This window comes from Bos mutus, chromosome 7 (assembly GCF_027580195.1).
Source record: "Bos mutus isolate GX-2022 chromosome 7, NWIPB_WYAK_1.1, whole genome shotgun sequence".
Taxonomy (NCBI): Eukaryota; Metazoa; Chordata; class Mammalia; order Artiodactyla; family Bovidae; genus Bos; species Bos mutus.
The window spans coordinates 70,846,531-70,990,709 of record NC_091623.1 but is presented as its reverse complement, the minus strand read 5'-3'; the positions used below and the strand labels follow the sequence as shown (position 1 = coordinate 70,990,709).

At 37.9% G+C, this 144,179-nt stretch overlaps 1 protein-coding gene across 2 annotated transcripts; it reads left to right on the top strand.

The window, feature by feature from the left end:
• Nucleotides 1–71,810: 71,810 nt before the first annotated feature.
• On the top strand, nucleotides 71,811–137,461 carry SNX2 (sorting nexin 2). Of its 2 annotated transcripts, XM_070374086.1 has the most exons (16): nucleotides 71,811–71,968; nucleotides 101,331–101,448; nucleotides 105,292–105,455; nucleotides 106,748–106,814; nucleotides 107,167–107,210; nucleotides 108,617–108,758; nucleotides 111,550–111,628; nucleotides 117,742–117,817; nucleotides 118,779–118,892; nucleotides 119,145–119,238; nucleotides 120,643–120,848; nucleotides 127,053–127,196; nucleotides 128,313–128,393; nucleotides 128,517–128,588; nucleotides 130,095–130,189; nucleotides 130,931–137,461. In XM_070374086.1, the coding sequence occupies exons 1-15, from the start codon at nucleotides 71,861–71,863 to the stop codon at nucleotides 130,143–130,145; spliced, it is 1,560 nt and encodes a 519-aa protein (XP_070230187.1). In that variant the 5' UTR covers nucleotides 71,811–71,860; the 3' UTR covers nucleotides 130,146–130,189; nucleotides 130,931–137,461. The 2 variants fall into 2 exon arrangements, with proteins under 2 accessions (XP_070230187.1, XP_005894638.1); XM_005894576.2 differs by lacking the exon at nucleotides 130,931–137,461 and having other exon boundaries at nucleotides 130,095–130,579.
• Nucleotides 137,462–144,179: the final 6,718 nt, after the last annotated feature.

The following is a 144,179-nucleotide window of genomic DNA, read 5'->3' as shown; positions in this document are numbered from 1 at the left end:
TCAAGAGTCTTCTCCAACACCACAGTTCAAAAGCATCTATTCTTCAGCGCTCAGCCTTCTTCACAGTCCAACTCTCACATCCATACATGACCACAGGAAAAACCATAGCCTTGACTAGACAGACCTTTGTTGGCAAAGTAATGTCTCTGCTTTTGAATATGCTATCTAAGTTGGTCATAACTTTCCTTCCAAGGAGTAAGTGTCTTTTAGTTTCGAGGCTGCAGTCACCATCTGCAGTGATTTTGGAGCCCAGAAAAATAAAGTCTGACACTGTTTCCACTGTTTCCCCATCAACTTGCCATGAAGTGATGGGACCAGATGCCATGATCTTCGTTTTCTGAATGTTGAGAGCTTTAAGCCAACTTTTTCACTCTCCACTTTCACCTTCATCAAGAGGCTTTTTAGTTCCTCTTCACTTTCTGCCATAAGGGTGGTGTCATCTGCATATCTGAGGTTATTGATATTTCTCCTGGCAATCTTGATTCCAGCTTGTGTTTCTTCCAGTCCAGCGTTTCTCATGATGTACTCTGCATATAAGTTAAATAAACAGGGTGACAATATACAGCCTTGACGTACTCCTTTTCCTATTTGGAACCAGTCTGTAGTTCCATGTCCAGTTCTAACTGTTGCTTCCTGACCTGCATACAAATTTCTCAAGAGGCAGATCAGGTGGTCTGGTATTCCCATCTCTTTCAGAATTTTCCACAGTTTATTGTGATCCACACAGTCAGAGGCTTTGGCATAGTCAATAAAGCAGAAATAGATGTTTTTCTGGAACTCTCTTGCTTTATCACTATAAAAAATCATAAATTCACAAAGGAAGATAGGAAAAAAGGAACAAAGGAACTACAAAAGGGCCAGAAATTGACAAGATGGCCATAGAAAGTCCACACCTATCAATAATTACTTTAAATGTAAATGGATTAAAGTCTCCAACCAGAAGACATACAGTGACAGAATGAAACAAACAAACAAACAAAATCAGGACCCAACTATATGCTGCCTATAAGATACTCACTTCAGCTGCAAGGACACACACTGGGGGAATTCCCTGGTGGTCCAGTGGTTAGGACTCCATGCTTTCACTCCCAGGACATGGGTTCAGTCCTTAGTGGGGGAACTAAGATCCCACAAGTCATGCAGTGCAGAAAAAAAAAAAAAGGCACACATTGTATCAAAATGAAGGTATGAAAAGAGATATTCCACACATATGGGAAACAGAAGAAAGCAGATATAGCTATACCTAATCAGAGAAAATAGACTTTAAGTCCAAAACTGTAACAAAAGGTAAAGAAGGTCATTATATAATGATAAAGAGATCAATTCATCATGAAGATATAACAATTATAAATATATATGCACCCAGCATCATAACACTTAAATATTTTAAGTAAATACTAACAGATCTAAAAGAAGTAATAGACAGCAATACAATAATAGTAGGGAACTTCAGTACTCCACTTTAAGTAATGGATACATCATCCAGACAGAAGATCAACAAGGAAACATTGGACCTGAATACACTTTAAGCCAAATTAACCAAACAGACCTAATAGAGATACATAGAGCATTCCATCCAACAGCAGCAGAATACACATTCTTCTCCACTATATACAGAACATTCTCCAAAATGGATCATAAATTAGGTCACAAAACAAGTCTTAGCAAATTTTAAAAGACTGAAATTATACCAAGCATCTCTTCTAACCACAATCAATAAAAGAAGAAAAACTGGAAAATGTTCAGATATGCAGAAATTAAACAAACAAGTCAAAGATAAAATTGAGTGGGAAATCAAAAAATATGGGAAGCAAACAAAAATGGAAAGGAAACATAACATACTAAAATGTATGGACTGGAGCAAAAGGAAGTTCTATGAGGAAAGTTTATAGCCTGTGTTAAGAAAAAAAGGAAGACCTCAAATAAACAGGCTGATTTTATACATCAAGAAGCTAGGAAAACAAGAATAAACTCAATCCAAAGTCAACAGAAGGGAGGAGATACAGATCAGAGCCAAAATAAATGAAATAGAGACCAGAAAACAATAGAAAAAATCGAGAAAGTCAGGAGTTGATTTTTTGAAAAAGTTAATAAAACTGACAAACATTTAGCTAGACTTACCAAGAGAAAAAGAACAAGAATTTGAATAAAATTATAAATGAAAGAGGAGACTTTGCAACTGGTACCACAGAACTACAAAAGATTGTGAGAGACTGAAATGAACAATTAAACATCAACAAATTGGACAACTTAGGGGGAAATGGAAAAATTCTTAAAAACATACACCCAATCTACTAAATCTGAATCATGAAGAAATGGAAAATCAAAATGGACCAATAACAAGTAAGGAGATTGAATCATCAAAAACCTCTCAACAGGGGAGTTTGGGGAAGAATGGATATAAGTATATGTTGGCTGAGTTCCTTGGCTGCTCATCTGAAACTATCACAGCATTGTTAATTGACTATGCGTGCTAAGCAGCTTCAGTCGTGCCTGACTCTTTGCAGTCCCATGGAACCCTTGTGCACTATTTGTGGGACTATAAGTTGATCCAGCCACTATGGAAACCTATATGGAATTTCTTCAAAAAAATTAAAAACAGCTACCATATGATCAGCTGTCTCAATAAAGCTGAAACTTAAAAAAAAAAAGAGAGAGAGAATTACTTGGGCAAACAACAAATTCTCCCTTTGTTTGAGGAGACAAAAGAAATCTGATAGAAGACCATAGAGATGGGGGGAAATCTACTTGGAAAAGAGAAAGAGTACTTGGTAAAATTAGAGAAGATAGCATGAAGCCCATGGCAAGGTAAGAGTCTCATTTTAAAATGACTGTTTATTAGGGGAAAGGGAAGGAAGGAAAAAAAAGAGCAAGGCAGTTCCTAAAAGAGAGCTGCATTGGAAGCTTATTAAGAGAGCTGAGCCAATTATGTAATTGAAACCAGAACTAGTTGGGATAAAAGTAGAGGTTTAAAAAGTGAGATCATAAAACCAATCCCAAGTAGGCACAGTGTTTATACACAGAGATAGAATATGTCCTAAGAGACTTCAGAGGTCTGTTGCCTGTTTTCTAAGTAGGACTTGAGCTATAATGCCATAAGGGAGACTTTAGGGCAATGAGTAAGCACATTCCCATTTCATAGTCCTCTTAGATGGGAAATTCCTGTGTGCTTTATATATGGGAAGCTTTTAAAATGCAGCAATGGATGAAATTAGGATGAAAAGCAGCTATTAAAAGTCCTGCAACAGAAACCTTAAGTTGTACTTGATTAGAAAGTTAGTCTAAATAATGTGATTTGTACCTACCATAATAATTGCTAGGCTTCCCTGGTGACTCAGCTGGTAAAGAACCTGCATGCAGTGCGGGAGACCTGAGTTTGATCCCTGGGTTGGGACGATCCCCTGGAGAAGAGCATGGTAACTCACTCCAATATTCTTGCCCGGAGAATCCCATGGACAGAGGAGACTGGCAAGCTACAGTCCAGGGGGTTACAAAGAGTCGATTACGACTGAGCAACTAAGCACACAGCACATAAAAATGGTTACCAGGAGTTAAGTGGGAGAGGTATAAATTGGGAGATTGAGACTGACATATACACATCAGTCAGTCAGTCACTTCAGTCTCTCAGTCGTGTCCGACTCTTTGCGACCCCATGAATTGCAGCACGCCAGGCCTCCCTGTCCATCACCAACTCACAGAGTTTTCCCAACCCGTGTCCACTGAGTCGGTGATGCCATTCAACCATCTCATCCTCTGTCGTTCCCTTCTCCTCCTGCCCTCAATCTTTTCCAACATCAGGATTTTTTCAAATGAGTCAGCTCTTCTCATCCGGTAGCCAAAGTATTGGAGTTTCGGCTTCAACATCAGACCTTCCAATGAACACCCAGGACTGATGTCCTTTAGAATAGACTGGTTGGATCTCCTTGCAGTCCAAGGGACTCTCAAGAGTCTTCTCCCACACCACAGTTCAAAAGTTCAATTCTTCAGCACTCAGCTTTCTTTATAGTCCAACTCTCACATCCACACATGACCACTGGAAAAACCATAGCCTTGACTAGACAGACCTTTGTTGACAATGTAACGTCTCTGCTTTTGAATATGCTGTCTAGGTTGGTCATAACTTTCCTTCCAAGGAGTAAGCGTCTTTAAATTTCATGGCTGCAATCACCATACAGTGATTTTGGAGCCCAGAAAAATAAAGTCTGACATATACACATTTCTATATATAAAATAGATAACTAATAATAATCTGCTGTACAACACAGGGAACTCTACTATTCTATAATGGCCTATATGAGGAAAGAATCCAAAAGAAAAAAAATGGATATATTTATATGTACAAGATTTACTTTGCTGTATACCTGAGACTAACACAACATTGTAAATCAACTATACTCCAATAAAAAAATTTTTTTAAGAATAATTAAGCAAGAACTATCTTGCTTCCTGAAAAACTCAGGAAGCAAGATAGTTCCCTCATGGACCTAGCTAGGGGCCTGTCATCTGTTCACAAACTGAACTAAAACTAGATATTCACTATACTGGTAAATATTTCTTCTTATTCCCTTGACAAATCTTCAGCTACTGAGCAGAGGCCATTGATCACTTTAAAGAATACTCATTACCAATATCCTAAATGTAATATTAAAAGATGAAAAGAGGCAGTAAGTTAAAAAAATGGTTATAAAATAAAATTGTAACTTAATTTTAAGAATTTAAAATGGAATAGTCTATATAAATTTTGCACATTGATTTTTCAAAATATTTTCTTGCCAATCTATATCTCTCAATTATAAGTTTCAGGGTCCTTTTGTTTGTTTGTTTGTTTAGAAATCTTTTTATCATTAGGATATTGACACTTTTCAGAACAAGTATAATTTTCAGACATTATACAAGGCAACTTATCATTAAATATCAATATTTATCAATGTTCTGTTTAGTTGAAATATTATTTTAATTGTAAACACCATTTTTGTTTATAAAAAAAATTAATAAACCTTATTGATTTTAACTTGCTTTTACAAATATCCTAAGTCTCAAGCTAAATGATATTTTAAGTAGAAAAACACTGTGTTTTAAAAATTTTGGTATATTATTTTTGTGGTTTATGTACACACATTAACTGGTTTCTTTTATAGGAAACCTGACAAAGTTTATCATATTAGGTACTGTGAAATAAAGGCAAGACCTCATGAGCTTTTAACAAAAATACTCAATGCAACAATTGCAAGAATCAAAGATATTCTTATTTACTGGTTGATAATGAACTGCCTGCTGTGCTGTGCTTTGCTTAGTCTCTCAGTTATGTACGATTCTTTGTAACCCCAGGAGTGTACCTGGCAGGCTTCTCTGTCCAAGGATTCTCCAGGCAAGAACACTGGAGTGGGTTGCAGTGCCCTCCTCCTGGGGATCTTCCCAACCCAGAGATCAAACTCAGATCTCCTGAATTGCAGGTGGATTCTTTACCATAAGAGCCACCAGGGAATTGCCAGACACAATATAGAAAATATCAGTTCAGTTCAGTTCAGTCGCTCAGTCATGTCCAACTCTTTGCGACCCATGAATTGCAGCACTCCAGGCCTCCCTGTCCATCACCAACTCCCGGAGTTCCCTCAAACTCATGTCCATCGAGTCAGTGATACCATTCAGCCATCTCATCCTCTGTCATCCCCTTCTCCTCCTGCCCCCAATCCCTCTCAGCATCAGAGTCTTTTCCAATGAGTCAACTCTTAGCATCAGGTGGCCAAAGTACTGGAGTTTCAGCTTTAGCATCATCCCTTCCAAAGAACACCCAGGGCTGATCTCCTTCAGAATGGACTGGTTGGATCTCCTTGCAGTCCAAGGGACTCTCAAGAGTCTTCTCCAACACCACAGTTCAAAAGTATCAATTCTTCAGCACTCAGCTTTCTTCACAGTCCAACTCTCACATCCATACATGACCACAGGAAAAACCATAGCCTTGACTAGACAGACCTTTGTTGGCAAAATAATGTCTCTGCTTTTGAATATGCTATCTAAGTTGGTCATAACTTTCCTTCCAAGGAGTAACTCTCTTTTAATTTCATGGCTGCAATCACCATCTGCAGTAATTTTGGAGCCCCCAAAAATAAAGTCTGACACTGTTTCCACTATTTCCCCATCTATTTCCATGAAGTGATGGGACCAGATGCCATGATCTTCGTTTTCTGAATGTTGAGCTTTAAGCCAACTTTTTCACTCTCCACTTTCACTTTCATCAAGAGGCTTTTTAGTTCCTCTTCACTTTCTGCCATAAGGCTGGTGTCATCTGCATATCTGAGGTTATTGATATTTCTCCCAGCAATCTTGATTCCAGCTTGTGGTTCATCCAGCCCAGCATTTCTCATGATGTACTCTGCATATAAGTTAAATAAGCAGGGTGACAGTATACAGCCTTGACGTACTCCTTTTCCTATTTGGAACCAGTCTGTTGTTCCATGTCCAGTTCTAACTGTTGCTTCCTGACCTGCATATAGGTTTCTCAAGAGACAGGTCAGGTGGTCTGGTATTCCCATCTCTTTCAGAATTTTCCACAGTTTATTGTGATCCACACAGTCAAAGGCTTTGGCATAGTCGATAAAGCAGAAATACATGTTTTTCTGGAACTCTCTTGCTTTTTTGATGATCCAGCAGATGTTGGCAATTTGATCTCTGGTTCCTCTGCCTTTTCTAAAACCAGCTTGAACATCTGGAAGTTCACGGTTCACGTATTGCTGAAGTCTGGCTTGGAAAATTTTGAGCATTATTTTGCTAGCGTGTGAGATAAGTGCAATTGTGCGGTAGTTTGAGCATTCTTTGGCATTGCCTTTCTTTGGGATTGGAATGAAAACTGACCTTTTCCAGTCCTGTGGCCACTGCTGAGTTTTCCAAATTTGCTGGCATATTGAGTGTAGCACTTTCATAGCATCATCTTTTAGGATATGAAATAGCTCAACTGGAATTCCATCACCTCCACTTGCTTTGTTCGCAATGATGCTTTCTAAGGCCCACTTGACTTCACATTCCAGGATGTCTGGCTCTAGGTGAGTGATCACACCATCATGATTATCTAGGTCATGAAGATCTTTTTTGTACAGTTCTTCTGAATATTCTTGCCACCACTTCTTAATATCTTCTGCTTCTGTTAGGTCCATACCATTTCTGTCCTTTATCGAGTCCATCTTTGCATGAAATGTTCCTTTGGTATCTCTAATTTTCTTGAAGAGATCTCTAGTCTTTCCCATTCTGTTGTTTTCCTCTATTTCTTTGCATTGATCGCTGAGGAAGGCTTTCTTCTCTCTCCTTGCTATCCTTTGGCACTCTGCATTCAAATGGGTATATCTTTCCTTTTCTCCATTGCTTTTCGCTTCTCTTCTTTTCACAGCTACTTGTAAGGCCTCCCCAGACAGCCATTTTGCTTTTTTGCATTTATTTTCCATGGGGATGATCTTGATCCCTGTCTCCTGTACAATGTCACGAACCTCAGTCCATAGTTCATCAGGCACTCTGTCTATCAGATCTAGTCCCTTAAATCTATTTCTCACTTCCACTGTATAATCATAAGGGATTTGATTTAGGTCATACCTGAATGATCTAGTGGTTTTCCCTACTTTCTTCAATTTAAGTCTGAATTTGGCAATAAGGAGCTCATGGTCTGAGCCACAGTCAGCTCCTGGTCTTGTTTTTGCTGACTGTATAGAGCTTCTCCATCTTTGGCTGCAAACAATATAATCAATATGATTTTGGTGTTGACCATCTGGTGATGTACATGTGTGGAGTCTTCTCTTGTATTGTTGGAAGAGGGTGTTTGCTATGACCAGTGTGTTCTCTTGGTAAAACTCTATTAGCCTTTGCCCTGCTTCATTCCATATTCCAAGGCCAAATTTGCCTGTTACCCCATGTGTTTCTTAACATCCTACTTTTGCATTCCAGTCCCCTATAATGAAAAGGACATCTTTTTTGGGTGTTATTTCTAAAAGGTCTTGTAGGTCTTCATAGAACCATTCAACTTCAGCTTCTTCAGTGTTACTGGTTGGGGCATAGACTTGGATTACTGTGATATTGAATGGTTTGCCTTTGAAACAAACAGACAATACTATATACATATATATATATATACATATATATATATATATACACACACACACACTGGATTGTTTTTCAGCAGCTTCCCTCTGGCATCCAAATCAAGGATTTCCATAAATAAAAGCTGCAAAGCAATTCACATAGTGGTTAGTTTAGGCCAATGCTTTTTTCACCTTATTATTTGTTTTGTTTTCTCCACTACCCCCATCCCCTGCAGTGACACAGTATTATTAAAAACATTAAGTCCTTTGGACTTACGCTTCAGATCAAGACATCATTTGAGTAATTTAAAATGATGTGCAGCTCTTCACATAACAAACATGTGTTGTGGTCGTAATTACTTCAAAAATAATTATATGAAAATAGCCTGACATATCATGCTTTACCAATTACAGAACCATGATTCTGACACATGGAAATGCTGAAAGATGTGAATAGCTGTTCTTCTGTTTAAGTTAGAGTGCTGCAAAATTCCGATAATGACTTCATCTTTTCAGTTAACATAATCAGTCCACAATACACCATACTAAGTCATAAAGTGCAAATCCAAGGAAGATAATACCTTCACTAAGTTACAGAACTTGGCAAATCAATACAGTACTCTTTAACACTTAATAAAACACACTTTTGTTGGAGCTGTTTATTTTGTGATAACTTTTACTCCAGAAATGTTATTTGAGTATGAAATTAAAACGTTATGATTTTTAATCGTGGTTTTTAGCAGAGCAAGTTATTTTATACAGTTGATGTCTTTTTAAAATACAATTTCTCCTTAAAAGTGAGTTCCTGCATGTAAGTTCTCTCAGTTTACTGCAGCAGGGCAGTGGTGCATATGTAGAGGTGGATCTGCTTGGGTCTGGCATTGGTATAAAGCCAAGTAGAGTTCCAATGCACAAAAAGCTTTAAGATTCTACCTTAAGGAGGTTTAATCAGCCAATATCAATTTCCAAGTATACTTTTCAAAAATTGATGAATTATCACATTAATACTGAAATCCTCAAAACCAGTAATTTCATTTCAGTTCAGTTCAGTTGCTCAGTCATATCCAACTCTTTGCAACCCTATGGACTCCAGCAATGCCAGGCTCCTCTGTCCTTCACCAACTTCCGAAGCTTGCTCAAACTCATGTCCATTGGGTCAATGATACCATCCAACCATCTCATCCTCTTTCGTCCCCTTCTCCTCCTGCCTTCAATCTTGTCCAGCATCAGGGTCTTTTCCAATAAGTCAGTTCTTTGCATCAGGTGGCAAAAGTATTGGAGCTTCAGCATCAGTCCTTCCAATGAATATTCAGGACTGATTTCCTTTAGGATGGACTGGTTTGATCTCCTTGCAGTCCAAGGGATTCTCAAGAGCCTTCTCCAACACCACAGTTCAAAAGCATCACTTCTTCAGTGCTCAGCTTTCTTTGTGGTCTAACTCTCACATCTGTACATGACTACTAGAAAAACCATAGCTTTAACTATATGGACTTTTGAAGCAATATAATGCCTCTGCTTTTTAATATGCTGTCTAGGTTTGTCATAGCTTTTCTTCAGAGGAGCAAGCGTCTTAATTTCAGACAACACTAATTTCAGCTGGTCCCTTTTATTTAGAAACTCTGCACCTCTTTGTTTTGATCAAGTCACAGATCTTTTCTTCAGCTTATTAAAAAAAGAATCCTACCTAAAATAGAGTTGTATGTTTTAAATAACAAATAAATATAATGCTGGTGTAGAGACCTGGGGAACTGCATGTTGTGTATCAACTTTCATTACCACTTCTTCACAAATACTGCTATTCCCATTGCACTCCTTGCAGTCCAAGGGATTCTCAAGAGTCTTCTCCAACACCACAGTTCAAAAGCATCAATTCTTCGGTGCTCAGCTTTCTTTATAGTCCAACTCTTACACCCATACATGACTACTGGAAAAACCATAGCTTTGACTAGACAGACCTTTGTTGGCAAAGCAATATCTCTGCTTTTTAATAAGCTGTCTAGGTTGGTCATAATTTTCCTTCCAAGGAGCAAGCGTCTTTTAATTTCATGGCTGCAGTCATCATCTGCATCTTCTAATTAAGGGTTTTATTTTTTGGTAAAACAGATTCTGATACATTCACATAACAGAATATTATCCAACCACTTAAATATGTGAGGTAGAACTGAATGGGAAAGACATTTGCAAATGATAAGACTGACAAGGGGTTAATTTCCAAAATACATAAACAGCTCATACAGCCCTACATCAAAGAAACAAACAACCTAGTTAAAAAATGATCAGAAGACCTGAATCGATATTTTTCCAAAGAAGACTTACAGATGACCAACAGGCACAAGAAAAGATGCTCAGAATCTTTTATCATAAAAGAAATGCAAATCAAAACCACAGTGAGGTATTGCCTCACACCTGCCAGAATGGCTATCATGTAAAAGACAACAAATCAAAATGTTGGTGAGAATGTGGACAAAAGGGAACCTTTGTACATTGTTTGTGGGAATATAAATTGATGCAACCACTGTAGAAGCGGGATTCCTCCATAAACTAAAAATCGAACTATTGTATGATTCAAAAATTCCACTTCTGTGTATATATCCAAAGAAAATGAAGACATTAATTTGAAAAGATACATGCACACCAATGTTCATGGCAGCATTGTTTACAGTAGCCAAGATACAGAAGTAACCTAAGAGCCCATCAACAGATGAATAGATAAAGAAGATGTGATATATATAGCTAATGGAATACTACTCAGCCATAAAATGGAGTGAAATTTTGCCATTTGCAGCAACATGCATAGACTTGGAGGGTATTATGCTTAATGAGATGTCAGACAGAGACACATACCATGTGAGATCATTTATATGTTGAATCTAAAAAATAAAACAAGCCAGTAAAACAAAAAGAAACATATTCATAGTTATAGAGAACAAACTAGTGGTTACCAGTGGGGAAAAAAGGAGAGAGAGGGAAGACAGGAATTGGCAGTTAAGAGGCAGAAACTATGATGTATAAAATAAATAAACTACGAGGATGTATTGTACAGCACAGGGGATACAGGCAATATCTTAAAATGACCATAAATGGAGTATAACCTTTAAAATTATGAATCACTATATTATATACCTAAACTCATACAATAATTATATATCAACTATACCTCAGTAAAAAAAAGATAAAATAAGTGCTTAGATAAACAAGCATTAGCATAGAAAGATGTGCCTAGTATATTTAGGGAAGAAAGAAAACAGCTGCATAGTATCTACAATGCTGGTCCTATTTTTGTTTTATGTGTATATAAACATGGTAATAAGTCTGGAAGGACATCTTCCAGACTATTAGTAATGGTTATCCTTCCATGTTATAAAAATTTTTCCCCTTTTATTTTATAAGAATTGTTTAAATTCTCAGGGGTATCTATGACTTTGATCGTTAGGGAAAAATAAAGCTTTTAGTTAAAATAAAAAATGCCACTGAAACAATTAATGATTAATTACATAAAAGTATAATTACTCATATATACACTGAACCAAAGTGAAAGAGAAAAAAGTATAATGAAAGATTAAAAGCTTTAAGAAAAATGAAAACATTCAGTCCCTTCTTTTCTTAAAGATGATTGTTATCTAATAGCATTTCCTTTATTTGAGCAGAGAAAATGAAACAACAGACAAAGCACATTTAATAGTTTTAGTGGAACATCTTTTCCCCATATCTCCGATTTTACAAAAAAAGCAAAGCAGGCTATCTTGGAAGCAGATATGAAAACTCTCCCTGACCCCAGACCTAAAAAGGAAATAAAGCCAAATTACGCCCCGCAGCACACGTGCAACTGCCCCGCAGTGTTCCAGTCTACTGTTACTGTGTGTGTCAGTGCTAAGGCTCTTTAGTCTGCAAACCCCTTGAAATGGTCAACCAAAGAGTGTACATAAGTGCATATATAAATTTTCTAAGAAGGAAAGTGATCTTTTAACACTCTTTTCCTACCCCCAAATATTAAGCACAACATTTATCTATTCATATATATCCAAATATTCAACAGACATTGAGAGTCTTCCTTGCCATTCATTGTTATACATATAGTAGGAATGTCATTAGCCGACTTACATGCCTCATTTCTTATTCTTACAGCAATACTGTAAGTAAAGATTATCCCTATTTTCCCAGTGAGGAATATGGAGAATTAAGGTTATCATATTCTTTGATGTTCTGTCACTGAGACTTGGGGGTCTCTGCCCCTTCCCCTTGAATCTAGATGGGCACTCTGACTACTTGGACCAACTAAATAAGATGAAATTGACATTGTCAATTTCCAGGTCCAGGTCTTAGGAGACAGCAGCTTCTACTTCCTGTCCTTTGGAATAATAGTCCTTATAAGCCAGCCATCATTGTTGTGAGGAAGCCAGTGTAGCTCCACAGAGACTCCCTCATGGAGAGGAACTGAGCTCCCTGTAGAAAGTCAGCACCCACCTGCCAGCTCATGTTCACTCAGGAATGAACTTTCAGGAAGCAGATCTTCCAGACCCAGTCCAACCAGCCCAATTAAGGCTGTGTAGAGCAGAGACGAGCCATCATCTCCATTGCACCTGTAGTAGGCAGAATGATGGACCAGGATTTACTCCCTGAATTTCAGAACTTGTGAGTAGGGAGTCTTACATGGCAAAGGGGAATTAAGGTTGCAGATGGAATTCAGATTGCTTATCAGCTGACCTTAAGTAGAGAGGTTCCTTCTGGATTATCTAGGGTAGGTCCAATGCAATCACAAGGATCTTTGAAAGAGAGGAGCAGGAGAAGGTCACAGTGATTCAGTGGAAGAATGGCTTGACTTGCTGTTGCTGGCTTTGAAGATGGAAGAGGGATCCATGAGCCAAGGAAGGCAGACAGCCTCTAGAAGCTAAAAAAAGACAAACCAATTCCCTCCTAGGGATTCCAGGAGGGTGTATAACCTTGCAACACTTGATTTTAGCTTAGTGGTTAACTGTGTTGCATTTCTAACCTTCAGAACTGTGAGACAGTATATTTGTGTTGTTTTAAGCCACTAAATTTGTGGTAATTTGTTACAGCAGCCATAGAAAACTAATACAGACCCCCTCCTTAAGTTGCATATTTGTGAGCAAAATAAATTATTGTTTTAAACTGCTACCTTTGGAGCTGGTTTGTTCCTCAGTGAAAGATAATTGGAGTAAGAAAATTAAGGCTAGAGTAATTAAATAATTTTTCCAAGTGATCCAAAAAGTTCAATTACCTGGCCCTGGCATTACATGCTGTGAAAATTCTCAAACACCTCCACTGACAGAATTTCATCCGCTATTTCCTCCTTTGGACTCCACCACTTATTTCTTTGCTGCTCCCTGATTCTGCCCTCCCAGGAATCTCAAGTGTTCTTGTGCCAAGTCCGGGATGCCCTTCTCCCTGTCCTCATTCTCGGTGGTGACACTGCTGACCACCCCATCTCTCTTTTCTCCAAAAAAGGATTACTTGAAGTATTACTTCAAGGTCAACATATTTAAATCTAAACATATCATTTCTTTTAAATGATGACTATTTTAACAGTTAATAGTACATAAGAGAGCAACTAAAGACTCTTTAGTAAGCTATTGAACATTTTTATGAATGCCTAGGCCTTTTTTTTTTAACCTATTTGAAGATGCTTTATAGATTTAATTTTCTATGTTTAAGTATCTTTTTACACTGGGTCCATAAATGCTCTTTTAAATTAGTGATAGTGAAAATAGTTATGCTGGAGATAATTATATTTAGTGATTAGGTTTTACAATAAAGCTGTTTTAATCAGCTTGTTTAATACTCTTTACTGACCATTACGGCTTCCCAGGTGGCGTTAGTGGTAAAGAACCTGCCTACCAATTCAGGAGACATAAGAGACGAGGATTCAGTCCCTGGGTTGGGAAGGTCCCCTGGAGAAGGAAATGGCAACACACGCCAGTATTCTTGCCTGGAGAATCCCATGGACAGAGGAGCCTGGCGGGCTACAGTCCATAAGGTCTCACAGAGTCAGACACGACTGAAGCAACTTGGCATGCACACACACACTGATCATTATAGCATCAGATACGAAAAGTTTAGCTTTTAAGGCAAGGATGACATCACTTAACTGTTTCAAAAGTCAATTTCGTAGTAAATCTTCCCCCAAAATGTCCAAAGTAAAGTGACAATTGGTTGAAAAATAATTTCCCTTCATTCCTCCTTGTTTGTTGAGGATCATCTGATTTTTTTAAAACCCACAATATGTTTATGATTTAAAGAAAATCCTTTTCTCCTGAGTGAAAACAGTGAGTGCCGTTTCAGATCCCAGAGCAACTCTGTGGCCTACCAATCCAAAGACAGATTCAGTGGAACCATGGACAACCTTAGGAAACCATGAACCAAGTAGCCTTTGACTCACACCTTTCAATTCTTGTGATACCCCCAAAACTTTGGCTAGGAATCTGAAGAGATGGCAGGTGCAATATAACGTGTCACATGGTGCTATTTGTTAAAATGGTAAACACGGCTTTTGAATTTTATAATATTGCTCAAATAGGGGGCAAACATGAATCAATCAATGAGCTGTCTTAGTTGACCATTTTATGTCCTAACTGCAGTTTCAGTAAATGAGGAGAATTGACACAATGTCCACTGAAAAGATGGATAAAACAGAAGGGAAATTAGAAACTCGGCTTCATCAACAAAGTGAATGAAAACATTCCAAGAAGGGTTGAGGAAGCTTATAATCATACAAAGATGTAAAATTCACCAGGTGACAGAGTGACTGGTCTGTGTTTCCGCAGAGGGTGCCCATCAAAATAGCTTCGGGAGCAAGTTATTGATAATAAGGACGCATAGGACTCTTTCCATTGCAAATTATGGAAAATCCAACTCAAACGTAATTAACAAAAATAATTTGTCAGTTCATTCATCTGCAGGCTCAAGGACTATTCTAGCTTCAGGAATAACTTGCTCCAAGGACTAAATGCAATGTTCTATAAGCTCAGTTCATCTCCAATTATCAGTTCTGTCTTCTTACGTGTTTTGGCTTTATCCTGAGGTTATCTCCCAGAATATAATAGAACAGGAGAAGTGGAAATGGTCCTTCCTATACAAATAAGGTTGGGCGAAAGGAAGTGATTTCCCAAAGAAGATGCTAGATAGGGTGGAAGCGTACATTGAGCAGCCTTGTGTTCACTATGATAGTACTGGTATAACATGTTAGTAAGAGACATTATGAGTATTGTTTATATTTTTTAAAATAAGCAGAATCACTTAGTTGTAGAAGCATATACAAACAGGTAAAATATCAAGCCCAAGCACTTGGATACCTAGTGAGATGCTGATTGTGGTTCTCTTTAAGTCAGTTTATGTTCTTTCCAACTTTATCTCGCACAAGAATTGTCCACACAAACTTTGCTCCAGCCTCACCAATCAGCTAATCTGGATTGCTTACAGTCCATAGGGTCTCACAGAGTAAGACACGACTGAAGCAACTTGGCATGCACACACACACACTGATCATTATAGCACCAGCTAAGAAAAGTTAAGTTTTTCAGGCAAGGATGAGATCACTTAACTGTTTCAAAAGTAAATTGGAAGATCAAGTACCTTGATCTTCTAAATTTCTACTACCTGGAATGTCCCCTTCACCTCTTCATTCTTTGCTATCTAAATTTCCCTTTTCCGAGGCTTATTCATAATTGTTTCCTCTATGAAGCAATTGAGAAATAATAATCCTTTCTCCTAAATGTTCTTATAATTTGTAAATTAAAATTTGCAATTTTCCCACCAGTTTTGACTCTCCAGATCATGGAAGATATCCTTTTGACGACTGACCATTTTGAATGAACACTGGGCACTGTATCTTCACTCTTTTGCACTTGTCACTCTACCAATTTATATCTTATAAGCATAAAGCTTTGCCTCTAGAAGATATTCAGTAAATGTTTGGGAACTAGAACTTAACTGAATGAAGGGCAAATCCTAAAAGGAAGCTAATGATGGTGGTAACTGATCAAAGCTAATGTGAGTAAAGAATGCATACTTCTAAGATGAACATTTAAAATGTGACTCCTGCCCCCAAAAAGTGTGTGTTCACAAAACGTGAAATAAAGTCTTACCATATAGAAAAGCTTTCCCTGAAGAAATGGTTGAAAACCATTTAAAGCAAAACACTGGCGTGTAACTAGTCTCAATCCTAAGAAATAAAACATTATAATAGATTTATTTACTTAGAAAATATAATATGTGACAGGTGATCTTTTTAAAGAGTGAGGGAAATCCATTCTCATAACTAGAGCTTGCTGGGAATAATTTCTGAAATTGTGGGCAGTTATTGTATACAATTTTAGCTATAATTTTAGATGACCTTATAGCTTTGGGAATTGCACTATTTTATAGCCCAGAAGTGATTACATAAAATCGTGTTTAAACGATTACAATAAGAACTACACAGGCAGTAATGTTTGCTACTTTGCAAAACACTTAGCCCAGGAGACTCTTTAAAGCTGAATGGAACAGAAAATGCTGGTAGTCATGTTAGACTATTCATCCAGTAAATATCAGCACTCACTGGCTACTACAGTGAGCAATGTTTCCTCTGAATTTCATATCTCATTTACCACTTAACATCAAAGCAGCCAGTTGCATCCTTGAAAAACAGAACAGATTAGTTATTTAACATCCTTTAGTTTATTTAGCATTATAAAGATCCCCTCACCTTAACCACATTGTCATTTTAATTTTCAGTGTTCTAGTTTGAAAATACTAATTTTTAATTCATTTAGGCCAATCAATGAAGGAGACATAAAACCAACATAAAACTTTTAAAATGTCTCTTAATTTAGCTTACATAAAACTTCCAAGTTTTTAAGAATCTCAATTAATAAAAACAGAAGAAATTATATTTAATCCCCAATAAAATAATAAATGTAGTCAGTAAACATCAGTGGCTATTAACAACATTAGGTGAAATGTTCATGGAAAACTGTATAATGGATAGGTCAGGTTGACAACACCTGAAACCATTGATCAATCTTAGCATCATTAAAAGTATTTCCAGAAAACAGTTTGTGATACACTAGTGATTTTTTTTCTTCTATTACTGTGTAACATATCACTCCAAAGCTTAGTGGCCTAAAACAAATATTTATACTTTCACATGGTTTCTCTGCTCACAAATTCAACAGTGGTTTAGCTGGGCAGTTCTAGCTCAAGGAATCTTGAGGTTGCAGTCAAGACATCAACTAAGGTAACAACCATTTGAGTTCCTGCCTGAGGCTGGAGGGTCCACCTCCATAATGGTTCACTCACATGACTATTGGCAGGAAGCCTCAATCCATCATGTGGCCTTCTCCCTAGGGCCACTGAGTGTGTGCATCTGCCAGAACATCTGGCTGCCCCCAGATTGAGTGATGCAAGAGAAAGAGAGGAAAAATCTACAAAGCCTTTTATGTCACATAGCAATATTTCTGTATGTACCATTGGTTTACAAGTCAGTTCTATTCAGTTTGGGAGAGAACTGACTATACGAGGACATGAATACAAAAAAAGTGAGGGGCAACAGAGGCCAATTGGTGGTCAGCTACCACAAACGGGAAGCAATCTTCTAAAGTACTCTTGCCTCTTCTCCTGTAAAACCAATCCAGAATTGAATCAAACATGTCTAACTACTAATATATAAAAAACAGGTCTAACTACTAATATATAAAAAATTAGGAAGAGGTCAGCAGTGGCCACAGGACTGGAAAAGGTCAGTTTTCATTCCAATCCCAAAGAAAGGCAATGCCAAAGAATGTTCAAACTACCACACAATTGCACTCATCTCACATGATAGTAAAGCAATGCTCAAAATTCTCCAAGCCAGGCATCAACCACACAATTGCACTCATCTCACATGATAGTAAAGTAATGCTCAAAATTCTCCAAGCCAGGCATCAACAGTACATGAACCATGAATTTTCAGATGTTCAAGCTGGATTTAGAAAAGGCAGAGGAACCAGAGATCAAATTGCCAACATCCACTGGATCAATGAAAAAGCAAGAGAGTTTCAGAAAAACATCTACTTCTGTTTCATTAACTATGCCAAAGCCTTTGACTGTGTGGATCACAATAAACTGTGGAAAATTCTGAAAGAGATGGGAATACCAGACCACCTGACCTGCCTCCTGAGAAATCTGTATGCAGGTCAGGAAGCAACAGTTAGAACTAGACATGAAACAACAGACTGGTTCCAAATCAGGAAAGGAGTACATCAAGGCTGTATATTGTCACCCTGCTTATTTAACTTATATGCAGAGTACATCATGAGAAATGCTGGGCTGGATGAACCACAAGCTGGAATCAAGATTGCCAGGAGAAATATCAATAACCTCAGATATGCAGATGACACCACCCTTATGGCAGAAAGCGAAGAACCAAAGAACCTCTTGATGAAAGTGAAAGAAGAGGGTGAAAAAGTTGGCTTAAAGCTCAACATTCAGAAAAGTAAGATCATGGCATCTGGTCCCATTACTTCATGGCAAATAAATGGGGAAACAGTGGAAACAGTGACAGACTTTCTTTTTGGGCTCCAAAATCACTGCAGATGATGACTGCAGCCATGAAATTAAAAGACGCTTGCTCCTTGGAAGGAAAGTTATGACCAACCTAGACAGCTTATTAAAAAGCAGAGATATTGCTTTGCCAACAAAGGTCTGTCTAGTCAAAGCTATGGTTTTTCCAGTAGTCATGTATGGGTGTAAGAGTTGGACTATAAAGAAAGCTGAGCACCAAAGAATTGATGCTTTTGAACTGTGGTGTTGGAGAAGACTCTTGAGAATCCCTTGGACTGCAAGGAGATCAAACCAGTCCATCCTAAAGGAAATCAGTCCTGAATATTCATTGGAAGGACTGATGCTGAAGCTGAAACTCCAGTACTTTGGCCACCTGATGTGAAGAACTGACTCATTGGAAAAGACCCTGATGTGGAAAAGATTGAAGGTGGGAGGAGAAGGGGACAACAGAAGATGAGATGGTTGGATGGCATCACCAAATCGATGGACATGAGTTTGAGTAAACTCCAGGAGTTGGTGATGGACAGGAAAGCCTGGCGTGCTGCAGTCCATGGGGTCGCAAAGAGTCGGACACAACTGAGGGACTGAACTGAATTGAACTGAAGGAATGGGTGCATGCATGTTAAGTCACTTCAGTCATGTCCGACTCTTTGCAACCCCATGGACTGTAGCCCACCAGGCTCCTCTGTCCATGGGATTCTCCAGGCAAGAATACTGGAGTCGGTTGCCATGCCCTTCTCCAAGGAATGGGTAGAGGAACACATTAAACAACACAAGAAGGAAACAATTAGTCAATTCTAGAATGTGGGACAATCTAAAGAACAAGATTTGATTTCTTCAGTTAATATATAATGTAGGGAGACAGTTACAGATTAAAAGAGATTTAAGAGATGTTAGCTCAGTCAGTAAAGAATCTGCCTGCAATGCAGGAGACTGGGGTTTGATTCCTGGGTTGGGAAGATCCCCTGGAGAAGGAAACAGCAACCTACTCCAGTTTTCTTGCCTGGAAAATCCCATGGACAGAGGAGCCTGGCAGGCTACAGCCCATGGGGTCGTAGCAGTCAGACACAACTTAGTGACTAAACCACCACCAAGAGATGTTAAGGACTAAATGATAATGATTTTGATGTATCAATTACAAAAAAAATTTTTCATAGTTGTGAAATATCAAGGAATGAGTGTTTAGGTGATATTAAAGAATTATTGTTAGGCATATTCTGTAGGACAACGGTATTGTGGGTGGGTATATATATGCCCTTATTTATTCTAGTTATATGCTAAAGTATTTACAATTGAAATGCTATGGTATCTTTTTTTTTTTTTTCACTTTTTAGATTGAACTATTCAGTTCAGTTCAGTTCAGTCGCTCAGTTGTGTCTGACTCTTTGAGACCCCATAGACTGCAGCATACCAGGCCTCCCTGTCCATTACCAACTCCTGGAGCTTACTCAAACTCATGTCCATCGAGTTGGTGATGCCATCCAACCATCTCATCCTCTGTCGTCCCCTCCTCCTCACGCCTTAAACCTTTCCCAGCATCAGGGTCTTTTCCAATGAGTCAGTTCTTCACATCAGGTGGCCAAAGTATTGGAGTTTTAGCTTCAGCATCAGTCCTTCCTATGAATATTCAGGACTGATTTCCTTTAGGATGGACTATATTGAACTATAGTTGATTTATAATATTGTGTTAGTTTCAAGTCTACAACTAAGTCGTTCAGCTGTTGTTGTTGTTGCTGCTGCTCAGTCCTAAGTCATGTTCGACTCTTTGCAATCCCATGAACTACAGCACGCCAGGCTTCCCTGTCCTTCACTATCTCCCCAGGTTTGCTCAGATTCATGTCCATTGAGTCGGGGATGCCATCCAACCATCTCATCCTCTGCCACCCTCTTCTCCTTTTGACTTCTATCTTCCCAGCATCAGGGTCCTTTCCAGTGAGTTGGCCCTTCATATCAGGTGGCCAAATTATTGGAGTTTTGGCTTCAGCACCAGTCCTCCAATGAATATTCAGGACTGATTTCCTTTAGGATTGACTGATTTCATCTCCTTGCTGTCCAAGGAACTCTCAAGAGTCTTCTCCAATACCACAATTCAAAGTTACCAGTTCTTTGGCACTCAGCTTTCTTCATAATCCACCTCTCACTTCCAAACATAACTATATGGATCTTTGTTGGCAAAAATACATATCCACATACCTATTCTTTTTCAAATTCTTTTCCCATTTAGGTTATCACAGAATATTGATCAGAGCTTCCTGTGCTATACATTAGATCCTTGTTGCTTATCCATTGTAAATATAAAAGTGTGTATAAATAATATAACAAAAGTAATCAAGAGTTATGGGGATAGATTAAAACAAGACTGGCAAAAAAAAAAAAAGAAAATTTCTAAACACTAACTTATATAGTTATGGAAGCTCATTTTACTACTTTCTGTAGTTCTGAGTATGTTTGAAAAATCTGTATAGTTCTAAGCTACTGGAAATTTGGGGTTAATTACAGCAAATGGCATTACCTAAAGGATAGCCAAAGAGGGATTGGAGGGTTTTAGCTGCATTAGATGGAGAAGGCAATGGCATCCCACTCCAGTACTTTTGCCTAGAAAATCCCATGGATGGAGAAGCCTGGTAGGCTGCAGTCCATGGGGTCGCTAGAGTCAGACACAACTGAGCGACTTCACTTTCACTTTTCACTTTCATGCATTGGAGAAGGAAATGGCAACCCACTCCAGTGTTCTTGCCTGGAGAATCCCAGGGACGGGGAAGCCTGGTGGGCTGCCATCTATGGGGTCGCACAGAGTCGGACATGACTGAAGCGACTTAGCAGCTGCATTAGAAGATGGGGTGGGGCTACAGCTGTGGTTCTCCCCTTCTATGATCTATCTTGAAGTCTGTGGCATGAGAAGAGATAGACTAGGAGGTAAGGGCAGGGTGGAAGAGGTAGGCAGTCATGTCAGAGTCAGTGCAAAAGTATGCACGTAATGGTGCTAACCGTTGCTTCTAGGGAAGTGACAGTAAGACCAGAAAGGAAGGAAAAATCCTGCACTCGTGGGTGGCCACATCCTAGGATAATCTGCAGTTGCTTCCTGTCTAATCACCACTGTTTCCTGTGTAATTCCCCTCTCTGAAATGATAAATTTCTTATCATTTCAACTCAAATTTCCCTAACCTCTACAAAAGGTTTTGCTCTGTTTACAGTTTAAGATTTGTTTTCAGGGTGAGACGGTAATAGTTGACTTTGCTCTTCTTTTCAATCTAAATTTCTCATAGGAATATCATGACACTATTTCTGTGTTTGATTATATTCAGAAACTTGGAGAAAGCCACTATATAAATATCAAGTGATTAATTGGGTGTCACAAAAAAAGACTAAGAAAGACTTTTATTTCTTATCACTATTTTTAATCCACATATTTTTAACATATCTGTATTTAACTTAAATGAAAGGGCTCAGGGCTGATTTTAGAAGGTTATTTAAAATGTTTATATCTTTCCGGGCCTTTCCTGAATGGAAACATTAGCAATTAGAAAACTCTAAATTCATGAAAAAAAGAATATTGTACAGGGGAATGGAAGCCTCAGACTCAAATCATCACAGAAATCGTCTTATGAAAACCTTGCTAGTAAAAGGTGGTATTTTATCCCCAAATAGTATAGAATTCCATAGCTATTTATGGATCAGAAAAAGAGTCTTTTGGACGGTCAATTCAAATGTGATATGTCTTTGGAAATGGTGGTTAAAAAAGAGGAGAGGTAGTCAATTATATCTCAATAAACCTGGGAGAGAGAAAGAAAGAAAGAACAAAGGTAGCAAGCTTCAGTTTCCATAACTAAAATAAAGTTAATTACATGGCCAACTGTTTAGAACATATAAAAACATTTCATTGTGAGTGTGTATATATATATATATATATATATATATAATGCTTTTGTTTAGGGAATTTGTTTAATTTCTTTCTATACCCTCTACATAGGGATGTCACAGTAATTTCAAATAAAAAAGTCAAAACCCAGGCCTCTAATGAAAAATAAAAAATATGTTAGTTTTGAAATTTAAAATTCTGTCAAACTGATCACTTGGGGTTATGTAGCACTATATATCCTGATTTAATTAAAATACAGTGTTCAATAAGGAATAATTAAGTAAAACAGTACATGTTTTCTCACCAAAGTGGCCCTGTTTCCTAACCCATTAGTAAGCTAAATGTGTGTGTTCAAGCAAGAACAGTGGCTGAGTTCTTTCTGGGCTGCAGTCAGTAATGCACCTCTCTCTTGATACTTCCAATGTGGTCCACAGAATGTTCTGTATTGGCTGGCAGCTTGTCACATAGGCTGACTTTCAGGCCCCACCCAATACCTACTGAGTCAGAAATTATGTTTTGACAGGATCCCTAGGTGATTGATAGGAGTGGTATATTTTGAGAAGCACTGCTCTAGAATTCATGAGAATGCTTCTAATTTCTATTCTCACCTTTCACTTCAAATCTTACCACCAGATGTTTCTGTTTCAGTCTCAGAGATTTTTCCTCTCCATGTCTGTCTAGGCTTTTAGAATATCAAATATAGATAGCATCCTGGTGTAGACCCTAGCTCCTCAAACTGGAAGTCCCCCTAGGGCAGGGAACAGGTCCAGAATTGTGTCTACATCCACTCTAGTTCCTCCCGCATAGTAAAAACTCAAGTACTTTTTGGAGAATGAATAAAGTGAATGGCTAAGAACCTGTCTTTTGATACCAAATGAAGGAAGTATGCCGGAGAAGGCAGTGGCACCCCACTCCAGTACTCTTGCCTCGAAAATCCCATGGATGGAGGAGCCTGGTAGGCTGCAGTCCATGGGGTAGCTAAGAGTCGGACACGACTGAGCGACTTCCCTTTCACTTTCACTTTCATGCATTGGAGAAGGAAATGGCAACCCACTCCAGTGTTCTTGCCTGGAGAATCCCAGGGATGGGGGAGCCTGGTGGGCTGCTGTCTGTGGGATCACACAGAGTCGGACACGACTGAAGTGACTTAGCAGAAGGAAGTATGCAGCTTGACTCCTCCACTTACTAGCTGTACTAATACGGGAATCACAATCCCTTTCTCAAAGAATTCATTTGAAGATTAAATGAAATTAAATGTATTCCATTGTAAGGGCTCTGGGATTTTTCCATATATTAATAAAAGTAATACTGTATCTTTTCCATTTTTAACTATTGTCCCCAGGCTTCCCTGGTGACTCACTTGGTAAAGAATCTGCCTGCAATTCAGGAGACCCAGGTTCGATTCTTGGGTCAGGAAGATCCCGTGGCAAAGGGAATGGCAACCCACTCTAGTATTCCTGCCTGGGAAAACCCATGGACAGAGGAGGCTGGTAGGGTACAGAACATGGGGTCACAAAAAATCAGACACAACTTCACAACTAAGCCACCACCCCTGTCTTAGTCTGCTTGGGCTGCCATAAAAATGTACTGATTCTGGGTGGCTTAAACAATAGAATATTATTTTCTCACAGTTCTAGAGGCTGGAAGTCTAAGATGAAGGTTCCAGCAGGGTTCAGTTTCTGGTGAGGACTCTCTTCTTGACTTGGGGACAGCCAGCTTTTCATGTATCCTCACATGGTAGAGAGCTCTCCAGTATAGCTTCTTCTTTTATACGAATAACAATCCCATCAGATAAGGAATGCCCCCCTCTGACCTCATTTAATGTTAATTATCTGTTAAAGGCTCCTGTCTCCAAATACGGTCACTTTAAGACTTAGGGTTTCAACAGACAAATTTTGGGGAGACATAGTTCAGGCCATAGCAATCTCAATACATGGCATTGCAGTACTCATAATAAATATTGGCTTCCCAGAGGGTGCTAGTGGTAAAGAACCTGCCTTCCAGTGTAGGAGACACAGAGACACAGGCTCATCCCTGGGTCGGGAAGATCCCCTGGAGGAGGACATGGCAATCCACTCCAGTATTCTTGCCTGGGGAATCCCAGGGACAGGGGAGCCTGGCGGGCTGCGGTCCATAGGGCAACAAAGAGTCAGACGTGACTGAAATGACTTAGCGCTTAGCACACACGTTAGGTATATCTACGTTGATAAAGGCAACATGATTTGTGTTTCTTTAGCTCTATAATATCTTAATGTGTCCCTCATTTTAATTTTTGTGTTTACTTTGTGTTATTTGGATCTCTTCTCTAATAATTACTCTTTCTTCTAGGTACCTCGGACTTTTAATAACACAATTTAGCTACGTTTATACTTCTTAAAATTTTCTTGGGTTAAGGAAATAAGATGTCAGACTACAAGTAATACTTATACACATTTCCTGTCCTATATCAGGACTTCCCTGGTGACTTAGACAGTAAAGAGTCTGCCTACAATGTGGGAGACCTGGGTTCGATCCCTGGGTCTGGAAAATCCCCTGGAGAAGGAAATGGCAACCCATTCCAGTACTCTTGCCTGGAAAATCCCATGGATTGAGGATCCCGTTAGGCTACAGTCCATGGGGTCACAAAGAGTTGGACACAACTGAGCGACTTCACTTCTTCATCCTATATCAAGATAAAAAGTTTAAAGATATAAATAAATCATTCTAAAATTTTACTTTCCTAAAGAATATACAAACTAACACTCCTTTAATTTTTGAATTCATCTCTGACTATGCTTTTGCTCTCTTATTCTGATCTAAAAAAAATCATAAAATACTTTTAAAAGAGTTACTATCCATCTGTGACTAGCAACATTTATTTAAATAGACTTTTCACCTAATCTCTAGATACTGATATGTTCTGTGACTGCTATGATCGTATGAAAACCATGCCTACTTGAACTCTTAAATATTTCCAAGAACTCTATAGAAATAGACAAACCATTTAACTCAAAGAAACACTTAATGAAAGATAGTTATTATTCAATAAACTTTTCTTTCTTTCATCATGCTTGGTAAGAAAAAGAAGATATGAAAAACAGATTCCCCTCTCTGGGAGCTAGTTGGCTAGGAGGAGAGGCATACATACGAACAAAAAGTAAAGAAAATATCATTGATCCTTTAATGAAAGTGTCTGTAAGATTCAAATGATTGGTTGTGTTTTAAGTATACCTTGACTGTGGTTACAAGTCAATATCAATGACAGGAAAACTCCTCAAGAGCATTGTCTAGATTTGCTATCTGATTTTTTTCTATTTTGCCACACATTTATTCAATACTTCAAGCAAAACAATAACACCTTATGGACCTTGCAAGCATAAAAAACAACATGGTAGCTGCTTCATTTCTCCCCTCTGAATATTAACAAGAAACATACCTGGAAAGGAAAAGTCCTAGCTGAGTCACATTACAAATCCACCACCCTTTCCATGATTATTCAGTCCAAAATCACCCAGTACAGCCTCCAGCACGTACTATCCTTCCCCTCTGCAACATTTTTCTCCAAGCACTAACATTCTATATGTTTGACTTTTTGTTTTGCTTACTGTCAGGCTTGCTCCACCTAAATGTGAGCTTCATGTTGGCAAGGGTTTTGTTTGTTCACTCTTCTCTGCCTGCAGCCCAGGAGAGTGCCTGGCACATAGTAGGCCCTGAGTATCTATTTGCTGGCTAAATGAATCATGTAAGCATTCTGATGAATATCTGAATAGATCTTTGATCATGATTATTGGTCTATGGGACAACCACAGACGGATTTTCTAACTGTAGCAAATGAGCATTAGAGGCATAGATGATAAATTCACCAGCTGCATAGTAGTGAGACTGCTTAAGAACTAATGGGCTATAACTTATTTCCATTCTCTATCCCCTCGGAACAGAGAGCAAATTTATAGAAAATAGTGAAGGAGCAAAAAGGTGTTTTTTAGCATCTTTCAGGTAATATATGGAATGGTGAAGATAAGAGTTTGTTCATGTAAAAAGGGAATGCTTATCACCAGATTTCTCACATTAAAGTAGGCACTTGATAAATGTACCTGGCTGCTACTGATAACTATCTTTAACACCTTGCCTTATCTTCCACTCTTTTCTCCAAATGTACACAGCTGGTGGAGACCTGTGCTCAAACATGATCATGAGAAACAGATCAATGCTTCATTTTCCTCTGCCCCTTGTACAAAGCCCCCTCTTTGAGGAAAACTCCGTCACCCAATGGTAGCTTGAACTGCTCCTTTTTATAGAATCATATTACTTTGGTTCATTTGTACAATTGATCTCTTTATGAATTTCTGTATGTATATCTCACAAACCTATGATAACAGGATCCCAACATTACACTGATATCAGACACACACACTGGAATAATTTGCAGTAAACTTGTTATATGGATCGGGCACTATATAGAGAAACCACGAGACTGTCTAGGAATCCAGGCTAGCTAAGGGGTGTTGTCCCTGCCGTTAACAACAGAGATGAAGTGGATACCGGAAGGAGAGAGAGTTGTAAACAGGGAGCCTCCATGGGAGGAGCTGAGACTTTCTGTAGCAGCCAACTTAAGGTGTCTTCATAGGGAGGTCACAAGGGCCACACATACCCTGACCTGTTTCTCCTCCCTTTCTCTAATTTCTTATCAGGACAGCCCAGTAGCTGACCCCATCCAGGAGCCAGGAACCACAGGATGGAATTCCTGCCAGTCAGCTTTCTAGGGCAGACAGCAGGTTGGAAAGCATATGGAATGAACCCAGAATGGCACGTGAAGCTTTCACGTCACCCAGTGAGAGCAAGGACTGGCTCTCCGGCTTCTCTCTCTATCCCCTAAACTATCTTTCACAAACTACTTGGTCTCTACATTGTATGCATGCAGTGGATCCCGGCAGGGTCCACTAACCTATCTCAGAACAGTTGAACAGAACTTCCATACCTGTAAAAAGGATCATAGTTTAACTGGAATGACTGCAGTGAGTCCTGAGATTATCTCAGACATATCAGAAACAACCTGAACGGCAAGAATCTTCCACTTAGAGTCATTTGTGACATGATCAGAAACAGAAAGAGTAAGCTCCTGGATTGTGGGTGGATTCTTTACTGCTGAGCTGGGGGGAAGCCCCAAGGCCCTGAAAGACCTTGTAAAATATTATTGGTCGGTTCTTTGGATTGGTGACCTGGAGTTGCCAACATTTCCCACTAGATGGGAGGCATAGAAATGCTGAAATAAAGACTCAGTTCTTGTGATAGCATGCTTCATGGCCTAATGCAAGGGGGTGTGAATTCATGGACTAGACTCCTAATACAGCACCAGTCGCTGGAAAACAACTCCCTCACATAAAAAGGTTTTTAACCAGGGTCTTACAGGTTTATCTTATTCCTTGTTATATTACTCTTTTAGCCTTATAACTTTATATGTATGATTTATGTGTTATGTTTAAATCTTAGTCAGTGACAGATATAAAGGAAGATCAATAAGGGAAGGAGAAAGGTACCTGGGAACTTTGGAACTTAATTTTTTTAAATGTCAAGCTAAGGAAATCAGAGAAGGCAGTTAGGGACATGGCATATATCTTAAAGACCAATTAATATTCTCCATGCCTTTTATGAAATGGATACCTCCCTTAACTAGCTATATTGCTTTCACTCAGCAGCCTAATAACCCAGAAAGTAGTAAAACTAAATGCCTACCTTATTGATTAGCTGTCAAAAATATTATAATATTTCACCTTTCTCATAAAATATGTGCTAAAAATTTATAAGGACATTAATATACAGATTTACCTCTCTAGTGGGATGTGCTATGAATCCAAAACAATATGCTTCCTTTGGACTTTTCAAAAGTAGGATTTGTGTACAGAACTTCAGAAAACACACACACACATATATAGCAAAGCTCATAAATAAGAATTTGTCTTTGAGCCTTACACATATGTTCTTAGTTCTCTTTTAGGGTTTTAAAATAGCATAATTTCTTTATGATCACATTAAAGATCTTTTAAAAAGAGGTAAACTACATTAAACAAAGCTCATTTTTTCATTCCTAGAGACATATGCTAAAAATAAAAATTATTAGGAAATAATCATGTTTTCCTCCCAGAGGGAAAGGGCCTTGTTTTACTTTCCCTTGGATTCCCAAAGCTGAGGCTAATGCCTGCCATATTATCAGTATTTTATAAATGTTATAACCAACTGTATACCGTATATGCTAAATATATAGCTATATACCTCTATTGTCATTAAAACTCATGCTCTAAGAATTATCAAATGACTGTAAATGTACTACACACATGGCTTACTCCAAAATATTTGGAATGATACCTGTGATATATTTTATAATTAGAATGCTTTCCATTTCTGGGAACAGAAGGCCTTGTCTTAATGTCTGAAACAGCAGGAAAACTGATTCTCATGTGTAGGAAGCCTTGAGATAGGATGAATTCAACACTGGTAAAGTTAGCAGCCCAAAGTCATGTCCAAGGACCCTAACTCTTTCCGTCCTTCTGTTTTGCCTTCTCAGCACATCAGCCTCATTAGACTAAGTCCCTCCATGGGTCATTTCAGAAATGAATACAGTATTAGAGACATAAAAGAAGAGAAAAGGAAAGACCCTTTTGTCCCCGAATCTCTTTTTAAGATCAAAAGGTTCCCAGAATCTACCCCTTAAACACCCAGCTGGACTCTCCACAAATATGTGTGTGTGTGTGTGTGTGTGTATTTTTTTAAATTTTTTTATTATTATTTTTTTTTACTTTACAATATTGTATTGCTTTTGCCATACATCAACATGAAGGCTAAAAATCTTAGTTCTTTCAAAAATAATTTTCCTGCTACATTCTAATACAGCAATCAAGAACATTGCTACAAACTTAACATGTTCATTATAATTCAAGACTTAGAAAAGCTGTGTTTTTAGCTGCGCAGCAGACATTGTTGGCTGCCTACCCAACAGCCACTCCATTTTTTCCACCTTTATAAAAAAATCCTCATTTCATCCAGATGCCTTCTTCTGGAATAGTTAAGATATTGTAGTCTCCTTTAAAAAAATAAATAACACTTGTTCTTTTTTTTTTTTCGATACATTTTTGTATTATTAGTAGAAATCTTTTAAAATCATCTCACTGACCTTGGTTCATGCTAGTATGTACTCACAGTATTGTTTTGTTTCCTTCACTGAAAAGCAATTATTTTCATTCACACTGCTCTACACACCTAGGATACAATTATGAACACTACAGACCCAAATCCTTGTCTTCCTAGAGCACAAGCTGTTACTAGTGAGATATACTGCATATGAGAGGCATTTTAACATTAGGTAACTATTTCAAAGTAAATTAACATTGTTTTTTTTTTTATACTCTCTGACAGAACAACCCAGTTTCTCAAAATTTGTCCTGAAAAAAGTCAAACATGGATACATTTATTAGTGAACTACTGAGTTCAGAATAGTCTATAAAATAAGAAAATTGGAGATAACCTAAAAGTCCAAAATCAGAGAACTAGTTAGGAGGGAATTATTGTATGTCTATATAAGTAATCGTTTAAAATAATTATGCTGTTTATTACTTGGAATAGTATGCAGCCAGTAAACATAATTGTGTGAAATAATATTTATTTGTAAAAATGTTCATGACAGAACACAAAATGAAAAAGTAGGCCACGTGGCAATATAGAAACTATAATAGTGTTCTGATATACCTGAATACGAATAATACCAAAGTGTTCACGGTAATTTTTTCTGGGTGGTATGATTTAGAGGAAGATTTTCCCCCTTCTATTCTCCAGGTTTTCTTTTCTTTTTTTAATGGAGAAGAAAGAAAGAGTGGCTTTATTACTTTGCCAGGCAAAGGGGGAGCACTTCTCCCTGGTGAGTAAGGAAAGGTTATATAATCAGGCAGCAGAATGTGATAATTTTCAAGGCAGTAACAGTCTTGTATTCTGCTTTCTTCTGCAGTTTCAAAAGGATGGGGATGCTGACAAGTATAGGGTGTGTACAGGTCCTAGGTCAGGTTTCCATTTTTGAACATACTCTGACTTGATAAATAAAAGGGGGGAAATTAAAGTTATCAATGCTGACTTTCAGGTCTCATTGTAAAAGCATCAACCATTTATGAAGTGCCTCACACATGCCAGCCAGTACACTCAGAACTCTACATTGTACTGTTGCTTCATCCTTCCACAACTCTAAGTCAGGCATTGCTATTTCCTCCTCAGGCTTTAAAAGGATTTGAAGGAGGTTAAATATCCTGGCTAAGATATAGTGACAGTTCCACCAGCTTCCTGTTCAGCCTGTTGGGGACAGCACCTCACCTCAGCCTGTCCAAGTACCTCTTGCTCCCTATTCTGGGGTTTCTGAGACACTGTCCCAGAGGTGTCCATAGAATCCACTTAGTGCTTACACACACATAATTGCACATGTGTGAGTCCTCTGCCCCTGAAGGGAGCCACCCTCTGTGGGCTGCACCACCTACATGCCATTGTCCCCTTACTGCTAATGGGGCTTAGCTAATGGGAGGGCACTGACGGGACATCAGTGAACAGGAGAAAAGCTGGACATTTCTTCCTGCACTCCTGCTTTGCTTCAGTAGAAAGTTCCGGAGGACACTTCATCCCTAAGCTCCTGTTGGCCAACTTCTCTGGCTTGGTGCCAGCATCTGCCAGGCCATTTCTTTTCCTGATCCCTTCAGAGCAGTCATAGTAGCTTTCAGTCGTGGCTGGTTCCTGGGTGCTTCGACATTTCTCGTTCATTCCTGTAGCCCTACCTTCACCTCTGTAAATGGCTCCTTCAATAAATTCTCTCCTAAATCCTGGCTAAGCATGCTTTCTGTTTCCTAATAGAACCCTTCAGATACAATTACACTTATGGAGATTCTTATCTAAGAGCTAATTAGCTATCTCTCTTTGTAAGAAAAGTTCAGGCAAGAAGAACACAGGCAGTAAATTGGAATAGTTTAATAAATAATGAAGTCTATGCTGGAAAGCTGAAAGAAAAAAATTAGGATGAAGGAAGCATAGCATAATAAAAAGGTCTTACTCTAACAAATACAAATCACACATTTGATAGGAAAATGAGAAAAAGATCATTATTCTTAAAACTAAAGATACAAGGCTAGTGAAAATAAATCTGATCACAGGAAATACACAACTTGTATTTACTGTTTTTGACATTTAACCAAATTTGGTCATTGCATTCATATAAACAGTTTGCAAATATGTTCATATGAAGAGATACAGGGTACCAGCAATGCTATTCACTCTAACATCAGGGGTGCCAGCTTTTCACATGTTTAAAACGGTCATAAACAATGACGTCAAGTCTCAATAATATTAGCACAGGTCACTTGATTTACCAACACAATGACAAACAAATGAGCTTTTAGTAAACTGTGGGCCAGGCCCTGCACTGACATGTTCATGTAACTCATCTCCATTTATTTCCTTAAGAACTATGCTGGAACGTAGAGTTGTCAACTTGATTTATTAGGAGCTCTCTTTCTCAGAATCCCCTTCTCTGTACTGTTCCAAGTTAAACAAAGAAGAACCTCTCGGGAGCTTGTCAGATGCAGTCATGGACAGATGCAGAGGTGCGCGCAGGCCCTAGCTTGTCCTCACTGTCCCCTGTGCTGAGTCCTGCTCATGTCTGTCGGCCTTGCTGACCAAGCATGGCCCCAGGCTCACCACGCACTGCGTGACTGGGTGAAGGCGTGAAGGCGTTTTCCCTTCTTGCACCACTTCACTCAAGAATCAAATTCCCCAGATGCTGAGCCTGGGGCTCCAGTCAGTCTAACCTGGATTACCTGCCAGCCCAAGAAGACAAGTGCCTAGGTAGTTCCACCAGGGATACCACACATTTAGAAATGGATAACTTCTCAAAAAGGAAATCAAGACTTGGAAAGGGAGAATGGACACTAGCTGGCCAAAAATAACAACAGAGCATCAGATGTCTGCTCTGTGCATTTACCTGGAATGTTCTGATACTGACCAGCTAATGACAGCAGGTAAGACTTAGGCAGCACCTTCTCTGTGCCAATGACTCAGCCATTTACACGGACTACTTTAATGTTCACAACAGTCATAGGAGGTAGGTAGTTTTCTTTCTCTGTTTCACAGTGAAGAAAACAGATAAAGCTCTCCTTTCATCAACTTCCATTCTGTAAAATATAACCAGCCAGAGCTGGTACCAGTTAAAGGTGTTAACTCTAATTTCAGAATAACTAGTTTCTTCAAGCTCAATTTCATAGGAATTTTTGTTACTCCATCATTCAGGGATCTCAAGACTGCTAATTTATATTGTAATGACTAACTATATTGTATAAGCCTCATCCCCTTTGCTCCATAAGGAAGCCCTAAGCATGCATAAAATATTCTATTTTTATTAGTATTCAATTTATTAAGATTAAATTTTAAAAATCTACTTTTGCCTTAAACTTTAATTATAATTTATAAATCCTCTTATTTTATTTGGCAGATTTTCACAATCAGTTTTAAGGAAGATTTTGTTGCTGTTCAGTCACTAAGTCATGTCCAACTCTTTTGCAACCCTATGGACTATATATCAAAGAAGGCAATGGCACCCCACTCCAGTACTCTTGCCTGGAAAATCCCATGGATGGAGGAGCCTGGTAGGCTGCAGTCCATGGGGTCGCTAAGAGTGGGACACGACTGAGTGACTTCACTTTCACTTTTCACTTTCATGCATTGGAGAAGGAAATGGCAATCCACTCCAGTGTTCTTGCCTGGAGAATCCCAGGGATGGGGGAGCCTGGTGGGCTGCCGTCTACGGGGTTGCACAGAGTCGGAACCAACTGCAGTGACTTAGCAGCAGCAGCAGGCTCCTTGTTCCATGGGATTTCCCAGGCAAGAATACTGGAGTGGGTTGTCATTTCCTTCTCCTTCCCAATCCAAGGACTGAACCCACGTTTCTTGGTTTGGCAGGTGGATTCCTTACCACTGAGCCATCAAGGAAGCCCTAAGGAAGCTTTTATAATTTAATCTAATGCTTTTAAATACTCTGATGTATAAACCGGGAAAAAAAATTCTGATACTGAATTTATAAGTGTACTGTATTTTTTCAGTATTACAATAGCCTCACATTCTCAAGAAGTCAAATGATTCTTTTCTTAACAGCTTTACTAGATATAAGTCATATGCCATACAGTTCACCCATTTAAAGAGTACAAGAAATGTACAATTTAAAGTGTATAGTTCAATGTATCCATAGAGCTGTACAGCCACCACCATAATCAACCTTAGACTATTTCCATCACACCATATAGAAACCTCCATAATCTAGCAATTCTTATAAATCAAATAAGTTAAATTTATAGTAAGATGAATCGTAAATTCTCTTAATTGCTCTAATCATATGGTTTATAAACATATTTTTTAATTGGAGTATATTGCTTTACAGTGTTTTTTCTGTTTGTGCTGTACATCAGCGTGAATTGACTATAGGTATACATATATTTCCCTCCCTCTTGAACCTCTCTCCCACCCACCATCCCACCCCTGTAGGTCATCACAGAGCACCGAGCTGAGCTCCCAGGGCTATACAGCAGCTTCCCACTTGCTATCTATTTTACAACATGGGAGTGCGGGTGGGCTCAGTCACTTCAGTTGTGTCTGACTCTTTGCGACCCTCGGACTGCAGCCCACCAGGCTTCTCTGTCCATGGGATTTTCCTGGCAAGAATACTGTAATGGATTGCCATTCCCTTCTCCAGGGTATCTTCCTGACCCAAGGATTGAACCCAGGTCTCCCATACTGCAAGCAGATTCTTTACTGCCTGAGCCAGTCTTACCTCTAGGAAAGCCTAGTGGTAAAGAACCCACATGCCAGTGCAGGAGATGCAAGAGATGCAGTATCGATCCCTAGGTCAGGAAGATCCCCTGAAGGAAATGGCAACCCACTCCAGTATTCTTGCCTGGGAAATTCCATGGGCAGAGGAGCCTGGTGGGCTACAGTCCATGCGGCTGCAAAGAGTCACCTGCATCTCTATTCCTGCCCTGCAAATAGGTTCATCAGTACCATTTTTCTAGATTCTATATATATGCGTTAATATACAATATTTGTTTTTCTCTTTCTGATTTACTTCACTCTATTTGACAGGCTCTAGGTTCATATACATGACTACAAATGACCCAATTTTGTTCTTTTTATGACTGAGAGTATTGCACTGTATATATGTATCGCATCTTTATCCCTTCAACTGTCGATGGACATTTAGGCTGCTTCCATGTTCTGATTATTGTAAATAGTTCTTCAGTGAACACTGGGGTATGTATGTCTTTTTGAATTACAGTTTTCTTAGGGAATGTGGCCACTAGTGGAATTGCTGGGTCATATGGTAGTTTTAGGGGCTTCCTTGGTGGCTCAGTGGGAAAGAATCCGCCTGTAATGCAGGAGACAAGGGTTGGATACCTGGGACAGGAAGATCCCCTGGAGGAGGGCATGGCAACCCACTCCAGTATTCTTGCCTGGAGAATCCCATGGATGGAGGAGCCTGGCAGTCTACAGTCCACGGGGTGGCAAGAGTCAGACATGACTGAAGCGACTCAGCACAGCACAGCACATGGTAGTTTTATTCATAGTTTTTTAAGTAATCTCCATACTGTTCTCCCTAGTGGCTGTATCAATCTACATTCCCACCAACAGAGCAAGAGGGCTCCCTTTTTTCCACACCCTCTCCAGCATTTATTGTTTGTAGATTTTTTGACGATGGCCATTCTGACCAAATATGAAGTAATACCTCATTGTAGTTTTGATTTGCATTTCTCTAATAATGATGATATTGAACATCTTTTCATGTGTTTGTTATAAACTTAGAGTTTAACTTAATATCACAAATGTAAAACAGTTATTCAATTACTCACTTTAAATTGGAATGATGGAACCCTTCTAACAGGCCAAATTGTCTAAAATATAAATATCTGAAGATAGATTATTCCTTAAGAAAAATATACTAAGGGAGGAGCTAAGATGGCGGAGGAGTGGGACAGGGAGAACACTTTCTCCCCCACAAATTCATCAAAAGAACATTTAAATGCCAAGTAAATTCCACAAAACAACTTCTGAATGCTGGCAGAGGACATCAGGCACCCATGTCTTCGAAAGGAGGTAGGAAAAAATATATAAGACAAAAAAAAGAGACAAAAGAGGGAGGGACAGAGCTCCATCCTGGGAAGGGAGTCTTAAAAAGAGAGAAGTTTCCAAACACCAGGAAACCTTCTCACTGCTGAATCTGTGCCGAGCCTTGGAAGCACAGAGGGCAACATGACAGGGAAGGAAAATAAATAAACAATTAAAACCCGCAGATTACGAGCCCTTCAGTAACTCCCCCAGCAGAGAAGCAGCACAGATGCCTGCACACACCACTAGCAAGTGGGGGCTGGGCAGGGAGGCGCGGCGCGGGCTGCATCGCTTAGAATAAGGATCTGGCCTGAATACCCCCAGCGCTATCTGAGCGAAATAATTTGGGCTAGCAAACCAGACTGTGGGATATCTACCACGCGAAAAGCCAGCCCTAACCTAAGACACCGCCCGGCCCGTGCATGGAACAAAGGACTGTACAGAGATAGCCGACTGCAGACCGATCCCCTCTGGTGACAGGCAGCCAGAGCCGGAAGGGGGCAATCACAGCCCCAGAGAGACATTATCTACAAAACTGTAAGCAGGCTTCTTTGCTAACTAAAACTTCTTGGGGGTCTGGACAGTCAACATCCGCCTGAGAAGGTGTGCCAGTTGTACACCTAGATAACCAAGCAGCGGGGAGGCGGTAAGTCGCAGCAATCGGGCTCACCAAACACCTCATCACCTGAGCTGCTCGGACCGGGAAGGGCACAAAACGCTGGCCCAACCAAGTCCGGACATGGGAAGGGCACAAAACGCTGGCCCAACCGAGTCTGCGCCTCTGAGGACTACCCAAGTGCCTGAACCTGAGCGGCTTAGACCTGGGAGGTGCGAGCAGTCCAGGGCCAGCCACGGATGGTTCCTGGCAGAGCAGCCTAGAGCCTGAGCAGTGTGGGCAGGGAGGCTACATGCGCCGTGAGCGGAGGCAGGCCCAGTGTGGCTGAGGCACTGACAGCACACGCCAATGTTATTTGTTTGCAGCGTCCCTCCCTCCCCACAGCGCGACTGAACAAGTGAGCCTAAAAAAAAAAAAAAAGTGTCAACCACCGTCCCCTTTGTGTCAGGGCGGAAACCAGACACTGAAGAGACCAGCAAACAGAAGAAGCTATAACAGAGGGAACCGCCTTGGAAGCTACAGGCAATAGATTAAAACCCTGTGGTTAGAACTGAATACATAGGAAGGGGCCTATAGATCTTGAGAAATGTAAGTCGGACCAAGGAACTAGCCGAAAATGAACTGACCCCACAATACCCAAAACAAAACCAGAGAAAGTCCTAGATATATTTTTACTATTTTAATGATCATTCTTACTTTTTTTTTTAATTTTTAAAAAAAATTTAAGTCCTCTATTATTCCTTTAATTTCCACTTTTATAACCTACTATTACTTTGCAAAAAAAAAAAAAAGACCCTATTTTTTTTTTAAAGCAAACTTCATATATATATTTTTATAATTTTGTGACCTGTTTTTTCTTTTCTTTAACATTGTATTTTTGAAATTTACTCTAGATTTTTAATTTTAGCTTTTTGATATTTGTTATCAATTTTATACCTATATATATTTTTTTTTAATAATTTGGTGACTTTTTTTTTTCTCTCTTTCTTTCTCTTCTTCTTTTATATAACATTGTATATCTGAAATTCCAAACTCTACTCTAGATTTTTAATTTATGCTTTTTGGTATTTGTTATCAATTTTGTACCTATATTTTCTTTATAATTTTTGCGACTTGGTTTGGTTTTGTTTGTTTATTTTTTCTCTCTTTCTTTTTCTTCTTTTTTTTTAACATTTTATTTTTGAAATTCCAGGCTCTACTCTAGATTTTTAATTTTTGCTTTTATGTATTTGTTACCAATTTTGTACCTTTAAGAACCCAATCTTCAGTACCCATTTTTCACTAGGGAGTGAGATTACTGGCTTGACTGCTCTCTCCCTCTTTGGACTCTCCTTTTCTCCACCAGGTCACCTGTGTCTCCTCCCTAACCCCTCTCTACTCTATGCAACTCTACGAATTTCTGTGTGTTCCAGACGGTGGAGAACACTTAGGGAACTGATTACTGGCTGGATCTGTCTCCCTCCTTTTCATTCCCCCTTTTATCCTCCTGGCCACCTCTGTCTCCTTCCTCCTTCTTCTCTTCTCTGTATAATTCTGTGAACATCCTGAGCGGTCCATTTGTGGAGTGCACATAAGGAAGTGATTACTGGCTAGCCTGCTCTCTCCTCTATTGATTCCACCTCCTCTCATTTGGGTCAGCTCTAACTCCCTCCTCCCTCTTCTCTTCTCCATGTAACACTGTGAACCTCTCTGGGTGGCCCTCACGGTGGAGAAACTTTTCATCTTTAACGTAGATGTTTTATCAATGGTGCTGTATAGAAGGAGAAGTTTTGAAACTACTGTAAAAATAAGATCGATAACTGGAAGCAGGAGGCTTAAGTCCAAACCCTAACTCCAGGGAACTCCTGACTCCAGGGAACATTAATTGACAGAAACTCATCAAACGCCTCCATACCTACACTGAAACCAAGCACCACACAAGGGCCAACAAATTCCAGGGCAAGACATACCAAGCAAATTCTCCAGCAACACAGGAACACAGCCCTGAGCTCCAAGATACAGGCTGCCCAAAGTCACCCCCAAACCACAGACATCTCATAACTCACTACTGGACACTTCATTGCACTCCAGAGAGAAGAAATACAGCTCCACCCACCAGAACACCGACACAAGCTTCCCTAACCAAGAAACCTTGACAAGCCACCTGTACAAACCCACACACAGCGAGGAAACACCACAATAAAGAGAACTCCACAAACTGCCAGAATACAGAAAGGACACCCCAAACTCAGCAATTTAAACAAGATGAAGAGACAGAGGAATACCCAGCAGGTAAAGGAACAGGATAAATGCCCACCAAATCAAACAAAAGAGGAAGAGATAGGGAATCTACCTGATAAAGAATTCCAAATAATGATGGTGAAATTGATCCAAAATCTTGAAATCAAAATGGAATCACAGATTAATAGCCTGGAGACAAGGATTGAGAAGATGCAAGAAAGGTTTAACAAGGACCTAGAAGAAATAAAAAAGAGTCAATATATAATGAATAATGCAATAAATGAAATTAAAAACACTCTGGAGGCAACAAATAGTAGAATAACAGAGGCAGAAGATAGGATTAGTGATATGAAGATAGAATGGTAGAAATAAATGAATCAGAGAGGAAAACAGAAAAACGAATTAAAAGAAATGAGGACAATCTCAGAGACCTCCAGGACAATATTAAAATGCTACAACATTTGAATCATAGGGGTCCCAGAAGAACAAGACAAAAAGAAAGACCATGAGAAAATACTTGAGGAGATAATAGTTGAAAACTTCCCTAAAATGGGGAAGGAAATAATCACTCAAGTCCAAGAAACTCCGAGAGTTCCAAACAGGATAAACCCAAGGCGAAACACCCCAAGACACATATTAATCAAATTAACAAAGATCAAACACAAAGAACAAATATTAAAAGCAGCAAGGGAAAAACAACAAATAACACACAAGGGAATTCCCATAAGGATAACAGCTGATCTTTCAATAGAAACTCTTCAAGCCAGGAGGGAATGGCAAGACATACTTAAAGTGATGAAAGAAAATAACCTACAGCCCAGATTATTGTACCCAGCAAGGATCTCATTCAAGTATGAAGGAGAAATCAAAAGCTTTACAGACAAGCAAAAGCTGAGAGAATTCAGCACCACCAAACCAGCTCTCCAACAAATACCAAAGGATATTCTCTAGACAGGAAACACAAAACGGTGTATAAATTCGAACCCAAAACAATAAAGTAAATGGCAATGGGATCATACTTATCAATAATTACCTTAAACGTAAATGGGTTGAATGCCCCAACCAAAAGACAAAGACTGGCTGAATGGATACAAAAACAAGACCCCTACATATGCCGTCTACAAGAGACCCACCTCAAAACAGGGGACACATACAGACTGAAAGTGAAGGGCTGGAAAAATATTTTCCATGCAAATAGGAACCAAAAGAAAGCAGGAGTAGCAATACTCATATCAGACAAAATAGACTTTAAAACAAAGGCTGTGAAAAGAGACAAAGATGGTCACTACATAATGATCAAAGGATCAATCCAAGAAGAAGATATAACAACTATAAATATATATGCACCCAACACGGGAGCACCGCAATATGTAAGGCAAATGCTAACAAGTATGAAAGGAGAAATTAACAATAACACAATAATAGTGGGAGACTTTAATACCCCACTCACACCTATGAATAGATCAACTAAACAGAAAATTAACAAGGAAACACAAACTTTAAACGATACAATAGACCAGTTAGACCTAATTGATATCTATAGGACATTTCACCCCCAAACAATGAATTTCACCTTTTTCTCAAGTGCACATGGAACCTTCTCCAGGATAGATCACATCCTGGGCCATAAATCTAGCCTTGGTAAATTCAAAAAAATTGAAATCATTCCAAGCATCTTTTCTGACCACAATGCAGTAAGATTAGATCTCAATAACAGGAAAAAAAACTATTAAAAAATTCCAACATATGGAGGCTGAACAACACGCTGCTGAATAACCAACAAATCACAGAAGAAATCAAAAAAGAAATCAAAATTTGCATAGAAACGAATGAAAATGAAAACACAACAACCCAAAACCTGTGGGACACTGTAAAAGCAGTCCTAAGGGGAAAGTTCATAGCAATACAGGCATACCTCGAGAAACAAGAAAAAAGTCAAACAAATAACCTAACTCTACACCTAAAGCAACTAGAAAAGGAAGAAATGAAGAACCCCAGTGTTAGCAGAAGGAAAGAAATCTTAAAAATTAGGGCAGAAATAAATGCAAAAGAAACAAAAGAGACCATAGCAAAAATCAACAAAGCCAAAAGCTGGTTCTTTGAAAGGATAAATAAAATTGACAAACCATTAGCCAGACTCATCAAGAAACAAAGGGAGAAAAATCAAATCAATAAAATTAGAAATGAAAATGGAGAGATCACAACAGACAACACAGAAATACAAAGGATCATAAGAGACTACTATCAGCAATTATATGCCAATAAAATGGACAACGTGGAAGAAATGGACAAATTCTTAGAGAAGTACAACTTTCCAAAACTGAACCAGGAAGAAATAGAAAATCTTAACAGACCCATCACAAGCACAGAAATTGGAACTGTAATAAAAAATCTTCCAACAAACAAAAGCCCAGGTCCAGACGGCTTCACAGCTGAATTCTACCAAAAATTTAGAGAAGAGCTAACACCTATCCTACTCAAACTCTTCCAGAAAATTGCAGAGGAAGGTAAACTTCCAAAATCATTCTAATACGACCATCACCCTAATACCAAAACCTGACAAAGATGCCACAAAAAAAGAAAACTACAGGCCAATATCACTGATGAACATAGATGCAAAAATCCTTAACAAAATTCTAGCAATCAGAATCCAACAACACATTAAAAAGATCATACACCATGACCAAGTGGGCTTTATCACAGGGATGCAAGGATTCTTCAATATCCACTAATCAATCAATGTAATACACCACATTAACAAATTGAAAAATAAAAACCATACTATTATCTCAATAGATGCAGAGAAAGCCTTTGACAAAATTCAACATCCATTTATGATAAAAACTCTCCAGAAAGCAGGAATAGAAGGAACATACCTCAACATAATAAAAGCTATATATGACAAACCCACAGCAAACATTATCCTCAATGGTGCAAAATTGAAAGCATTTCCTCTAAAGTCAGGAACAAGACAAGGGTGCCCACTTTCACCATTACTATTCAACATAGTTTTGGAAGTTTTGGCCACAGCAATCAGAGCAGAAAAGAAATAAAAGGAATCCAAATTGGAAAAGAAGAAGTAAAACTCTCACTGTTTGCAGATGACATGATCCTCTACATAGAAAACCCTAAAGACTCCACCAGAAAATTACTAGAACTAATCAATGATCATAGTAAAGTTGCAGGATATAAAATCAACACACAGAAATCCCTTGCACTCCTATACACTAATAATGAGAAAACAGAAAGAGAAATTAAGGAAACAATTCCATTCACCATTGCAACGGAAAGAATAAAATACTTAGGAATATATCTACCTAAAGAAACTAAAGACCTATACATAGAAAACTATAAAACACTGGTGAAAGAAATCAAAGAGGACACTAATAGATGGAGAAATATACCATGTTCATGGATTGGAAGAATCAATATAGTGAAAATGAGTATACTACCCAAAGCAATTTATAGATTCAATGCAATCCCTATCAAGCTACCAACAGTATTCTTCACAGAGCTAGAACAAATAATTTCACAATTTGTATGGAAATACAAAAAACCTCGAACAGCCAAAGCGATCTTGAGAAAAAAGAATGGAACTGGAGGAATCAACCTGCCTGACGTCAGGTTCTACTACAAAGCCACAGTCATCAAGACAATACGGTACTGGCACAAAGACAGAAATATAGATCAATGGAACAAAATAGAAAGCCCAGAGATAAATCCACGCACATATGGACACCTTGTCTTTGACAAAGGAGGCAAGAATATACAATGAATTAAAGACAATCTCTTTAACAAGTGGTGATGGGAAAACTGGTCAACCACTTGTTAAAAAATGAAACTAGACCACTTTCTAACACCATACACAAAAATAAACTCAAAATGGATTAAAGATCTAAACATAAGACCAGAAACTATAAAACTCCTAGAAGAGAACATAGGCAAAACACTCTCTGACATACATCACAGCAGGATCCTCTATGACCCACCTCCCACAATATTGGAAATAAAAGCAAAAATAAACAAATGGGACCTAATTAAACTTAAAAGCTTCTGCACAACAAAGGAAACTATAAGCAAGGTGAAAAGACAGCCTTCAGAATGGGAGAAAATAATAGCAAATGAAGCAACTGATAAACAACTAATCTCAAAAATATATAAGCAACTCCTACAGCTCAATTCCAGAAAAATAAATGACCCAATCAAAAAATGGGCCAAAGAATTAAATAGACATTTCTTCAAAGAAGACATACAGATGGCTAACAAACACATGAAAAGATGCTCAACATCACTCATTATCAGAGAAATGCAAATCAAAACCACTATGAGGTACCATTTCATGCCAGTCAGAATGGCTGCGATCCAAAAGTCTACAAGCAATAAATGCTGGAGAGGGTGTGGAGAAAAGGGAACCCTCTTACACTGTTGATGGGAATGCAAACTAGTACAGCCACTATGGAGAACAGTGTGGAGATTCCTTAAAAAACTGGAAATAGAACTGCCTTATGATCCAGCAATCCCACTGCTGGGCATACACACTGAGAAAACCAGAATTGAAAGAGACACGTGTACCCCAATGTTCATTGCAGCACTGTTTATAATAGCCAGGACATGGAAGCAACCTAGATGTTCATCAGCAGATGAATGGATAAGAAAGCTATGGTACATATACACAATGGAGTATTACTCAGCCATTAAAAAGAATACATTTGAATCAGTTCTAATGAGGTGGATGAAACTGGAGCCTATTATTCAGAGTGAAGTAAGCCAGAAAGAAAAACACCAATACAGTATACTAACGCATATATATGGAATTTAGAAAGATGGTAACAATAACCCTGTATACAAGACAGCAAAAGAGACACTGATGTATAGAACAGTCTTTTGGACTCTGTGGGACAGGGAGAGGGTGGGATGATTTGGGAGAATGGCATTGAAATATGTATAATATCATATACGAAACGAGTCTCCAGTCCAGGTTCGATGCATGATACTGGATGCTTGGGGCTGGTGCACTGGGACGACCCAAAGGGATAGTATGGGGAGGGAGGGAGGAAGGTTCAGGACGGGGAACACGTGTATGCCTATGGCGGATTCATTTCGATATATGGCAGAACCAATACAATATTGTAAAGTTTAAAAATAAAATAAAATAAATAAATAAAAACAATATAAAAAAAGAAAAATATACTAATAATATGGATTATCTACTTCATCACTTGCATATTTAATTCCAATTTCTTCCAGAGATAGAAATACATCTGCCCACTAAAAAAAAAGTTGTAATATAATTTGTGATTTGCTCTTGTAGAGCAAGTTTGAAGAAATATTTTTTTCTGCTAGGTGAAGTCGCTTATCAACAAAAGATTCTGGCCAGGGTTTGAGAGCTAGAATAAGAGACACTCAAAACAACTTTTCTCATAACCTTGAGCAACAAGCTAAGCCTACTTTTACAGACCCTGTATCAAGAGACTTGGGTATTGGTGTCTTCGTAGCAGATGAAGGAAGGAAGGTTGGGATAACCTGAAAGAAAGAGGGACCCAAGCTGTATGGTGGCAGGCAGAGGTGGGAGAGAAAGTTATTTGATAAGACATTTTATGTAGGGAAAGCAGCTGACAAATTTTAGGACAGGAATATCTAATACCCTGAGTTGCAATTACCCTCTGTTGCCTCCCAGCTTCAGCAGAAATCTAATTGTCTTATATTTGAAACATATACATATGACAGCAAACAGCCAAGAGTAATGTAAGGATGCAGTTAGCTCTGTAGGGAGAGACAGGAGTGGTAGTGAAAGCAGAAGTAGCCTGGGCATTCCTTTCTTCAGGAGGGTGTATTAGGGCATCTTTAGGATACCAGGCTACAGGGATGAGATGGTGGCTTGGGCATGTTATTTGATTATTAAAGAAAAGGGTGATTCCAGAAAGACTAAAGGTTAGGGAATTACCAGGCAGCAGAGGCTTAGGTTAAAGAAGGATGTAGTCACATGGTTTTTTAAGGAAAACTCTTCTCCAGAGAAGAGATGATGAGTTATTTCCTGTCATTGTTCCTAGAATCAAATAATAGACTATCTCATTTGTGCAGAGTGACAAAATTCTACATTTACATTTAGCTACTCAGCACCTCTGCAGCCAGAGAGGACTTCCCCGATCCTCTTTTTCAACCAATGCTAATGGAAGAAAATGTCAGCCTCTCATATTCTCATATCATGAGGAAGGAAGTGAATCATGAGTGCTATGGCACCAAGTGTTCTTGAACTGTCTCAGTAACTCCAAGAATTCTGAATCTTGATTTTTCTAAGTAAGGAGAATATTTTGCTAATATTTTCTTTGGGGTTGTTTGTTTATCTTCATAACCCTCCGATTTGACATTAGAAATTTTATTTTTTTAACTTTTTATTATTATATTGAGTATAAGCTGATTAGCAAAGTTGTGATAGTTTCAGGTGGACAGCAGGGCAACACAGCCATACGTAAACACATACCCACTCTACCCCAAAGTCTCATCCCATTCAGGTTGCTATGTAACATTAAACAGAGTTCCATGTGCTCTAAAGTAGGTCCTTGTTGGTTATCCATTTTAAATGTAGCAGTGTGTGCATGTCCATCCCAAACTCCCTAACTATCCCTAAAGGTTTTTAAATAGCCTTTTATGTGGGACTGTGCTTATGTGTGGAGAAGGCAATGGCACCCCACTCCAGTGTTCTTGCCTGGAGAATCCCAGGGACAGGGGAGCCTGGTGGGCTTCCGTCTATGGGGTTGCACAGAGTCAGACACGACTGAAGCGACTTAGCAGCAGCAGTAGCAGCAGCAGTAGCAGCAGCAGTGCTTATGTGTCTCCAAACAGCTGATCTGTTTGAAGTGAGTCAAGTCATTGGCTAACATAAAAACAAAAAATTCAAACACACACACAGTTAAGCAAACTACTTGCCTTCTTGAAAACTCAAACATTGGGCATTTTCCCCACTTTTAATGATGATTCAGTAGCCCTTTATATCAGTTCACTTGGGTTTGGCTCTTTGACTTCCCAAGTGTATCACCAACAGAGTTTTGAGAACTCAGAGCTATATACTTCCTTTCTGGGAAAGATGGAAGGTAAAAGGAGAAGAGGGTGGCAGAGGATGAGATGGCTGTGTGGCATCACCAACTTGACGGACACGAACTTGAGCAAACTCTGGGAGATGGTGGTGGACAAGAAACCAGGCATGCTGCAGTTCATGGGGTCGCAGAGAGTCAGATCCTAGTTAGTGACGGAATAACAACATACTTCCCTTCACTGTTTTATTAGCAAAGGGTGCTGTGCTTTGTGCTGTGGCACTCAGCTGCTGGGAATTTTTTCATTCAAGCCACCATAGCCTGTCCTGGCTGTCCCAGGCAGCTACCTCCCCAACAAAGGCCCCCACAACCCCTCAGAGAAGTCAGTGAATGCTTTGGTGAAAGAAGTTGAAAGAATGCGAGTGGCAGTTAGGAACTCTTCCTCCGCACCTCAGTAAACAGTTTGATTTACCACAGCTGAACTTTGGTGACATTTCATAGCTTGCTCTGTGGGGAGGCTTTCTGTTACTGAAAGACTTGTCAGCCCGCTGGATCTGTGTGGTAACTTCACAACTGCTTTGCAGATAGCAGATGTGGGTGGACAATTACATGAAAAGGAACATACTTTTCTGCCTGGGAGAGAAGAAAAGTTCATGCAAGATTGAGCAGAGCTATTCTTTTGTCAAGGAACATGGTGTCAACTGAAAAAAAATGCACAACCTAAAAGTTAAGAATTATGTTTTACTTGGCAGACTTTCTGAGGATTCAAGCCCAGAAGGCAGCCTCTCAGATAGCTCTGAGGGATTTCTCTGAAGAGGTAAGGGAGTTTTTGCAACAAAACCAGGTAGTCAGAACATCAAAAGATTGTACTGAAGTTGCTTCAGTTGTGTCCAGCTCTACAATCCAGTCTACCAGGCTCCTCTGTCCATAGGATTTTCCAAGCAAGAATACTGGAGTGGGTTGCCATTCCCTTCTCCAGGGGATCTTCCCAACGCAGGGATCGAATCTGCATCTCTTATGAACCCTCCTGCATTGATAGGAGGGTTCTTTACCACTAATGCCACCTGGGAAGCCCCATCAAAAGATTACTATTAATTAAAGAAAACCAGACATCTCAAGTTAACATGTTTTAGTGGTTTTCTGTACATGGGGAGATGCAAGAATCGGGGCTCACTGAAGTCATTCCTTTAATATGCATCTTATTGGTCTAAGGTCAGTATTCTGCTTTCCTCACCCTGAATCCCCGGTGCATAGTTGGGGGTGGCTTCCAGGGCTGCTGGCTTAGTGGCTGCAACATCCTTTGTTTACTGATATGGCCAGCAACCTTTTTAATTCACAACAGCAGCCTTTGCACTGCCCCTTCCCATGAGAAAAAGCCTTTCCCCATGGGATGGAAGGATTCTTCTGGGCTTCAGAACAGACCATGTCAGCTGCACAGTGAAAACCAATTATGTGATATTCTTGGCAAAGAATAGAGATTACTTTTGATATTGCATCTCAACTCTTCTGTAAAATATGCCCTTTTTTTTTTTCAACACAGTGGTATAACATGATCAGTTTTCTGGCTGAGATTATTTTGAGAATTTTTTTCCTCTTTTTTAAAAAAGTTAATTCATTTGGCTGCATCAGGTCTGGGTCTTGGTTGCAGTGCGTGGAATCTGCGTGTCGCGCAGGACCTATCATCGTGGTGCACAGACTCTCTAGTTGTGATGCACAGGCCCAGTAGTTGCAGCACACAGGCTTAGTTGCTCCTCGGCAGTGGGATCTTAGTTCCCCCACCAGGCCTCGAACCTGTGTCCCCTGATTTCAAGGTGGATTCTTAATCACTGGACCACCAGGAAAGAAGTCCCTTTCCTTTCTTTATGTAATCGTGAAACGCACATGAAGCCAGGTGAGTGAATACAGTATTACGAGTTGAATTGTGTGCTGTCCAAACTCATATGTTGAAGTGCGTACTCCCAGTTCCTCAGAATGTGACCTTGTGTGAAGACAGGATCCTTGCAGAGGTAATCAAGTTAAAGTGAGCTCATTAAGGTAGGCAGGCCCTAATTCCATATGATTGATATCTTCATAAGAAGAGGAAATTTGGACCCAGGGATCCACGTACAGAGAAAGTGCCATGTGAAAATGAAGATGGCTATCTACAAGCCAGGGACATAGGCCTAGAACAGTATTTTCCCTCATAGCCCAGAAAGAAAAAACCCTGCCAACACCTTGATATGAAGCCTCCAGCCTCCAGAACTGAGATATTGAATCTCTGTTGTTTAAGTCAACCAGTTTTTGGTGCTTTGCTACAATAGTGCCAGCAAACTACTACATATAGCAAAACAAGACGTTCTCCTCCACCTCCGGCCAAACCACAACATAATTTGTGTTTCTGCTCCAGAAACACAAGTTCAAATGCCAGCAGTGCCAAGGCAAGTAATCCAAAGCAGTGGAACTACCTGGAAGGGCTAAATGGAATTGTTAAAGGGGACGGAAGCAAACTGGAAAGCAGACAGGATCTAGCTCTAGTCATGTTACCATGCATAACTGTAGGCCTAGCTTCGCCAGAGGATCTGACTCTTTAAAGAGAAACCCAAGATGTAGACTTTTTAATATAGAAAGCTTCCTGTTTTAAAATATTGATAACTAACTGAAAGGTCTCTATATAGTCCTGAAAGTGAAAATGTTACTCAGTTGTGTCCGACTCTTTGCGACCCCACGGACTATAGCCTACCAGGCTACTCTGTCCATGGAATTCTCCAGGCAAGGATACTGAATGGGCTGCCTTCCCTTCTCCAGGGGATCTTCCCAACTCAGGGATCCAACCTGGGTCTCCTGCATTTCAGGCACATTCTTTACCGTCTGAGCCACCTCCTCTGGCTCTGTATTTTCCTAACCAATGCTATATGGGCCACATAAAATTTGTGTGAGGCCCAGTTCAGCCAACAACCTGATGAATTTTTTTTTTTTTTAATGAAAACTTTTTTTTAAATTTTATTTATATCTGGCTGTGCTGGGTCTTCATTGCTGCACGGGCTCTTCTCTAGTTGCGGTGAGCAGGGGCTACTCTTAAGTTGCCGCACGTGTGCTTCTCATTGTGGTGGCTTCTCCGTAACATGCTCATGTTAGGGAGCATGGGCTCTATGGCATGCGGGCTTCAGTAGTTGCAGTGTGTGGGCTCAGTAGTTGCGGCACCCAGGCTCTAGAGCCCAGGCTCAACATTGTAGCACAGAGACTTAGTTGCTCCGAGGCATGTGGGAATCTTCCTGGATCAAGGATCAAACACGCATCTCCTGCATTGGCAGGTGGGTTCTTTACCACTGAGCCACCAGGGAAGCCCAATCTAAAGGAATTTTAAGGAGAGATTACCCAGGATGCTCCCAGGGTCTGAGAGGAAGGAGTCAGAGACTTCATTTCAACCAAGGATCTCATCTCAAAGCCCCTTCACATGTAATTTGGGACATGTAATTAGTTCTGACCAATGGAATGTGATCAGTGGAAATGAAGTATATTGCTACTATGCTGTTACCAATTCAGATCCTTGGACTCTTTAATCAACAGAAATTGATAAAAGGCCAGACAAGGAATTTAAGCAAGGCTTTATTAGTATTTTATTGCTGCACCATGAGATCAAAAATAAGAAAGAGATGCTCTTGCTCACTCTCTGAGGAGGGCAGGCTGGTTCCTTAAATGGAGTGAGGTTGGGAGGAGGCGGTGGCTTCAGTGGTCTCCGCACCCCCTTGGTGGTGCTGTGTGCAAAGATCATGCGCAGTACCCTCCATTCACTGCAAGAATGGCATTTGCTTTGTAGCCTGTTTGTATCTCATTATTTGTAATTGCACTATCTATGTGTGCATGTAGTTGATTTTAGTCCTTTATGCTGTGCTGTGGGCATCCCTGGTGGCTCAGATAGTAAAGAATCCACCTGCAATGCAGGAGACCTGGGTTCGATCCCCGGCTTGGGAATATCCCCTGGAGGAGGGCATGGCAACCCACTCCAGCATTCTTGCCTGGAGAACCCCCAAGGACAGAGGAACCTGGCGGGCTACAGTCCATGGGGTCACAAAGAGTCGGACACGACTAAACAACTGAGCACACGTTCACATGTAAGATACTTCTCCCTGACCCTGACCATCAAAGGGAATCGGAAAAGACACAAGGAGGGAAAATTGCCTTGTATTAAGATAACAGGGTACACAGTTCCAACCTCCTCTGCACATTCTGGAGGAACAGGAAAAACATGACTTAGGGTCAGATTCCCAGTTTGATCTATCAAGGTCTCACAGTAAGAAATGAGTGGGAGGTGAAATTATCCCTTACCTGAGAACATCCAGGAAGAATTTGCTACCCTTTTCTTCATTCTTTGCCTATAAGAGGTCCACTGAGACCCACACGGTACACATATTGATGGCTATGTTGTCCACTTGCCTCTTGCCCACTCTTTCTCATTAGAAATGGTGTGGGACGATGGGTACTAAGTGAAATTTGTGCTTCTTTTTTTAACCCCAAAATCACACCATCAACACAACCATTATAAAATTTTCCTTGAACAGTCTTATCAGCCATAGTCATACTGCCAACATTGACTTGGTTACTGAACTTAATGAAGTAGTGACATTTGGAGAAATGTAACGTGTTTTCTGGATACTAGAGAACGCCAGAGAAGGGCTGTGATCCTTCTTTGGTCTTGCCACTTGACCTTTGGGCTCTTTTAAAATTCTCATTCTCACTCAGATATAAACCCAACCCCTGGGTCCTGTGACTCAGGTCTTGTGACTCAGATAAATACATATTAACTTGCTTTTGCCTACTTAGCTAGTGTCCTTACTGCTAATGTGAGTTTATGAATATCATTTTTCCCTCTGTCACCCTTAAGGCTTTTGCTGACTCCTTCCCCCATCCCTCTCCTATCATTTTTTCTCCCCAAACCTTCCTGGACAAGCCTTTATCTCATTAAGCTGATGAGCTTTCTACACATTTCTACATATCAAAAATAAACCTTTTGTAAGGAAATAAACTGGCACATACAAACATAGAAACATTGACTTTTTGCATCAATATCTATCTGTTAGTTGATTTTGATTTTTTTTTTTTATTGTAACATTTAACAAACCTATTGGCATTAGAGGATTAAATTGTTCAGATCTCTTAACCATGTGACTGTTTATCTCACATGTTTACACTTGAGAGCTGGTAATTGTAAACTCAAATAAGCAAATAATGTAGATGTTATCTGCAGAAAGAATTTACCCAGAGCACAGGCTGTTACAGAAACAGAAGGTGACTACATTTTTTTATTGTAGATTTCAGTCACTCAGCTAGAAATTTTTTTGTTGTTTAAATATTAACCTGAATAAACTGTATTTTGCATAAATGTAAACAGTTTCATCTTCATCTCTGAATTGACTCAACAACATTGTGTTTCATATATCACTGCACTGTGTTCAGTGCTTCCGAATAGATTTTCCTGGTGAAAAGAGATCATAGTGGCTTCTGTTTGTTGTGTGAACTTCACTAATCTGATATGTATCATGTTTTCTTCTTTGTACTGATGAGTTTCTAGGTTTATGCTCCAGGGATTATTTCCTACTTCATATTTGTGCCAGCCCAGCTGCTTCATTCTTATTGGAGCTATGAGTAATTACCCTCCACTCTTCGCTAGTAGCGTATTGGACACCTTCCGACTTAGGGGGCTCCTTTTCTGGCATTCTATCTTTTTGCCTTTTCATACTGCTCATGGGGTTTGCCAGGCAAGAATACTGGAGTGGGTTGCCATTTCCTTCTCCAGTGGACCACATTTTGTCAGAACTCTTCACCATGTATGACCTGTCTGTCTTGGGTGGCCCCTTACATCATGGCTCCTGGCTTCACTGAGTTATGCAAGCCCCTTGGCCACGACAAGGCTGTGATCCATGAACAGGTTAGATAGCATCGCTGACTCAATGGACATGAATTTGAGCAGACTCCGGGAGATAGTGTAGGGTCCCGGCATGATGCAGTCCATGGGGTCACAAAGAGGGGGACACAATTTAGCAACTAAACAACAACAGTTTTTGCTAGCAAGTTAGACAGAGTCTCATGATCTTTTAGGAAAATGTCCTGTCGTGGTTTGGGAGTGGCTGGAGAGACCTCAAGGTAGGCAGATAATTGGGAAGCTAATGAAAAGGTAGGGAGCAAAGGGTCTGATCTAGGATTAGATAAAAGGCATGCCTTCAAGGGTTTGCAGTGAGGATACTGGAAGGTCACAGAGAGCCAGAGAAGTCAGTGCAAAAATACACCACGTGAAACAGGTAGATCAGGGCCCAGTTCCCAGGAAATGGATGACAAGAATAACACAGAAAGCTGGGTAGCAGGTGTTTAAGGTGAATTTCCCCTGTGGGGAATAGTAAGGGACAAACATGAGCCCTGAAGATCTGGGCATAAGGAGGCCAAGCAGTTCTCTGGCCACAAAATTCTGTTCAAGTTGCTGCCATTTTTTTTCTTTGAACTCTGGCAGTAGAGATTTTATTGCCTTCTGCTTTCAGTTCACCATATCCATGCTTCTTCTTACTATATGGTCTAAGGGGGAAAACTATATATATATATATATAATTTATATATATATATAAAATTAAGATCAGTCACTCAGTCGTGTCCGACTCTTTGTAACCCTGTGGACTGCAGCACACCAGGCCTCCCTGTCCATCACCAACTCCCAGAGCTTACTCAAACTCATGTCCATTGAGTCAGGGATGCCATCTAACTATCTCATCATCTGTCGTCCCCTTCTCCTCCCACCTTCAAGCCTTCCCAGCCATCAGGGTCTTTTTCAATAAGTCAGTTCTTCATATCAGGTGGCCAAAGTATTGGAGTTTCAGCTTCAGCATCAGTCCTTCCAAAGAATATTCAGGGCTGATTTCCTTTAGGATGGACTGGTTTGATCGCCTTGAAGCCCAAGGGACTTCAAGAGTCTTCTCCAACACCAGAGTTCAAAAGCATCAATTCTTTGGCACCCAGCTTTCTTTATAGTCCAACTCTCACACATCCATACATGACTACTGGAAAAACCATAGCGTTGACTAGATAGACCTATTTATATATATTATATACTGTATATTTTCAGGCTCCTCTGTCCATGGGAGTCTCCAGACAAGAATACTGGAGTGGGTTGCTGTTCCCTTCTCCAGGGGATCTTTCTGACCCCAGGATTAAATTCAGGTCTCCCCCATTGCAGGCAGATTCTTTACCATGTGGGCCACAAGGGAAGCCCATATAATATAAATTGTATATTTATATAATCTACCTTTATCTGCATATGCCCTTTCTTCCCATTAAAATGGGAGGAATGTTTCTTCTCTGTGTTGGGTTCCACCTGCTCAAATTTTAAGTAATCATGGTGGAGGCCTAGGGTGGAAAACTCCGTAAGTAATAAATATTCATGTGAATATTTACACTTCCCACTGAGGTGGGAAAATGTTCACAATATATTCCTAAAACTAAAAAACTCAGTCTATACAACAATATGCATGTCACTCAGTCATGTCTGACTCTTTGTGACCCCATGGACTGCAGCATACCCGACTTACCTGTCCTTTACTATCCCCCAGAGTTCGCTCAAACTCATGTCCATTGAGTCGATGATGCCATCCAGCCATCTCATCCCCTATTAACCCTTCTCCTCCTGCCCTCAATCTTTCCCAGCATTAGAGTCTATTCCAATGAGTCAGTTCTTTGCATTCTGTGCATAGTATTCATATTCTATGCATAGTAGAATATCATTTTAAACTGGTACAGATAGGCAGATGATAGATGGATATGAATGAAACTGTGTATATTAGAAGTTATTATTCCTCAATGAGTGGAGGTGGAGACGCTATATCTTCTAATTTGTATGCACAGAGTTGAATTACCTTTGTAAATTAGTTTTTAAGTTATTATTTTCAGGAAAGTCTAAAGGAAAATGGTACAAAGTAGTAGTACAGAGACAAAATGCCAGTCTCTATACTACTACTAATGAGATCCAGGACATTTCCTAGAGAGGGCTTGCCAATTAATCCCTGAGCTTTCTAGAAGACAATACAGAGAACACTCAATTAATTACTGATTCATAAATTCATAAGATAAAAACAGGCCAGTATACTAATATTGGGGTGCATATACTAGAATTGTGGTGCTGGAGAAGACTCTTGAGAGTCAACCCTAAAGGAAATCAACTCTGAATACTCATAGGAAGGACTGATGCTGAGGCTGAAGCTCCAATATTGTGACCACCTGATGCTAAAGCCAACTCATTGGAAAAGACCCTGATGTTGCGAAAGACTGTAGGTAAAGGAAAAGAGGGCGGCAGAGGATGAAATGGTTAGATAGCATCATCGACTCAATGGACATGAATTTGAGCAAACTCCAGGAGATTGTGAAGGACAGGGGAGCCTAGTGTGCTGCAGTCCATGAGGTCACAAAGAGTTGGACACGGCTTAGCGACTGGACAACAACAACAACATACTAGCATATTATTCATCCCACTTTTCAAGCAGAGAAACAGCGATATTAATTGCCCAAAATTCCAAAGCCAATATGTGGCAAAAATAAAAGTGAACACCTGCTATTTCATATCCAAATACATTCACCTCTTCATTAATATGTGTTTGTTCAAAAGAAAATGAAGTGAGAACAGAGAACACAGAGGAGGTGTCGCTTGAATTTGACCAGGAGAGTGGGCAGAATTTCAGCTCTGGGGGAAAGGAATGGAAAAGGTGTTCAAAGCAGGAGTGGAAACACTGCAAGAGAAAAGCAAGATCAGGAAACAAGCTATCTGTTATGGTTCTGGGTATTCAGCTTATATGAAATGTAAACATTCCTTACCCTGTGATTTAATGCATTAAATTTTTTTCATTAAAATCTGGTTCTAAATGTGATTCAACATCACTTAAAACATTTTCAATGGAGATAGCCTTCATGGGACTTTTGTAAAATGAAATGATACAACGTATAAAGTAGTAGTTACCTCTCATGAGTACGCACTGGATACAAATTTTAGTTGCCATTATTATTTTAATTATTATTAAGTCAATATAGTTCCTTCCACACATTCTCTAAAAGTATCATCTTAAAAACCTGTTTTAACACATGTACACCCATGGCTGATTCATGTGAATGTATGGCAAAAACCACCACAATATTATAAACTAATTAGCCTCCAATTAAAATAAATTTTTTAAAAAGTAAGTAAAAAAAAAAAAAAACAAGAAACAAAAAAAAATTGAAGCTTTCTTTCTTCCCTTCTTGCCTCCCTTGCCCCCGCCTTCCTTCTTTGCTTTCCTCCTGTCATCCATCCTTTTCTTTTTTCTAACTTCCTTTCTTTTTAACCATATCATTCCGGAGACAGTGTTCTGACATTCATTATTAAAACTAGAAAGTGACTGTAGAAATTTCAGGTCACATTGGCTGAAGAACCAAATGAGAACAAAGTGAAAAAGGAGGCAAATCATGAAGGAGGCTGTTTGCTCCCCTTCTATGTAAACTCGGGTTTCTATCCACAGCCTTAGATTTTGAACATCATCAAAGACCACTTATTTGAATAACACAATAAGAATCCCTAAGATGTATATGTAAAGAACCTGCCTGCAAATGCAGGAGACGTAGGAGATGAGGATTCGATCCCTGGGTCAGGAAAATCCCCTGGAGGAGGGCATGGTAACCCACTCCAGTATTCTTGCCTGGAGAATCCCATGGACAGAGGGGCCTGGCAGGCTACAGTCCATGGGGTTACAAAAAAACCAGACACGACTGAAGTGACTTAGCATGTACGCAGGATGTATATGACAACACACTTAAATACTGAAAGATCTGATAGACATAAAGCTACATATCAGTTGATTAAAGAACTAACTTTCTTGTTCCAGAGCCAGAACCACAGGGTTTTATCCTCTAGATCAGTGATTCTCAAAGTCTGATATTCCAACCAATGGTACCCTACTCCAGTACTCTTGCCTGGAAAATCCCATGGACAGAGGGGCCTGGTAGGCTGCAGTCCATGCGGTCACTAAGAGTCGGACATGACTGAGTGACTTCACTTTCACTTTTCACTTTCATGCATTGGAGAAGGAAATGGCAACCCACTCCAGTGTTCTTGCCTGGAGAATCCCAGAGGCGGGGGAGCCTGGTGGGCTGCCATCTATGGAGTCGCACAGAGTCAGACACAACTGAAGCGACTTAGCAGCAGCAACAGCAGCAGCAGCATTAGCTTTATGGAGTACTGTTTAGAAAAGCAAATTCTTGGTCCCACCTCAGACCCTTTGATTCAGAGATGCTTAGGGGGAAGCCCAGAAATCTGTTTTCTCAAGCCTTCCAGAGGATTCTGAGGCACACTAGAACTTGAGAATCACTGCTTTCTATAAGTCAACTTTAACAGAAGGGCATAGTCCCACAGAGTATGAAAAAAGCATAAACAGATTGTCATCTCACCATGGTCTCATGACCAGATGGGGGAGAAAGGAAATGAGCTTTCGTGGTTTGTAGCCAGGAGTTAGTTTCTCTAGCCATTTAGGCAGGTGGAAGAGATGGGTGGATGGAGGCATTGAGATAGCCAACAAGTCTTCAAGGAAATTGAGTCTGACTTTGCCCCAGTAAACAAGGTCAAGTTAAATTAGCAAGTAGCTGTGACACTGGCAGCATGATCTGGGTGTGTGCTCTGTTGCATTATACTGTCCAGAGAGATGTTATCATTCCCTCCCTCCCACTGGGCTGGCTGGATGTGTCCTCTTATTGACAGAAACAGGGACAGGATGGTTCAGTTACATCAAGGGAAGCCAGGCATCTAGGGATGGGGCTGCCAGGCGAAAGGGACACTCCAAGCCTTTGAAAACATATATTCCAAAGCCAATTACACACTAAAATTCAGATAGAACTTTGGTACCTCAACTTAAACTGTGGTATTTAATTGTATTACATCAGTCTATTTTAAATCTAAAGCCTATCTAGATTTAAATCTTAAGATTTAATTTAACTTTAGATTTAAATCTAAAGATTAATCTAAAGGCTTCAAATATTTTGAGAATCTGACATCAAAGATAGAAAGCCTCATTATAATTGGTGCTGACCTGGAGGGTCCTTGGCCCCATCCTAAAGGATTATCCTAGGGAATTCTCACAAAATCCAACTGACAACTATAATTTTTTTTAAATGTCCCCACAATTGCATCTTCATAGAGGTTTTAAAAATCATTGGAAAAAATTATTAGTATAATCTCTCCCAGTTACAATATGGTTTCTCAGATCCTTTTTAGGGCCATCTTGTATAACTAATTCATTAATCATTATATCACAATTAAATACAAAGAAGATTTAGGATTTTTAAATTAGAATATACCTTTAAACATAGAGGACTGCTTTTTCACTGGTAAAATGACAACTTTAATATAAAATACACTGAAGAATAAGATGTTTTCACTGTGGACACTTTTATGAGTAATGAATAAAAATGTCATAGTCAAACTCTATGTAAATAACATATTGACTCTATGAATAGTATTCTTTTTCTATCTATGCAAATATTTTCCATTTATACTCTATGTGCCAAGATAAAACCACTTTTAAATTACTTCCTTAAAATGGCACCACCTTCTTTATTTCTTCTAAGCTGTATGTTTACTTTTAACTCAAGATATTTTTGAAGTCTCAGCGTTCACTGGATATTGTTTAAGAAGTGAGTTAGATACTAAAATAAGAAAAAATTTAATTTAATAAAAACTCCCAAATGGATGGAATTTCTTCTGATTCTAGTTTACTGGTTTGGTTTCCAAAAATACATAGATATTATGCAAATATATAAAAATAGCTCTGTTAATACAAGAAGAGTTGTCTGTGTGTTCTGTATGTACATTGTTCTGAGTTCCTGAGAAGTATTCTGACCAGCAGCTCACTCCAACAGCAGGAATTAAGTTTCTTGGTAAACTCAGGACTCTTTTAAGAGTTTATTAATACTTGTCTAATAATGGTGCTTTGATTAAGAAAATATAATTCCCACTCAAATATCATCAGATTCCCCACTGTTAGGGATGATTTAAGTGTGATATAACAATATTTGTATCTGAGATTTCCTCATTAGTCTTAACTTTAAATAGATCATATATATGCTGGCTTGAAGTAACAATACACTGAGCTCTTTCATGGTCAGATGAAAACTTTTCACTATCAGTCCCAAGATCCCACCATCTTTAATACTTCTTAATGTCAGAAGAGTAGAGTGAACAGGAAGTAAAATGTGCCTCTCTTTAGCCCCATATGCCCTGCCACCCCCAGGCCATCATTCTGTCATCTGCCTAGAATTTAAGGAATGAGACTTTTCCATTTGATTATGTGCTTTATCTCATCTAATCTTTCCAAAAAGTCATTAAGTAATGGCTCAGATGGTAAAGAATCTGCCTGTAAAGCTGGAGACACAAGTTCAATCCCTGGGTTGGGAAGATCCCCTTCAGAAGGGAATGGCTACCCACTCCAGTATTCTTGCCTGGCGAATTCCATGGACAGAGGAGCCTGGCAGGCTACAGTCCATGGGGTCGCAAAGAGTCAGACACAACTGAGTGACTAACACTACACACTAAGTGCTTTATCTCATCTGATCTTTGTAAAAAGCCATTAAGGAAGTTCCTATTTTTACTCAGAAACTCCAAAGCCTGCACGCTTCACTACCACACAATATTAGCAGAGACACAGGTGCCTCAACCAGTTTGTATTCATGAAATGTACAAGTATCGCTCCCAAATTATGGAATCTACTGCACAGATCCTTCTTTCCAAAGACTATGATTTTTCATAATACTTGCCTTACAGTAATAGTAGTCATGATAAAGAAGAAAAATCCTGTTATCTGAGATGATTTTGTAGTTGTATTATTTAGGATTAGGTTGGCTATGTGTGACAAAAATTCCCAAACAATGATGGCTTAAACAAAACAGGAGTTCGTTTCTGTGTGATGTAAAAGCCTGGAGCTGATACAGCAGATTCTGAATCAGGGACTCAGGCCCCCTCTACTTGATTGCTCTACTGGTCCCAAGTTTACTTATGGTCCCAAATGGCTGTTGGAGTGCCAGCGATTATATGTGATTACATACAACTTCTACAGCCAGCAGAAATAGTGGGTGGGGAAAGGGCATATCTCCTTTTTTTTTTTTTAAATAAAGAAGTTTGTACATAAAACTGTTTACATTATATGAGTCTCCCGCATTGTAGGCAGACGCTTTACCGTCTGAGCCACCAGGGAAGTCTTACATTATATAGGATGGCCAGAACTTAGTTACATGGGCACCCCTGCCTATAAGGGAGGAAGAAAAGTTCTCTTTATTCTGAATTATCACGATGCTTGCTGAAGTCTGATGCTTATTATGAAGGAAGAATAGGGTATGATTAGATTTGGATTTAGGGGATCAGCACACAGTCTCTGCTCAGAGGGGGTCCGGGGCGGGGGGTGGTTCATCCATGCTGAGAGGACAGCAGGGTGAACTCAGGACTATGAAGGAAAGGATAGCATATGTCCATAAAGGTCTGGGCCGAATGTAGCCAGATCTTTAAATTTTTTAAAGAGAAGCCAGGACACTGGATTTTTATGTGAAATTTCTTGATTTTTAATTACCAGTTGATTAAAATATTTTTTAAAAATGGTGTGGGCCAAATAAAACCCATCTGTGCCAAGGCCTCAGACTGACAGTTTGCTTCCTTTGATCTAAAAGAACTGGTTTTGTTTCTTTTTTTAGCTTTATTTTCAATTAAACAACATACTGACTGAGGAGTACAATGTGTATGGTACCATGTTAAGGCCAATGAAAGACAAAAAGATGTAATCTTTCATTGGAACAAGGCAGTCTCTGATATAGGAGATAGGGTTCATGACTAGAATTTTTTAAACAAGAGGTTGCAGTAACTCATTTTTAGTTTTATTTCCTTTTGGTTTTGACCCAGTTTCTTTACCTGACCCCCAACACCGTATCTTATTTCCTTTGATCTTTTCCCCAGTTTTAATAGTTTCCATTCCCACTTCAGTTCAACCAAGCAAATAATTCCATCCCTCAAAGTATGTATTTATAAATGCATCTCTTAGAAATATCAAATAGTCTCTTCCTTATTTTGTTGGCAGTGTTCTATTCTACTGAAAAATTGCTTTAAGCCTTTCTTTACATGCTCTCATCCTTGTAAGTTTAACCATATACACTTGTATGATATAATTTATATCTGAACTTTTTATCCTCAGAAGAATGTGTGATAGGACAAAACTTATTAATATGACTAATATGTAAGTGTCTACAACATTCGCTACTGCTCCTCCCAGTAGGTGAGAGACATGGAAAAGCCACCAGTACCACTCAGGCAGTTCTCTTGACCTGCCCTGGAAGACCCAGGATGCCCAATCCTCCCACTGTCCTCTGGTGCTGTCATAACTGGCAGACTGGAGTCAGGACCTGCTATATAATTTGCAGGGACCAGAGTTTAGACTTGTAAATAATTTCAAGACATTGATGTCAAAGCATTAAACTAAGCATGAGGTGCTTCTGAGTGCAGGGTGCTACGTTGGCTACAAAGCTCTCAGGGCCATGAAGTTGGCCACGACTGTGGCTGTGGACCTGTGGACATTTGGAGCCAGAAAAGTTTGCTGGAATGCTGGTAGCAGGAAAACATGGCCCAGAGACATGGGATGAGGTATTTTTTTCAGGGGCATATTGGGGTGAGAGAAGTACAGAGGTCGTTTATAGTATGAGCAAAGGGAGGGAATGGAAAGGTTAAAGACTTCTTGTTTGGAGTGTTATAGTCTTCATGTCTCCCTTTAGGGTGTTCAAGAAATAGAACTGAAAAAAAAAAAAAAGGAAAAAGAAAATAGAAGTGAAGAGGATAGATCTAGAGATAATCATACTAAGTGAAGCTAAGTGATACAGAGAAAGACAAATATCATATTGTATCACTTACACGTGAAATTGAAAATAATGATACAAATGAACTTATTTACAGGACAGAAATAGACTCACAGACAGAGAAAAATTTATGGTCACCAAAGGGGAAACAAGGGGAGGGATAAATCTGGAATTTGGGATTGACATGTACATCAATTCAGTTCAGTTCAGTCACTCAGCTGTGTCCAACTGTTTGTGACCCCATGGACTGAAGCACGCCAGGCCTCCCTGTCTATCACCAACTCCCAGAGTTTACTCAAACTCATGTCCATTGAGTCGGTGATGCCATCCAACCATCTCATTCTCTCTGGTCCCCTTCTCCTCCCACCTTCAATCCTTCCCAGCATCAGGGTCTTTTCCAGTGAGTCAGTTCTTTGCAGCAGGTGGCCAAAGTTTTGGAGTTTCAGCTTCAGCATCAGTCCTTCCAATGAATATTCACGACTGATTTCCTTTAGGATTGACTGGTTTGATCTCCTTGCAGTCCAAGGGACTCTCAGGAGTCTCCTCCAACACCACAGTCCAAAAGCATCAATTCTTTGGTGCTCAGCTTTCTTTATAGTCCAACTCTTACACCCATACATGACTACTGGAAAAACCATAGCTTTGACTAGACGGACCTTTGTTGGAAAAGTAATGTCTCTGCTTTTTTAATATGCTGTCTATGCTGACATGTATGTACATGCACTGTACATAAAAAATAATAAGAACCTATCATATAGCACAGGGAAATATATTTAATATCATATAATAGCCTATAATGGGAAAGAATCTGAAAAAAATACATATACATGTATATATGTGTAACTTTGCTGCATACCTAAAACATTATAAATCAACTATACTTGAATTAAAATTTTAAATTAATTATTTTAAAAAAGAAGAAATGGAAATGAAGAAACAGTTATTTTGAAAGGTTGTTTTATTCTGTAAGAGTCTGTGCCATTCAGGGAGTGAGAGACATGGGGGTCATAACTATATATCATTTTAGAGTTAGTAGCAATCTCACTATTTAGGTGATTGCTGAAATTTTCAGAGTCATGGCAGTTTGTTGGCACTGATGACCTGTGATAAAGAAAACATGATGCTTCACTGACTTCCTTCCTTCCTTTAACAAATGTGAAGTCTTTCATTATCTTCCAGTAAGAAGCTTAAATATTTTCACTTAATTATCATTAAAGTTAAGCAACCAAATGATTACTTTCCAGATACAATTGGAAAGAAGATCATAATGAATCTTGTTTCTTCATAACTGCTACCCTGTATGCCACTTCACTCACCAGAAGCTATGTTCAAGGACAAGATCTGCTTAGGTCTTCTCAACTTGTTCCCCATTACCTCCTACACACTTGTCTGTCCGTGGCTGCCTACCATCTTCACTCTTTTCTCTATGCCTCCAGACTCCCAATTCCCATCCAAATGCTCTTACATCATCATTCTCTGCCCAGAAAGTTCCTTCAGCCTCCTTGCCTGGAGTAATATGTCACTTTTCACCAAAAATATAGTTCATATAGGTTCTAAATATGACTTTACCGCTACTACTAAGTCGCTTCAGTCGTGTCCGATTCTGTGCGACCCCATAGATGGCAGCCCACCAGGCTCCATCCCTGGGATTCTTCAGGCAAGAACACTAGAGTGGGTTGCCATTTCCTTCTCCAATGCATGAAAGTGAAAAGTGGAAGTGAAGTCGCTCAGTCGTGTCCCACTCTTAGCGACCCCATGGACTGAAGCCTACCAGGCTCCTCTGCCCATGGGATTTTCCAGGCAGGAGTACTGGAGTGGGGTGCCATTGCCTTCTCTGAAATATCACTTTATGTATGTGCTAAGTCACTTCAGTCGTGTCGTGTCCAACTCTTTGCGACCCTAAGGACTGTAGCCCGCTAGGCTTCTCTGTCCACGGGATTCTCCATGCAGGAATACTAGAGTGGGCTGCCATGCCCTCCTGCAGGGGATCTTCCCATTGCAGGGATTGAACCCAGGTCTCCTGTGGCTCCTGCATTGCAGGCAGATTCTTTACTGCTGAACCACCAGTGAAGACCTAAATATCACTTTAATACTATCAATTTTTAATCCCCTCTGGAAAAAGTCTCTTCTTCTTGGAGATTCATGCAACTTGCTGTCCCTCCTTGTCATTGGAAACCATCTGATTCTGGTCACTCCTCCCTGTTGAGGGAACCTCAAAATTCTTAGCTGCCTTGTCTCCCCACCAAGCTCATCCCCAAAATATCTAGCCTTGAATCAGCCTTATCATCCACCTCACTCCTTCACCTCCAGGGCCAGACTATAGGAGAAAATCACATAAGTGTTGGGATTTTTGCTGCCAGAAACATACAGCCTCCATAGGCTTCCAGTAGTATTTGCCACTTCCCCATATGTCCCTAGTGAATGGTCTCATCAAATCTTCACAAGATCTACTGAAAATATTTGGAATTGCCATCTATGCTGGTACTGACTTCTTTTTGCTTATATATTAACCTTTCCTATCCCAATAAATAAATGTATTTTATACGTGGGCTTCCCTCATAGCTCAGTTGGTAAAGAATCCACCTGCAATGCAGGAGATCTCAGTTTGATTCCTGGGTCAGAAAGAATTGCTGGAGAAGGGATAGACTACCCACTCCAGTATTCTTGGGCTTCCCTTGTGGCTCAGCTGGTAAAGAATCTGCCTGCAGTGCAGGAGACCTGGGTTCAATCCCTGATTTGGAAAGATACCTAGAGAAGGGAAAGGTTACCCACTCCAGTATTCTGGTCTGGAGAACTATACAGTCCATGGAGTCACAAAGAGTAAGACACGACTGAGCAACTTTAACTTTCATCAGTTCAGTTCAGTCGCTCCGTCGTGTCCAACTTTGTGACCCCATGGACTGCAGCATGCCAGGCCTCCCTGTCCATCACCAACTCCTAGAGCTTACTCAAACTCATGTCCATCAAGTTGGTGATGCCATCCAACCATCTCATCCTCTGTTGTCCCCTTCTCCTCCCACCTTCAATCTTTCCCAGCATCAGGGTCTTTTCAAATGAGTCAGTTCTTCGCATCAGATGGCCAAAGTATTGGAGTTTCATCTTCAGCATCAGTCCTTCCAATGAATATTCAGGACTGATTTCCTTTAGGATGGACTGGTTGGATCTCCTTGCTGTCCAAGGGACTCTCAAGAAGTCTCCTCCAACACCACAGTTCAAAAGCATCAATTCTTCGGCACTCAGTTTTGTTTATAGTCCGACTCTCACATCCATACGTGAAGTGAAGTGAAGTGAAGTGAAGTGAAGTCACTCAGTTGTGTCTGACTCTTTGCAACCCCGTGGACTGTAGCCTACCAGGCTCCTCCGTCCATGGGATTCTCCAGGCAAGAATACTATTGGAAAAACCATAGCTTTGACTACACGGACCTTTGTCCATCATTACCAAAGTAATGTCTCTGCTTTTTAATATGCTGTCTAGGTTGGCCATGACTTTTCTTCCAAGGAGCAAGTGTCTTTTAATTTCATGGTTGCAGTCACCAAACCCCAGTGATTTTGGAGCCCCCCAAAAGAAAGTCAGTCACTATTTCCACTGTTTCCCCATCTATTTGCCATGAAGTGATGGGACCAGATGCCATGGTCTTCGTTTTCTGAATGTTGAGTTTTAAGCCAACTTTTTCACTCTCCTCTTTCACTTTCATCAAGAGGCTCTTTAGTTCTTCGCTTTCTGCCATAAGGATGGTGTCATCTGCATATCTGAGGTTATTGATATTTCTCCCAGCAATCCTGATTCCAGCTTGTGCTTCTTCCAGCCCCACATTTCTCATGATGTACTCTGCATATAAGTTAAATAAGCAGGGTGACAATATACAGCCTTGATGTACTCCTTTCTGATTTGGAACCAGTCTGTTGTTCCATGTTCAGTTCTAACTGTTGCTTCTTTACCTGCATACAAATTTCTCAGGAAGCAGGTCAGGTGATCTGGTATTCTCATCTCTTTCAGAATTTTCCACAGTTTATTGTGATCCACACAGTCAAAGGCTTTGGCATAGTCAATAAAGTAGAAATCAATATTTTTGTGGAACTCTCTTGCTTTTTCGATGATCCAACAGATGCTGGCAATTTTATCTCTGGTTCCTCTGCCTTTTCTAAATCAGTTTAAACATCTGGAAGTTCATGGTTCACATACTGCTGAAGCCTGGCTTGGAGAATTTTGAGCATTACTTTGCTAGCATGTGAGATGAGTGTAACTGTGCAATAGTTTGAACATTCCTTAGCATTGCCTAACTTTGGGATTGGAATTAAAACCGACCTTTTCCAGTCCTGTGGCCAATGATGAGTTTTGCAAATTTGCTGGCATATGGAGTGCAGCACTTTCACAGCATCATCTTTTAGAATTTGAAATAGCTCAACAGGAATTCCACCAACTCCACTAGCTTTGTTCATAGTGATGCTTCCTAAGACCCATTTGACTTCACATTCCAGGATGTCTGGCTCTAGGTGAGTGATCACACCATCATGGTTAGCTGGGTCATGAAGATCTTTTCTGTATAGTTCTTCTGTGTATTTTTGCCACCTCTTCTTAATATCTTCTGCCTCTGTTAGATCCATACCCTTTCTGTCCTTTATTGTGCCCATCTTTGCATGAAATGTTCCCTTGGTATCTCTAATTTTCTTGAAGAGATCTCTAGTCTTATAAATAAAGTTGGGTGTGGACTTTTTCATTTCCTGCCCCTCTATTTTGGAGAAGGCAATGGCACCCCACCCAGTACTCTTGCCTGGAAAATCCCATGGACGGAGGAGCCTGGTAGGCTGCAGTCCATGGGGTCACTAAGAGTTGGACACGACTGAGCAACTTCACTTTCACTTTTCACTTTCATGCATTGGAGAAGGAAATGGCACCCCACTCCAGTGTTCTTGCCTGGAGAATCCCCGGGACGGGGGAGCCTGGTGGGCTGCCATCTATGGGGTCGCACAGAGTCGGACACGACTGAAGCAACTTAGCAGCAGCAGCAGCAGCCCCTCTACTTATTAACAAGTCTGTAACTGCATCCACCCTGTGGTAAACTGATTGCATTAATGAACCAAATTAATGACTTCCTTTTTCCACACCCTTTGCCCTATAATTTTGTAGTCACTTCTCATTCTGATCCTAGGCTTGGCTATGTGACTTTCTATTGTGAAGGATTACAAAGTACCTGTATGTCTCTACCTTCTTTTTTGAAATCCTATCATAGCCTTGCAAAGAAGCCAGACTAAAAATACAAAACAAAACAAAAAAAAAGAGAGAGAGAGAGTGAGAGAAATAAAAGAGAAAAGAAGCCCAGTCTAAGAGTATGAGAGCACATAGAGCAGAGCTAAACTGTCCTATCCCAAAGCAGCCTTGTTAGCCAGCCCCTAGACTTATCCCTCAGCTGACCACAGATAAATGAACAAACCTTATGATAAGATTCGCCACATCTGATCCAGCAGAGCTAAGTTGTAGACCTGCAGACTCATGAGAAATAAGAAATGATTGTTGTTTTCAGTGACTAAGATTTGGAATGGTTTGTTATGCGCAAAAGCTAATACAGGCTCTAAATGTCTCTTTCTCCATACAAAAGGATGAAGTAAACCTTCTCTTTCTTAAGGCACAGTCTTCTACTTGCTTTTATCCTATTCCTGCCTGTATGCTTTCAGATCTCAACCATTCCAATTATTTCTCTATTCTTATATTCTCATCTTATTGTTGTCTTTTCACCTCTTTCCATAATATACAAACATGTTTAAATCTAATTAAAATAAAACATACACACAAAAAAGTAAGCCTATGTCTTCAGCAAGTTACTGACCTATTCTATTATTGCTTCCATTTATATATTTTAAAAGAATAGTCTATACATGTGCATTTGTCTGGATTTGCCATAGAAACAGAACCAACAGGATGTGTTACATATAGAGAGAGATTTATTTTAAGGAACTGACTTATGCAATTATAGAGGCTGGCATACATGCGTGCTAAGTTGCTTCAGTCGTGTCTGACTCTTTGCCACCCATGAACTGTAGCCTGCCAGGCTCCTGTCCTTGGGATTCTCCAGGCAAGAAAACTAGAGTGGGTTGCCACGCCCTCCTCCAGGGAATCTTTCCAACACAAGGATGGAACCCAGGTCTCTTATGTCTCCTGCACTGGCAGGTGGGTTCTTTACTACTAGCGCCACCTGGGAAGCCCTTTGATGTTGTTCAGTTGCCCAGTCACGCGAACTCTTTGTGACCCCATGGACTGCAGCATGCCAGGCCTTCCTGTCCCTCACCATCTCCTGGAGTTTGCCCAAGCTCATGTTCACTGCATCAGTGATGTCCTCTAGCCATCTCATCAATAAGGAAAGCCTTTAGTGAGTCTAAAATCTGATAAGGTAGGTCAGTGGGCTGGAGACTCAGCGAAGAGTTGCAGTTCAACCCCAAAGGCAGAGGTGTGTTGGCAAAATTGCTTCTTGCTTGAGGGGAGGTCAGTCTTTGGTCTATTAAGGCCTTTATCTGATTGGATGAGGCCCAGCCACATAACGGTGAGTAATCTGTTACTAAAAGGCCACTGATTTACATGTTCATCTCATCCCAAAAACACTTTCACAGAAACATCCGTGTAATACTTCACCAAATATTTGGGCACCGTGGTCCAGCCAAAGGAACACATAAAATTAGCCATTATAACTTGCTGTCTTCATTTTTTGTACTCATTAATCATTCGCCTTTTCAGTTACCACCTTATTAATGTACCCAAGGCAATGGATACTGCCAAACACTCTCTTTTCTTTTGTTCCTTTACTTCCTTTTGCCTCCTTCCTACCTTGCTTTCTATCTATTTGCTGCTCTTTAGTTTTCTTTATGCCACTCTTCCTTTATCTGCTTCTTTCATGATCCTGAGGGTTGTGCTTCCCAGACTACCTGGGTCATATCATATACTAGTGGTATTAACTACCAAATTTATATCTTCCATTTGGCCCTCTCTTTTGAGTTTCATATATTCATTCATTTATTCACAGAAGGTATTAACAGCATGCTATATATTTTATTGAGTACTTAAACACTATTGGGGTGTGTGACAACCTCTAAAATGACCCCCAAGATCCCTGCCTCCTGTTAATCATATCCCCCATTTAATCCCTTCCCTGTAATGTGAGCTTCTAAAGAACAGAACACAGCAAAAGTGATGAGATGCCACTTCTGAGATTAGGTTACAAAAAGACTCTGGCTTCTGTCTTGTTCACCTCTCCTGTCCTTTCCTGGCTCACTCTGTCTTTCTTAGAGTCCTCATGTAGGGGAAGCAAGCTGACATGCTGTTTGAAAAACCTTGTGGTTTATAGATAGTCAGTGGGAATTTGTTGTATGAGGCAGGGAGCTCAAATCTGGTGCTCTGTGACAACCCAGAGAGGTGGGATGGGGTGGAAAGTGGGAGGGAGGTTCAAGAGGGAGGGGACGTATGTATACCTATGGCTGATTCATGTTGATGTATGGCAGAAACCAACATAATATTTTAAAACAATTATCCTCCAATTAAAAATAAATAAAAACAAAACAAAAGCTTTATGTAGAGGCTTGTATGCAAAGGAACTCGGTCTCCAGACAACAGCCAGCAGGGACCTGAGACCTGCCACCAGTCACATGAGTGAGCCTAGAAGCAGGTCCTCTCCCAGTTGAGTCTTGCTTGAATTGATTGCCACTCTGCTAGATACCTTTACTGCAGTCCTGTGAGAAACCCTGAGTCAGAGGCACTCAGCTAAGTTGCACCTAGATTTTTGACCCACAGAAATTATGAGAAAATAAATATTTGTGATTTTAGGCTGCTAAGTTTGGTATAATTTGGTTTACAGTGATTGATGACTAGTAGAGGACTACCCTGTCCTCTAGGTCAGGGTCACACTGCTTATTCTACTTATATGCAGAGTACATCATGAGAAATGCCAGGCTAGACAAAGCAAGCTGGAATCAAGATTGCCAGGAGAAATATCAGTAACCTCAGATATGCAGATGACACCATCCTAATGGCAGAAAGCAAAGAGGAACTAAAGCGCTCTTGATGAAAGTGAAAGAGGAGAGTGAAAAAGGTGGCTTAAAACTCAACATTCAAAAAGCGACGATCATGGTATCCAGTCATTACTTCAAGGCAAATAGATGGGGAAACATTGGAAACAGTGATAGACTGTTGGGCTCTGAATCACTGTGGATGGTGACTACCCCCATGAAATTAAAAGACACTTGCTCCTTGGAAGAAAAGTAATGACAGACCTAGACAGCATATTAAAAAGCAGAGACATTACTTTGCCAACAAAGGTCTGTCTAGTCAAAGCTATGGTATTTTTCAGTAGGCATGTATGGATGTGAGAGTTGGACAATAAAGAAGGCTGAGTGCCAAAAAATTGATGCTTTTGAACTTAGGTGCTGGAAAAGACTCCTGAGAATCCCTTGGACAGCAGGCAGATCAAACCAGTCAATCCTAAAGGAAATCAACCCTAAGGAAAGGAATATTCATTGGAAGGACTGAAGCTGAAGCTCCAATACTTTGGCTACATGACACGAAGAGCTGACTCACTGGAAAAGACCCTGATGCTGGGAAAGACTGAAGGCAGGAGGAGAAGGAGACAACAGAGGATGAGATGACTGGATGGTATCACTGACTCAATGGACATGCGTTTAAGCAAACTCCAGGAGATGGTGAAGGACAGGGAAGCCTCATGTGCTACAGTCCATGGGGTTCCAGAGTCAGACACAACTGAGTGACTCAACAAGAGGACTACCCAGGATTCAAAGTCAAATAAGGAAGAGCCCTGACATGCAACAATCCTGTAGACTATCAAGGGTGATAGAAAAGTGGCTATGGTCACACTATAGTATAATAGGTGTTATAGAAACATACACAGTGAGTGATGGGAGCACAGAGAGAAGAGAATTTCCATCCTGCTTGAAGATTGAAGGTTTTAACTGGCAGATTTTATTTTTGTCATTGAATGAGCAGGCTAAGTCATTTGATCAAAATGAGGAGAAATGGTGATGGGATACCTGATGAGAAAATGAATTTCTAGAACCTCTACTGGAAAGAATAGTTGAAAGATTTATGAAAGAAGCCAGTGATGATATCTAGGCAGTGAGGAGTTGGGTTAAGAATCATGGACTTGCAGAATCTCCAGTTGAGACTAGGGTTTACTTTTTTAAAATGTTCTTGGCAATATGTATATAAGATTACAGAAGTTGATGATTGGATTTGGGATCTCAGAGAAGATAAAACAGAAAAGCAAAGGACTGAGGAAGAAAAAGAGCAAGACAATTCTTTTTTTTTTTTTTTTTTGCTCTGATCCCCAGTGTTTGAAGAGGTTAATTCTCTCCTAAGGGCAGGGGAAAAAAAGTGGTAGAGAGTTGCCTTCCTGTAGGTAGAGAGTTACCACATTAGGATCAAGACAATTCTTATAGTCCCAGTGGAGTTTAGATTGGATAGAGAAAGTAAGACAATCAAAGCGGCCAAGAGTTTGGGGAAATGTCACCAAATCTGACCTCCTACCAATCACTAGGGCCAAGGGAGTCAGTGCTAGGTTTGACTTAAGCCTAGGTCATATACTCCAGTCCTGAGTTGGAGGAGACTTCTAGCTGAGAGTGGGAAAGAATGATTATGCAGAAGGAAATTCAGGTTTTCTACCATGAGAAGAGTGAATGGATGCTTTATAGCAGAGACCTCTGGTTTCCTACAGTAGTGTTCATTTCTTCCAGAGTAAGAGAACCCCTAGTTTTTAGGGGTGGGGGAAGCACATAATGATAGTATTTCCTAGTCTCCTGCAGCTAGGAATGGCCATGCAACTAATAAGCTGATCAAAGGGATATGGACAGAAGTGGTGTGTGTGCCATTTCTGGACCATGTTCTTAAGGGGAATGGGATGTCATTCCATTTCCCTTTATTCCTTTTCTGTCCGCTCGAATATGGTTGTGGTGGTGAGCCAACTTGAACCATAAGGAAGACATTCTATTCCTAGGGAGGGCAGAACAACAGGAGGAGTTTGTAATCCCTGGATGATGTCATGGATCCTTTGTCATCCTACATGAGGAATAATTAAACTACAGTTTTTAAAAAGCCTCTTTTAATGTGGTTCTCTGTTACAAGTGACTGGACCTACCTTTCAACTAATTCAGATGTCCAGTAAAAAAAGATATGCTGGGAATATAAATGACCATAGCATAAGACAGAAAGTAGCAAGCAATAAACAGAGGCACAGATAAACAGGATACAGAGAAAAATCACTTCGAGCCAGACTGTGAACTTTCAAAAGAGATTAAAGTTTCTGATCAGTGACAGACCACAGACTGTCTATAAGTGGTGGAATGCAGGCGGGGAAATGTGCCTCAACAGCTGATTATTCCAGACAGGCCGGCGGCAGTGGTGATGGTGATGTGGCATGATAGTGACAACTGGCCCATGCATCCAGCTCACCCAAGCAACATTTGGACCTTGATATACTTATTTAAATTAGTTGTGGTTTGGGTTGATGCTTCTTGACAATGATCTTAAAAATTAAGAAATAGGGGTGGAAGAAATCCTAGCGACTAGGAAAACATTCTGCTCAATGCACTTCAAAAGACAATAATAATTACAGTGATGCTAAGTAAGTCTTGTACATAGCCAGTAAAACCCAGGACTTCTAACTCCCCGGCCATTGAGGGCTAAAGGCTTCTATATACTTAATTTGTAAAGAATCCCTGTGAAGGTTTCTTCTCCAGCAAAATACTAACCTCAAGTTGCTATCTGCAAAGCCCATCGGTTACTCTAGTAGACAATGGTGGTAGTGGTTTAGTCGCTAAGTTGTGTCCAACTCTCGCAACCACATGGACTGTAGCCCGCCAGGCTCCTTCGTCCATGGGATTTCCCAGGCAAGAATATTGGAATGGGTTGCCGTTTTTCTCCAGGGAATCTTCTCAACCCAGGCATGGAACCTACACCTGCATTGCAAGAGGATTCTTTTACCGCTGAGCCACGAGGGAAGCCCTGGTGGACAGTACTGAGACAGAACATTACCATCATGTCAGAAAGTTCTACAGGATAGCCCACAGATCTAAGAGAGATGTCTCTCTCTCCTGCCAATCCTCAATCTTGGCCTCAGTCTGTGCATAACCCAAACCCAAAGATTGGTCCCCAAGCTCTTCCACTTCCTAAAGAAGATTTAAAACTGGTAACGACAACAAAAGTCGTTTGGCCTAGTCCCGCTAAGAAGGGGACACGGCAACAGAACACCAAGATTCTTCCACAACAGTCAGTAGAGCAAGTGGGCGGTAAAAAAGTAGCCGGGACCAGACGTGGGGGTGGAAGAAGAGGCAAAGGGGCGGGGATGAGCGCCGCGCGCTCGGACTGACGCCTGCATGAGGCCGGGGGCGGGGCCGCGCGCCGCTGGGCGGGGCCGCGCGCGGCGGGCCAGGGAGGAGGGGGAGCCCGGCGGCCGGCGCGCTAGCCTAGCCGTGCGTGCTCACGTGACAGGTCCGCGAGGTCCCGCTCGCGCAGTCGTCTGGGCGAGCGAAGATGGCGGCCGAGAGGGAGCCTCCTCCGTTAGGGGACGGGAAACCCACCGACTTTGAAGAGCTGGAGGACGGAGAGGACCTGTTCACCAGCACTGTCTCCACCCTGGAGGTGAGACCGCGTCGCCGTGGGTGCTTCGCTCCGTTGCTGCCGCGCATCTCACCTTTTGGTGCTTGCCCTGCCTCGACTTGACCCTCCGCGTCACCCCCCAACCCCCAGGTTTGCAAGGACCTGGTTGGGGCGACACCTGTGACGCGGGCCCCACCTCGCGTACCTGTCATTGGGCTGGAGTTGGCCTGGGCGGCCAGGCCTGCTTAGGAGAGCGAACTGCGGGGCCGGGGGCCGACCTGATCCCCTGAGGGCCAGGACCGGACAGAGCATCGAGTGTCCTTTCCCCGCTCAGCTGGCCCTCCGTGGTGTCACTTGCGCCTTTCCTTCCAGAGCTCTGAAGGTCTTGCCTTGGGTCTCAGCACACCTCCTGGCGCTGCGGTGCAACCCCCGCAGCCTCTTTGAAGAGGTGCTTGCTTTTCCCTTCCCAAGGGAGGGTGTGCCTCTGAAAAGGGAGAGCAGTGAAGAGAGCGCTCTGAGTGGCCGGGGCGCTGGAGGGACCGTGTGGGTGCACTTTTCCCGGTCCTGGACCTTCAAGGACTGCTAGTTCCCCTTGAGGGACGTACCTCTGTTTTAGACTGTTAAATAGGTAAATGAATTTGGCCGGTTTTGTTTGTCTTTAGTTTCTAAGCCTTTTAAGGATCATAGTGTTGATAAAATACAAAGTTGAAGGCAGGGAGTAGTCCAGGAAACTGCTAGGCACTAGGGGAAGTTTTTTTTTTTTTTTTTAAGTTACCAGGGGAGAAATAACAGATCCTCACTCCTTTTTCCTCTTTTCTCGCATGATCAGCGATCTCTGAAGCTACGTGTTCCTGTTTTTGTCAAAGGAAACGCCCTCTATGAACTTAACTGTATTGGGCCTCCTGAATCTAGTTCATGTTTCAGTTGCTTTGCCTTTGATGAGAGCACACACACCTGATAGCCGAACTCTAAGTGTGTGTATGTGTATTAAAATACAAGCAAATTTCCCAAAGAGTTGTTTACCTTAGACTGTGAAAGTGAAGTCGCTCAGTCGTGTCCGACTCTCTGCGACCCCATGGACTGTAGCCTACCAGGCTCCTCTGTCCATGGGATTTTCCAGGCAGTAGTACTGGAGTGGATTGCCATTTCCTTCTCCAGGGGATCTTCCCGACCCAGGGATTGAACCCGGGTCTCCCACATTGTAGACAGACGCTTAACCGTCTGACCTTAGACTGTACTTCCTTATAAAGTGCTTTTTTAATAAGCTTCCCTAGCTTGATCCACTCTGCACCAAATTAATTGAAAATTATTGTAGCATATCCTTTATTTAGCTTTCAGTTACGTGGAACTGGTAACTTCCCTGACCGTTTTCAGTACTGACCATATTCTGCTAATTGTATATGCGTGTTCCTGGCCAAACCTCACCTCTCCTCAAGATTATAGGCTTTTGGGGGCTAGGGGTAGTACCTTTTTCATCTTTGTGTTCCTCACAAAATCTCGAACATTTGCATTTTGCAAATATTTGTTGAATGAATTGTCAAAACCAGCATCTCCTAAGATTTAATAAAAATTGTCTTGCACAGCAAATTACCTTTTGGGGATAGTATCCTTGTAGTCCTTTATACTTTACAGCTACTTAACATGTTTTGAAAGGTAATGTCTATGCAGGATTGTAAGACCTGGATTCCCTGTGGGACTACAAAGATTTTCCACCAACAAGGATCAGAATAAACTTAACATAGTGTAAACTAGAATATTGTGAACACTAAGCATTCTGTTTAATTGAGATCTTTGTAAAGTGGAGTAAAAGGAACTACAGTTTCTATTTCCCATTTGGATGGGCCTGTTTAATAAGGTTGTGTGTGTAAGTGTGTGTGTGTGTGTGTGTGTGTGTTTTCCCCCCAGTTAAAGTCTATAGAGTTCTGAGTATGAATACATGTATTGTGGTTAGTGCATTATGAAAGCTTTCTAAAATGTTGGTTTTGATTAGTCATCTAAACCCTTTATTTCATGAGACTCAGGATATTTTCAAGTAGTATAACTGTGAAGCTTATAAATTGAGAATAATTATTTTTTGCTTTTCAAGCTATTTTTGGGAAGGGTACATAGCAGTACTTATTAGTATACCAAAGCTGCTGTAAAGGAATATTTTTTCAGCATGTCACTTTTCTTTTGAATAGAATAGTGCTTCTCAAACTTCAGTGTGGAGGAGAAACTACAGGATTCTTGTTTAAAATGCAGGTACCTTTGCCTCACTAGAATCTGCATGTTTCCTGAGTGTTCTCTATCATTGCTTTTCAAACTTCATATGTCAGTTACCTGGAGATCTTGTTAAAGTGCAAATTTTGATTCTGTTGGGCTGGGATAAGCCAGTGTTCCACATTTTTAACAAACTCTCATTGTGACATTGCTGCTAGTTCATAGACAGGGATGAGTTGCAAAGCTCCAGGTGATTCTGATGCAGGTCATCTGCTTTGAACAGTTATTACCTAAGCTATAAAGTATAATAGACATAAAAATTAACATCTATTTTAAAAAAAGAGTTTTAAAAATGTTCATGTAGGAACTTTCTCCTTTGAGGGCATTGGGAGTAAAAAAGTCAATTGAAATCCATATAAGTAAAGAATTATACACAGCTTCAATATCATAATTGTTAACCTTGTAGTGACTGTACAACTTAGTGTATATGTATGCTGTGAGTATATTTTAATCCCAGTATTAAAATCCTTTCTTTTCAAAATGAAGAACAGTCACATAAAGCCATGTTCAGTAGTTAAAGCATATTTGAAACATCTAGTTGTGTTTCTGTTGTGACTGTGAAACAAAGTGGTGAAGGGCTGGCATAGGGAACATGGAAAGAAATGAGAAGGGAAAAAAATCTGGCAAAAGCTTGTTTTGTTTTGTTTTGTTTTTGGTAACTGAGAGGCTTTAGATGGTTTTGCAATGCTGCCTTAAAACAAACAAAAAAAGATGATACAGCTCTAAGGTTAAGAGGTGCTTGCCCTAAAGTAGCATGAAGTAGTAAGACAGGAAATTTATGTGTTACATGCCTGTTCTTTTCTTTTTTTCAGTTGCCCTGGGTCTTTGTTGCTATGCGAGGGCATTCTCTAGTTGTGAGGAGCGGGGGCTCCTCTCCAGGTAGTAATCTCTAGATGCGGGCTTCAGTGTTTGCGGCTCCCAGGCTCTAGAGCACAGGTCTATAACCACTAGGTTATGGCACACAGGCTTAGTTGCTCCACAGCACGTGGAATCTTCCTGGATCAGGGATTGAACCCATGTCTCCTGCACTGGCAGGTGATTCGTATCCACTGAGCCACCAGGGAAGCTCTGTTCCTTTTTTTTTTTTTAATTTTTGTTGGAGTGAATTAATAGTTGATTTGCAATGTTGTTCATTTTTTAGTTCATAGACCATGCAGTTACCCATGTAATACGTACAATTTTGTGGGCTTTGGTATATTCACAGATATTGCAACATTTTTATCACCTCAGAAAGAAACCCTGTACCCTTTAACTATCACCCCCGTCCCCATTCCCTAAACCCCTCTGCCCTCAACCTTAGGCAACTACTAATTCACTTTCTATCTATATATTCCCTATTCTGGACCTCATATGAATGAAATCATGTAATATGTGGTCTTTTGTGACTGACTTTTTTCACTTAACCTGATGTTTTCAGAGTCTGTGTATGTATTCCTTTCTATCCCTGAAAAACATTCCATTGTGTGGCTATACCTTATTTTGTTTATCCATTTTGTCATTTGTTGGACATTTGCATTGTTTCCACATTTTGCGTATCATTATTATTGCTAGAACATATGATGACTCTGCTTTTAATCAATTGAGGAATTGCTGGAGTAGTTTCTCAAAATGGCCACACCGTTTTACATACCCACCAGCCATGTATGAGGGAACCAATTTTTCCACATCCTCACCAATACTTGTTGTAATTTGACTTTTTTATTCTGTCCATCATAATGCTTGAGAAATGGTATCTTAGTGTGGTTTTGATTATATTTTCTTTTTTTATGAATTTAAGTTTTTATTTGTGTGTTTCACTGTAGTGCTGTGATAACAAAAATGACATCTGTATACCAGAACATACATATATCAACAGTAAGATTAATTATATTTTCTTAAAGACTAAATTAAGTCTTTCTTAAGACTTAAGACTATATTAGATGTTCTTAAAGATTATATTTTCTTTTCATGTTCTTGTTGGCCGTTTGTACATTATGAAGAAATGTCTATTCAGTGCCTTTGCTCACTTTTTAGTTGGGTTGTCTTTTTATTTATAAGAATTTTTTTGTGTATTCTAGATGCAAGTTCCTTGTCAGATACATAATTTGCAAATGTTCTCCCATTCCATGAATTGTCTTTTCATTTCTTAATGGTGTCCTCTGAAGCACAAAGTTTTTTAAAAATTTGATGAAGTTCAGTTCATCTACTTTTTATTTTGTTGCTCATGCTTTCAGCATCATATATAAGAATCTCCCGCCCAATCCAAGATCATGAAGGTTTCCTCTAAGAGTTTTATAGTTTCGGCTTGATTTGTTTTGAGTATTTGTATATGATGTGAGATAAACTCTTTTTTTTTTTTTTGCTTGTGGCAATCCAGTTGTCACTGCATCATTTGCTGAAAAACTGTCCATTGAATGATCTTGACACTCTTTCTGAAAATTGGTTGACTGTAGATGTTTACAGTTGGTTCTTGTACTAGCCTCTCATCTTAAGGTCAACTGAAGTTAAGCTGAGTACCACAGTTTCCCTAACACTGTCGCATGATAGAGTTTATAGAATACTTCAAATGAAATTTCCATATGGGAGGTTCACAGGTCTTAGAATTCCTTCCCCACCATGTAACCCCATGCCTGCTCCGTAGATGCTGTACTGGTTGATTTCAGTAAATACTTGACTATTTACTCTCTGCTGTATTTTTTAGATGATAGTGGGAGTACAAAGATCAACTAGATATCAGCAGATCTTTGAGGAAAGAAAATCTCTGGTGAAGAAGAAAGAGAAGTACAGAAAACTCAGATCCAAAGAGATTGTGACTATGTTCTGAAAACACACCTATTTTCACTGAAAGTCCCAGTGGACTGGGGGAGATTGCTAACTCCTATCAGCATTCCTGACACATGGTAGATGAACATAAATGTTTCTACTGGCTAGGAACAGCCACTGAGATGGTAATATTTAAGAGAGACTTTAAAGGGTGGAATGAAATTTTCAACGTGGGAAAATAGCAAATGTCACTTACGGTTCAGTCCGTATTGTAAGGAACCATAAATAATTTTGAGTGGCTCTATATAGGATGTTACAGGTTTATATGATGAGACTGTGCAGAGCTTTGAAATTGTTACATAGGTGCATTAGAGCCCTACAAGACCTTCAGGGCAGTAATATTAAGCCTTGGAAGCTTAATGTTCTGGCAGTTTGGGGGATAAATTTGTAAGAGGTATCATTGGTAGGTTGATGACCTGGAGGTTATTTTAAGTCTAAGGTTAAAGACCTCAAGAGGAATAGTGCGATCAATTAAGGAGAGAAGGAAGTTGATACAGTAACAAGAGTAAAAGATGGCCATCTTAACTCTTTGAATGTCTCGAGGAAGGAGTTATAAATTTATTTCATTTGGGAATAAGTTACATCAATGAAGAGACTATCAGACAGCTAGAAATCCCAGATGGAGTAGAGATACAGATTCAATACAATTTATTGACTGGTGACACTAAATTGAACTGTGGAAATCTAGTCTTTGTCCTCATGGAGTATATGAGTGAACAGGAGTCAGCATGATAAACACAGCTTTGTGAAAAAACACCTGCAATACCAGGTGATAATGTGTGTAACTGAAATATGTGCGTGGCACACAAACAGTACCAGGTACTGTGAGGAGGAGATGATTGGATAGCAGTACTGACTCTGTGCACATGAATTTGAGTAAACTCCAGAAGATAGTGAAGGCCTGTCACTGGCATCCTTCAGTCCATGGGGTCACAAAGAGTAAGACACGGCATAGCAAACAACAGCAGCAGAAATAGTATAGAAACCTGGAGTGACTTAATTGTGTAGAAGTGATCTTTGAAACCTTGAAAAGTAGATGGCATCAACAGAGAGCAAGTAGAGAAAAACTAAAGAGTCTTTTGATAAAGAACTGAAGTTGAGTATTTATTGTTTCAACACAACAGGTAGTAAAAGCATGTATCTTGTTTTCCTAATTCTAATCTTTAGGTCAGCATCCATCTTTAAAAAGTTTTTTTTTTTAATTTCATTATGAATTACCTGTTTCAGAGGAGAGACATTTTGTGACCAGGTATTTAAAGACCACTGCATGGGAAATACTAGAAAGAGATTTATGACAAGGTATAACCAGTTGACCACTTGCCCTGGAAACTATTAAATATAAGGACTGAACTACTTCTAGTGCCTATATAAAAAAAAAAATGTTACTCTGTAGTTGCTTGAGGCAGAGGTGCTCACTTTTTTCATTTTTTTCCTGAAATAGAATAATTTTTTTTTTATTTTTTTTTCCTTTGCCATGCTACATGGCTTGTAGGATCTTAGTTTCCTGACCAGGGATTGAACCCAGGCCCTTGGCAGTGAAAACATGGAGTCCTAACTACTGGACGACCAGGGAACTCCTAAAATTTGTCTTTAATGTTAATTTTTTGAATGTGCACTTTCCTATAAAATTGGACTCTTGTGTTTTTTCCCTGTGATGATAGTTTTTAGTTGTGATAAAATTTACCTCAGTAAAGTTCACTACCACTTCATTGAAGATGCATGACATGTCTATCACCTTCTAAAAATTCTCTCATGTAGTTAATTCCACCCATTCCCAGCCTCTGGCACCCACTGATCTGTATTTGCCTGTAGTTTTGTCTTTTCCAGAATTTCATATAAATAGAATCATATAAATGGAATTATATTTTGTACAAACAAAACTGTGTGAAACTTTCTGAATAAGGCTTCTTTAACTTAACCTAAAGTATCTGATATTTATGGATGTTGCATGTATCAAGAGTCATTCATTTTTATTGCTGAATTTAGTATTGCATTGTATTATGCATCACAGTTTTTTGTTGTTGAACATTTCTGTTGTTTACAGTTTTGGGACGTTAATGAATAGAGATGACATAAACATATATGTACAGATTTTTGTATGAACACAGTTTTCATCTCTTTTGGGAAAATACTTAAAAGTAGGATGGCTGGTTTTGTGGTAAATACATGTTTAACTTTCTAAGAAACTGCCAAACTTTCTGCTAGAAAGGTTTGGGGTGGGGGCATAAGGCAAAGGGAGATGAAGTTATTTATTTTTAGTCTTACAGGTTGATGGCTCTTTAATAATATAACTCAAATTATAATAGGTATCTGTAGTAATAATATTGGGTTGGCCAAAAAGTTCATTTGAAAAAAGTGAGTGAACTTTTTGGCCAGCTCAATATAACTCAAGACCATGTCCATTAAGACAGAGTTCTCCAAGTCTGAGAACTAATAGTATATGGTTTCACTAAAACAAAATCATGATATGCTCTGGAGCAACGAATCCTGTGTGCCACAACTCCTGAGCCCATATGCCCCAGCTGCTGAAGCGCAGGTGCCCTAGAACCTGCGCCCTGCAATGAGAGAAGCCACCTCAGTGAGAAGCCCAAGCACAGCAACGGGAGAAGAGCCTGCACGGCAGGGAAGACTCAGCCTAGCCAAAAAGAAACAAATAAAATTACTCTTTAAAAAACTGATAAACAAAAGCGTGATTCTTCAAGACAAAAGCATGTTATGGTATGTTCCTCCCATCATAAAAGTTGCCTTAATATTGAAAGCTTATTCCTACTTAGAGAGCTTTGTGTATATTTACTGAGTGTTTGAATCCTGAAGGATCGCCTGAAGGAACCTTAGGTGCAGCTGGTTTTGCCTGTTTTAATATCTGTTCAGGTTTTCATTCATTTTATCTCTGAAATCTAATAACACTATAAAACATTCTGAGAAAGAAGAAAAAGAGACAGGTTTCAATGGTGTTTTGAGCCATTAAAAATATATTTATTTATTTATTTATTTGGCTGCAGTGGGTCTCAGTTGAGGTGCTTGGGATCTTCGATCTTTGTTGTAGCATGCGGGATCTTTAATATGACATGCGAACTCTTAGTTGCAGCATATGGTATCTAGTTCCTGGACTGGGGATCAAACATGGGTCCCCTGCATTGGCAGCTTGAATCTTAGCCACTCTGGTCCACCAGGGAAATCCCTTCAATGGCTGAGAATTCAGTTGTTCCACATCCTTGTCACTATTTGTTAGTATCATTTCTGTTTCAGGCAGTGGCATGCTTTGTTGTTCAGTCTCTAAGTCTTGTCCAGCTCTTTAAAACCCCATGGACTGCAGCACACCAGGCTTCCCTGTCCTTCACCATCTCACGGAGTTTGCCCAAAGTCATGTCTATTGAGTCATTGATGCCGTCCAACCATCTCATCCCCTGTCGCCTCTTCTCCTCCTGCCTTCAATCTTTCCCAGCATCAGAGTCTTTTCCAATGAGTCAGTTCTTCACATAAGATGGCCAAAGTCTTGGAGCTTTAGCTTTGGCATCAGTCCTTCCAATGAATATTCAGTACTGATATATTTCCTTTAGTATTGACTGGTTTGATCTCCTTGCAGCCCAAGGGACTCTAAAGAGTCTTCTCCAGCACAATTCGAAAGCATCAGTTCTTCGGCACTCAGCCTTCTTTTTGGTCCAACTGTCACATCTGTACACGACTACTGGAAAAACCATAGCTTTGACTGTATGGACCTTTGTCGGCAAAGTGATGTCTCTGCTTTTTAATATGCTGTCTAGGTTTGTCATAGCTTTTCTTCCAAGGAACATGCAGGCGTCTTTTAATTTAATGGCTGTAGTCACCATCTGTAGTGATTTTGGAGCCCAAAAAAATAAATTCTGTCACTGTTTTCCACTTTTTCCCCATCTATTTGCCATCAACTGATGGTACCAATCCCATTATTTTTGTTTTTTGAATGTTGAGTTTTAAGCCAGCTCTTTCAGTCTCCTGTTTCACATTCATCAAGAGGCTCTTTAGTTCCTCTTGACTTTCTGCTGTTTAAGTGGTATCATCTGCATATGAGATTGTTGCTATTTCTCCCAGCAATCTTGATTACAGCTTCTGAGTCATCCAGCTCGGCATTTCACATGATGTACTCTGCATGTAAGTTAAATAAGCAGGGTGGTAGTATACAGACTTGATGTACTCCTTTCCCAATTTGGAACCAGTCTGTTTTTCCATGTCCAGTTCTAACTGTTGCCTCTTGACTTGCATACAGATTTCTCAGGAGACAGGTCAGGTGGTCTGGTATTCCCATCTTTTTAAGAGTTTTCCACAGTTTGTTGTGATCCACACATCTGACTTACGCTGGCTTGAAAGAACTGATCTTTAAATTTTCAGGAATTTTGTAAGCTGGTTAGTAAACAGCCATTGTTAAAAGTTACGTAGACATAAATTATATTATAAAAGGCAGTAAATATTTACAACTTGTCACTTGTTTATTTCTTTACTGTGTTTTACTAGTTTTTGAGCTCATGAATTAATGTGTCTATTGTATCTGTGTGGTGTAAAGTATCTTACTAGCTCCATTTTCAGTAAGGAGTAATCAGCCACAGAGGGAATTGTTTATGCCACAGAAATCAGCGAAAGCTAAAATTCAGGGTCTTCTTTCCCAAAGACCTGATTGCTAAATATATACCAGCATACCACTGCTTTTTAATTATTCTAAGAGATATGTAGTGTTACCTCATTGTGATTTCAGTATACAGTCCCTAATGATTAATGACGGTGAGTACTTTTTTGCTTACATATTCACCATCTGAAAGTTGTCTTTAGTTTTCTTTCATATCTTTTTCCCATTTAAAATAGGTTTCCTTATTGAGTTTTGAGAATTTTTTCATGTATTCTGAATATAAATCCATCATCAGATATGTTTTGTAGGTATTTTTTTCCCAGTCTGGCTTGTTTTATCCATTTTTGATTGATAATGCCTTATATGTTGCATATGAAATCCTTGGGTAACATTGTCCAAGGTCACAAAAGTTTTTCCTATGTTTTTTCTATAAGTTTTAAAGTTTTAGCTTATTTGTATTTAGACTTGGTTGATTTTGAGTTAATTTTCTTATGAGTTGAGGTTCATTTTTTTGCATATAAAATCTCAATTATTGAAAGATAGTCATGTTATAGTTTGGTTTATGGCTCAGAATATGGTCTTTTGTGGTAAACAGTATGTGTGTACTTGAAAAGAATATATTTAGTTTGATATTGAGCAGAATGCTCTATAAACCCTAAGTTAGTTGACTGTGTTTTTCAGTACATGAAACAACATAAGTAGATTTAAGATTTGTATTAAGATAAAGAAGCTGAACTTAAAAAAAAAAATTCTTCCTTGGGTTTTCTTTGAATGTTTATCGAAAAATCCATAGAACATTTATGTGTGGGTCTGTCTCTGGATTGTGTGTAGTTGGTCTTTTGACTGTCTTTCTGCCAGTTGTATGTTGTCTTAATTAACTGAGTCTTGAAATCAAATAGTGTGAATCTAGTGACTTTGTTCTTTTCAAAATTGTTTTTTGACTATTCTTGTTCTTTTGCCTGCCCATACAACTTTAGAACCTATTTATTGCTTTCTATCAAAAATTCCTGCTGAGATTTTAATTGAGATAACGATGAACCTGTTGATTAGTTTGGGGGAGAATTAGCATCTTAATACTATTGAGAGCCTTTAAGCCATAAGTATACTATTTCTCTCTCTCTCTTTTTTTTCCTTTTAGGTCTTACTTGGTTTTTTTCATTCGTGTTTCTACTTTTCAGCATACAGATCTAGTGCACATTTCATTATACCTATTTTATGGCTTTTTGGTGCTTTTATATCTTTTACATTCACTCATTAATAGCACATTTTCTCTGTTTTCTGCAACTGTTGCTAGACACTAGTTCTAGTAGAGTTTTAGAGTCTGAAATGTTCTATGTAGACAGTCATGTTGACTGTGATGTGAGTTTTATTTCTTTCTAATCTTTATGTCTTTTTCTTGCCTTAATGCACTAGCTGAATCCACCAGTGTAATATTGAATAGAAGTGGTGATGGTGGGTATCTTTTCCCGCTTCATGCTCATAGGAGGAAAATGCTCATTTTTTCTTTCTTTCTAGAGTATTGTCTTGGTAGATGGCTTTTATTGGGTTAAAGAATTTCCCTTCTATTCCTAGTTTTCTGAATTTTGTATCTGTGAATGGATATTGATTTTGGCAAATGCTTTTCCTGCATCTAATATACTCATGTGATTCTCTAGTTTATTGATAGAGGTATTGATCGATATTCAAATGTTGAGTAAACCTTGAATTCCCACACAGTCATAATGTGTTTATTTTTTTTTTTATTTATTGCTGCACTCAGTTTGCTAGTGTTTTGCTGCTGTTGTGTCTGTGTTTGTAACAGATACTTGGATGTTGTTTTATTTTACTTGTAATGTCTGATTTTGGGTATCAGAAATGCTTACCTCATTAATGAACTGGAGAGTGTTTTCTCCTCTTCTGTATTCTTGAGGAGTTTGTGTAAAATTAGTCTTATGTTTGCCTTAATTGTTGGCAGAACTTGCTAGTGAAATCATTTGAACACGTAGTTTTGTTTGTTAGAAGATTTTTAACTACAAATTCAGTGTCTCTGATAGTTATGAAAGTATTTCTTCTTGATGAACTTTGGTGGTATATGACTTTAAAGGAATTTGTCCTTTCCATGTAAGTTGTGAAATTTATGGGCAGAAGTTTTTCAGAATACTCCACACTTACTACTGTATCCATGGAGTCTATGGGTGATGCCCCTCCCTTTCTATTCCTTATATTGGTAATTTATGTCATCTCTTTGTTTGCTTTTTATTGTTTTGTTTTAATCTTGCAAAAGCTTTGTCATTTTATTGGGATTTTTTTCTTTTTCAGAGTAAGTTTTTGGTTTCTTGATTTCTGTTTTTTATTTTCTTTTTAATTTTATTAATTTCTTCTGCTTGCTGTTTGGTTTGCTTTTCTGTTTTGTCAAATAAAAGCTTTGATTATTGATAAAAGGCTTTTTTTGAGTACCAGTATTTAGTTATGTATTTCTCTGAAGCATTGTTGTAGCTGTCTCCCACAAGCTTTAATATTGTTTTTGTCTTCATTGAGTTTGAACTGTTTTCCAGTTTCCCTTGTGACATCCTTTTTAACTTACAGGTTATTTAGAAGTGTTAATTTCCAAAATTTGAGGATTTTCTAGATAGCTTTCTGTTACTGATAGCTGTTTATTTGATTATTGTCAGAGAATGTTTTATGATTTCAGTTCTTTTACATTTGTTAAGGTTTGTCTGATGGCCTAGAATGTGACCTCTTACAGTGAATAGTCTGTGCATACTTGAAAAACATGTATGAAATGAAGTGAAGTCGCTCGGACGTGCCTGACTCTTTGCGACCCCATGGACAGTAGCCTGCACCAAGCTCCTCTGTCCATGGGATTTTCTAGGCAAGAGTATTGGAGTGGGTTGCTGTTTCCTTCTCCAGGGAATCTTCCCAACCCAGGGATCAAACCCAGGTCTCCCACATTGTCGACAGATGCTTTACCGTCTGAGCCACCAGGGAAGTCCTGATGTTATTGTTGAAATATTCTCTAAAAGTCAAGTTGACTGATAGTATTTTCCAGGTGTTCTAGTATTTTCCAGGTGTTCTCTATCTTCTCTTATTATCTGTATTTATTGTATTAATTACTACAATTTAGTATTATTGCAATTTTTGGCACGTTGATCCTTTTATCATATGATACTGCTCCTTTATTGGGCTTCCCAGGTGGCTCAGTGGTAAAGAATACACCTGCCAAGCAGGAGACACTGATTCAGTCACTGGGTTGGGAAGATCCCCTGGAGAAGGAAATGGCAACCCACTCTAGTATTCTTGCTCCAGGAAATATCATGGACAGAGGAGCCTGGCGGGCTATAGTCCATGGTGTCTCAGAGTCAGACACAATTTAGCGACTAAACAACAGCAACAAACCCCTCTTTACTGCCGATGATATTCTTAAGTTTATCTACTGTTAATGTAACACTCCAGCTCTTCTTTGGTAGCATAGCATGTTTTTTCCATTCTTTCAGTTTTAACTTATATCTTAAAGTAGGGCTTTGTAGGCAGTGTATTGTTGTGAGTTGTTACTTTTATACACAATCTGGCCACCTCTATATTATAACTAGTGTATTTACATTTTTTGTATTATGTATCTTCAGGCCAAAGAACTTAGCACTTTTTTATTAAAAAAAAAGCTGATCTAGTGATGGCAGAGTCCTATAGTTTTCTTTAATCTGAGAATAACTTTATTGCACCGTCATTCCTGAAGGGTGTTTTTGCTGGATATAGAATTCTGCATTGGCATTTCTTTCAGTACTTTAAAGATTTTGTGCTACTGTTTCTGGTCTCTGATTTCTGATGAGAAATATTCAGTTCTTCTGTTTCTTTAAGTGTAATTTTTGTTTGTTTTTCCTTAGCTGCTTCAAGTTTTTAGTTTTAATGTTTAGGTTTCAGCCATTTTTAATGATGAGACTCTATCTAGTTTTCTCTGAAGTAGTCCTGTTTGGAGTTCTCATGTTGCTGGATCTGTAAAGTAATGTCTTGCACCAGATTTGGAGAATTAGCCATAACTTCTTGAAAAAACTTTTTGTGCTGCTCTTTTTGAGGGCTTCAGTAATGTGATTGTTGAACATTTTATATTGTTTCACAGATCCTTAGGATTTTGTTCATTTTCTTCATTTCTTTTTCCCTATTACTCAGATTGAATATTTCCTAAGACTTATCTTCAAGATCACTGACTTTTTCTTTTAAGAACTGTAAAGGGTACATTTTACTTCCCTGGTAAGCTGACAGATTAATTTCTTTTAAGGTTGCTAGAAGTTGACATAATAAAGGATTTTATACTCAGCGCATAGCAAATAGCAGAAGTGTCTTTGTGACTCTGCCTTGCCCCTCTCTTGCCAGCATGATAAGACAGAGGGGCCCAGACCAACGTTGCACCAGCCTTTGGTTTGTGTCATAGCTGAGAAACTTGAGTTTACAGAACCTAAATCATTTATAATGGACAATGTCTCCCTGCTCTTTGCTCTAGAAAATACAGTATCTTTATTGTTGTTGTTTAATTGCCAAACCATGTCTGACTCCTCTATGACCCCAACGGACTGTAGCCTGCCAGGCTCCTTTGTCCATGGGTTTCCAAAGCAAGAATACTGCAGTGGGTTGCCATTTCCTTCTCCAGGGGATCTTCCCAACCAAGGGATCAAATCTGCATCTCCCGCATTGCAGCTGGATTCTTTCCCATCGAGCCACCAGGGAAGTCTAGTCTTTATTATACTGGATATTAAACAGACCTAATCTTTTGGGGAGAAAGAGGTTAAATATGTTTCCTCAATACCTGTGTGGAATAACCTGTCTTGGATAATTCTGATCACCCAGAAGCTGTTACACTACTCTTCTACCATCACTTCCTCATTCAGTGGCCACTCTCTTCATACTCCTTTCTGTCCAGCTGAGAACAGCTCTTCCTGCACCCACTTGGAAACTGAAAGAGACATGGAGAGGCGGAGGCAGAGGCAAGTGAGTCCTGAGAGCGTTTACCAAGTGCCTGCTCAGTGAGCAGAGCAGCAGGGCACTGTGTTGCTGATGGATGGGCACTGATATAAAGTGCACACCTCATAGCCTGCCCACAGAGGGGTGCCTGCTGCCACCCAGCCATTACTGGAGTTGTTCACGGTCCACACCATTCCCATCTTGTTCTCCACTCCCAGGTATTAACCAATGGTAGGAAAGAGTCCTTTCTGTTACATAAACATTCTAGTTTTTCTTTCTCTGTGACTTTGATGTCAAAGAACTATGAATATCCAAGATATTAGCATAGTGTGAACGTTTATTTATGATAAGAATACATCCTAGGTTATTAATAGTCTGCGTGTGTTATAATTGTATCCTGTATTACAGTTTTTACTTTGAATTGTCATATCTATTTTAACAAATTGAAGATGGAAAAAGTAGTTTTTGTTATTTGGATATTTAGCATTCCTGTTATGTTTCCTTCTTTCATTGTTTCCTTTTGTATAAATTTTTCTTAAGCTTAAAGAATTTCTTTTAGCATTTTTTTTTAGACCAGGTCTATTGATGATGAATTATCTTATTTGTACTTCATCTGAAAACTATTTTACCATTATTCCTGAAGGATATTTTTGCTGTTTTGGGTAGTTTTTTTTTCCATCACTCAGAAACTATTCTTAGACTGTTTTAGTCTTATGATTTCTGATGAGAAATCTACAGTCATTAAAATTGATATGTCCCTGTGAAAATGGTGGGTTTTTTCTCTCATTACTTTCATTTTTTCCCCTAATAGTTTTATTTTTAGCAATGTGATAATATGTTGTAGTCATAGTTTTCTCTGGTTTTATCCTCCTTGAAGTTTGCTCCTATACATTTATATCCTTCAGCTTCAAGAATTTTCAACATTTTTTTTCTGTATATATTTCTGCAGAAATTTTTCATCTCTCCAGTGACTTCAGTGACATAAATGTTAGACCTTCTAATATCCCACAGATCTCTGAGGTCTTGTTCATTTTATTCAACTTTTTTTCATGATTATTCATATTGGATACTTCATATGGATTTATTTTCAAGTTCACTGATACTTTTGTGTCATCTACATTCTTTTATTGAACCCAGTCTGTAACTTTTTTAGATACTTTGATTTTAGTTTTGGAGTTTTCCTTTTTTCTTTCTTTTCTTTCTCTGTTTTGTTTGTTTTAGTAGGTTCTGTTTCTTTGCTGCAAACATTCATTTTTTTATTCACTTCAGATATATTTACCGTTATCTCATGGAGCATAGCTCGAAAACATTGGAAAAGTTTTCTTGGCTAATATTGCAATATCTGTTTGGGGGCTAGGATCTGTTGATTGTCTTTTCTCTTGAAATTTGATCACAGGTTTATTACACAAGCACTAAATAATAGCCTTGAGTTGAGATTGACTGTTTTTGAGATTGCATGTAATTTTTACAAATTTTGGTGTTTTTCAGAGTTATTATCAAGCAAAGTTAAGAAATGCAAAAAGAAATCAAGTTAGATGACTCTAGATTTAGAAATTGTAAAATAGTAAAGTGGGTAGTCAAACAAAAGGGGGGGGGAAGCACCATTATAGCAATTCTGATGTACTTCTTATAAGTTTGAACAAATTTTGGGAGATAGTGAAAGACAGGGTAGCCTGGTGTGCTGTAGTTCGTGGGGTTGCAAAGAGTTGGACACGACTTAGTGACTGAACAACAACAGCAAGGAAATTTATGTAACCCTAGACAAGTTCGTGTGCAGGCAAAACTAAAATCCAGAACTTTGATCCCCAGGAAATTTTGACATTTTAAAAATAAAAATCTCTTCTTAATAATCAAGTTGAGTACCCAGGTCTATTATATAGGCCCTTAATGCCTGTTTCTTACTCAAATCAAGTATAATCTCCCTCAGTATCCATACAGCATTGGTTTTAGGACACACTACAGACACCAAAATCCCTTTTGGGAAGTCTCTTATTTAAAATGGCATAGTGTTCCATATAACCTATACACATCCTCCCATATACTTTAAAATCATCTCAAATTTTCTTATAATACTTATGTCAGTGTAAATGCTTATAAACAGTAAATACAATGTAAATGCAACAGCAGCCCACTCCAGTACTCTTGTCTAGGAAATCCCATGGACGGAGGAGCCTGGTAGGCTACAGTCCATGGGGTTGTGAAGAGTCGTGGACATGACTGGGTGACTTCACTTTCACTTTTCACTTTCATGCACTGGAGAAGGAAAAGGCAACCCACTCCAGTGTTCTTGCCTGGAGAAACCCAGGATGGGAGCCTGGTGGGCTGCCGTCTATGGGGTCGCACAGAGTCGGACATGACTGACGTGACTTAGTGGCAGCAGCTGTGCAGTTGGTTGCTGGAGTGAAAGTGAAAGTTGCTCAGTAGTGTCCTACTTTTTGTGACCCCATGGACTATACAGTCCGTGGAATTCTCAAGGCCAGAATACAGGAGTGGGTAACCCTTCCCTTCTCCAGGGGGTTTTCCCAACCCAGAGATCGAATTCAGGTCTCCCCCATTGCAGGCAGATTCTTTACCAGCTGAGCCACCAGGGAAGCCCAAGAATACTGGAGTAGGTAGCCTATCCCTTCTCCAGCTGATCTTCCCGACCCAGGAAACAAACCAGGGTCTCCTGCATTGCAGGCAGATTCTTTACCAACTGAGCTATCAGGGAAGCCCTGAAGGTCGCTCAGTCGTGTCTGACTCTTTGAGACCCCATGGACAATATAGTCCGTGGAATTCTCCAGCCAGAATACTGGAGTGGGTAGCCTTTCTCTTCTCCCGGGGATCTTCCCAACCCAGGGATCAAACCCAGGTTTCCCACATTGCAGGCAGGTTCTTTACCAGCTGAGCCACAAGCTGGTGTGTGGCAAAATCCACTTTATTGAATCTCTCTGAAATTAAAAAAATATATTTTCAATCTGCAGTTGATTGAATCTGTTGGACCCCCACAAAGAGAGGACCAGCTGCAAAAAACAATATTTATTTGTGTATTGATTGGTTGGTTTTTAAAGAGTATGTGTTTATTCTTTTTTTTATGATTTTTTTTATGACTGTGCTGGGCATTCATTGCTGCAGGGCTTTTCTCTAATTGTTGCAAGCAGGGACTACTCTTTGGTTGTGATACACAGGCTTCTCATTGTGGTGGCTCTCTTGCTGGGGAGCATGGGCTCTGGGGCACGCAGGCTTCATTAGTTGTGGCACGTGGGCTCAGTAACTGTGGCTCCCAGGCTCTAGAGCACAGGCCCAGTAGTTTAGGTGCACAGGTTTAGTTGCTGGCGGCATGTGGGATCTTCCTGGATCAGGGACTGAACCCGTGTCTCCTGCATTGGCAGATAGATTCTTTACCACTGAGCCTCCAGGGAAGCCCAGCAGCGTTTATTTTTAATGAGTAGTGTCAGGAAACTGGGTCGTACTCATAGGTAACCATTTCTTTTATATAGTGGCATATTCGAAGCATTTTTCTGTGAAACCAAATGCCACTCTGCTGCTATGTCTTTTGAAAAATAGACTTTACCTTTTAGAGCAGTTTTAAGTTCATAGCAAAATTGAGTGGAAAGTATAGAGATTTCCCATATAATGTGCCTACACATGCGTTTTTCTGCATTATCAATATCCTCCACCATAGTGGTACCTTTGCTACAATTGGTAAAACTACACTGACAAATCACAATCACCCAAGATCCGTAGTTTACATTAGGGTTCACCCTTGGTGTTGTACGTTCTCTGGGTTTGGGCAAATGTATAATGACATGTGTCCACTGTTACAATATATTACAGAGTAGTTTCACTGTCCTGAAATTCCTCTCTGCTCTGCTTGTTCATCCCACCCTTCCCCCAATCCACTAGTCTTTACTATCTCCATAGTTCTGCCTTTTCAACAGTGCAGTATAGTTGTAAATATATAATATGTAGGTCTTTCAGGCTGGCTTCTTTCACGTTTAAGTTTCCTCTATGTCTTTTCATGGTTAGCTGCTTCATTTCCTTTTGGTCTGCATAATACAATGCAAACTGTATTGTCTGGATGTACTGTAGTTTGCTTACCCAGGCACCTACTGAAGAACATCTTCATTGCTTCCAAATTTTAGCAATTATAATTAAAGCTACTGTTAACATTATGTGCATGTTTTTGTGTGGGTATGTTTTCAGCTCCCCTGGATGACTACTAAAGATCACAGTTGCTGGAACACCTAAGAGTATGCTTATCTTATAAATGTACTGCCAAAATGGTCTTCCATAGTGGTTGTACCACTTTGCATTCCCACCAGCAGTGAATGAGAGTTCCTCTTGCTTCACATCCTCATCAGCATTTGGTGGTATCAGTGTTCGAAATTTTGATCACTTTAATAGGTGTCTGGAGTGACTCCACTGTGAGGTGTAGTGTGTCTCACAGTTGTTTCAGTTTGCATTTCTCTGATAACATATGATGTGGGACATCTTTTCTTACGGTTATCTGCCATATGTTTATCTTTGGTGAAGTATCTGTTACGGTCTTTGGCCTTTTATTAAATTGGGTTGTTCATTTTCTAATTGTTGAGTTTTAAGAGTTCTTTGTATGCTTTGCATAATAAAGCTTTATCAGCTGTGTCTTTTGAAAATATTTTCTCCCAGTCTGCAGCTTGTTTTTCCATTTTCTTGACATTGTCCTTTGCAGAGTAGTTTTTATTTTAATTTTGGTGAAGTCTGCTTTATCAAATGTTTTTTTCATGGATTGTGCCTCTGTTATATCTAAAAACTTACTATGAAACATGAGGTCATCTAGATTTCCTCTTGAGTTATCTTCGAGACACTTTATACTTTAGTGCTCTATCTTTAGGTCAATGATCCATTTTGAGTTGATTTTTGTGAATGCTGTAAGTTCTGTTTCTAGATGCTTTTCTTACATGTAGATTTTCAGTTGTTGCAGCAGTTTGTTGAAGAGACTAATTTTTCCACATTATGTTGCCTTTGCTCATTTGTTGAGAATCATTTGGCTGTTCTGTTGTTTTTCAGTCACTAAGTCATGCCTGACTCTGCAGTCCCATGGACTGCAACATGCCACGCTTCTGTGTTCTTCACTATCTTCCAGAGTTTGTTCAGACTCCCGTCCATTGAGTTGGCAATGCCATCCAACCATCTCATGCTCTCTTGCCCCCTTCTCTGCCTACCCTCAGTCTTTCCCAGCATCAGGGTCTTTTCTAATGAGTCGAATCACCATTAGTCCTTTCAGTATATGATCAGGGTTGATTTCCTTTAGAATTGATTGATTTGATCTCCTTGAAATCCAAAGGACTCTCAAGAGTCTTCTTCAACATCGTAACTCAGAAATATCAATTGTTTGACGCTCAGCATTATTTATTGTCCATCTCTCACATCTGTACATTACTACTGGAAAAACCATAGCATTGACTATGAGGACCTTTGTCAGCAAAGTGATGTCTCTGCTTTTTAATATGCTGTCTATATGTATCATAGCTTTCCTTCCAAGGAGCAAGTGTCTTTTAACTTCTTGGCTGCAGTCACCATCTGCAGTGATTTTGGAGCCTGAGAAAGTAAACTCTGTCACTGTTTCCACTTTTTCCCTTTCTATTTGCCATGAAGTGATGGGACCAAACACAATGATCTTAGTTTTTTACATGTTGAGTTTTAAGCCAGCCTTTTCACTCTTCTCTTTAACCCTCTTCCAGAGGCTCTTTAGTTTCTTTTCGCTCTCTGCCAAGAGTGATGGTTGTTGATATTTCTCCTATCAATTTTGATTCCAGCTTGTGATTCACCCAGCCCAGCATTTCACATAATGTACTCTGCATATAAGTTAAATTAGCGGGGTGACAATATACAGCCTTGATGCAGTCCTTTTCCAATTTTGAACTAATCGGTGGCTCAGACAGTAAAGCGTCTGAGACCTGGTTCGATCGCTGGGTCGGGAAGATCTCCTGGAGAAGGAAATGGCAACCCATTCTAGTACTCTTGCCTGGAAAATTCCTTAGACGGAGAAGCCTGGTAGGCTACAGCCCATGGGATTGCAGAGAGTCAGACACGACTGAGCGACTTCAGTGTCAATGTCAATGTTGTTCCATGTTTAGTTCTAACTGTTGCTCCTTGACTCGAATACAGGCTTCTCAGGTGACAGTTAGGGTGGTCTGGTATTCCTGTTTCTTTAAGAATTTTCCACAGTTTGTTGTGATCCACACAGTCAAACACTTTGGCATAGTCAATGAAGTGGAAGTAGATGTTCTTCTGGAATTCCCATGCTTTCTCTGTGATAACAACGAATGCTGGTAATTTGATATCTGGTTCCTCTGCCTTTCTAAATCCAGCTTGTACATCTGGAATTTCTTGGTTCAAGTAATGCTGAAGCCTAGCTTGAAGGATTATGAGCGTTACCTTGCTAGCATGTGAAAAATGAGCCCAATTGGGTGATAATTTGAAAATTCTTTGACATTGATCTTCTTTGAGATTGAAATGAAAACTGACTTTTTCCAGTCCTGTAGCCACTGCTTTCTTTTCCAAATTTACTGGCATATGGAGTGTAGCACTTTAACGGCATTATCCTTCAGGATTTTAAGTAGCTCAGTTGGAATTCCATCACCTCCACTAACTTTGGTAGTAATGCTTGCATTCAATATCACAGTAATCCAAATCTGTGCCCCAACCAGTATGCTGAAGAAGCTAAAATTGAACAGTTCTATGAAGACCTATAAGACCTTCTAGAACTAACACTCAAAAAAGATGTCCTTTTCATTATAGGGGACTGGAATGCAAAAGTAGGAAGTCAAGAGATACCTGGAGTCACAGGCAGATTTGGCCTTGGAGTACAGAATGAAGCAGGGCAAAGACTAATATAATTTTGCCAAGAGAACACACTGGTCATAGCAAACACCCTCTTCCAACAATACAAGAGAAGATTCCATACACGGACATCACAGATGGTCAATACTGTAATCAGATTGATTACATTCTTTGCAGCCAAAGATGGAAAAGCTCTATACAGTCAGCAAAAACAAGACTGGGAGCTGACTGTGGCTCAGACCATGAACTCCTTATTGCCAAATTCAGACTTAAATTGAAGAAAGTAGGGAAAACCACTAGACCATTCAGGTATGACTTAAATCAAATCCCCTACAATTATACAGTGGAAGTGACAAACACATTCTGGGGATTAGATCTGATAGATAGAGTGCGTGAAGAACTATGGACAGAGGTTTGTGACATTGTACAGAAGGCAGTGATCAAGACCATCCCCAAGAAAAAGAAATGCAAAACGGCAAAATTGTTGTCTGAGGAGGCCTTCAGACAACAGCTTTTCTTCTCGAGAAAAGAAGAGAAGCTAAAGACAAAGGAGGAAAGGAAAGATATTCCCATTTCCAAAGAATATCAAGGAGAGATAAGAAAGCCTTCTTCAGTGATCAGTGCAGAGAAATAGAGGAAAACAACAGAATGGGAAAGACTAGAGATCTCTTCAAGAAAATTAGAGATATGAAGGGAACATTTCATGGAAAGATGGGCTCAATAAAGGACAGAAATGGTATGGACCTAACAGAAGCAGAAGATATTAAGAAGAGGTGGCAAGAATACACAGGAAAACTGTACAAAAAAAGATCTTCAGGACCCAGATAACCATGATGGTGTGATCACTCACCTAAGCCAGACATCCTGGAATGTGAAGTCAAGTGGGCCTTAGGAAGCATCACTATGAACAAAGCTAGTGGAGGTGATGGAATTCCAGTTGAACTATTTCAAATCCTAAAAGATGATGCTGTGAAAGTGCTGCACTCAATATGCTAGCAAATCTGGAAAACTCAGCAGTGGCCACAGGACTGGAAAAGGTCAGTTTTCATTCTCACCCCAAAGAAAGGCAGTGCCAAAGAATGCTCAAACTACCACACAATTGTACTCATCTCACACACTAGCAAAGTAATGCTCAAAATTCTCCAAGCCAGTCTTCAACAATACGTGAATTGTGAACTTCAGATTTTCAAGCTGGTTTTAGAAAAGGCAGAGGAACCAGAGATCAAATTGCCAACATCTGTTGGATCATTGAAAAAGCAAGAGAGTTGAAGAAAAACTTCTATTTTTGCTTTATTGACTATGCCAAAGCCTTTGACTGTGTGGATCACAATAAATTGAAAATTCTTGAAGAGATGGGAATACCAGACCACCTGACCTGCCTTCTGATAAATCTGTATGCAGGTCAAGAAGCAACAGTTAGAACTGGACATGGAATAACAGACTGATTCCAAATGAGGAAAGGAGTACGTCAAGGCTATATATTGTCACCCTGCTTATTCAACTTACATGCAGAGTACATCATGAGAAATGCTGGTGGTTGAATCACAAGCTGAAATAAAGATTGCGAGGAGAAATATCGATAGCCTCATATATGGCAGAAAGCGAAGAACCAAAGAGCCTCTTGATGAAAGTGAAAGAGTTGGCTAAAAGCTCAACATTCAGAAAACTAAGATCATGGCCTCTGGTCCCATCACTTCATGGCAAATAGATGGGAAAATAATGGAAATAGTGACAGACTTCATTTTTGGGGGCTCCAAAATCACTGCAGATGGTGATTGCAGCCATGAAATTAAAGACGCTTGCTCCTTGGAAGAACAGTTATGACCAACCTAGATAGCATATTAAAAAACAGAGACATTACTTTGCCAGCAAAGGTCCATCTAGTCAGCTCTGTTTTTTCCAGTAGTCATGTATGGATGTGAGAATTGGACTGTGAAGAAAGCTGAGCACTGAAGAATTGATGCTTTTGAATTGTGGTGTTGGAGAAGACTCTTGAGAGTCCCTTGGACTACAAGGAGATCCAACCAGTTCATGCTAGAGGAAATCAGTCCTGAATGTTCATTGGAAGGACCCATGCTGAAGCTGAAATTCCAATACTTTGGCCACCTGATGTGAAGAACTGACTCATTTGAAAAGACCCTGATGGTGGGAAAGATTGATGGCAGGAGGAGAAGGAACGACAGAGGATGACATGGTTGGATGGCATCACCAACTCAATGGAGATGAGTGTAAGTAAGCTCTGGGAGTTGGTAATAGATAAGGAAGCCTGACGTGCTGCAGTCCATGGGGATGCAAAAAAGTCGTACACAACTAAGCAACTGAACTGAACTGAATGCTTCCTAAGGCCCACTTGACTTCATACTCCAGGAGGTCTGGCCCTCCGTGAGTGACCACACCATTGTGGTTATCTGGGTCATTAAGACTTTTTTTGTATAGTTCTTCTGTGTATTCTTGCCATGTCTTCTTAATCTCTTCTGCTTCTGTTAGGTCCTTACCATTTCTGTCCTTTATCCTACCCATCCTTGCATGAAATGTTCGCTTGATATCTCCAATTTTCTTCAAGAGATCTCTGTTGTTTTCCTCTATTACTTTGCATTGTTCTCTTAAAAAGGCTTTCTTATCTCTCCTTGCTGTTCTGTGGAACTCTGCATTCAGTTGGTTATATCTTTCCCTTTCTCCCTTGCCTTTCACTTCTCTTCTTTCCTTTGCTATTTGTATCGTCTCCTTAGACAACCACTTTGCCTTCTTGAATTTCTTTTTCTTCAGGCTGGTTTTTGGTCACCACTTTCTGTGTAATTACTGACCTCCATCCATAGTTTTTCAGGCACTCTGTGTATCGGATCTAATCCCTTGAATTATTCGTTACCTCCACTGTACAGTCAGAAGGGGTTAATTAAGATTATACCTAAACTGCTTAGTGGTTTTCCCTACTTTCTTAATAAGTCTGAATTTTGCCATATGGAACTCATGATCTGAGTCACAGTCAGCTCCAGGTCTTGTTTTTGCTGACTGTAGAGAGCGTCTCCATCTTCAGCTGCAAAGAATATAATCAGACTGATTTCAGTATTGACCCTCTGGTGATGTCCTTGTCTAGAGTTGTCACTTCTGTTTTTGGAAGAGGGCGTTTGCTATGACAGGTGTGCTCTCTTGACAAAATTCTGTTAGCCTTTGCCCAGCTTCATTTTCAAGGCCAAACTTGCCTCTTAACTCCAGGTATCTCTTGACTTCCTACTTTTGTGTTCCAATCCCCATATGATGAAAAAAGTATCTCTTTTTGGTGTTAATTCTAAAAGGTCTTGTAGGTCTTTATAGAACTGTTCAACTTCAGCTTCTTCAGCATTAGTGGTTGGGACATAGACTTGAATTACTGTGATGTTCAGTGATTTCCCTTGGAAACAAACTGAGATCATTCTGTCGTTGAGATTGTACCCAACTGCGTTTCAGACTCTTGTTGATAATGAGGGCTACTCCATGTCTTCTGAGGAATTCTTGCCCACCGAAGTAAACCTGATGGTCATCTGAATTAAATTCACCCATTCCCATCCATTTTAGTTCACTGGTTTCTAAGTTGTCAGTGTTTACTCTTACCATCTCATGCTTGACCATGTCTAGTTCACCTTAATTCATGTACCTAACATTCCAGGTCCTATACTTTATTCTTCTTTACAGCATCAGACTTACCTCTCAACACCAGATACACCCACAACTGAGTGTTGTTTCCACTTTGGCCCAGCCTCTTCCTTCTTTTTGGAGCTATTTCTCCACTCTTCCCCAGTAGCATATGACACCCTCTGACCCGAAGGGCTCATCTTCCAGTGTCATATCTTTTTGACTTTTCATAATGTCCACAGAGTTCTCAAGGCAGTAATAATGGAATGGTTTGCCATTCCCTCCTCCAGTGGACCATGTTTTGTCAGAGCTCTCCACCATGACCTGTCCTTCTTGGGTGGCCCTGCATGGCATGGCTCATGGCTTCATTGAGTTACGCAAGCCCCTTGGCCACAAGACTGCCATCCGTGAAGGACTTGCTGATAGTGAGTGAATCTATCTCTAGGTTCTCTGTCTGTCCCACTGGTCTGTTTGCTCTTTTACCTGTCCCATGCTGTGTCAGTTCCTGTGGCCTCATGGTGAGTCTTGAGGTCAGGAGCTGCAGTCCTCCCACTGTGTTCTTCTCGTTCAGTAATGTACTGTCTCTTCTGGGTTTTGTGCTTCTCGTGTAAACTTTGTCATCATTCTGTCGATACCCACAAAATAGCTTGCTGGAATTTTGATTGGTATTGCATTGAACCTGTGGTTCAAAGTCAGGAAGAATGGACATCTTGACAGTATTGAGTCTTCCTATTCATGAATATGGAATATCTCTCCATTTATTTAGTTCTTTAATTTTGTTCATTAGAATTGTTTAGTTTTCCTCATAGGGATTTTGTGCATATTTTGTTAGATTTCTTCCTAAGTGTTTAGTTGTTTTGGGTGCTGATGTAAATGGTATTTTTTTCTTTTTAAATTTCAAATTCTATTTGTTGATGGTATATAGAAGTAATTAGCTTCTGTAGGTTAACGTTGTATCCTGCAACCTTGCTATAATTGTTTATTAGTTCTGGAAGCCTTTGTCAGTTCTTCTGGATTTTATTTCCTTTTTTATCTTTACTGCATTAGCTTGGACTTGCAGCGTTATGTTGACAAGCAGTAATGACAGCAGACATCCTTACCTTGTTCTTGCTCTTAGTGAGAAAGCCCTTAGTTTTTCTTTAAATGTAATGTTCGGGGTAGATGTTTTTTTTAGCTATTCCTCAAATTGCAGCAATTCCTCTTCTGTGAATGGGTGTTGGAGCCACTCTGCTATTTTTATGTATATATACTTAAAGGCATTTCAAACTTTATTGTAGACAGTCTGGTTGACAGACTTACTGCCATTTCTTACACACATTCATAGTTATTTTCTTAGAGTTGAGTTAACAGATAGTCATTGAGTGTTCGCTGCCAGGAACCTGGTAAAAAGAAATAAAATAAGACATTCTTCTTTCCATACAGAGTTGTTAGTCTATAAATAGATAATAATGGTAATAGAGAAATTATGACAAAAGAAACAGATATGCATTGGAAGCATATATACCACTCAACCATACTCAATTAGAGGGTTGTCAGGAACATCTTCTGGAAAAAGCTTATAGGAAAAGCTAATTTGTTTTTAAGTTCCTTCAAGAAAAACATGCTAAAGTGAGTTGACGCCTACCTTTGTGAGAGTTTGGAGATGTAGTAATGAGCTCCTGAGAGAAAAGAAAATTGCTTTTTAAAATTTTCCCATAAGGGGAAAAAAAAAAATTTTCCCATAAGGAATTTAAACTGTTTTTGAAAGCTGTAAAGAAATGTCCTTATGCCGTAGGGGATCGTTACTCAAAAAACTGATCAGACAAATGTTATTAATTAGAAATGGCCTTAAAGTAAAATTGATAATTTACCCTTACTACTTAATAACTTATGCCAGAAAGTGAAAAAGAACTGAAGAGCCTCTTGATGAAAGCGAAAGAGGAGAGTGAAAAAGTTGGCTTAAAGCTCAACATTCAGAAAACTAAGATCATGGCATCTGGTCCCATCACTTCATGGCAAATAGATGGGGAAACAGTGGAAACAGTGTCAGACTTTATTTTTTGGGGCTCCAAAATCACTGCAGGTGGTGATTGCAGCCATGAGATTAAAAGGTGCTTTCTCCTTGGAAGGAAAGTTACGACCAACCTAGACAGCATGTTAAAAAGCAGAGATATTACTTTGTCAACAAAGGTCCATCTAGTCAAGGCTATGGTTTTTCCAGTGGTCATGTCTGGATGTGAGAGTCGGACTATAAAGAAAGCTGAACACTGAAGAATTGATGCTTTTGAACTGTGGTGTTGGAGAAGACTCTTGAGAGTCCCTTGGACTGCAAGGAGGTCCAACCAGTCCATCCTAAAGGAGATTAGTCCTGGGTGTTCATCGGAAGGACTGATGTTGAAGCTGAAACTCCAGTGCTTTGGCCACCTGATGTGAAGAGCTGACTCATTTGAAAAGACCCTGATGCTGGAAAAGATTGAAGGCGGGAGGAGAAGGGGACGACAGAGGATGAGATGGCTGGATGGCATCACTGACTCAATGGACATGGGTTTGGGTGGACTCCAGGAGTTGGTGATGGACAGGGAGGCCTGGCGTGCTGCGATTCATGGGGTTTCAAAAGACATGACTGAGTGACTGAACTGAACTGAATTAATAACTTTATTCATTAATATGTACCATTAAGTAAGTGGAAAGGCAACAGTACAAACTGGGAGAAAATTTTATTCTCCATACATATGTGATACATATCTAGAACTTCTATCTAGACTATGTAAAGAACTCCTACAAATCAATAACAACAATAGAAAAATAGGGAAAATACTTAAAGAGACCCTTCACAAAGGAAGATATCCAAATGTCTGTTAAACATATGAAAAACTGCTCGCCATCGTTACTCATCAGGAAAATGCCAATTCAGATCACAGTAATGTGCACTTTATACTCTCCATAATAGCTTAAGTGAAAACATGAAATATATTTAAGTGTTGACAGGATATAAAGCAGCTGGAAGCTCTGTATATTACTGGTGTGTGTGTATTAGTCACACGGTCGTGTCCAACTCTAACCCCATGGACTGTAGCCCTCCGGGTTTCTCTGTCCATTGGATTCTACAGGCTGGAATACTGGAGTGCATTGCCATTCCCTTCTCCAGAGGATCTTCTGACCCAGGGATCGAACCCTGGTCTCCTGCATTGCAGGCAGATCCTTTACCGTTGAGCTACAGGGAAGTCCTATATTACTGGGCGGAGTGTAAATTATATAACTGCTTTAGAAGATTTTTAGCGATATCTTCTAAAGCAGAACATTTACCTATCCTGTGATTCAGGTATTCCACTCCTAGGTACATAACGAACAGAAATTTGTTCACTGTTTGCTAAAAGATACATGTGCTGGACAGTTCATACAGCACTGCTGGTAGTGGTAAAAAACTGGTAATGAAATTTGAAAACCTAGGTGCTCATCAGCAGCAGAATGGATCAGTTGTGGTGTATTTACACAGTGGAATATTTACATCAACAAAGATGAGTGTTCTATTATTACATGCGACAATATAAGAGTCTTGTATACAGAGCATTAAGATCAGAAAAACAAAACAAAACAAAAAATGTGTTTTGGATGATTCTAGTTCTGTGAAGAGCAAAAACAGGAAAAACGAATCCTTGTTGGTGGAAGCCTAGGTTGGGAGAGGGTAAAGAATGGGGGGGAGCACGAGTGGAGCTTTTCGATTTGATAATGTTCTCTTTCTTGATCTGGGTGCTGACTACACAGGTGTGTTGGGTTTTGAAAATATATAGCTGTGCACTTCTGCTATATACAGCTTCCTTTTTATGTTACGTATTTTTTTTAAGTACTGGTTTTAAACATTATAAGGAAACTGATAAATCTAAAAGCTTTACAGTGTTGATTCCATTTTGCTGATTTTTGTACTTTCAGAAATATAAAAATATTCCTTTAGCTTAGTTGAAATGTAAATAATTGGGAATTTTTTAGTTTGAAAATACAGAAATTTTAGAATAATTGTAGTCTTAAGTCAACTACTGCTAAACCTTTTTCTTAAAGTATTAATTTGAACTTCTTATTCATGCAACATATTTGCAAGGTCTGATTTTTACTATTATATGATATATACTGTATAAAACATTAAAATTTGTTTTTGTTAATTATAACTAAACTTGACAGATTAGTATAGCTAACTGGGTGACTGGAAAAGATTTTCTGTTTTAAATCTTAAGTGACTTCTTGTTAAGAAAGGAGGTGAGTGAAAGTGTGTTTTTGGTTATTTCTTACCCTCAGAGGAGGAACTGTAAATAGATGTTCTTATTCTTTTTCTCTGCTTATCAGGAGAATGTTCTATTTCTGTAGTACCTGGAGACATAATTATAACAGACAAACATGGCAATCCATTATCAATTATTTTTTTAACAGTCAAGTCCATCATCTCCGGATCCAGCTAGCTTTCTTGCAGAAGATATTAGTACAAACTCCAATGGTCCAAAACCTGCAGAAGTTGCGCTAGATGATGACAGAGAAGATCTTTTTGCAGGTAATTGTAAATAGCTTTATTTTTTTTTAAGTAATTGTCAATTGTAGCATATATCCTATCAAAATATTCTCTTAAAACTAACATTTTCTGTGAAGTACTATTGATGGCTTTTCTTGTTAACGACTTAGGAGGATAGGAAATTTTAGTTACTTTGCTTTGTGAAAAATAAAGACTGTTGTGAGAAGCATGAATGTGATCCTTTCTGGTTTTAAGCGTTTGGAAGTAAGTCACATGAATAATTTGATTATTTCGAGCAGTACTTGGACACAAACTAATGGTTGTGGCATTCAGACTTTGAGAAATAGCAATGATTATATTCTTTCTTACTTACAATTTTTCACAAAGCAAAATTAAACTCTGAACTTAAGAATTACTTTATTCATAATCTATATATATTTGAAATCTGTTTTAAAAATGTTTTAGTATTTACCATGGGTTCCATTTTGATTCAATTTTAAGTGAATAAATTGATGCTTCAGGAATTTATTTTTGATATGGGGGCAGGCTTTCTACCTTTAAAAAATTGGACCCTCTTCAAAACAATTACCTGCTTTAAGATTAAAATTTAAATACAAATTAATGTTTGGCTATTAAAAAGCAGCATCTGCCTTAGAATTAATGGCACAAATAATTGCAATAGTAAGTCTTTGTGTGTTTGAGAGCTTAGTTTACCTAAACTGGCTTTCTTTGAGTTAAAACTTGATAATGTAAACTTGATAATGTATCCTCCCTCAGCTTTTATAGTGGCTGAATATTGAAACCATCCTGTATTTTTTTAATATAAGTATATTTAAAAATACAGTCCTCTATGACAGAGGTCCATATAATTTCCTGTTTAATGTGTGAAAAGTTTTCACTGCAGATGAATTCATGTATTTTATGAATTCGTGTCAGAAAATTAAAATGTGAAGACAATCATTTACCCAGCCACCCCCTCCCCTTTTCTGTAGCTACCTAACAACTTAGAGTATGACAGTTAACCAAAATTGTAATACTCCTTTTTCTTTTCTTTCCTTGACTTTTTCCTAGGAGATCCTTAGAAGTTTCTTCATGGCATTTATGTTTTAATCTGAAAGATGACAAAAGTAGCTGCTAATCTAAAATTGTGGTTATTCCTCTAATAGTAGAGGGTCATAAATAGAACACTTGGATTATCCATTGTATTGAAGAGTCTCTAAGTCTCAGAATTCTATGTTAATGAGTGTGCTGAAACTCTAAAGCAGAACTCTGTATCTCTGCCTAGGAAAGATGGTTTTCTTGTTTACAGTGTGCCCTGCTGATCAAACAGTTTGCCACGTCAGGGCTGTGCAGTAATATTTGCCCACGAGGCTCAACTGGAAAAATCTTTTTTGTGTTAGTGTACCTAGTGCAGAGTATACTAAACATAGTGATTGATCCATGGTCAGTGTCAGTGTTTTTGTTTTTAAGGAGAAACAGAGATGAAGCAATAAAAATATCCATCTGCTTCTTTTGTTATCTGCAGACACTTTTTATGCTTTATCTTTTATCTTAAACTCAGCTACATTTCATAATGACATCATTAGGTTTCCTAAGACCTGTATAAGAGAAGAAACTATAGGTATTGGTCTAGTGACTTAGCCATTCTGATTTTAAAACCATTATGAGATTAGATTGTAATTGGTGTATATGCCAGTATACTTTGGGTAGCATCTCAAATACTATTATTATGTCAGAAGTGGCGTCAGAAAAAGTTCAAGCATGACTTTGTTACTGTTACTAGCTTACTTACAGAATGTTCACCAAACATGGGTAACTAGAGAGCCCCTTTCCACCATCAGTACCATCCTGCGCTAAGCTTCACTGAACACATTGTAGGAAACTGTCCTAGAGGAGTAAGTGAGAGTGAACAAGTTGCCAGTGTTGAAATTGTCCTAGACTTTTAGAACTTGGTTCTGCCAGGGTAGTTAGTATATTTCACTTACTCTTTTCAGCAGATTATACCAAATCCAAAGTTTAACAAGTATTCCTTTGTTTGAAAAATTCTCTGGTGTCTGTGGTATGAGTGAACTGTTACTTAGCTGACATTGACATAATCAATTTACACTTACCTTCAAAGTGTCTCTCTCAAGGAAATGTTAATCTTTATACTTAGTATATATGGGACTTTTTTCTGTATAAAAAGAAAAACTTTGACTTATTTTTTTATTGAGGTATAGTTGATACATAGTATCGTAAGTTTCAGGTGTACAATATAGTGATTTACAGTTTTTCAAGTTTATACTCCACTTATAGTTTTAAAACGTTGGCTGTAATCTCTGTGATGTACAATATATCCTTGTAGATTATTTATTTTATGCATAGTAGTTTGTACCTCTTTAATTCAAAGTAGACATTTTTAATACCTCAGAAATTCAAGAGGTATCTTATTGCTTCAAGTAAATAACATGTTATTACTGATATACTTTTTGAGGTATTAAAATGGCTTACTGTCTGTTGTTACTACTTTCTCAAACTTTGTATAATCTAAGAACCTCAGGTTAGAAATCACTGATCTAGTCGTGTTTCATTCACTGATCTAGTCCTGCCTGCCTTTTCTTGGTATCAGTTCTATAAACCAGCAGAACTGTGGTTATTATTTTGGCCACTGATTATAAATTTTACTTTTCTGGCTTTGCTTTTAACTTACTCAGTTATGACTGATTCCTGAACAATATGGATTTGAAATGCTCAGGTCCACTAATACGCATTTTTAAAAATTAATAAATACTACAGTACACCTTAATCGGAGGTTGATTGAATCCAAGAATGTGGAACCTCTAAAACAGAGGAGCCATGTATATGGAAGGCCCGGATATAAGTTATACTCAGAGTTTTGACTGTGTAGAGGGTTGGTGGCCCTAACCCCCATGTTGTTCAAGGGTCAACTGTGTTTCACTTTTGTGGAATGCTTCCCTCATTTTTTTCTCTAAATCCATTCAGATCTTTTCAGTTCAGTTTCATAAAATATTCCCTATTTTCCTCAGCCTAGCTTATTCTCTCCCATCTCAACTCAAATTATGGTTTGTTCTATAGTTCATATAGCAGGTAAATGTTTTGTTATGCTCTTTATATTGTTCTCTTGGCTGTTATTTGTCTTTTATTATTTAACATTCCACATGCTTGTGTCTTATTTTCCTGACTAGATTATAAACTCCCTGAGGGCAGGTATGGTACTTTACATCTTTTTGTGTTTCTTCATTGCATTTAGCACAATGTTACATAGCTTTTAGACACTCAGTTTATTGATTTGTTTTGTTTATAAATATATTTAGTTTTAGATTTTTCAAGTGAACAAGTACTTTAAATGCAAACCTAAACACCTATTTCTTTGTGTATATTTGTGTATTCAGCTAATATCCAGTAATCTTTAGCAGTTAATTGCTTTAGATTACTAACTTTGTGGACTTCCCATAACGGATTTTTAATCCCATTTGGGATAGTTCTGAGCAGCTTTCCGCTATAAAGTTTGTGTTTGTGTATAAAAGAATCATAATGTTAGCCTGAATACAAGATTTTGGAAGGTAAGTTACCGCAAGTATTAGATATATTATAGATCCAAACACAAATGAGTGTGGAATTATTCACATCATTGCTTTCCTACTAGCTTTATACCACTAGAATAGATAACTATGTTGACTTACTGGAATTCTTCCTAAAATCAACAAAATCACTGTTGGTTTTAAAGTTTTAAATAAACCACTAAGGATGGATTCATAAATTATTTATAACAATTATTTTAAAATAATATTTTGATATTATGGGTTATATAAAAATGTTTCATAATTCATTGCCTGCTCTACTTGTTACCAGTATCCTCAACTAACTTGTTTAATTTATATCTAGAAGCTACAGAGGAAGTTTCTCTGGACAGTCCAGAAAGGGAACCTATACTCTCCTCAGAACCTTCTCCTGCAGTCACACCTGTGACCCCCACAACACTCATTGCTCCCAGAATTGAATCAAAGAGTATGTCTGCTCCTGTGATCTTTGATAGATCCAGGGATGAGGTATGGAAAAATGTTTATATTCTAAATTAATATGTAAATAATAACTTTTTTTTTGTTCCCCACCCAGTGTTTCTCTCCTGTCCGTCATGTGTAATCAAAGCCTTTTAGACATTTCCAAAAAGAACACTAAAGAGGTTGGGTGATTTGGTTTCTAAATTTATCCCCACACTTTTTAACCCAATAACTTGAGTACATCACTTTCCTTCTCAAGTCAGGCAGTTTGTCATTTGTGATCTTACCGTAATAGTCCCATGGACTTGGGCACCTGGCTGGCTACAGTTCATATGGTCGCAGAGTCGGACAGGACTGAGCGACTGACACTGTGTTGGCAGAGCAGGGGATGTGTTCTGAGTGGAGAGGAAGCATGAGGGCCTTCTAGGGTGTAATGATGGTGTTTTTTCTTGATCTCGGTTCTGGTTACAGAGATGTGTTTACTTTGTAAAAGTTATTGAGCTGTATACCTAGGATTTATATGCTTTATATATGTTACAGTTCAGATAAGGCTTACTTTTCAAAAATCTGTGCAGTAGGGCAACTTTGAAAAAAATTATCATTAGAAAAACATACTTTTCTGAAGTCTTAGAATATTAATGTTGCTTTTAAATTTTGAAAGATTGAACAGTTCCTGTGTTTTCTTCTTGAAAATAACAAACCTTTCCCTCAGAACTACTGTTAACAGGGATTGCTTACTTACAACGGCATAAGAAGTGCTTCTCTGTAGTCTCATAGGTTTATCATTTTTCCTGCTTCTTTCCTCAGTGAGCTTTGTAGTGCTTTTATTGGCTTCAAGAAGAACATGTGTTTACTAGGTAATTAGAGAGATCATGATGCTCAAGTTGCTTATCATAATTTCTGCAAGTATGTAGGATTCTACTGGCAAAAGTAATGGCTGCTTCCTGGTTTTTAAAGAGGAGAGATACAGCTTTGAAAATTAGTAATACTAAAAATAATTAAGGAATTATTTTCATAATCTGCATCTGAAGATTGAACAAAAATATTCCACAGTATTCCTCCAGAAGTTTTCTTTACATCTGAGGACTCAGAGGAACACAAGATTTTCTGTTGCTTCTCTCAATTATCCTTTTCCTATTGTCTTTTTGTGTGTGTGTATTTTTCACATAGACAGGAAATGTAAAAGCTTTCATTGATTTTCAGAAATGGAGTGCTGAGTGACTCTCAAATTGTTTGATGTGGCAGTGATCCTAATAAAAGATAGATGGTAAAAGTTATACTTATTACTGTTATGATGATAATACAAATTGGAATCTTTAATACCAAAAAAATTTTCCTAGATTGAAGAAGAAGCAAATGGAGATGTTTTTGATATAGAAATTGGTGTATCAGATCCAGAGAAAGTTGGTGAGTCAACATTTATTATATTTTGTACTTGCTACTTTTTGATAATTAACTTGGTTGTTAATGTGCTGTTTTTCCTAACTACATGCATTGTTACAATATTAAAATTGGTGCTTCTAATTTTTAAATTTGTGGCAGCTTGGTGGTTTGTATTGTCTCCCAATTCTCTCTTTATTGAGAAATAATTGACAAATAAAAATTGTGTGTATTTAGGATGTTATACACATCACAATTATCATAATGTGATAGCTTAATATTTTATGAAATGATTGCCACAATCAAGTTAATATATTACCTCACATAGTTACCTTGTGTGTTAAGCTTATGATTTTTAACAGCTTGGCTTTTCTTATAGGTGATGGCATGAATGCTTACATGGCTTATAGAGTAACGACAAAGGTAAGCCTTTTGCTCCTCTAAAAAAATACTGAGCCCTCACTGTGTAGTATGAGGATACTACAGTGATTAAAGTGTACGTGATCACTGTCTTTACAAGGTTATCATCCAGTAAAAGTTGCATGTAAATAGTCACAGTGAGTCGTGAGTGGTTTGGTAGAGAGAGAGTTCTGGGAGGCTATGCAGGAAGGGATCTAATCTAGGCAAAGTAGAAGTGTTGCGGGTGGGAGAGGGGGCAAAGGGATTTGCTTGTGTAAAAGCCAGAAATAAGAAAACATTGTGCTTTCTAGGACCTGCAGGAAGTAGTGCCAGATTAAATTGTTTGGCAGTAAGCCTGCCTTTATTATGAATAGCCACATTAGGAATTGTATGATGGAAAACCATTGAAGTTCAAACAAGAGTGTGGCACAATGAGATTTTTGTTCTAGAAAGCTCTCTCTGACTCAGTTTGGATTGGGAGGATAAAAGTGTCAGGGAACTTCCCTGGTGGAACACTGGTTAAGACTCTGTGCTTCCACTGCTGGGGAGTGTGTGAGTTCAGTCCCTGGTCAGGGAACTAAGATTCCACGTGCTGCACAGTGCGGCCAAGATAAAAAGAAAGGTCAGGATCTCTAGTTGAGGCAGTTTGAGGCAGTTGCAATTCTTAAAGAGATTGTAGACCTTCAAATCTTAAAGACAGGGGGTCTGCAGCAGTCCTACTGTGAGAAGTGATAGTTAATACTAAGGAATTGGTTTTGGGGATGAGTGAAGAAAATGGTTTCTTGAGTTATATAGGAGCTGTGATCAGTAGAGCTTGGATGTAAGAAGTGAGGAAAGAGGGAAACCTGAGTCTTTGTCTAGAGGAACTCTGTGGTTGTTGGAATGATCCTGGAGAAAAGGCAATACAAAGAGAGGAACACAGTATGGAGTGAAATCTGTTAATTCATTAAACAGATACTTATTTATGTACCGTGGAGTCAGGCTGTCTTCCAAAAGCTAGAATAGTAAACAATACAGAGAAGTTCCCTTCACTTTTCCAGCAGGGGAAAATATGGTGAAATTGAGGTGGCAGTGCAATTTAAATGGAGGTTTTCCCTTGGACTATGTATCAGACTGAAGCCCAGTGGAGATCTAGGCTAGAGGTAAAGATCAGAGGTCAAGAATCATTAGCGTAAATACAGGTAGAGTCGGTGAGATGAGTTAAGTGTAGAATAAAGCAGGTGTTTTCTGTAAAAAAACAAACAAACCAGCAACAACTGTGATTTGGGGTTTTTTCAGTTGTTAGAAATCTTTGTTTCACAATAGTTAGCTATTTTTTTTGCTATGTAGACCTCTGTGTGTGTGTGTGCATATTCACAATTATGTATTACATTAATTTTTAAATAATTGTTCAGTATTCAAAATTTGAAATACCTCTTCTTCACTTGTAGACTTCTCTTTCCATGTTCAGCAAAAGTGAATTTTCAGTTAAAAGAAGATTTAGTGACTTTCTCGGTTTGCATAGCAAATTAGCAAGCAAGTATTTACATGTTGGTTATATTGTGCCACCAGCTCCAGAAAAGAGTATAGTAGGTAAGTATGAATCTTTAAAAATGGATTTTTGTTACTGGTACTAGTTCAATTTTAATTGTATGGATTTGTGTATTCCATAATCACTCACTATCATGACATATCAATGTCTTAAGAGATACTGAATTTAAATATTCTATTTGTGATAGTCATTTATCAACTGAAGAGTGTATAGCTAAAAATTTTATTTTCTAATACCTAAGGATTTTGATTTATACAATGTGATGATTGTAAATATTAAGTTGGAATTTAGCAAGATGGAAGCAATTAAAAACCCTTTTAGGGTTATTAGAACCTTATTACTGAGTAACATTTAGAGAATATTTAATATTATTAGCATATTAACATTTTTCTGAGGACTTGGAGATGTTCCATGCTCAGCTATACATTGTACAAAAAGATTTGATTTAGCCTTGCTCACAAAGGAGCTATTTAAACTCATCTTATTTTATTACATACCTCAATTTAACATTTAAAAACATTTCACTTTTACAGGTAATAAAGCCTTACTGAGTTAAGAATATGCAGAATATTACAAAAGAGGAAAACCTCTATTGTCCCACCATTAAAATTTTATAGTATTTTTTCCACTCTTTCTTTTCAGTCATAGATTTTTGGTGTTCTCTCAGGAGAAGTTGAGTGCACATCCTCCTTCTCCACCATTTGAACCAGTTTCCCAGTCATAGGTTTTTATTTAATCAATTTTTATATATATAAGATTGTTATTCTGAAATATATTTGAAATAAGTTTTATTCTAAGTTACTGTTTTTTCCTCTTTAAACATTTGATTTGAAAAGCAGTTTTATCTGTATCTTTTATGATTTTGAAATCTTGATATATTCAAAAGCATTTTTATATTCTTCCTCATTTTTAAAATTCAAAGATCTAGTATAGTTCTTCAGCTTTTTGGTCTCAAGACCCCTTGTGTATTCAGATATATTGAAGGGCCTTTAAAGAGCTTTTGCTTTTGGAGCTATACCTCTTGATACTTACATGTGAGAATTTTTAAATTGTATTTATTAATTGACTCAAAAATAATAAACTCATAACCTGTTATTAACAAATAAGGTTTTTGTGAAAAATTATTTTTGTAAGGCAAAAAAATAATGATAAGAATGGCTTGGCTTTTTTGTTTTTTTACAGTTTTGCAAAATCTTTAATCTCTGACTTCATAGAAAATAGCTTTATTTTCACATCTGCTTCTGCACTCTATCTTTTGTAATACAACACATCATATAACTTTAGGAAAGCTCCACTGAGTTCTCATGAAAGAATGAAAGAAAAAATAACAAAAATAACAGCATGGTATATTATGAAGATAGGTTTTTGTACACATCCCCTGCCACTCCTCAGAAAGGTCTCAAAATGCTTCCAGATATTCTAACCATGCTTTGTGAACTGCTAGTCTAGTTAATAATTTTATTTCTCTAAACTGTTGCAGTGGTATCCTTCGGCCTCCCATTATCTGTGTAGTGAACTTGTTTCATTTATCATAAATTAATTATTAATATCCTTTTTTCTTTAGCTTTAAGTTGTACAACCATTTTTAATATATCAAAAGAGGAAAAACAAAATAATTTTTCTCATTTTGGTGACTAGATTCACTAGTCTTTAAACATTGAGCCAGGGGGAAAAAAAAATTAAAACTCAATTTTCATGCCAAGTTTACTGTGTTTCAAACTAATATTTTCCTCTAATAATCTTCAACCTTCCACCAATTATTAGATTAAAAGGATTGAAAAGATTGGAAGAATTTGAGGCAACCATACAAAATGCCTTTACTTATATCTTAAAAAAAGATATAAGTAAAGAGATTAGCAGGAAAAATAAATGTAGTTAAATAAAAGATAAAGTCAAGTTAGTTTCCTCTAAATGTGTGCATAAAGTTTGAGCAATTATTAAAGGTGGATAACAAGTTGTTCTGTGAAGTTCTTGGCAGAAAATCAAGTAGAGAAGTAGTCATTTTTAAAATTTCATGTTGTCCATCAGTTTTTAAAAATGAATACATTAACTAAGAAAAAATTTGCACATGACTTTATTTTTTAAATTCAGAGAGGTTCTGTGAAAGAGCTCATTATTTCAGCTGTTATAAAACCAGATATGATAAACAAACAAGAGCATGTTCTTAAAATCTGTGGCAGAGGAAATACTTAGCATATTCACAGATTACACTTATTTTTCTAGTACCAAAAGTAAAGACCTAATTATTGCTCATAAGAGATAAAAGTATCAAGTGAGCTTAAACTCATGAATTTGAACTCCATTATGCATATTGCAATCAAACACATTTTAATTTACCAGGAGTATAATATATATCAAGTAAAATAAGGATTCCAAACTGGAAAGCTACAGACATAGCTCAACTTCTGCTTTAGCTGTACTCTTTTATGGTTTACATTAAAAGTACTTGCCCAGTATATATATTAATCTGTTAAACATAGGATACTAGTTATAATTTTTGACACTTTTTTGTCAAGTTCAAATATATTTTAAATTATTCAGAAAGTCAAAGTGTTAATTACTCAGTTGCGTCTGACTCTGTGACCCCATGAGCTGTGTAGCCTGCCAGACTCCTCTGTCTGTGGAATTCTCCAGACAAGAATACTGGCATGGGTAGCCATTCCCTTCTCCAGGGGACCTTCCCAACCTAGGGATTGAACCTGGGTCTCCTGCATTGCAGGTAGATTCTTTACCATCTCTGAGCCACCAGGGAAGCCAAATTATGCAGAAATTATTTTAGAAGAATGTTTCTCAGTAGTAGAAAATCATGAATCTCATTCAATTTTTTCAAAGGCATGACCAAGGTCAAGGTGGGTAAAGAAGATTCATCATCCACAGAATTTGTAGAAAAACGGAGAGCAGCTCTTGAAAGGTAATTCTGATCAGCTATGTTTATTACTCTTATGTTTTTACTTCAGTAATATAAGTCTGATTCCACTAAGTGGCACAAGTATATTATTAAGTATGAAAATTCTGAAGTACCGCTCGACTACTCTTAAGAGTGCTATAAGCTTTTTTAAAGAAAATTGGTTCATTAAAAAATATGGTACTGTATCCTTGTTCCATTTCTATTCTCATAACAAAGTGATACTTGTTTTCATCTACATTAATTTTTCTTTTGAATAGTTAGTGATATTGAAATATTATTAAACGCAATGAAAAATTAGGTTTATGCTCCCTCCTTCAATTCTTTATAGTTGATTGTGACTTGAGAGTACAAAAGGGTTAGTCAGTGCTTGAACTGACTGTATAGTTAAATAAAGGCTGATAGATATATATGTTGTACCTTCTTTTATACTTCTTGACCTGACACATTTCCTATAGCTTTGAAGACGTGTTCATTGTGGCCAACTCAAAGAGAAATGGATGGGAGGAATCTACTCCCAGAATCTTAACATTTCTTCCTTTCTATGCTGAAAATGTGAGAAAACAAGTTCAAAACTATCTTAAAGTTCACCTTATAGTTGGTAATTACCTAGATTTAAAGTACTTGCTACTTTCATAGGTTTTTTTTGTTTTTAATTTTAATCAAATTTGCTTATTTGTTTTATTTTCTCTCTTGGCTTAAAATTAGTGGTTAGAGTAGATAAGGACAGTTTTTAGGAAATAGCATATTATATCTACAGGATATAAATTAGTTTTTAAAACTCTTTTTGAGACAACATATTTCTGGATTTTAGTAATAAATTATTTCAGTTTTAAAAAAATGCCACAGTAAAGTCAGGTTTGAACAATTCATAATAAGAAAAGCTAGTGTGCAACTTAAAATCTTATGTTAGAGAAGACTTAAAAGATGAGATTGTGTCTGTGAGACTAGCAGTCACTCTGGAAAAAGATTTAAATTGCATCAATAGAAGTTTAATTTAGGCATTAGAATTGATTCTGTGGTGAAAGAAGTCATAGACTGAGTATGTTTAAGAATAAAGACAGATAATGTACTGCCTTGATTTCACTTAGTTCTTCCTGAAAGTATAACCATGACCTTTTGAGAAGCCTTTCCAGTCCTGTTTTTCTGTGAGTAAATTTGAAATATTTTGGATGACATCTTTGATAAGAAACTTAATGAAGATTTATTGTACCAAGGACATATTTGGTTCTCCACTCACCTTTTCTTTTAACTTGAATGCATTGCATAGTACTTAAACCGTACCTTCATTCACTATGTAACACTGAGGAGAGTTTTACAGAAGTATTGAAGCTTGACCTAGTATATTTGTGAAGGTAGTTTCTTGACTAGTAAATATTACTTGTTAAATACTATCAGTACCTTAGTAGAATTTGCAGTAGTGATAAAGCGTATTATGAGTTCATTCTACATTAGAAAAGATAACTAAAGAAAATACAGGTGTAAAGGTACAGAAGCAGAGGAACTGGAATGATTTTTATTGTGAGTTTTCTGTGGCATTTCTTAAAATTTAAATATTTAGGCATTTCTATGGGATACATGACCTAGTTGGATCTGGCAGGTCAAGGATGTATTTCTTCATATATGGTCTAGTAGTCATTTACATAGTTATTTATTCGTTGAACTTTGAGAATCCAGATGACTGTCTTGAGCAAAAGGATTAATATCTGGTATTAAAATATGAGAAGAGAAAGGGAGTGGTTAAGAACCCAAACATTCCTCCTGTGCCACACTCGGTAAGCAGAAACTACATCTTCTAAGTATCCTAAAGATAGCTCACTTGATTTTCTTATGAGCGCTTCATGTGTTACCTTACGAGCATATTGAGTTTGTTTTATAGTAAGGATGCTGCTGCTACTGCTGCTAAGTCGCTTCAGTCGTGTCTGACTCTTTGTGACCCCAGAGACAGCAGCCCACCAGGCTCCACCATCCCTGGGATTCTCTGCTACACTTCTGTAAATGTAAACTGAGAAATGTAAAGTAGCATGAAGTACTGTATAGGGTTTTAGAATCCTTTCTCTGTTGAAACCTGCACTCCATTATGCACTGCACACTATCTGTGAGGTCTTGGACCAGTTATTTAACCTAAATTCATTGTTCCTTTTCTCTAAAAATGTAAGTGTATCATAATAAGTACCTGCAAACCCAGCTGGCAAAGCCTCAACAGTTAGTGTAGATTGATTAACCCACTCATGTCAGAAGGTTTGGAGGTAGGCAGATGTTTAATGTTATCAAGTTCATCAGGAAATCCTGTTGTTTCCTTTTGATATCTGGACAACAGATTTTTCTTCCGTTCACTACCAGTTGAAACGTTGGAATTAACTCCAGTAGACTCCACGTTGATCTCCCTGTTTCCACCCTCGTACCTCTATTCTTTTTTTAATATAACCGCCAGTGTCATCTGGTGGTTATGCATCATCCCCACTCATACACGCATCTAATTTCACTCAGTAAAAGCCATAATCCTTATAATGATCTATAAAATCTTCCATGACATGCACTGCTCACTCTGTTACGTACTTGATATCATATCTTCCTTGATCACTTTGCTCTAGGCCACACTCACCTTTTTGCTGCTCCTCATAGATCCCAGGCATTTTCTCACCTGGGTTTTCACTCCCCTACCCTCTGTGGCACTGCCTATAAAGCTTTTGCTCCTGGGGTATCCGCATAGCTAATTCCATTACCTGTTTGAAATTCAGGCATTCAGGTATCACCTTTTCTGACCTATTCTATTTAAATTGCCATCAACCGCTGATCCCATTGGGCTTCCGTAGTAAGCTCAGTTGGTAAAGAATCCGCCTGCAATGCAGGAGACCCCAGTTTGATTCCTGGGTGGGGAAGATCCCCTGGAGAAGGGATAGGCTACCCACTCCAGTATTCTGGCCTGGAGAATTCCATGGACTGTATAGTCTATGGGGTTGCAAAGAGTCGGACACGACTGAGCAACTTTCACTTTCACCAATCCCATTTACTTGTCCTTTCTCTACTTGTCCTTTCATTTCTCCACAGCATTTGCCATCTTATCTCATACATTATTTTTATGATTTGTTGTCTGTCTTCTTTTTCTAATATAAGCTTCAGTAGGAAAGGAATCTTGTTCTCTTTTGTTCATTGATACATTCTGAGTACTCAGAACAGTAACTGATGTGTAGTAAATGCTCAAGATATGTTTGTTGAATATCATCAGATATTCATCATCATCAAATGAATGTCATCAGAGACACAGGTTCTTTTTGCCTTCTTGGTCTCTCTTTGTTAGCACATATCTTTGAGTCTAAAGCAAGAGAAATATCTTTAACTCTGTTTCTCTCAAGCATTTTGTATAACCTGCTTTATTTTGTGTTGGTAAGTAAGTAGAAATTTGAAAGCGACCCCATGGACTATAGCCCTCCAGGCTTCTCTGTCCATGGAATTCTCCAGGCAAGAATGCTGGAGTGGGGTGCCAAGGGATCTCCCAGATCCAGGCATCAAACCCAGGTCTCCTGTATTGCAGGCAGATTCTTTACCATCTCAGCCACCAGGGAAGCAGTTGAAAGCCCTTAGTGATTGTAAATATACTGATAACCTTTCCTTAGCACAAATCTTAACTAACTGCTGACCACTTCTTGCAGAGTCTGATACTTACTTTTCATCAGTTCCTAGCGTCTTTCATTTATGTCTTCTTTCAGTGTTTGTTCTTCCCCCCAATATCTCTTTGCATTGTATTTTCAGTGTATTCTTCCTACATTTGTTTTTGTTCTTTATCTTTCTTCTACGTATCTATAACCTTCTCTGACCTTAATTCTGAATTGGTGTATAGTTACAAATAATCAATTAAAAATCCGTTTTATGTTTCTTTTCTTAATTTTAACATTATGTAAGTTTAATACTTTTTTAAAGTGGTTGATTACCTTTATTTTCATGTAACTCTTAAGAAAGTTTTATTGTCTTTTTCTAGAACGTAGAAAAAGGCAGTATTGTCTTTTTATTGTCTTTTTTTATTGTCTTTTTCAACGTTGATTCCTCAAAATGCTAGTATGTTTTAAGGTGAAAAAAAGAAATTTACTGTCAGTTGAGGTTTATTAATGTAAGCTTTAACAAAGTTAAACCAGATCTTTTTCCTGCAGTACTTCTCACAGCATTTAATATGCTGCTATTCACTATGAATCTTAAAGGAATATGTATGTAATATATTTCAAACTTTCTTGGTTATAGAAACACTCTTTTTCTTGGAATATTGCATGAGACTAGTGTTCTCACTTAATAGAACTCACTCAAAAATTCTCACTAGAACTCACTTTAAAAAGTCATTTTAGAATATAAGTAGTATTAGCTATTTCCATTTATGTTTGAAGTACTGCAGTTTTTCTTAAAGGTTGTGTACTTCCTTGCTTGTTCATTTTATGAATGTCTTAAGTGCTTGCTGTTTATCTGCTGTTGTGTGCACTCAGATGAACAACTTATGCAAACTGCTCTTAAACAGTACACAGTCCTGCTGCTGCTGCTGCTAAGTCGCTTCAGTTGTGTCCGACTCTGTGCGACCCCATAGACGGCAGCCCGCTAGGCTTCCCCATTCCTGGGATTCTCCAGGCAAGAACACTGGAGTGGGCTGCCGTTTCCTTCTCCAATGCATGAAAGTGAAAAGTGAAAGTGAAGTTGCTCAGTCGTGCCCGACTCTTAGCAACCCCATGGACTGCAGCCCACCAGGCTCCTCCGTCCATGGGATTTTCCAGGGAAGAGTACTGGACTTAATAACTCAGCTAGAGTAGTACTGGACAACTTCAGTGTTAAAACTGTTTAAGTAAAATTCCAGTGGAAAAATATCAGCATTTCTCAAACTTACAGGATTAGTGTTCCTGCTGTACTTTTTTTTAGTTTCATAAACTAAGCAGCAAATAAATAATTTTTAAAACCACAGTGTAGATTGTACTGTACATATCTATTAAATACCACTTCTATTATAATGACCTCTTACATGAGCTGATGACTTAAAATGAAGTTTAATATGGTAAATATTTTATTTAAATATATAAAAATATTTTTATGGTATATATATATATGGTGAAAATATATATGGTAAATATTTTATTTAAATATATAAAAATATATAAATGTTAACGTTTGAGCTTTTTTTTTCCCAGAAACTCTTAGGCATATTCTATAATCTGTTCTGTATAAATAGAATAAAGGCATATTAATTATTATATGTTGGGCAAAACTAATACAATGTTGTAAAGTTTAAAAATAAAATAAAATTTAAAAAAAATAATAGAAACATTACTGCATGTAATTATTAATCTGGGGAAAGAGCAATTTTTAAAAAATGGGATTAGATAAGTAGCAGTGATTGAAATAGTGGAATTTTTTTTCTTATGAAAGAAGGATTGGTAATGTATTGTGACTGTCAGGGTTTGACCTTTTCTCGTAAAGAAAAATTACTAAAGTAAGCTGATAGTGATTTAAGTAGTGATTTTTCTCTTTACTTTTTATTTTATGTGATGTTGTATAAGGAAAACATCAAAAATAGCAAAACCTTGGAAATAGAAATGTTGAAAAAAATTTAGTCCTTGTCAAATGAGGATCAAAACTGATTTGATAATTTAAATCTACTGCCAAGGGGGAAAAAATTGGTAGGCTGTTCTCCATTTTGGTAATGATGACAATTAAAAAAAATAGTTTGGACTAATTAGTAATATATATATTACTAGAATATAGATAATAATGACTGGGGACATACTGACGTGCCAAAAGATAGAGTTGTTTCACAAACTTACATATGTACCCTAACTCTAATATTTTGCAGTGAGAAGTTTGGTAAGTAATTTAACCTCTCTCCATTCCTACCCCTACCCCCCTACTGTGCCTCTTTTTACATAATTATGAATTTTTCTTTTTATGTAATTATGAATTTTCAAAAGATGAATGCAAAGCTTATTAATATTAAATTACTGTAAAATTCTACATAATCAGAGTGAAAGCAAACTGATAGGAAGCAAACAGAAGGCATCTTTTTTAATTTTTAAATATTCTTTTGTTGAAATAAGATTTAAAATAAGATGCTACTGATAAATAAAGGAGCATTTTATTCTTAAATCTAGGTATCTTCAAAGAACAGTAAAGCATCCAACTTTACTACAGGATCCTGATTTAAGGCAGTTCTTAGAAAGTTCGGAGGTACTATTTCTGCTTTAAATTTTTATATGTAAATGTTCTCATTTATGATTATCAGTATAGTAATTTATATAAGTATAGGTATAAGTATAAGTATATGTGTTCAGTAAACAGCTGCATTAATAAATGGAATAAAACAATATGTTGTGTTTTGTTTTTTTGCTTAGTGCTTTAATTAGCTTTAATTAACTAAATTCATAGTAGAATATCTTCATATCAATAATTGTAGGATGATTATTCCCTTTCTTGAAATATATTAAAACCAGATTTAAAAGAACAACTTACAAATAGTCTAATTCTGAATACCCAAGTCATTGCTTAGGCATTAAATAAGTTTATTCAGACCTCATTTTAAAGATAGTTGAATGTGGGTTTGTATATCTACATTCTAATAGTCTTATTAAGGTTTTGAAAGGGAAATGTGTGATTTGAAAGAACTTTAATTATAAACATGCTGATCTTTATATTTGGCACATTTTATCCTCTAATTGTTACCGTATGAGACTTTTTTTTTAATCTACTTGAACTCCAGAGTTGTTAAAAAAAAAAAAAATTCCAAATCTCACAGCCCTGACTAAGCATAAGGAGATTTTTCTCAAGACTTTCTCCTTTTTTCCTTTTAAACAGTTTATATCTGCTAGCAAACAGGTGGCCAGTGTTAAAGTGCTTGGCAATTTCTTAATATATTTTGACAAACAGAGTGTTGTTCTATCTAAATGTAAACGTGCAGAAGAAAAACAAATGGAAAGTCTATTTTTTAAGTTTTCCTTTGAGAATGTACAAGTAGTGTATTTGAGAAATTAGATCTCACTATTGAAATGTATGAGAGTGAAGAAAATACAACCTCCTTTTTTTTTTTTTTTTTTTTTTCGGGGGTGTTATGTGGGGGCAGTCCCTTTTGTGGCCAGTTAAGCCTCTAGGCTTTTAACCGGTTTGTTTGCCCTTATTTGTCATTCAATTCCAGCTGCCTAGAGCAGTTAATACACAGGCTCTGAGTGGAGCAGGAATATTGAGGATGGTGAACAAGGCTGCCGACGCTGTCAACAAAATGACAATCAAGATGAATGAATCGGATGCAGTAAGAGCTGATTTTTCGACTTGAATAATGAGATGAATTAATGAGCCCAACAATTGCATTTTAAAGCTGTACAAGTAGAAAATAGGATATTAATTTGCTTATTGAGTGTAGTTCCCAGCACCTCAGTTGACCACCATGGTTCTACATGGTTAATTCGTTGCTTTAAAACAAGGAATGTAGCTTGCTATTGGTAACCTAATTTACACTGGTTTGTTGTGGCTAAATTAGCTCCATTTTTCATTTTTCTCTTAGTGGTTTGAAGAAAAGCAGCAGCAATTTGAAAATCTGGATCAGCAACTTAGGAAACTTCATGCCAGTGTGGAAGCCTTGGTCTGTCATAGAAAAGGTTTGTTTGTCTTGTTATTTATATGTTTAACACTGTAAGTTAATTCAGATATTTTATTTTATTAAAAATGATTAAAGTTGTGAAATGAATAGTTTTAAGAGGATGTTTTCTGTTTCAACTTTGTTACTTAATATTTTTTCTTGTATTTTAATCTTCTAGTTTAGGAGAAAAATCTTAGGTTTGTATATTTTGAATTTTAGATTAAAACTGCTTGATAATTAACTCTTTGTTAAGCATATACTGAATGAATGAAGATGTCTTATTGGTAACTCTTAATAATTAAAGAATGAAATTCAAAAATTGATACTTGAAATTTGTCTTTAAAATGTAGTTTTGTGCCTATATTTCCTAAAGAACTGTGAAGCATTTGCTTCATTTTTCAACCACAGTATTTAAAAACCCAGAAAGGGGAGTATTTAAAATTCATTAAAAATTTGAGTTCTAATTTTTTATTCCATTGTGAGGTGTTTTTGGTTTTATTTTTAAAGAATACATGACTTCTAGAATTACCTTTCTGAAACACTTAGTAAGTAATTATCTTTCTAGAACACGTTCTAAACCACTTAGTAAATAATTTATTACTTGTAAGTGCCATTATCAGTAATACATTGCAAAAAAAAGTAATTACAAAAATCTACTAATATATTTCTCACTGAAAGTGGTTTATAACAGTTTTTCCTATTTATATTCTCTCTTAGGGAACATTTTATGGTTCTTTAAGAGAACTTTATGAAATGCAGAGCAACAGAGCAAATCCAGGCAAAGTAATCGTTAGTTCTTGACATCTGTTTTTCTGTTTGATGTGTTTAAAATGATCACATTCAAAAATTCTTAATATTTCACTAAGCTTTGGTGTTGCACACAAAGGAAAAAAGAATAAGATTTATGTGAATTATATATACAGTTTTGCCTTGTTTTCTTCCTGTGTGCTAAATAATAATCTCATAAAAATTGTTATTTTCAATGATAAATACATGTTTAAAGGCCAGATAATGTAATACAAATCAATTGTGAGTGTTCCCAGTGCTTTTCATATAAAAATATTTATTTTTTGTCTTTTTTAGGACTAGACAGAGAAGCACTTAGGAGGAGAATGGGAAGGGAGATTATTATATCAAGTTTTTAAACATAGTTTATACCCTAGGCGTATAGGCAGTGTACTTCTAAATTTTCAGTAGAGCTCTGAACAGTTGACGTTTATATGCCCAAGGCATTTTAATGACTGTTTTTATTATTTTTAAATATTTTTCTTATTTTTTAATTGGAGCATATTGCTTTACAGTGTTATTTTAAAATATTTGAGCAGCTTGTAAATAGATAAAATTTAAAGAGAATGTAAAATATCAATGCAATATTTAAGAACTTCACTAGTGAACACTAAAAATGAATGCTTTTCTATTTCAGAACTTTCAGCCAACACAGCTGCCTTTGCTAAAAGTGCTGCCATGTTAGGTAATTCTGAAGATCATACTGCTCTATCTAGAGCTTTGTCTCAGCTTGCAGAGGTTGAGGAGAAGATAGACCAGTTACATCAAGAACAAGCTTTTGCTGACTTTTACATGTTTTCAGAACTACTTAGTGACTACATTCGTCTTATTGCTGCAGTGAAAGTAAGCCTTATTTTGTAATCTTCCTTGAATTTTTCATACTTCACTGTTTTGCTTATAAGAAGAATATGGTTTCCTATTAGGCATGCATTTAAGTATGTAAATTACATACTATACTAGTATGTATAAAATGATTTCAAGATGATTATTCATAACTTAATATTCTCTTCCCCATGACTTAATACCATAGACAGAATTGATTTTTTTTTTAAGGGATCTAAAGATGCCAAATACGGTAAAACCAATACATACATACTTACATATTTACATATAGAAGTTTGCAACTAACTGATAGCATTAGTTTACTCTTTCTAGTATGAGCTGACACTACCACTGGACTCTGTTCTCATTAGTAAAGTTATAATAAATCAGACGAAACCAGAACTGACTGACTGTTGCATGAATACATTTAACGGTGACTTTAGCGTGAATTTAGATGATAAGAAAACATTTGGTGTGGTCATCACGTATTTATAGATGACATGGGACTAGATTAGATAAAGAACTGTGTTTTCAAGTTGTAATGGTTGAGGATGAGCAGTCTTAAGTTTCTGAATAATTGAGAAAGTAAACCTATTAACTAATAAAAATTAGTCTTTTACAGATATCTCTAATATTCAGATAATTGAACTGTTATTTTGTCTGTTACATGTTTTGGAATATACTTTTTAAGATCTTATGGTGTCTTTGAAGTATTGTTATGAACATTAGTTTATGGAATAAGGGGAACTGGAAGTTTACTTTGAATTCAAACATCTAGAAAGTTAATGCAACCTTGTTCCTTGCTTTCTTACACAAAATTTTTTCAGCTTAAGTCTGATCAAATTGATATTCATCTGTAATCAGAACACTGATGCATCTTTTAGATGATTCCGTTCTCAGGCTAGTGACAGTTTATTGCTGGAGGGTTCTTAGCACTTTATAGAGGCTCCTTAGGTTTAGGCTAAATTATCAATTTTGTTTGTATTTACTCTTAGATGTCACTCTTTATCCTGGTGGTTAATTTTTCTCTTCAGCTATTTAAAGATGTTAATATAGATAGTTAGAGTATTCAGTTCAGTTCAGTCACTCAGTCGTGTCTAACTCTTTGCGACCCCATGAATCTCAGCACGCCAGGCCTCCCTGTCTATCACCAACTCCCGGAGTTCACTCAGACTCACGTCCATCGAGTCAGTGATGCCATCCAGCCATCTCATCCTCTGTCGTCCCCTTCTCCTCCTGCCCCCAATCCCTCCCAGCATCAGAGTCTTTTCCAGTGAGTCAACTCTTCCCCTCAGGTGGCCAAAGTACTGGAGTTTCAGCTTTAGCATCATTCCTTCCAAAGAAATCCCAGGGCTGATCTCCTTCAGAATGGACTGGTTGGATCTCCTTGCAGTCCAAGGGACTCTCAAGAGTCTTCTCCAACACCACAGTTCAAAAGTATCAATTCTTTGGCACTCAGCCTTCTTCACAGTCCAACTCTCATATCCATACATGACCACTGGAAAAACCATAGCCTTGACTAGATGGACCTTTGTTGGCAAAGTAATGTCTCTGCTTTTCAATGTGCTAGGTTGGTCATAACTTTCCTTCCAAGGAGTAAGCATCTTTTAATTTCATGGCTGCAGTCACCATCTGCTGTGATTTTGGAGCCCAAAAACATAAAGTCTGACACTGTTTCCACAGTTTCCCCATCTATTTCCCATGAAGTGATGGGACTGGATGCCATGATCTTATACTTCATTTTAAACAGGCAACTAGTGATACACCAAAGTCCAGTTTATAGATAATGGTTCCTGTTTCTCTGCCACCTGCTCTCACCTCATTCCAGAACTCCCACTAGCATGAGAGCTGTTGTTAAAAAGAATAACACCTCCAGAAAAAACCTCTGGGTTCAAAAAGGGACACTTGGCACTGTGTGAGACATGCTGAGAAGAGCTAACCTGGGAGAAGACTCCCTCTCAGTGTTAATCTTCCTGTGTGATGGATGCTCATCCTTCAAAAACAGCTTTTCTCATACTGCCTCTACCTTCTTATTGTATTTTTGCATCTCATGAAGTTACAGTTATATTCACATCCTAGAATGTTTCCTACAGAACACTGACACTGAAAAATGTACCACGGTCAACTAAGTCTTTGAGATAATGTTTGTGATATCCCTGTCCTTGTCCAGTTAATGTCCTTGCACATATATGGAACACCCTTTGGGAAATACTAAATCAGTATGGTCTGTGGTCAAGTTATACGTTAAGATGCATTAAGCTGTTTCAGATTGATTTTCTACTGAAACCTAGCCCAACTCAATTTCATAAAGGAATTGAGAAATTATAAATGACATTTATATGACATTTTTATGGTCTTTATTTTTTGTTTTTAAATTTAAACTGTTTGTATTTGAATAAGTAATACATGCATAGAATAATTCTAGCAGCCCTAAAAGGTAAATTTCTTTTCTACCCAAGACCTCTAATCTCTCTTCCCTCAGTCAGATACTGTGAGGTGTCTTTACAGAATTAGCCATGCATGTGTATGAAACTAATTTTCTTTTTTTTCCTTCTTTCTATCTCTTTTTCTTAACCACCTTTTTCTCTCCATTCATCTCTTCCTTCTTCAAAAAGGAGCATACTATATGCACAGTTCTTTGCCTGCTTTTTTACCCACTCCATTTCTAAGAGATCTGTTTATCAGTTTATGTAAAGATATGTTGTAATCTTTTAAATGGTTAATCATATTCCATCATTTATCATATAGATAGACCTTGAATTATTTGATCAGTCTAATATTAAATATTAAGTATTTTGATAATAACTCTTTGGGCATAAAATCCCTAGAAGTAGAATTACTTGACCAGTGGATATATGAATTTTAAATACCCATGAACACTGCCATGTTACTCTCTGAAGAGGTATAAGTTTTAATTTCTTTAGTTATTGTGAATGTAAGCATTTTGACAAACGGTAAACCTTTTGTATTTCTTTTTTCTATGAACTGTTTATGTCCTTTGCCCAGTTTTCTTTAATTTTTTTGTCTTACTGATTTCTAATAGCTGTTTAATACTATTTAGCCCTTTGTTCTATCCATATGGAGAGTATTTTTCAAAATGATGGTAATTTTGAAGCTAAAGTACTTTGAGAACTAGCTTAAAGTGAGGGTGCTGAGAACAGGAGAAATTGGGGTCTTAAAGAAAAAGATAAAAGTTCACCTGCTCAAAATACTCCCCAGTTCTGGCCTTTAAGCCAGAAAATTTCTGTTTTCCTCTTTTGTACAGCCTCTGACATCTGGGACTCCACATTTTGGGTAGTACTGTTAACTGACATGTATTAAATGGTAAACTCGTTACATACATTTTCATGTGTTGGCCTCCTATGAACCTCTAGAGTAGGGTCAGGAATTGAGGGAGTAGTTTTCAGTGTTTTCAGCACTAGAATTCTTTATAAGGAATTCTTGCTCTGAAAGTAAATGTATAAAATATATAAAATGTAATTTTAAAAAAAATCAATAGATGGATTCCCCAAGAAGTTTAGCATCTTCATTGTCTGTCTGTATAATCAGCATTCTTTCAGGACTCCAGGAATCTGGGCCACATACTTTCAGATTCACTGAAGTAGAATATGGTATTAATTAAATTACAATGGGAAAAAATTAAAATTACAGCCTCAAATTTCCTGGTTGGCTAGGAAAACTGCTCTACAACTGCAACCTTATCTAATTTAGACTAGCTTGCATACAGATAGGTACCACAAAATCGCCAGGGGTATGGAGTCTAAAGTGAATCACCAGTCTAAATGTTTCCCTCTTACAGATAAAACTGTTTATACCAGAGTGGATTAGTATCTTGCCGTGCAAAGGCTTACATTACATTATAATTTGATTTTTTTTAATTGAAGGATAATTGCTTTACAGAATTTTGTTGGTTTCTGTCAAACCTCAACAATAATTTGATTTTTAAGATCACATTTTTAGAAGATTAAGTGTGGTTCTGATTTTCTCTTTATATTCTAGTGTTACAAGGGTAGAAAGACAAATGAAGAAAAAGTTAATTTTTATGGAGTTAAGATTAATTTTTTTTTTCTAACGTAACCAGACTTTTATCATTTTGCCTTTAAAATTGTTCCTGTATCTGTACCACAATAAACATGTGATGGTTCTGGAATATTATGAAATAAACTGGGCAGAGACCAAATTAGTTTCAGGTAGTATGTCACTGAAAAGGCCCGTTGATACATGTTAAGAACTTAAGCAAATATTAAAATTAAAGGGCATTTTAGTTCGTTTCTGCCCTGTATTGGTAAATATTTTAAATAATAAATTTAGTTATTGAACAGAGGAATTTATAAATAAAGAGCTGATATGGCTCTGTCCATTTAAAGGGAAACTAGGCCTAAAAATCTTAAATTACTTTTAAAATTTGTGTATATGGTAAGGCACAGGGATTGCTTCTTTTAAAGGATAGTGACTTTGGGAATGTATTTGTGTTAGATTTGTTACTTTTGTGATTTTGGCCCACTTTAATTTGGCTGAAGCAAAATTAATTCATAATGAGAAATGTTTTAAGGCTAATATGGTCTTTTAAACAGGAAAAGCAAAGAGGACACTAGGACTCACTACTGAGAGAAGAGAAATGATATGAGATGACAAATCTAATAAAACGGATTTCAATGCCTATAGATAAGAGTGTTTTTAACTTAATTGTCTGCTGCTAAGTCGCTTCAGTCGTGTCTGACTCTGTGCGACCCCACTTGTCTAGTATGTCTCTTGTCCTGGTTAATTAAAATGTGTATTGTCTTTAAGAACTATCTGTTGACTTGGAATTTTTAATATTATTGCCCACATTTTTATAATACACAAATACAGAACTAGTATTTTTCTGAATACAGTCCAATTATTTTTTCCCTACTAAATTATTATTATGTGCACTTCTAGTAGATATCTAGTTAATCAACTACATTTATGTGTGTATGTTACTTATATGTAAGCTGTAATAGTATCTTCTAATTATTAAACATCTGGTAGGTTAAGTCACTGTGCATGCTATATACTTTTTTCATTTTATTTCCAGTGCATAAATCTAGATCTCATTTTCCTCTTTTATATTTGAGAGAACTGTGGATTATAGAAATTAAATGAATTTACCCAAAGTCAAGTGACTTTGGGTAATTTACCCAGTTTTTTGGGTATTTTGGGAATTTACTCAAAGTTTTAAGCGACAAAACTAGTGTTCGAATCCAAATTTCATTTTTTCCAAAGCCTACATTTTGAAAATACACAATCTAGGTGCTTTCTTCTTCATCAAGTTCTTATAAGAACATTTATTAATTTACTGTTTCTTGATCCAGAACACTTTACTTGGAATAAATGAAGATAACTGTTTCACCTATTAATGTTTGATTCATTTATTCAATTAATAAATACTAAAAAAATATGAATATATCCTCAACATCAAGTTAGAAAAGGGATTACTGTTGTATTCCATCCTGTCCATCAGCTTTTTGTTTTTTGTTTTTTTTAAAGAATTCTCTAATTACTGTCTTCTAGTAACTTGTTCTTGCTCTGCCAAACCCCTTGAAAGAAGTCATGGAGTTGGTTGGATTTTTCTGTTCTTTTTTTTTTTTTTTTTTTTTGTCTATTTCTTCATTAGGTTCTGCATACTAGATATGTACATCCATTTGCCCTTTTCATCTTGTATAAGACTCTCTCTCTTTTCCCCATTCCCCATTTTGTTATACCTTTAAATTGTTTGGCTTTTCTTTTATTTGCTATTGATAATGTCTTCCACCACATTTTTACTTTGCTTTGTTATCTTACAGCTTTTCCAATTTCCTGTTTTCAATTTTCTGACATATTTCCAAAACTTAAATCTGCTTTTGATATTTTAGTAGGAAAACTTTCAATTGTAGATATGGATACCAGCATTTTCCTATTAAAAAGTCTTTCTTCAAAGCATAAAACTCTGTTAGAAACCTTGTTATAGGCCAGATTTTAAACCCTAAAGGCTAGTGAAATGGATTTTGTATATTTCATCCAGTTATGGGTGGGTTTTTATTTTTATGTAAATGAGTATGGAAATCTACTTCTTTTGATATTAGCATGTTTATTTTCAGTATCTTAGTATAAAGAATAGCATATAAATACTCGGTTTTATTGTTTTCAGTATGTAGCACTTCTGGTATTTTGAAAGAATTTCAGTGTTAGCTCCCAGTTAATAATTATTATGTCATTCACTTATAGGGTGTATTTGACCATCGAGTGAAATGCTGGCAGAAATGGGAAGATGCCCAAATTACTTTGCTCAAAAAACGTGAAACTGAAGCAAAAATGATGGTTGCTAACAAACCAGATAAAATACAGCAAGCTAAAAATGAAATAAGAGAGGTGATTAATACAAAATGCTTTTACTTATCTCTTTTACCCAAGTTTTCCATTAAGTCATTCATATATGCATAATTTTTCATGAATTTTTTTCTGAACCATTCAACACTTAGCAGTTTTTTCATAATTTGTAAACTGTTTTAGAATTACTTTAACATTTTGATCATCGTAAAAATCTCCAGCAGCCTTTGTTACTTTCACATAATTATGGAATGGATAAAGAAGCATACAAGGAAAACATTTAAATTAACCTTTCTTTTGAGATAATTTGATTTCAGATAATTACTTATATATTATCCCCCATATATATGTATTATATATGGTATTTTAGTAAATTTGTATAAGTTTATTATAATTTATACACTTCTTTTGCCATGCTTCAATAAGGAAATTGAAGAGGTAGGACAACCTTTATATTACTTAAAGTAAATGTACCTGCTCTTTGAAGAGTATGTACCAATGTTTCGGTTACATAGTGGGAAAATATCATTCCATTGCTTAAATCTTGATTTATTTTATTTTTAGCTGTTCCATTGGTCACTAATCACAACTTTCATTGTTTCTGTAGTGAGTTTAATGTTTACTAATAGCTCTTCAATAGACCATAATTGCATTTTTTTTTTTAATCTGGACATTACACCATTACAAAAATGTTTTCTAAATGTATGTCATATAATTTTTCTAATTATTTCCATGGGCATATAAATTGTGAACATGTTTTCTTGAAATTAGGCAAATATTATTGATATATTTTGAAATAATTTAAAGTTGTATAAAGAAATGAGAGGATTATACTCTTAGCATTGCTGAATTATTTGATAGTGAACTTTATATTCAAAATCTTTTCATCTAAATTAAGATGTGGAGATTATAATTCATTAAGCACTATAATATCCTGATCTTGAGTATATCTGATAGTAAAATATTAATGGAAATTAAGCTGATAATGCACTTCCAGTACTGGAAAGTTAGATACAAGTTTGAGTGATGCCAAACTGGGTCTTGCCAGTGGTGAGCTTTCAGGATTTTTAGGCATAAATTAAATGAGTGGTCATAACAGCTAGTTCTAATGATTCTTCCCAGGCAAGAGTTAAAAATCTTATCTTTTGTTTTTGTCAGTGGGAGGCAAAAGTACAACAAGGAGAAAGAGATTTTGAACAGATCTCTAAAACAATTCGAAAAGAAGTGGGAAGATTTGAGGCAAGTATAATAATTTTACACTTTTCTTAACAACGGGGTCACATTTTGCTGTGATACTGTGGTAAAATCAAATTTAGTTTTGTACTAATGGAGCTTTTTTCCCCATTTATTATATTTCAACAGAAAGAACGAGTGAAAGATTTTAAAACTGTTATTATCAAGTACTTAGAATCATTAGTACAAACACAACAACAGGTAAGGTAATTTTTTTTTTTTTTATAACTTACAGACTTCTAGAACTTGTTTTTGATATACTTTTTTATTTTAAAGATGATAACCAATGAAATGAGCTTTTAAACTTGAGAAGCAATAAATGGAGTAGAAAAAAACAAAGCTAGCAAAGGGAAAATAAAATGGTACAGTAAAAGTAACTGGAAATCCTCAAGTCCTTCTTGGGGCTCCCCTGGTAGCTCAGGTGGTAAACAGTCTGCAATGCAGGAGATGCAGGTTCGATTCTGAGTCGGGAAGATCCCCTGGAGAAGGAAATGGCAATCCACTCCAGTATTGTTGCCTGGAGAATCCCATGGACAGACCATGGGGTCACAGAGAGTGGGCCATGACTGAGCAACTTAACACTCACTTTGAAGTTCTTTTTGCCTCTACTCCTAACCCCTAGGAGAGAGAGAGGTTTCTCAATTTTAGACTTTAGAGAAACATGCTGTACTATTTTTCCTTTTTTCTCTGTCTTCCCAGTTTTATTTCTCTATTGATTGCAGATGTTTAAATATATTCTTATAGTAAGTTCTCTTTCATACTAGCTAGAACTTAAACTAAAAACTAAGTTTTGAAGGTTTTTTAAAGAATATTGTTTTTGCTTTAGTTTGGGTTTCATGTTGATTGTATACCACAAGTGGCATTTGTCTCCTTAAATAGAGAAAACCATGGGTTTTCGTTATAGTAAAGAAAAGTCTGTAACAAGATAATAGAGATTTTTTTCCCCTGTGTACTTTAATGTAACTTTGAGTAGTATGTCAAATTATTTAATATCTTGAACAGAAGGATTTCTTCCCCCAGTTCTTTTAAAACTATATAATAAAATTTTAAATTAGGTGATAACATTGTATCTTCAATTTTTTTTATATATTTTAAGTACTTAGTTCATAAAATCAGATTTTTTAAATGGAAAAATTAGTTTATATAAGCTTGTCTTTAAAAGAATTGTTTTAAACTTAATGTTACTTTTTATGTCAATCTGTACTATTTTCTGGACTATCCAGAAAAGACCGACAGCTAATTCTTTCCAGTGTCTTTTTCGCTTTCTTGCTTGGATGTTTTCTTTTCTTCCTTCTTTATCACTCTTTTTGGCTGGCAATAACATAAAATGTGAATATTCTCTGAATTAGGAGATGTTATCACTTTATATTGGAAAAGCTCATTGCAGTTTTATTATTTAAGGTAATCTTATATAGTTTACACTAGCAAAACTTTTTATATATACAGTTTTGCATAAATTAATCGTAACTTTTTAGGTATTTTTTTAATTTGTGTTTTTATTACAGAAATTCAAATTAGCCATGAATAGTTAATATTTTTAAGTAATTTATAAACTAATTATATTGACAAGCTGTATAAGGGAATTTAGATGGTCCCTTTAAGAATCAGACTTTAGTAAATGTTATTTATTATTAGCTAGATTTTTTTAATGCTTCATGAAATATATATATGACAGATTATAAGAATATGTTTTATTATCATCCACAGCTGATAAAATACTGGGAGGCATTCCTACCTGAGGCCAAAGCCATTGCCTAGCAAGAAGATTATTCCTGTTAAGAAGATCTTGGATGCTTGTTCCAGTTATGCAGAATTCCATAGTGAAATCATTAAAAACCATCTAAATAAACCACTATATATTTTATGAATTACATGTGGTTTTTTATAAATATATATTCTGACATTTTATTACAAGCTGCATGTCCTGACCGTCTTTGAATTAAGTGGACTGTGGCATGACATTCTGCAATACTTTGCTGAATTGAACACTATTGTGTCTTAAATACTTGCACTAAAAAGTGCACTGCGAGGCCAGAAAATTTTACAATATTTTTTCTTTACAGTATGTTCTGTAGTGTGTTCACCCTCTTTATGAAGTGAATTATCAATGCATTGATTAATGTTCACTTATACATTCCTGTACAGAAATTATGATTTTGTGATTACAGTAATAAAATTATATTCCTTGTGAAGTATTAGTAACAAATTATTTGGGTATGTAAACATATTAGAAGTCTTTTGAAAGCATTTTAATACAAAGAAACTTTTTCTTTTAGATGTTATTTAGGTGATGCTATGATCATTAATTTTTTAATTGACCAAAAAAGCTGAACTCTTTCATTACTAAGTCACTAAATGAAGGTTAATTAAGTTTTGTTTTTGCAAAATCATCATAAACCAAAGAACATTTATCTCTTGGTTCATCTTTGAGAGATGCTTTTTGTCTTGAGTAAAGGAGTAAATAGTTGTCTTGTTTTTTATCCTTTCCTATTATAAGTGCCCAATTTAACAATTAAAAAAATATTTATCTGTTTCTGTTACAGGTCCTATGGATTTTGCTCATCTTCTATTACCTTCAAAGTCTAAGACTTTGCATATATTTAATTTATTCCTTACCTTGCCTTTTTTTTGTTGTTTTAAGCTAAAAGATCATCTGTGGTCATCGTTGACAGAGAAAAGTGCTGTGCTAAAATACCCAGTGATTTGATGAATAGCCAATGATGGTACAAAGCAAATTTGAAGTAAAGTGAAATTTGTCTTTGGCAACCATATCACCTATTTCTGTATCATGTTTACATGGCAGTTATATAATCCTTGATGTTGATGAAAATTTAAGTTGTGACTAGCATCAGACTTTTCTTAAAGATGCTCCTCAGTTGTGTCTCCCTTCTGGAAGGGTAAGATGTATGTGTAACTGAGTCTTTTCTAACAGCTTACTGAACACAGTTAACGTAGCAGAGTCTCCTCAGGCGATGTTTGTGCACTTCTTTTAGTTGAAATTTTTAGCCTCTTGTAGGTATTGTTCATATTTATAATCCTAGAACCTAGAAGAATACCTGACACTTACAGGTTAATAATAAAGACTTGATGAATTGAACAGAAAAAAAAAAAATCCCGGACGATGCAAAATAATGTTTGCCGTCTTAAGAACAAGGAGAAACTGAATCGGAAACAGTACAGTCTTCTGTTGTTGCTTCTCTTGGAGGTGACTTAGATACTTTAATGAGTAATTCATATTAATATATATCAGATCCTATCTTGTTGTCTCGTTAATACTGAGCAAAATACAGGCTTACTGGGAACAGTTCCACTATAATGAGGTTTTAGTATTAGGTATATAGTTTTGTTACTTCCAAATATTCAGTTTACACATAGGATAGTAACTTAGTTATTCAAGCAGAAATCTTCAGTTCTGCTCTGATATATTTATAACAACCTCCAGGACCACCAAATAAAATAACAAATATTTTCGGATTTAAGCTGAAGAGAGTAACAGACCTGAGTCCATTCCAGATTCCATTCCCCTTAACAATCTTTTTATTAAAACATAAAGAGAGTATTGGAAATTTCAAATAAATTATGTGAGCCTCTGATACAGGATTTAATTTCTTCAGCACTACAGTCATCTTTAGCCATCAGTCTTCACATCTTACTAAAATACTTTGATTCCAAGTAAATAGAACAGCAAGAGCATTAATATAATCTTTTAGTTATAAACATACGAGTTTAATTTTTTTTTTCTTTAACCAGATAAAAGATAAAGAAGGACTAAAACAGCATAATACAGCAGAACAAACCGAACTTGGAGTCAACATACTCAGTAGCTGTGTGACCCATCTATAAAACAAGGGTATAAAACTGATTCCTAAAGTGCCTTTCTACTTTAAAATATGTTGTTTACCAAGCTTTAGCATAAATATTATTCTATTAGAGAGTCAAATTCTAAGCAAAATCACCTTCTATTAATAACGTAAAAGCAAGGCTAAAGCAAAATAAATGTGTATAAAAATATTATTTCTAAAATATTTCTAAAACATAAGTTTTTTATTGTATTTTTGATGAGTAATTTCAACTATCCACCTTTTTATACATATATATATATATATTAATCTCATACCCTTGTTTCATTGTTGGCTACTCTTTAACCTTTTTATTATTCAGATATAGCAAAGTTTTACCAATTTCTTGTGTAGATTGTTTCATAAGTGGCTTTTAAATATAAAATAAGTCTCTTAACAAATCAGGTTTCTTTAAAGGAGGGAAATCAGATGAGTAAAAATGGAAGATTATAATCCTTTAAAAAAATATTTCTTGATGTCTAAGGAAGTTACAGAGATTTTCATTTTTCTGTGCTATAGCATGTGACTAGTTATGAAGCCAAGTGTCTACTTCACTTTCTTGTTATGGCTCCCTGCATGGGCAGTCATGTGAATAACAAGACTCAAGACTATAGATAGAAGGAGCGAACGTCATCCTGTTTTAGAGGAAGGAAGATCACTGGTAGGAGGGAAGACAACAGCTGTGAAAAGGAAGTGCAGTCACTGACTTGAGATCTTTGGACACATTTCCATATCCACCAGCAGGAAATGTATATGTTACCATATCTGTGATATAATCTGTTTCAAAGTATTGAAAAAAAGAATAAAATCCAGATCAAACAGGTTTCATTTCTAATCCTCACAGTGAAGGATATGGTTTCAAGTAATAAGATAAACGATTGGCCAGACACAGAAATAGCAAGAAGAGGGAAGAAATTACAACAGGAGTTGTATCAAAATTGTTGATTACTCCACCTTTGTAATCAAGGCCATGAGGAGAGGTCACGGTGATCTGTGGATGAGGTCCTTAGTGTTACAGACCAGTAGAAATACGATGTGAGCCACATACATAATTTTCAGTTTTCTTTACCCATATTTTAAAGAGTAAATGAAACAGGTAAAGTTAATTTTTAACTGAGTAGCTCTGAAATATTTTAGCATGCAATCCAGTATATTAAAAATTACTGTGGTGTTTTACATTCTGTTTTTTGTGCTAAGTGTTCTATATCCCCTGTTTCACACTTTGATTGTATATGCATTCAGACTAGCCACATGTTAAGTGATTGGTTGTCACATGTGGCTAGTGGCTGTGACTCTGGGCAGTTCAGATTTAGATAATTGCATGAAACTGGAAAAGGAGAGTTATGTCCAACAGCGATTTTTTTTGTTTACCACTCCAAATCCAGTGAAGTGTTAAAAGCTAAATGAAAGGGACTTGTTGGTGTTGCTCTCAAAAGCAAATACAATTCAGGTATAAGATTTGGTGGCGCAGTGCTTTGCAAGTAGTGAGCACTCGTACCATTCCACAAGTGGAAAGTTAGAGACTCTAGTACAACTTCCTTATTTTACAGATAAGCAAACCCAGAATCTAAATCGTTATCTTGAACTGATTTTTCTTAAATCTGTTGAAGGTAAACATTCTTCCTTGAAACTGTATGGAAAAAGATATATTAGCAATTCTTCTTCTAATCATAAACATTGAACTCTAGATAGTCCTTTGGTATACAGAGAATTTATTTCTTCAAACTGTTACTTCAGAAGTGGCTTAGAATAGAAGATGGTACAAAACAGGAAAATTGTGGCTTGCTATCTGATCTTTTAATGCACATGAAAAAATTAAAAATCCTCATCTTCCTTCCTCTTGTCACATACTTTAATTCTCAAGAAATTGAATAAGTATTTTTCTTAATAAACTGAGTCAAATGGAAACTTTGTAATTAAAGACAATTAAGGTGAGGCTGCCCGCTTGTTAATACACAGAAATTTTTCTTTTTTTATTAACATCAGTTAATGGGATTAAACTGATTTAAGGGACTGCTTTGAGGGAAAGAATTCTATTTTAAATTTATATATGTAACTGTTTAATAAAACTAAAGTCAGACAGAATCTAACAAAACTGAACAATAAATTGCCTTCTTGTTGCTTCCATAATCAAGTCTTGAGTTATCTTGATTTTAACCTATACGTATTTTCTAGATCTTTATTTCAGGTGGTTCTCAGTATATGTGTAAGTGTGTGTGGACTTGTGTGTGTACATGAATGTGCATGTGCATGCATGAGAGGAGGCTTTTTAACCAACACTTGCTGCTAAATTTCAGTTAAAAGTGCTTATCTTCTTGCAACTGAGACACAAAATGCTTATGTTTTCATTTACATAGCTGAGATTTTTTTTTGCTAAGACCAATTTGAGTTGATTCTAGTTCCAAAATCTGTTCGCTTCTCATTTCTTCTCTTTCTCCTCACAAGATGTTGTGACCTTGATAAAGTCCAAATTATCCAGAACATAGTTTCAAACCACTTTTCCTGTCTTGATCTTGCTCCGTGCTTTCACCCACCTTTTGCTTTAATCAAATGATGATTGTGAGAATCATCGTCTTGTGAGAATGCGCTATCCTTTTATGGGTCAGTGCTGTTGATGTTGCCTTGTCTGAGTTAACTTTTTCCTCTTTACCAGCAACTCATTAAATCCTACTCAGTGTTCTATGAAGTCCACATCCTCCGTATATCCTTTTAGTCTTCTAACTAGAAGGAAGCAGAGAACTTCTGGATCTCTTAGCAGGACTCTGGTAACATTCTGCACCTTTCAGATTGTGTTTACTGATGTTTACCTTGCATTATAGCAGTCTTTCTACTTTGAGTAGTCTGTGCGCTTCTTGAAGAACGACTATGTGCTTGTTGTTTCTTCTAGAACCTAGTATGGTACAATCAAGGGAGGGTAATGGGGTGATGAAAAATACAATTATGCATCCAGTCTGCCTGTTTGAACCCTGGTTCAAGAATCTACATCATTGACTTAGAGAAAGTTATTTTTCTCTAAAACTTAAAGTTTCCTTATTTGTAAAATGGAAAGTAATAATAGTACCTGTTCAGGTGCTCCTTCAGGGGATTAAGATAATTTGTGTGACTTTCTCAGCAATAGCATGTACTTAATAAATATTAGCTCTTATGCATCCAATAAATGTTTACTGAATATTTAATCTCAGTCTGAACAAAATGACCTGCATTTTGACTATTTTACCAGTCTTTACTGCTGCTTTAAAACAATGGGTGTACGCTTGACTAGGATCTAAATGGGCTTACCCAACAGGGTCCTTAGGGACAGAATAATCTGTCCCTAAGATCTGCTCTTAGAGCCCTGAGGCTAAGGATCAGGGATGGAGGGGAAGAAGGCTTGCAGACAAAATCCGTTTTTTTTCTTTTTTCAGCCAGCAAAAGCTTAGATCTACCCCCACTACAAAGATGCTGTAGTTAAATGAATCTTGTCAGAAAACTAGAGACTTTTAAAGAAGCTTGGGGACAAATGAAGGGTGAGAGAGAAGTGGGGCAGTTGCTTAGGGAGAGTTTGTTTCCACACAGAAACACATAGAAGAACCTTAAATATGTTGTAGATTAAGGGAAGTAGTAATCAATGGAGAAAAAAGGAGAGAAAAGATCTTGACAGCAATTGTTGGAACAGTAATCATACAGACAACTGGTGAGGGCATGACACTGCAGTGGTAGCCATAAGGGAGATAGGGGGATGGTAAGGGGCCAGCATCACTCATTCACTCATGTAGTATTTGTTCAGTCTCTGCTGTATCAGGCACGGAAGTAATGGATTGATTATCCGGGAAGAACAAGAAGGTTGTCTAGAATGATGCCTTGATTTCTGGCTTTGATGACTTAGGATACTTCTGCTTTGAATAACTGAGATAGTATGGGAGAGTTCTAGGCATGTTATATTGTTTCCACCATAGTTTATCACAGGATAGTGATAGAGTTCCCTGTGCTGTACATGCAGTAGGACTGTGTATATCCATTCTGCATGTAATAGTTTGCATCTGCTAACCTCAGGCTCCCAATCCATCCCTGTCCCACCCACCATGTTTTTGATGTACCTTTGGGCATCCAAGATGAAAATACATGAAAACATAAGTCAGGACTAGATGTTGTGTCATCAAGTTAGAATGTGAACATGCTCTGTTCCTTAAAACCATGATTATTAATGAATGCCTTTGCTGAGGGCAAAATATCACATACAAGTAACATCTAAGGGAAGAATGGAGGTGAGTAAGTCAGGTAAGTGCAAAGAGCCTCAGAAAAAAGGGGGAGTTTCTTCCTCTGAACAAAAAAGAAGGGAAAGAAGGCATTTCCATTATTGGGAAATAATGCCTGAATGCTTTTATTTTCTCAGTGAAATAGAAAATTAAACCATCATTAGGGAATACCAGCAGAAAAGCCAAAGAAAAGGGTGGGGGAGTGGGCACGGGGCACAGGAAAGTGGTAGGTGGCTAGAAAACAGAAACCGAGAAGAGTCAGAGCTGTGGAAGAGTACCCACTTTCAAATAAGTTTGGAAATCATGAATTTAAAATGGAGTCAACCAAAATATCCATTTTTTTAAGCCATGAGAAAGCAAGACAAAGTCTGATCTATTCAAGATTAGGGATTGTTGGTGTATGTAAGAAAGCGAAGGGGGGGAGGATTTTGAATGATTTAAAAGACCAAAAGATGAAGGTAAGTGAGGTGACAGGCACAGATTGGGGAACGTAGCTATGATGAGGTGAAAGAATAGTTTGGTAAGACGAAACAACTCAAGAAAGCAGTCAAAGGAAACCTGCGTTTAAGAAACGACATTAATTGGTGTATTGCCACCTTTTTAAAAGAATAACTTCAATATGACAGCTGCATAGAGCTCTTACTGCAAAGCCTAGAGCTCATAGTGCGGCAAAGGTTATTTCTGTGGGTTCTTCAAATTTACTTTTTGGTTTGCTAAAGTATTGAAAGCTTTTTGCATGTCAGCAGATAAAAATTGACTTTAGTCTTTTGAATTTTAAGTTAATGTCTATCTCATCAAATCACTCCATGTACATAGTCTGAAAACCAAACTAGCATCGGAAACACATAAAACACAGTGGTGCCCTGCCCCACAAACCACGATTTCCCTGGTCATTTTCCTCAAAGATAACCTCTTTCTACACTGTTTCTTCTGCCATTTAAATACCTTCACATTTCTAAGTAGAATGCATATCCTGCTGTCGTTTGAATCATCACTTTTAGACATCAGCCACATCTTTTTTATGGCAAATGAGAGTTTTTCTTTTATGCTACCATCCGTCTGCTTCATAACACTCGTCTCCCAGTGTAAAGTTTTTGGTTAAATCAGTATTCAGTATTTTCATTTTTAACGCCTTACAAATGTTCACTGCTGAAAGTTTTAGTATATTTAATTGTGATTGTCTTTAAAAAAAAAAACTTTTTAGAACAATACTAGAATTACGTAAAAACTGAGGGTAGTACACTTGGAGTTATATGCTATATACCTTGCTTCTCTTATTATTAACATGTTAGTGTAGTACATCTGTTACAGTTAATGAATCAGTATAGTTATATTACTATTAACTAGCATGTATGCATGCTGTCATGTCCAACTCTGAGACCCCATGGCCTGTATCCTGCTAGTCTCAGTCCATTTGATTTTCCAGACAAGAATACTGGAGTGGGTTACATTTCCTCCAGGGAATCTTCCCAACCCAGGGATGGAACCCGTCTCCTGCATCTCTTGCATTGGCAGGCAGATTCTTTACCCCTGAGCCACCTGAGAGGCCCATTGTTAATTGGAGACCATAGTTTATTCAGATTGCCATTGTTTTTGTCTAATGTCCTTTTTCTAAGATTTCATGCAAGATACCACATTACATTTAGTTGTCATGTCTCCTGTTACTCTTGGTTGTAATGGTTTCTTGGACTTTCCTTTTCTTCAGTGACTTCACTGGGTTATTTTGTTGTTTTTCTTGAGGTAGAACATACCTTGATTTTTTTTTTTTTCCATTGGGCTGGTGCTTTTTTTTTTTTTTAATCTATTGCCAGTTTTTTCCATGTCTTCCTACAGTACATTTCCCACAAGACCATTCGGATCAAGTAATTCAACCATTCCAATTGCTTTCCCTAGGGCTTGCTCTCCTGAGGATTTTGGTTTTCTCTGAACTGATGCTCTCTGAGCATGTTGTATGTCTGGATTTGCCCCGAACTTTGGAATTGCCTGTACCTTTATCTTGGGATCCATTCCCTATATCCTGGGTTTCATGCTTTCTTCCTTCTTGATTTATTCCCTTGTGTTGGAATAGTATGTTCTCCAGTAGTTTCTTTGGTTAAGAAGATACGGCAGAAAGTATTATGAAAACAGCTCTCACAATGTCCACCTCTTGAGTCAGACTGCTCTGGTCTGGACTGGTTCTTTCTTTGCCTGTTGTACAGAGGATCCTAAAGATTCCCTTTGCTTCTCCCCCTGGCTTCCTATTCTCTATAACCCACATTTTCCTCTTTCTTGATTTATTCCTTCATTTGAGTAGATACACAGTTCTTGAAAATGATGCATAGAAACTTACTTTTGAGACTTTATTTTGCCTTCATCCTTGATAATTTAATTGGTCATATGTAGGAAATCATTTTCTCTAGAATTCTGAAGACATTGCTTCCTTGTCTTTAACCTTGCAGTGTTGCTGTTGAGAATTCCAAAGCCATTCTGCTTTCAGATCTTTTGTATATGCATTTTCCCTTCACCCCTACCCCTTTCCAGAATGTAAGATGTCATTTTTTTCCTTCAGTGTTCTAAATCTCATACAGATTTCTTTAGTATGCATCTGTTTTCATCCTGTGTGAGTGCTTTCAATCTGGAAACACAAAATTCAGTTCTGGGCATTTTCTTGAGTTATTTCACTCATGATTTTCTCCCTTCTATATTCTCTCTTCTCTTTCTGGAAGACTCATTATTTGGATATTGGATGTTCTCAACTGATGTTTATTTTCTTATTTTGCATCTGTTATTTTGTTCTACTCTCTGAGTTTACCCTCATTTTCTAATTGGATTTAAGTAGCTGCTTCTTGTTCCACAGATGCAATGCCTTCCTGTATCTCTCTGAGAATATTAGTGATAGTCTTTTAAAGTTTCTTTTTTCCTCCCTGTTTCTGTTTCCTCAAAATTAATTTTCCGTTTTTATCTCTCTTGTGTATTAGTTGCTTTCCTCAGATACTTGTTAATTTTTGGATGTCTTCTCAAGATTAGCAGTGGGAACTGAAGCTGATTGGAAGCTCTGTCAAACTTAAAAATGTTTTTCCAGGTTTATTCAGGTATAATTGACAAAAACTGTATGTTACGCACCCAATCTAGCTGGCTATCAGGTCCTGCCTCATATGAAGGCCGCCAGCAGTTGATGGGTAGGGCTGTGTCCCAGTGGGGCTGACTACTTAGGATTGGTGTTGACCTACTCCTGGGTGTGTTAAGCCCCTGGTGTTGGTAGGCTAGAGGGAGGATTCCAAAATGGTGCTTGCCAGCATCAGTGCCCCTGTGGTAGAAATGAGCTCCCTGGAATGGCTACTGCCAGTATCTGTGTTCTCAGGTGGAGTACCAGTTGGTCCTCCAAGATCAGGAGGAGTGTCTAAGCCTCCTTTCAGATCGTTACCTCTGTGCTGGGACTTGGAGCATGTGAGGACTTGCATGTGCCCTTTAAGGAGGGTCTGTGTTTCCCACAGCCCTATGGCTCCTGTACGCAAGCCCCATTGGCCTTCGTAGCCAGATGTTCTGAGTACCTGTCTTCCCAGTGTAGGACCTCCAGGCTGGGAAGCCTGGCGTGGGGCTTGCACCCCTCACTCCTAGGGGAGAACCTCTCCAGTTGTGATGATCCTTCCATTTGTGTTGTTGCCTACTCCAGGAAGGTGGGTCTTGACTGAAGCAACACTGCCCCCTCTACAAGGTCTCATTGTGGGTCTGTCTTTATACTTTTAGCGGTGGAAGGTCTTTTCCACTAGTCTTCAGATCATTCTCATCAATAGTTGCTTGTAAATAGTCTTAGTTTTTTGTGTGTTTGTGGGAGGAGCTGAGCTCAAGTTCTTCCTACTCTGCCATGTTGGCCACACCTATCAAATCTGAAAATCACTGAAGAGTGACCTCATTGGGCTGTTTGTAGGGAATTTCCAATGTTGGTGTTTCTAGAGTTTCCTTCGCTTGGGCTTATCAGATTTCCCAGAGAATATCTTCCACTTTCTTGCCTGGAAGGTAAAGGCATAGCTGCCAGCCTCTATGAGGTTTTAATACTCATCATTCAACATGTGTATGATCACATGCCCCCAGGCCTCAACTATTTTTTGATGAAAGTTCCCATGCCCTCAGGTGGGCAAGTCATTGTCCAATGTAAAGACTCTTTTTTTTCTCTCTCTCCAGGAAATATCCTCTGGAATTATGCCAATCTGGAAGAGGGGATTGAAGGATTTTCCCACTCAAATTTCACTCAGTCTTCCTTCTAGCCAGCCTGTCTCCCGTTCTAGATGAGGTATATCTTCTCTGTCCCCTCTCACTGAGCCTTTTGGGTATTGTCCTGTGTAAATCAGGTTGATTGTCTGCTATCTCACCGCTGGCTTAAATTTGGCTTTTTCTTGTTTACCAGAATGGTTGCTTCTCATTCATCTGCTTTCTAGTTTATAAAAATCTTTTTGTTGTTCTCTCTTCTGCTTCTCCTATCTTTATGTTTTTTGTTTTGTTTTTTTTAAGGGGAAATTCCTTTTAGTTTTACTGGGTCTAGAAGCAGTGAAGTTAATAATGTATGTTCAATTCGTTATCTTAACCCAGAAATCCTAACAGTTTTGTTTTTTTAAGTGCAACATAATATTCATAGTGTAAGTACACCAAAATATTTTAATCCATAACGTGACAGAATTCTTTCTCTGCTCATGGTTACGTGGCAGCTAACCTCCATGGGAGCCCCGATTAATTCTTGCCACCTGAGACTCAAGCCATTATATAGTCCCTCCTACACTGAATAGGCTAACCTTTGTAAGCAGCAGGATATTGCAGAAATGATGGAGTGTAAATTCTTAGGGTAGATGTAGTCTTCACCCTGAGCTCTATTTCAGATTTTTTGCTTTGGAGGAAGCCCCTGTCTCTAGGGAGAGGTCTGAGGGCCAGGAGCTGAGGCCTCCTGCCAACAATTAACATTAACTTTCAAGGCATGTGAGTGAACCACTTTGTCAATGGCTCTTGCAGCCTGGTGGACTCTTGAGATGACTGTAGCCTGGGTATATGTCTTGTCTGCATCTTAAACTGCTCCCAGATTCCAGGACCAACAGAAACTGTATAAGTACTTCTTGCTTTAAGAAGCTAAAATTTGGGGATAACTTGTTACTCGATAATAGATAATTTATATAGTGGGTTTTTGGTTTTTTTTTTTTTTGGTCTGCTTGCATTCTTCTGGAAATTCCCTGTTCATACTGTGTCCATTTTTTATAGTGCTATTAAGAAATATTATATATTCTTTACACAAAAATGTACACTAATCCTTTGTTATACATGTTGCAACTATCTTTTCAGTTTATTGAACATTTTTTAACTTAATGGTCTTTGTTTTACATTAATTTAAAATCCTTATTTAGCCTTATATAGTATAATCTTTCCCCCAAAGTCATTGTTTTGGTTTTTGTAATAAGGTTTTGTCTACCTTGAGGTGTTTTACAGTTCTTTTTTTCCACAGAGCTTTTTTACTACACGTGGAATTCATTTTAAAAATAAATTTTACTTTTCTTTCAGGTGGAGAGCCAGTTATTCATAAACTTTCATTACAACCATTTATTTATACTATTTTTAACATTTACTAAAACTTTAGTAATTATTTATTAAAACTATATAAGCACTCAGCTATTTATTGAATAGCTTTTTTTTTTTTTTTTGTACCCTCATGGCTTTGAAATACCATTGTTGTTTCGTATTATGTTCCTATATTTTAAGGAATCTATTTCTGAGCTATTTGGTTCCCTTCGTCATGTGTCTTAATTTTAGCTCCCCTCAGTCATTTGTCTAATTTTGCTCTGGGATCATACGGGTTTAATACCATGACTTTATAGTATGTTTTGATGTCCTACAAATAACTTATCCTCTCATTCTTTCTTTCCTTTTTTTGTTCAAACCTGCCCTGACTATTCATTTTTCAAACAAGCTTGTCCCTTTTCTTAGCATGTTGGTTATTTGATTGTATTGGCTCTGTAAATTGTTTTGGTGAAAACTTACCCAAATAAAGCAACAAAATATTGATTCTTCTCATTCAGAAATGTGATACAACTATTTCAAACTTTCTTTTGTGTCCTTGCATAGCTTTTTAGTTTTCTTCATATAAATCTTGCATGTTTCTTAAATTTATCTTTAGAAATTTGTAAGTTTTTAATATTGTTATTCATGAAATTGTTTGGTTTTTCCCTATTATTTTCGAATTGGTTAATGTTGGTGTGTGTAAGCAAGTTATTGTCTATGAAATCTATTGATTCCTATGTGATGATTTACTCTCTGGCACCTTATGAAACTTTTATTCTAACAAATTTTTAGTTGATTCTGTTTTATGTATGTAGATTGTTTCATCTACAAATAACCTTAGTTTTATATATTCCAATCCAGTGTCTGTACCTGTTTATTTTGCTTTTCTTTTTGTACTGAGTGGGGCCTCCAGCAAAATGTCAAACAATAATCATGAAAGAGTTATTAACACTATTCTTATGCTTCCTCCTGTGATATTTAATGGGATATTTCCTGTAGGGTTATGGTACTTCTATCAAATTAAAGCTAGTTTGGGGGTGTTCTTTTTTTTTTTTTTTTTGCTGTTTCAGGTGTACTGATTTATTAATGTTGGTTTAGAATTTACTGGCATACTCATTTATCTTTGTTCTTTTCTAATCTGACAATGTTGAGATATATATCAACAGATTTTCTAATGTTTAACTGTCTTTATATTTCTGGAATAAATCTTGTTTGGTCATGATATGCTAGTCTTATAACAGAATGTTGAATAAATAATATATTTTAGATAGATATTGGTCAGGACTTATAAGTTGGTATTTAAAACAGTTTATCATTAAATATGCTGAAATATTTATCTACCCAATACTAGGTGTTGTATTTTCAGTGCATGGATTTCATACTCTGATTCCAGCAGAATTTTTTTCTCTTTCTTCTTTTTCCCCTCTCCTCCCCCACCCTCCCGCCACCCCTGCAGTGGAAGTGCAGAGCCCTAACCACTGGACTACCAGGGAAGTCCATATTCTTATGTAATGTTTTTGCCTTTATTAACAGATATTAAGTGTACAACTTCTTATATAGTATTTGCCATGTATTTTTATTAACGTTGTGAGGAGATACTATTTAGCTGACCTGTCGGAGCATAGAGAAGATATGTAAGAACATCAGAATAATACATTGCCATGTTCTCTTACTTTAGTGCTATTCTCTTCTTTCCTTTATAGTGGTTAACCCACAGAACTTGATTAGAAATTTAACTCTTCTAATTATTAGCTAGAATAATAATTAGCTCAGCTGGTAAAGAATCTGCCTGCAATGCAGGAAACCCCAGTTCAATTCCTGGCTCAGGAAGATCCCCTGGAGAAGGGATAGTCTACCCACTCCAGTATTCTTGGGCTTCCCTGGTGGCTTAGATGGTAAAGAATCCACCCAGGTCAGGAGACCTGGATTCAACCCCTGGGCTGGGAAGATCCCCTGGAGAAAGGAATGACTACCCACTCCAGTATTCTTACCTGGAGAATGCCATGAACAGAGGAGCCTGGAGGGCTACAGTCCATGGGGTCACAGAGTTGGACACAACTGAGCGACTTTCACTTTCAATTTCATAGTTATTTATCTTCTCTGAGCTTTAATTATGCCATCTGAAATAATTGAAATAACAGTTACAGCTGAGCTTTTAGTTCCTCAAGAACACACCTGAGAACCTGTATATATTTTCAGCA

Coding starts and splice junctions, on each gene's coding strand:
- SNX2 (XM_070374086.1), top strand. CDS start 71,861: ATGGCGGCCGAGAGGGAGCCTCCTCCGTTAGGGGACGGGAAACCCACC. Junction 71,969..101,330: donor GCACTGTCTCCACCCTGGAG/GTGAGACCGCGT, acceptor TTTTTTTAACAG/TCAAGTCCATCATCTCCGGA. Junction 127,197..128,312: donor CTAAAAATGAAATAAGAGAG/GTGATTAATACA, acceptor TGTTTTTGTCAG/TGGGAGGCAAAAGTACAACA.